Source organism: Dermacentor albipictus, chromosome 10 (genome assembly GCF_038994185.2).
Source record: "Dermacentor albipictus isolate Rhodes 1998 colony chromosome 10, USDA_Dalb.pri_finalv2, whole genome shotgun sequence".
Classification (NCBI taxonomy): domain Eukaryota; kingdom Metazoa; phylum Arthropoda; class Arachnida; order Ixodida; family Ixodidae; genus Dermacentor; species Dermacentor albipictus.
In genome coordinates this window covers 43,432,957-43,577,135 of record NC_091830.1, presented here as the reverse complement: position 1 = coordinate 43,577,135, position 144,179 = coordinate 43,432,957, and the positions used below count along the sequence as shown (strand labels likewise).

At 44.4% G+C, this 144,179-nt stretch overlaps 3 protein-coding genes and 2 long non-coding RNA genes across 8 annotated transcripts; 2 read left to right on the top strand and 3 right to left on the bottom strand.

Annotated features, from left to right (window-relative positions):
- The first annotated feature begins 9,669 nt into the window (after nucleotides 1–9,669).
- On the top strand, nucleotides 9,670–10,362 carry LOC139050304 (uncharacterized). Its single transcript, XM_070526536.1, has one exon. It carries the CDS (start codon nucleotides 9,670–9,672, stop codon nucleotides 10,360–10,362), a length of 693 nt encoding a protein of 230 aa, XP_070382637.1.
- A 15,317-nt stretch (nucleotides 10,363–25,679) lies between these two features.
- On the bottom strand, nucleotides 25,680–41,024 carry LOC135914845 (uncharacterized). Of its 4 annotated transcripts, none has more exons than XR_011509055.1 (5): nucleotides 40,900–41,024; nucleotides 38,915–39,093; nucleotides 34,298–34,380; nucleotides 33,770–33,850; nucleotides 25,680–26,165 (listed from the first exon to the last, which is right to left on the bottom strand). It is a non-coding gene; the product is annotated as an uncharacterized lncRNA (long non-coding RNA). The 4 variants fall into 4 exon arrangements; XR_011509054.1 differs by lacking the exon at nucleotides 25,680–26,165 and adding an exon at nucleotides 32,006–32,125; XR_011509053.1 differs by lacking the exon at nucleotides 25,680–26,165 and adding an exon at nucleotides 32,217–32,466.
- A 4,317-nt stretch (nucleotides 41,025–45,341) lies between these two features.
- Nucleotides 45,342–46,548, top strand: LOC139050303 (putative nuclease HARBI1). The gene is made up of 3 exons (XM_070526535.1): nucleotides 45,342–45,347; nucleotides 45,836–45,977; nucleotides 46,046–46,548. The coding sequence occupies exons 1-3, from the start codon at nucleotides 45,342–45,344 to the stop codon at nucleotides 46,546–46,548; spliced, it is 651 nt and encodes a 216-aa protein (XP_070382636.1).
- Nucleotides 46,549–68,251: 21,703 nt separating this feature from the next.
- LOC135914846 (uncharacterized) lies at nucleotides 68,252–102,187 on the bottom strand. The gene is made up of 9 exons (XM_070527336.1): nucleotides 101,910–102,187; nucleotides 101,301–101,327; nucleotides 91,518–91,544; nucleotides 88,848–88,874; nucleotides 75,422–75,448; nucleotides 73,314–73,340; nucleotides 70,750–70,776; nucleotides 69,621–69,647; nucleotides 68,252–68,365 (listed from the first exon to the last, which is right to left on the bottom strand). Exons 1-9 carry the CDS (start codon nucleotides 102,019–102,021, stop codon nucleotides 68,358–68,360), a joined length of 309 nt encoding a protein of 102 aa, XP_070383437.1. The 5' UTR covers nucleotides 102,022–102,187; the 3' UTR covers nucleotides 68,252–68,357.
- Nucleotides 102,188–116,673: 14,486 nt separating this feature from the next.
- On the bottom strand, nucleotides 116,674–132,352 carry LOC139050914 (uncharacterized). The gene is made up of 6 exons (XR_011509125.1): nucleotides 132,240–132,352; nucleotides 130,583–130,609; nucleotides 128,495–128,518; nucleotides 120,294–120,320; nucleotides 118,234–118,260; nucleotides 116,674–116,805 (listed from the first exon to the last, which is right to left on the bottom strand). It is a non-coding gene; the product is annotated as an uncharacterized lncRNA (long non-coding RNA).
- Between the last annotated feature and the right edge of the window lie 11,827 nt (nucleotides 132,353–144,179).

The following is a 144,179-nucleotide window of genomic DNA, read 5'->3' as shown; positions in this document are numbered from 1 at the left end:
AGGTCCCGCGACCTCGTGCTCGGCAGCCCAACACCATAGCTACCTAAGGTTACTCATAGCGACATTTTTGGATCCGTACTGTTAAGAAAAGTGTCTCGTCTGCACTTGTCTCGTCTGCACTTTGCAGAGTGCGCGTAGTGCCGGTAGCTTCCTATGGGCTGTGCTTTTGACATTTCGCTCGCCTTTGAGCAAGAGATGGATGAACGCGATTCGCTCGCTGCTGCTGTTACCGTGATTCCCCACTTCAGCGTTTTGACAGCGAGTTTCCGCTGTGTTCGAGCAACATGTGTTCATGCTTACGTGTGTGCGCGTGACACCATTCTTGGTAGTTTAGTTAGTAAGCGAATGTCCACAATTTTGCACTGCTGATAAAACTACTATCCTTACTTCGCATAACTATCTACTTATTTTCTATTGCAATCAATGGTTCTCTTTCGTGCGAAACTGCGACATTAAGTTTCGTTCTATGGTTTACTAGCAAAGCACTGGGCCGGAATTGACGGCTATAGTTACGTCGTTCTATGTGGCTGTGCCCTTGCTACACGGCTTCGTTTAACCCATTAAAGACCAGCGTGACCATATGGTCACAGTAGTCTGCACAGTGAGTTTCAATTAATTACGATTAACAAAACGGCACCAAAATCGCCCTTGACGAGCCGTTTGACAGATTAGAGTTCCCTTTATGGATATCAAGTGGCAGCAGCTCTCAGTCATTTAGTGGGAGCCCATTGCAAAGGCGGGAATAAGTGTTACTCTGGGAGTAGCGTTGCCATGCATGCTCCAAGGGGTAAGCGTGTTTTTTTTCCACTACTTTAAGCAATAGTCAGATATCCTTACCTCCGTATTGTTCTTTGAACATGTGACCTTCGATGAGCATTTGTGAAAGATTAATGTTTGATTTATCCATGAACGAGCGTGTTATCTTGCGCGTTGCCATATGGTCACGCTGGGCCTTTAGGCTACCTAACTTTTTATTCTTTTTTAAACTGCATTCTCATCTCTTGCACGGATACTGGCGCGTTCTCGCAGTGGTTATTTCGTATTTTATTGTCTGAATAGGTTGATGGTGGAAGAAATAGCGAAGATAGTCGTAGAGGAAGATGTCAACGTGTCATTGATTTATATCGAGCCGCCACAGGCTAGCACCTATTCGGATGAAGACTCGGCCGATGAAGACTCAGGTGGGCTCATTGACAATCTAAGCAGGTGGCAGCTATGAGCCGGCGCTGAAACTGTTTTCTCTAACGGACGCCGCGGTGGTGGATGCGACTCGGACGGTGATGACCCCGGCGAGGTAGGCGACGGTACATCAGAGGTTTCTTCTGTAGTTGATGCAGCCATTCCTGCAAAATTATCCGCTGTTTCTAAGTGGACGAAGGGTGATCTCCAGATAAGCCTTGGCATATTTCCCGACCCAAACTTTGCTGCTTACAAGGACTTTTCACCTGTTTAGTTGTTCGAACTTTTAGACAAAGCCGTCGTGGAGCTGCAAGTCGAACAAACAAGAACGTATGTGTTATTTTTGAATATGCCCGATCCGGAGGTTACCAAAGAAGAATTAAGTTTTCTTGGAGTGCTCGTTTTGTCCGGCTATAACCGCTTGCCAGGGAAAAAGTGCTATTGGGATAGCGGCTCGGATATGCAAAACACGATGGCCAACAGCGCTGTGCGAAGAAATCGCTTCGTTCAAAGAATGCGATTCCTGCACTGTGCCAAATGCAAGCCTAGCAGTTAGTGACAAGTTGGCAAAGTTGCGTCCATTGATGGCACTATTGAATGCAAGGTTTCTGGAGCATTTTCAACCTGTGCGTCACCTGAGCTATGACGAAAGTATGATCGAGTATTATGGTCGTGATGGCTGTAAACAGTTTATGCGCGGAAAGCCTATCTGCTTCAGGTATAAAGTATGGTGCCTAAATGCCAAGAACAGATACCTTGTAAACTTCAAAGTGTATCAAGGCAAGCAGGGGATCCCGGAACATCTGAAAAAATATGAATAGGACTTCGGAAAAGCAGCGGCGCCACTTCTTCAAATGGTGGAAGAACTCGCAGCAGAGACGCACGACTTTCCTTTCTTTTTGTATTTTGATAATTTATTCACAAGCATGCAGCTACTCAGGCATCTCAAGGCAAAGGGCTACGAAGGCACGGGCACAGTGAAGAAGAACCGTGTTCCCAAAGAGTGCCCTATCGCTTGACCAGAATTCATCAAGCAACAACCTCGCCGGCACGAAGATCCCGTGCTGAGCGACAATGGGATGATTGTTGTCCGCTGGATGGACAGTTCTGTAGTACCGATCGTAAGCACCATTCACGGCGTAGAGCCAATGTCATCTGCAGACAGGTACTCTTGTGTTGAGAAGAAGCGAATCAAGGTGTCCCATCCAAACACTGTTGCTCAGCACAAGTTTTATAGGAGGTACAGACCACATGGATGCAAATGTAGGCGCCTATTGGATTGCAATCCGTGGCAAATAGTGACGGTGGCCGATTTTCACTTGACTTTGTTATGTATCTATCAGCAACGCTTTGGCGCTAATTCGGAGCACAGGGTTCAACGCCACACAGGTGGAATTCCGTAGGCAAATTGCACAAAGCTATACCTGATGCCATAGGACAATAAGCCTAGAGGACCTGGTCAACGCAGAATCCCAAAGGCTGGTGATGTCCTGAATGGTACACGGTACGACCAAGTGGCCCACTTTGTTGCACCAATACCTAATGGGAAGAGGTGGAGGTGTGCATGAGACAATTGCAACAGCGTGGTGCACACACAATGCCCAAAGTATGACGTCGGCATGTGTATTCCACGATTCAAGCCATATCACACTAAATAAGTGCTCGACTATTCACCATGTATGTTTTTGTGATGTTTCATGTCTTGAAATAAATGTTTATAACTTCGCGTATTTTGCTGTAGCGTAAGGGCCCAGTGTGACCATATGGTCACGGGCTATATTTCGAAAACTAATTAGGCAAGAGTAATAATTTCTTGCATGTGAATTATTAGTATAAAGATAAGTTAATATATTAGATTTATTTGAACATAGAAAGAAAAAAAAAAAGAAACCGGTCTCTAATGGGTTAATGAAGTGAACATAAATATCAATAATCCTACAGGCTATTAACACATAAACAAAATTAGTGAACCACACAGTCACAGAAAGTAAATGCGCAATGTTGACAACTTGAACTTATGTCTTGAATTTACAGCAATTTCACATTATTCAACAAAATTTTGAACAATGCGGAGAAGACGGGACATGAATAGAAGCACGGACGCACAAGCAACATGCCTTACTTTATAATATTACTATGTTCATCTGGCACGTTTAGGCTACAACGCATCACAGGGCAGCCTTTTCTTCTCGATATATCAGTGACCATAGTGACGATGTGCTTTTAAAAAAAGATAATCATTCAGTTGTTTCTTTTCAGTGCCAAAGGCAGTAAGGAGCAAATTGGGTATGCTTTAAAGATTATTCAGTATATTTACAAAGGAAACATACATTTTATCTTCTTAACATACCCACATACCCACTGTAATGGGTTAGTGATCTAGCTAACCAATCATTATAGAAACTTCCCCTGCTGTCTTACAATAATGAAGAACAAATTTATGCGCGTGGTTGATTATGCCCAACTCAGATCACGTGCGAGCTTGCTGAAATGTTCTAAGCTCTGTACATCACACTCAACGAGCTGATGCAAGAAAAGCACGAATGAAACTGCCAATGCTGGGGATATCATTATTGCCCTAGTTCTTGGAACCAATTGTCATTATTTTCCAGACAAAAATACTTTGCGAAAATATTTGAAGAAAAAAGGATCATATCTGCTTTAAATACAAGCATACCCTTCTAGCAGACCACATAGGCCCAGCTGGGGCCTATGTGGTCTGCTAGAAGTACAACTGGGCCCATTATTATGTGACCCTATATATATATGAATTGTAATTGCAGTGAAATTCAGGCATAAACTACGGCAACTGTTTATGAAAAAAAAACTTACTAATTAGCTTCGCGAAGCAAGTACTAAACACGACGGAAAAAACTAGGCGGCTCACACAGCAATCCCTGCTACGTACCGCACTTTTTCGAATTTGACGATGAATAGATCACTGGCATCATGCAGCCGTCACAAAAGCTATAGCGCTGCTGTTTTGAGAAACTCTTCTTAGCAAATTGGCATACTGAGAAAAAGAACTTGTTTCTTTTTATTTCTTTAAAAAATGGTGCTGTGCTTGAATGGAATGGTTGGCTTAGCAGTCGAATTTGCGCTCCATTTAGGCTAGGATACCTATAAAATTGCGAAATAGAAACAAACCATCTAATTCGGCATACCTTTCGTAACACGAAATCAATCTTAGAATTCCAAACTTATGTCATGAGCTGTCTCGAAATGTCATCACTGGTGTAGTGTTTTTCGGCACCAAGATAACCAAAGCTTGGTAGGCGAGCGTTTACTTCTGAAACATAACAGGTCACAACCACATGACATAAAATGACATGAACTAGGAAGCTACCAATGACACAGCTAAAAGTGAATATTTTCGCTGTTTCTAGGCGAGATGCTGCGTGGTGGAGTTCAAGGTATGTATTCAGAAAAGCTGAAGTGAGCTCTAGCAGTAGAATATGATTTGCAATATCCGTCGTGCTCTTTCGAAGCGTAAATCTTAAATGTTTGTGCGTGAGAGATTTTAGGTTGATGGAGAAGTCGTTGCTCGTTTCAGTCACGAAGATGCTTTACATGGTAAATAGTTTAAACATATTGAAGCTGAGGGTCAATCTCACAACAATATCCCCAACTGAAAAATCCTAAATCTTCTTTTGCGTCCTATAGATTAGTAAAAATGGGCAATGCATGGTTATGCGTCCTCTTTTATAACAGATATTTTAAAATATTTCGTCGACGTTTGTTGTCGAGAAAATTATATGTAACCTTTGCAGTGTTTTTTCATCGCGCAAGATATTATTTTACCAGTCCTCTATGAAAACACCCAGTTTCCAAAAACTACATGTGTGCCTCATTGCTCTAAAGCTGCAGTGCTTGGTCTTTTAAAGCGATAGTTTAGCTCTTACGCTATGCTGACATATGCAAGGTGTCCCAGCTAACTTTAGCAAAAGTTTAAACATATGCGAATGCCACGTAGCTGGACAGAACCAAGTGAATGCAATTTGCTGTAGCTTATAGATACTAAAATTGGATTTTTTCGTTCCGCCAGGTTAGAAAATTTGTCCGAAATATTTATTACTTCTCCGATACTATATAAAGGAAAAGTGTAAATCAGGAAACTGTAGAGCGACATGAAAAACTGCCGTTACAGCTTTATGCTACTGAGCAGTTGCTACACAAAAATGTTTTTTTTTTCCGAGCGTGAAAGACGTCCGTAAACGCACGAAAATTTACCGTGCGACTGGCGGCTCAAGGCACTTGGCGTGTATTCGCGGGTCTCATTCTCGCTAGGGAAAATACTTTTATATTGCACGTATTGAGCAACGGAAAGCTCTGTCGGGAGTTTTTCATGTCGCGCTACAAGTTCTTCATTGACACTTTTCATCAAATTATGTTATTGAAGAAGTTAATTAGATAATTAGGAATAATTATCTAATTAGTCGGAATGAAAAACAAGTTTGAGTATCTCCAAGCGCCGGCAGACAACGTTACAAATGTTCTGTCGAGATACGTTGCATTCGCATATCTTTAAACTCTGGCTAAAGTTAGCTGGGACACGCTGTAGATTCATATTTTGACTTGAAAGGTCTTCACATTTCAACTTGAATTTTTTTTTATTCTGCAGAAGGCTAGACTTCAAGAAAACGAACATCCCAGAGGCAGCAGCACCATGTGAAATGCAATACTTGGAATATATTGTGCCACAGTTTGCCACGAACGTGCAACAATAAAGTTGTCGCTGAATTTACTGCGAACGCTACTGAGAATATCCTAAATGCTTGTGTTATCTCGATGCATTTGACAGTGTTCTTTGAAAATTTGACTGATGTTTTTGTTCTTCATTTGGATACAGTTAAGGTCAACGCGCAACAACACGGCTGATTGTTTGGGGCCGGCCGGGGTGGTTTCACGCAGCATCGGAGGAGCATATGAGGTGGGCGTTCCAGCTGCGAGTGGCCCCTCCTTACCCGCACATTATCTAGACCAGCAGTCCGCGATGGCGACGCCATGCGCTAGCAAATAAGCAGGTGATGGGGGCGTGCGACATGTGCGAACGCCCCACCCGCCGAAGAAATCTGGGCACAGCTGCAGCGAACGCATGTGACGTTAGCCAATAAAGGCGAAGGAAGCGAATGGTCTGTGTCATGAAGATTGATATTTCTGCGGTCCTAAACAAGCTATTTTGCTAAGTACATAACGCCTGCCTTTTAGGCTCGATCAGCTCAATTGATCTGCTGTTCCCATTGCGAGGACTGGTGGCGCCAATGACTGCACATTTTCAAGGTATCCAGCCTTTCTGGACACCAGGGTTTAGTTCGCGGGAGTGCCACCGCGTGGCGTAGTGACGTTAAACTTTTCAAACTTCCCCCGGTGACGTACGGTGACGTCAACGAAAGAAAAATAGAAGAAATAAAGTTATCCCTACCCATTCAACTTCACAACAAAGCGTGCCCCAACGGGGGTTATCAGTGTTTTTGATAAAGAGGGGCCACTCGGGGGGTATTCTGTAAGAGTCCACCTAATGGACTGTACATTTCGGCCGCTGCTGATTGGATGGAACTGTACGAGAGAGGAGGAGACGAGCAGTCGTAGCCAATCAGTACCGGCCGAAATGGACAGTCCACAAGGTGGACTCTTACAGGATACCCCCTGGTCGTCTGGAAATTATTGTCATCCTATGAACGGTCTGACGCGATGAGGCAAACGCAGTGGTGATTGATTCCGGGCTGTTCAGAGGCTTCCCGAAAAGCTGTCACGGTACTTTTTTGCTTTGTCTTCATCATTTTTTAATGCTGCGAAGTCAACGGGCTAGGATGATCGTCGGAAGCACTACGTGGCAGCTTTAGCTTGGGCCTAACTCCGATGTCGCCTATTCAAATACATGTGAAACGCAGAAACACTTTCCTGAGATAACCACTGGGCCGTTCTTAGTGAAATTTGGTGCAATTGAAAGAGGCTGTTAGTTTAAAGGGAATGTCAGAACCAGAAATTCGAATAAGCTTTGATGTTTGAAAAGAAATTTTCAAATATTGGTAAGCTTGATAAAAGTAAACGCACGAAGCTTACGAATTCGCAGCTCTGCACCTAGTATAGATATTGCAGTTCCGTAAACTGTACCCATCGGAGCATCTGGCGCGGACAAATTGGATACATCGAGTTATATTTTAAGTGAATGTGTTACATTGTTTACAAGGGTCTCGCAAAAGTTCTATCCACAAATTAGTGGTATTTGTGAGAGTCGTGTATAACATTTCAATTCTTCATAACAAACGATGTTTCCAAAAATGATCCTCATGTAATTGTTGCTGCATTCAACTCGTATTTTCAGTCAGTCTTATTTGCAGACGACTTAGAAATCCCTCTTTCCTGTTCGCAATCGCGGCTTCCTGTCAATAACCTAGTGTATCTACGTCAGGTGTCTTAAACTTAGTTTTAAACTTAAATTCTAAAAAGAGTTGCGGTTCTTATGACATTCACAATTCTTTTTTCATATGGTGTACCAGGTTTCCTACCGTGATATTTATTAAATTGGTGCAAACTAGCACCGTTCCATCAGCATGGAAAGTTCCGAAAGTTATTCTCTTGCACTAGTCTGGGAGTAAACAAGACCTAACTACAGACCAATTTCCTTAGCCTCTAGTTGCAGTAAACTTTCAGAACATGTCGTCTACAAACATATTATTCAGCTTCTTAAGGCCAACGATATTTCAACAGTCCTCCAGCATGGATTTCGCGGTGGCCTCAGCACCATTACTCAAACATCTAAATTTGCTCATGACATCTGCCACGTACTTGACCTAGGCCTTCGAATTGATGCCATATTCATAGACTTTTTTCCGAGGCTTTGATACAGCTGTATATTCCAAGCGTCTGAATAAACTAAATAGCATTTTAAATAACCCTAGCCTAGTTATCTGAATCTGTAGCTTTGTCTCAGATAGGTCTCGAAACTTATGTTTCGATTCTGGAAAATCACCTAAGGTAGTTGTTACCTCTGGTGTTGCGCAGGGTTATGCATTACGCCCGCTTCACTTCCTCCTGTAATAAATGGCCTGCCTAGGAACGTGCTGCAAAACTCAAATCCCTCTTTACGCCGATGACTGCGTTATCTATCACACAATTACCAGTCATGAAAATCACGCCATTCGGAAGAGAGCATTTTTCAACATTTCTACTTCGTGTAACATGTGCCAGATCAGCATCAATTTTCGCAAAACTGTATCAATGATCTTCTCGACACGTACTACACAACTGCGTCTTCCTTACTGTTTCGATGGCATTCCTCTAGAAAATATTTCCGAATATAAGTATCTTGGCATTATATTCACACATAATTTATCCTGGTACAAATATATTGAAGCAACCTCTTCTAAAGCTCTAGCACGTCTAGGCTACTGAAAGCCCCCAAAGAAACAAAATTTCTCACTTAAAAAGCACTAGTGTGGCCCATCCAGGATTTGGGATGTGCAATTTAAACTGCATACCCGAAATCCGACATAAAAAAACTGGAATCCGCCCCCAAAAAAGCTACACGATTTATATACCGGCGTTACAACGACTTCTCCTCCACTTCTAACCTTCCCTGATTGAACATCTCTTCGCTAATAGAGCGGTGTAATGTAGGAAGTCTTAAACTGTTTTACACCACCGTTAACTCTGAACGTTGCTACAGCCTTGGAATACATTAAGCTTCTGAAACCTTCTAACGCATGGAATGTTCACTCACTAAATATAACACTCCTGTATGCCCGCACTGACAATTCTAAAATAGATTTTTCCCCGATCCATTCAATTGTGGAACCAGCTTCTTCCTAACAAATGAAAACTGACACCGCATAATTTTGTTAAAGTAATCACGGGTTCATGCCCATGATTCCTAGGACCATGTATGGCATGTATGGCAGCAGCAGCGGCGGCGTACAGACGCGTCATAACCAACTTGATCTACCTTTCGCAGGAGCAGGACAAGCTCGCTGCCAGCATATTGTAAGGGCTCCGGAACATATCTGCCTTCGTGCATTACCAATCCTGAAGAAAGGCCAGTACTTCAGGTGCAGCGGGACTCACGCCTGCTGCCATCTGTTTTCGCTGACCGGAGACTACTCCTGGCATTATCGGCTTCATCGAGGGGGCGGCATTCCTGTGTGCCGCATTCACTTTGGCAGCAGCAGCGGCGGCGTACAGACGCGTCATAACCAACTTGATCTACCTTTCGCAGGTTGGTGGTAATTCTGTTCCTATTTGTGGAAATATTACGCCGCGCCGTCGCTGTTGCTGCAACGAGTGTATTGCTTATTGCCTGCTTGTCGCCAAATTTGTGTTTGCCGGGACACTCGCGTTTCCCTGGTGCTCTCTGTTCTGTGAATTATGGCTAACACGGGTACTCTCGGGAACGTTCTCACGGCTTTTGGTGAAAAGCAACCGAATAGCTTAAAAGAGGTTGTGAAAGTGTTAGGCGAGGTACTAGGGAAGCTTGACAAGTTCGCAACTGACATGACGAATGAAATTGCAGCCGTGCGAACATCAAACACTGATATCCATTCTGAACTAGAGGGAATACGAGGGGCCATGGGTTTCATGAATGAGAATTTTGAGCAGTTCAAGAAGGATGTCGCGGGGCTCCGCCGCGAGGTGACCGAAGTCAAAACACAGAATTCTCAATGCCAGTATGAAATTAAGCAGATGCAGAAGGCACTATTGGAAGCTAAGAAAGAAATTATCGAGCTCAAGCAATACAGCAGGAGCCAGAACGTAGAAATAAAAGGCATACCAGTGGTGCCTGATGAGAATCTGCGCAAGTCAGTGGAAAAGATGGCAGCATCCGTGGGTGTCGATGTTTCCGAAGACGACATTGACGTTGTGCACCGCGTCCGTTCAAAGGACAAGGATAGACCTAATGTTGTGTTGCGCTTTTCCACTCGTGCTGTGCGGGATAAGTTCTTCTCTGCAGCTAGAAAGGCAAGGCTTACCACAAGAATTCTTGGCTTCGAAGAATGCAATCCGGTTTATGTTAATGAGCATCTCTGTATTGAGAACAAAGTACTATTGAGCAAAGCACGTCAACTGCGCCTAGAAAAAAAATGGAAGTTTGCCTGGGTTTCGCAAGGAAAGATCTTCATGAGGAAGACAGAAACCTCAACTGTTTTGAGAATTGAAAGTGATAGCGACCTGGCTCAAATTGTATAGTTTCTTTTTTCCTTGTGCATATCTTCTCGTTGTCTTTCTGTTTTATAATGACATTTAGTTGGGATCAAGTAGATCAATTAATAAAACACCAAGATGTGTTCTCAGTTTTTCATTGCAATGTGCGCAGTATCCAAAAAAATCTGAATTTACTGAGTGCCTACCTATCAAAGCACACATTTCTTTTTGACTTGATCGCTATTACGGAAACCTGGCTCAAAGATAATGAATCACCATTTATACCAGGCTACAAACTTTCCTCTCTGCCAAGAGTTTCAAGGGCACGAGGAGGTGGTGTTGCCTTCTTTATAAAAGAAAGTATTGATTTTGAAGTCCTTTCTACCCTTACTATCAGTGACCCTACCATTGAGGCACTTTTTATCAAAATTGAGCGTGGTATAACGGTCGGTGTGGTGTACCGGCCTCCCAGTTCTGCTGTTTCAGTTTTTATTGAGAAACTTGAATCAATTATAGAAATCTTAACCTCTAAAAAAAGTAACCGTGTTGTAATTGTAGGAGACTTTAATATAGATGTGTCTGGAGAAACTAACAATTACACCTTACTTCTACAGTCATATAACATATGCAATCTTATAACAGAGCCAACGCGTATCACAGGCAGTTCAAGCACTTTAATAGATCATGCCCTTACGAACATCCCATGTAACAGATGGGGTGGAACTTACCGAGATCCAATAGCCGATCACATGCCCATATTTTTAGCTGTCAAAATCGAAGGAAAGATATCTGCGAACATATCTGTTCATGAACGGCAGAAAAAGATTGACTATCAATTAGTTCGCGAGAACCTGCGGCAAGTAAACTTCTTGGACACCTATGATACAGACATAAACCAAGAATATACAAACTTCTTTACAGTTGTCCAGATTGCCGTCTTGCAGAGCACCACACACAAGTTCTCTGGTCGATATGTTGCACCTATATGCCCATGGATGACTCGCGACATCCTACGCATACTAAAAGAGAAAGAAAAATGGCATGAAAAGTGGAAACGTACTAAAACCAACAATTATTATCTAAGCCAGTTTAAGCGTTTCAGGAACCTGTCGGTGTCTCTAATGCGTAAAAGAAAACAAGAATACCACTCTTCTCTCATCATTAATGCGCAGGGCAACTCGGGTAAAATTTGGAATATTGTAACAGGTGCAGTAGGGCTTCGTTCAGAGCAGCGTATATTGCCTGATGTACTTAACCAGGAAACAGTTGATGAATTTAACGAGTATTTCGTAAATATTGGACAGCAACTAGCAAGCCAGCTTCCTCAAGTCACCGAATGTACGCGGCCTATAGAATCAGTGGTGAACACTATGGTAATTGAAGATATCACTGTGGATGAAATAATAACAGTTGTTAATGGGCTAAGAACTAAGGCTGCTGGGCTTGACCAAATACCTGTTAAGCTAATTAAGGACAACATTGACATATTAGCGGGTCCCCTCCTTCACCTATTTAATCATTCCCTTGATTCCGAAACATATCCCTCAGAATTAAAAATCGCAAAAGTAATTCCGATTTATAAGGACGGAGATCGCTCTAGTCCATCAAGTTATCGGCCGATTTCTATTACTAGCGTGGTCAACACAGTGTTTGAAAAGATACTCGCTGTGCACATAAACAAATTCATATCGAAATACAATATACTGAGCCCACACCAACACGGTTTCAGACCTCAGAAATCAACTTCCTCCGCTGTTTTCACCCTGACGCACCTACTTAATACGGCTCTGCAGCAGAATAAAATTGCGGTCGTTGTCTATCTCGACATAAAAAAGGCCTTCGATACAGTTGACCATCAGATACTACTGAACAAGATTAACAATCTAGGGTTTAGGGGCAAAATCCTGAACCTGCTTCGAAGCTACCTTAGTAACCGCAAACAGCAAGTAATACTTATAAACTATACGTCTACATTACAAACTGTACTAACTGGTGTGCCACAGGGTTCCGTTCTCGGGCCCATGCTTTTCTCACTTTACATAAATGATTTCCCTGCAACGCTTAGGCATTCACAGGCTTTGATGTATGCTGACGACACCGCTCTTCTATTTACTGGAGACAGTCTGTCCGATATACAGGATAAAATAAATGCAGAATTAGATAATGTTTTTAAGTGGTTCACGTCCAATGAACTGACCCTTAATCTTACTAAGACTAAGTATACAGTTTTTCATTCCAGGAAGAAAAAGCTCAATACTGAAATACTGGACATATCATTACGTGGCATTAAACTACAACAAGTTGTCTCCTACAAATATTTAGGCATTTTCTTTGATACAGACATGCACTGGAAAACTCACATTAAACACCTTTGTTCTAAGCTAGCTTACGGATGTTACATTCTTCTTAAGGCTCGTGAATGTTTCGGATATCCTGTCCTACGCATTCTGTACTTCTCCTTCATTCAGAGCCACATATCGTATTGTATTGACTCATGGGGAAACACCTTTCAAACTTACCTTGAGCCGGTATTCAATCTGCAAAAACGCGCATTAAGAATTATTACCTCATCTAAGTGTACACAATCCAGTATGTACTTGTACAGCTCATTGCATGTGTTGCCAGTGCAGGCATTGTATGAATTGAAAATTGCTGAGGTAATTCATAGTATTATCGAAAACAATAATCCACTTCCAATTACCTTGTTTAAAATCCCTTTACGAAATACAAGAGCTGCAAGTAATCAGTGTTTTAATTTGCCCCCATGTCAAAATCAGTACGGGAAAAGGCTCGTGGAATTTAACGGCGTACTTATTTGGAATTCTTTGCCAATACATATAAAAGAAGCCCGTAACTTTAGGTCTGCTGTGAGAAAATACTTTTTTGAAAATTACTGTCGATAAAAGGAACCTACTTTAAATTTAGATTCCTGTCTAAGTTGTACATATCAATTGCTCGAGTTGTGAATGTCATTGTCATTTTTAAGTATTATGTCTGTTTTGTTGCTCGCGCGCGTTGAGGATAAAAGAACGCTGAGTTATATTTACATTCGTGTCTGAGTTATCTATGTTCATATTACTATTATGTAATATGTCTGCTGCTTTTGTGTGCTCGCGTGTTGCGTTTTATAGCCTAAGTTCACTATGGACCCGAGACTAGCCAATGGCTATGGGTCCAGTAAGGCTTTCGTATTTTGTAAGATATGATGTAAATAAAGAATGAATGAATGAATGAATGAATTACATACCATGTTTACACGCATGTACGTATGTATTGAGACAATTTTTTTCTTTTTTCTTCTTTTTTATTTTTTGCGCACTAGTAGTTTGCTGCGTGGCACCCTAAATTTTGTACCCCACTCCTGCGATAACCTCTTAGGCTTGCAGTATGTACAAATAAATAAAGAATATATAGATTTTGTCCGCTTTAGATGTACTCTTAGTTGCAATTGACAAAATCGTGATATCCTCTTTGATTGCCGAGTTACAAATAGCTTCATTTTCTGAAAATATGTGATTTGTACTATCCTTTATAAGAAAGTTGACGACATCAATAAAAAATTCGTGACCAACAATACTATATTCTAAAGTTTTCTTTTAAAGGCAACAAAACTAATCAAATTTCGGGGTGTGATTGCCAAGAAAAACATTTCCTCATTGTTATTGTATATAAATATTAGGTTTGAGCTAAAGCTAAAGCCTGAGCTTGCCTGTACTGAAAAAGTGTAAATGTCCGGTGCATTTCAAATAGACTTCCAGTTGGCAGTCAGCGCTTGTCTGTGGTATTTGTTTCCTTGTGTGCTCCTCTTTCTCGTGCTGTTTAGCCTCAGTTCTACTAGCTACAGCGCACAGATTGAAATAAAAATTTTACAAAAAGACAATTAGTTTACCTATGGTAAATATTCAATTGAACATATTCTCTTTCGCTAGAAGTTGTGGCTACTTCACTGAGTAATCTTACTCAGAAGCAATACGTAAAATTTGGTGTAGCTAAAAGAAAAGCAGACTCTACATATCATCAAAGTAATGACCATCATAATCAGCCTGCATGTTTTTGTACCCTGACAGGGCTAAGCACTCTCCCAGCGAGCTCTTCTTACCCTTATCTTAGCCTAGCTGGTCCCAACTTGTGCCGGCGTGTTTTATATTTTATTCACCAACCTAATTTTCTGCTCTCCTATTCTGCGCTTCCTTTGCCCTGGTATCAACAGCGTATTTCTAATTGACCAACGAATAAATTCCCTACGCATGACTTGGCGACACCAGCTCCATCCCCCCCCTAATGTTATCTGGATATAGGTTATCCCCGTTTGCGCTTCCTCTCTCGTATACGTTACGGAAAACATCTTCATTTATATCTTTCTTTGCGTGCTTCTTGTTCTCGAGCTTCTCTGTTAAGTTAGTATTTTATAGTAGTTAATAGTAACTATGGTATAGTTAGTAGTTCCCGCGGCTTAGCATTTGTAGAATGAAATGAATGAACTCTTTCTTTCAACTACAGTGGAAAACTCTCATTCTGCATTCGGTGACACCTACTCTGTGCATTCGATCTCTTTTATATTCTTCTGTATAGTTCGTTCTCATGAGCTTGATCTCCTTCAATTGAGCTAGACAACCACACTCTTGCACTGACTCGTGAGACCTATTGGCGATCAGGGATCCTTGTTCGTTACTTAACAGTTGAATGAAGAAAATGAGGTAAAATAGATGTTCTCATCGCACTAGGAATTACCTTGCTTTCAGTCTTCTGACTGCGCCTGTCAAATTGAAGCCGGAATGTTTCCCATAAAGATTAACTTTGACATGGAAGGTGCACAATTTGGCAAGTACGAAGAGCGCTTGACTGGTGCACAGCTCGTGAACGTTAACCGTACGTTAACCGAACGATTTTGGGCCCTGCCAAGGCACAAAAAATGTAGGCTGGTTATGATGATCATTACTTTGATGATGACATAGAGGTTGCTTTTCTTTTAGCTTCACCAAATTTTTACCTATTGCCTCCGAGTAAGTTTACTCAGTGAAGAAGCCACAAGCTCTAGCGAAAGAAAATATGTTCAATTCAATACTTAGAATAGGTACACTAATTGCTTTTTTGTAGAATTAGTTGACGGCACATATATCAATCTGCGAGCTGTAGCTAGTAATTCGGCAATGCACATTCACTTGGAACAAATTTCGAGGATGGAAACCATTTGCGGATATTCACCGTGAAGCCTGCGGTAAAAATTCACTCTTCTTCCGCTTACTTCTTATAAAGAAAGGCGTTGACTTATGCACTGAAGCACAAAAGTAACTGGAACGCCAGTACATTTCATTGGACATGTTTCATTGTCCCTAAAATTGTACAATTAGGAGAATCGGTTCTTAGTGGATACGCCTTGCAAACTCACCAGCTTCAAATCAGAAAATCCAGTATGTGCTGTCAAGTACATATTAAAGAGCGTAATTAGTGTAAATATGTTCTTATTCAAATAATAATATGGTTTCTCATAAAAATAATAGCCATCCGATCGAGGTATTTATCCCAACAGTTAGAATTTTATTTCCCGCCACATGCAATCCATATAAATTTTTGGAGCTAATAGGATACATGCTATACAATCGATTGTGTTGATAGCAATAAGTTGATATCTCATACTGCACTCGAAAGCAGTCACTAAGGCAACATCGGGCATGTTAGAGCAAAATTTATAAATACCGGAATGCTCATTTGTAGCTCGTCCGAAAATTGCGAAGATATCCCAATACAAATGAGAAGTGATCAATAGAGAACGCGCTCGAGTTCGCGTGCTGTTTTTTAGCACAAAGCTGTCAAGGGCTCCATTCTGTGGTTCTCGGTTTGCTGATTGTGCCGTACATTGCGCTATACGCAACTTGATATTTTTTTGCTTTCTGGGATAGTTAGTGGTTCCTTAAGCCACATAATTTATATTACTTACTTCGAATTGTCTTTCTACTCTTAGATACCAGAATGCAGCGGTATTCCTGCTTCTGATGGCGTTGCGTGAAATTTGTTTGTACAGAAATGTACTTTTTTGGTTCATCAAACGTGTTTCGTGTTTACTATGAATGGCCATAGGTGACTAGGGTCACGGCTGTGTGCTCAAAGCTTCGAAAGGTGCTTTCTTTCAGGTTGCCTAAAAGTGAGGGTACAGGCGTTATGTCCCGCGACTACCACTCAAAGTACGTTAGCAACGAAACAGTGAATATTCATTATTCTACATACCAGTGCACATACTTTATTGGAGTTAGGATAGAAGGAATTAAACAAACGGCTGCTTGGCGGCTCCTAAATAGCATAAAATAATACCACGCAGTAAAAAAAAAGTAACGAAAATTTATTCACATGCACCAGCTGCGAAAGTCTGTGGGCTCGGTATCGTCAAAGGCGATCGCAAAAGAAAAGGAAAATTCACTATATTCTGGAGAAAACTTGAGCAAAGATTATGTACGGAAAATATTTCAACCACACCGAATACGTCTGCAAAAATTCAGGTGCTCTTGAGGTTAAGGTGATGTGGGCACACGCAAGTTTATCGCTCGAACATGTAAATGTAACGCAGAGCAGGGAAATTATCTTCTTTGGGGTGGAAGTTTTGTTCATCAAATGTGTTCAACAAGCTGGAAAGGGTGTGACGTATCCTTTGGTAATCATCATTTGTATGTCAAAGGGGTACATGCCACTGCTGTAGGTTACGGATGTTATAAGCTTTAGAGTGTCTGTTAAGGTTTGCAAAAGCAGATAGAGACGTTTGGTAATACTTTAATCCGACTTATGGGTGAGACCAGCTAAATAATGAAAAGAAGTCTGAATTGCATTTTTGAAGAGAAATGAAGGCGTATTTTCCAAATAAGTCACAAAGTCTTCTTCTGTAAAAAAATGACACCATTTTTTTGGGAACGAGGAGGTGGCCCTCCACAAGACAGCGACAATTGCGGAGAGTGACAAACATGGCTTAGAAACAGATATAGGCCCAGAACAAGGCACAGTCTAAGAATAGTCACACACAGGCGTACACTCGCAAATTATTTATGTCTCGACATTCCAGTACGTATGACCCCAGGTATGCTCGCAACACTACAGTGGATGACATAACAGGATATCAACGAAGTTTGCGTACCGTAACCATACTTGTAATCACTTTTGAGGGCAGCCTGTCCGCTTGTATCCTTCATCTCTGCCCTATTTTGCACCTAAAATCGTTTCTAGAAAATGCGTCAATTAGGACAACGCTAGGGTTGACGATTTAGGACATCACACGTTACTATGACAAACACGGTGTTTTATGCGCATCGTGGTGTTCCAAAAAACTTATTAGAGGATACACCACCGTGGTCAATATCCTGTGAAAGCGGGACCGCAATGAAATTGATACACATATGCCAGGACATATTGTAATCCAAAAATGCCCCTAACCTTGTAGAAACAGTGAAACACTAATGGTAATTGAGCGTAACAATATATCACTAGGCAAGGACGTTTTATTTTATTTTTTCGAAAGAAACAACAGAGCTGTAGTCCTCGATAGTTTCATTGCATAGATGCATTATGTTGAGCACTAGACACCAACACTGACAGCAATATTTATTCGGTAAGAGTAAAATTCACGTGAAAATTACACGTTAGGAGAAGGCACCATGAGTAGCATTCCTGCCTACTTTGTGGGCTCTGAATATGTACGTATATGAAGCTGTAGTTCCAGCCCGCCACTTTTCAAGCCAATTTAAACATTACCGCACTCAAAGTCATGGTCTCACTAAGAATCAGTTTCTCTACAGTTCCGTAATCTTTCAGGGAATTTTTCGTTTCGCTTACCCACGTTTGCTTGCTGCAGCTCATGTCTGGTTTCTTTATTGCGCCTCAGAGTGTAAGTAGTTCAGTGAGAACAATATCCCAAGGCAGTGCTGTATCTGCATACACCTAGCCAGTGTGCATGTGCTAACGTCAGATACACTTAAAACACCAAGAACGGAAATTCTGCTGCGGGAAATGCGGTTGCGGAACTTGCTCAGCTTGAATGATTCTTATATTTGTCTTTGTCATGTCCCAGTTATCATGGTCACAGTTGAATAAACTCTAAAAAGTTCTACTATCGTCTGCCAACTTCTTTCATCAGGATGGTGTCTCGTCAAAGTACGGGTTGTGTGCTTATACAAGATGTATTTCAATGTACGAAACAAGACCGAAGCTTCTCCATCATGATAATTCTGTCTGTTTCTGTAAGTTTTTATTTTCCTCCTGCAGGCATCGGTTCCTTACCTTTTGAATTTGTCAACACGCTCGGTGTGGAAAAATGGGTTTAAAAGTACCTGCACATGCTAAAAAAGTCATTTTTGAATCATGCATTGAGCAATATGATGCGATTAAACAAGAAATGTGCACCCCACATCCCTTTAGGTCTACATTTCTTTCACTCTGTGGCATATATTACAAATAACTGGGCAAGGATCCAAATCCTCTGTATTCTTATAAAGGAGGATCGAAAGCAAGCATGCAAAAATGGAACTCTGACCCGCTTGGGAGCCATTTGCTTACTGGAGCTCGCTTTCGGGAATCTTGAAGAGCCCACTGCATGAACGCATCGAAGCGCCTATGTATATATATATATATATATATATATATATATATATATATATATATATATATATATATATATATATATATATATGTATATGGTTCATCGACCCTGGAAATGTAGTTTCTGAAGATACCCTGAGGGTACAGTTTTCATGCCTGGTTTCTAGGCCACACAGAGACAACATGGTTCAGCAGTGTTCTCCGAGAAGTTGTTACCTGTGTTTCTGTAGAAAAATTCTGCATCAGGAGCAAATTGGTACAGTCACCGAGCTTGGCAGCACAGCCAAACTTTAAAGTAGTGGTGTCCTGGAAACAGCATCACTGCGTAAAGTAACATAGGGTAGCGGTAGCGACTACACCACCACCTTCTTGCATAACTTCATGCGTACGTAACTTCATTCATAACGTATCTAGTTAGCCTAACCTAAACCAACGTAACCCAACCAAACCTAACATATCACAACCTATCCTAACCGGTGTTGGATTGTTGCAGTTGTAGTTATAGGTAGTACCTTAGAAATTAGCATATAATGCTATCACTGCATTAGTTGCGAGGTTGGCACCGTCACCAAGTAGGCGATAGTGGCACACTTTGCTTCGATTGCTTTCAATGTTACACTAGCGCTAACCAGGCTCAAGTAAGTGGGACACCCGTTTTCTCTCATTTTTGTTGTATTAGGAAAACAAATATTTCGAAATATTTTACACATTTTGATGCCAAACTTCCATTACGACCTTCCGTGACTCTAGGGACGACGACGGTTAAATAAGATGAAAAGCAGCCTATATGGTTAACTGCGAATTGTACGTTGTATTTGTCGTGAACAGTTGCATATATAAATGGACAAAATAATCATAGTTGACACCGCCTGAAATGCATTGATTTCATGTTCGTGAACAATGACGTTTTTATTATAGTGGAGGTAATAAAAAGTACTCTGTGTGTTTTGAATTTTGTGTCAAATTACTGGCAATTTGAGTCAGATGGCTTTCTTGAGTGCATAATTGCACCAATAATAGTACAGTTCAATATTCTTGATTATAACACTCGAAAATATGCCTGTCATTGAAACCTAGAAAATGTGCAAAACATTTAGATATATTTAAGATATTGTGTCAAATTTCTGGGGGGTATTGTCAAAAAGGTATCTGTAATGAGCCGACATTATGGACTGATTCGGATGTGCCAAGCAACTGGTCCAGCCGACAAAGCCATATTTTTCTAACTGCTACTTCGTAGCAATGTCCACGATGCTCTCTTCGTCCTACATTATAATACCTTATGTGCCGTCCGGAAGATATCCGGTGATGTCACGGCGTTCAGTGTCGGTGATGCACACAATGCTGAAAGATATGAAATGGGATAGGATATCGATATGATTTAATATATTAAATAATAATAATATAAATATTGTTACGCATGAAGAAAACGAAGACTAGTGAACGTGCTGGCGGTCCCGAGTGGAGGAAGGAAGAGGAAGACGACGCTCAGTTGATAAACCAGCTGACCGCTCTTGCGCTCACCTTCGCGACTTAACGTAAACGGTCCCCTTCATCCGTAAGGGTTACAAACGGTCTCCTTCGCGCGCAACAAAGTGGTGGAGGTGCGGGGTAACGCTCACAACAACGGAACCATCACTGCCGCAGCTTCGTCGAAGCCGTCGACTTGCCGGCCTCCCGCCATCAGCCGTGACCATCTTCGACATGCGGGAAGAAGGAGCCACTCCGAGGGCAGCGCCTAGCAGTCCACTGCCATACTACCGAGTTCCACCCACCTTCGGAGGCAAAGCGGGGGAAGATGCCGACGAGTGGCTCGTCCACTACAAACGAGTGAGCAAATCCAACGGATGGGATGCAACCGCTCAGCTCACCAATGTGGTGTTCTCCCTGACCGATACCGCCCTCGTGTGGTATGAGAACCACGAGGACGCGCTTACGACGTGGGAACATTTTGTTGACGAGCTAAAGGCGTGTTTTGGGGACTCAGTCGCCAAAAAGAAGCGTGCGGAGCAGACACTGTCTCAACGGGCGCAGCTACCAGGTGAGACATGCACAACATACATCGAAGAAGTGTTAAAGCTGTGCAAGGTGGTCAATGCTCACATGTCGGAAGAAGATAAAGTTGGACATTTGCTGAAAGGAGTGGCTGAGGATGTCTACAATTTTCTAATTGGAAAGGAGAGCCTCAGTTCTGTGTCCGACGTCATTCGGCACTGCAGAACTTTTGAAACGCTCAAGATGCGTCGGATTGCGCCAAAGTTTGGTCGGTTGGCAAACGTTACGACGGTTGCCAGTGTGGACACGAGTCCTTGCCTCGACCTTCCTTCGACCATCCGACAGATTGTCCGCGAGGAATTTTCCCGCCGCGAAGGGTTGTTGCATTCAACTGTTGACCACCATGGCGTGTACACGTCGCGAGAGGCCATGACGGCGCCACATTCGGCCCCTTGGCAACCGATGGTTACCGCAGCGGCCGTTGAGTACAGCGCAGCCCCACAGTCGAGGATGACAACACGCCCGCCGACTCCGCGCTATGACGAACGCACTCAGCGCACGCCTTCTCGACGCCCGATGTATCCTCGTGACACACGCCACGAACCAACCCACTACACGCGGGAAAATGATGATATCCGCTTCATCGACGAACGACCAAGGTTTCGACCTCTCCCGGTGTGTTATTCCTGTGGCGTCCCGGGTCATATATCGCGGTTTTGCAACCAGCGTATGACCACGTGGTATGGCCAGCCGTCAGAGTTTTCTCGGCCCTCCGAACGGCCACACGGTGCCCCTAGGCCAGCACACTTATCATCTGGCGACGAGCATTGGCCGAGCAGCTCCCGGAATCGCTCCCCAGCATCTGACAGAAGTTTGACACCCCCACCGCAACGTCGTGCTCCCCGTTCTCCATTCCTCCCGTCATCTTTGGCCGCACCTTCAGCGAACACAACTCGCGTTTAGATATTGTCCTTAGCTGCATCAGAAACGCTGGTCTAGTTTTAAACTCTAAGAAATGCCACTTCGGAGACCGCCAAACCCTTGTGCTTGGGCACCTCGTCGACAAGGATGGCATCCGCCCTGATCCCCAGAAAACAGCAGCCGTTGAAGCGTTCAGTGCACCGCGCTGTGTCAAGGAGCTCCGTAGTTTTCTGGGGCTTTGTTCCTATTTCCGCCGATTTATTCCTAAATTCGCCGACGTTGCGTATCCGCTGACATGCCTGCTACGGAAGGACACCCCCTTTGAGTGGACTCCGGAGTGCGACTCTTCTTTTCGTCAGTTGAAGTTCCTGCTGACGTCACGACCGGTTCTTCAACACTTCAGTCCTTCAGCTCCGACAGAACTCCATACGGATGCCAGTGGCATAGGTATTGGTGCCGTCCTAGTTCAACGCTACGGTGACCGCGAACACGTGATAGCATATGCAAGCCGCTCATTAAGTAGGCCCGAGCAGAATTACACTGTGACGGAACAAGAATGCCTCGCGGTAATATTTGCGGTTCAGCGGTTTCGTTCTTACCTGTATGGACGCCCCTTTACAGTGGTCACCGACCACCACTCATTGTGTTGGCTTGTGAATCTTCGTGACCCTTGTGGCCGCCTTGCGCGCTGGGCGCTCCGACTGCAAGAATACAGCTTCACCGTCTCTTATAAGAGTGGTCGACGACACGCTGATGCGGACTGTCTCTCGCGTATGCCACTTAGCACTACGGACTGTGACGCCGACGACTTCGATCACCTCGTGGCTTCTGTGTCGCCGCGTTTTCCAGACGTCGACTGCTTCAAAACCGAACAGCGAAAAGACGATAAATTAACACCGCTCTTCACCGCTACGACCGCCTCGACGACAGCAAACCATTTCTGTGTACGTGATGGACTCCTCTATAAGAAGAACTTTTCCAGCACTGGCGCACGTTTTCTCCTAGTGGTGCCGGAGAGCCTTCGCACAGCGATTCTGAGTGCTATGCACGACGACCCTACTTCTGGCCATCTAGGTTCGGCGAGGACGCTCTACCGGATTCAGGAACGCTTTTATTGGCCTGGAATGCGACAATCTGTTGAGACGTATGTGGCCAGCTGCATGCAGTGTCAGCGCCACAAACGGCCATCTACTGCTCCAGCAGGTCTTCTGCAGCCGATCCCGCCTCCAAGCACGCCTTTCCAACAAGTGGGCATTGACTTCGTAGGCCCATTTCCAAAATCAGCCAAGGGAAACCGTTGGATAGTTGTTTGCGTCGACTACCTCACACGCTACTGCGAGACGGCGGCCGTGCCCTCCGCAACTGCCACTGACGTTTCAACATTCCTGCTGCAATATGTGATCCTGCGACATGGTCCGCCTCGCGTGATCATCAGCGACCGTGGACGACAATTCACAGCAGACGTCGTAGAGGAGCTGCTTCGTTTGTGTGATTCCCACTTGCGTCACTCGACACCATACCATCCACAAACGAATGGGCTTACGGAGCGCACCAACCGAACAATTGTAAACATGCTATCTATGTACGTTTCATCCGACCACAAGAACTGGGATGACGTACTGCCTTTTATCACGTACGCGTTCAACACCGCCAAGCACGAGACCACCGGCTATAGCCCTTTCTTCCTGCTGTACGCACGGCCACCCCGGTACACAATCGACACTGTTTTCCCCTTCTGCAGCCACGAAAATCCCACTGTCGCCGAGACTCTCTGCCTCGCCGAAGAAGCTCGTCGTATTGCTCGTTTGCGCACTTTGGCATCGCAGGACAGATCAAAAGCACGCTATGACATTCGCCACCGCCCGGTAACCTATTGCCCTGGTGATTTAGTCTGGCTGTGGACTCCAGTACGGAAACGCGGGTTATGCCAAAAGCTTTTGGCCACCTACGATGGACCGTTTGTGATTATTAACAGACTCACGGAAGTCACGTATAGCATAGCTCGCCTCACAGCGAGTGGTAGAAGAGCTGCCAAGACACAAGTGGTCCATGTCGCCCGCTTGAAATTGTTCACGTCAAGACACATGGATTGACTCGCCCGGCGGGCTTCGTCTGCGACGGGAGGAATGTTACGCATGAAGAAAACGAAGACTAGTGAACGTGCTGGCGGTCCCGAGTGGAGGAAGGAAGAGGAGGACGACGCTCAGTTGATAAACCAGCTGACCGCTCTTGCGCTCACCTTCGCGACTTAAAGTAAACGGTCCCCTTCATCCGTAAGGGTTACAAACGGTCTCCTTCGCGCGCAACAATATAATATGATACAGATATGATATAATATAGAATTCTATGTAAACTGAAGCTCGGCTGCTGGCGATCGTAAAGTTCAATGACAGCCACTCGCATCTAGCTGCTTGTAACTGGCTTCATTGAATCTTCCAGGTGGTGCTTCCAGGTGGTGTCCTCGGGTGCGAAAATAAATAAAACATAGAACATACACCTTTGAACAAGCCGACAAACTAAAACGACAGCGGCTATACCGAAAAAACGACGATATTTAAAATAATGTTATACGCTATATAAAAATCACGTTCCATGCTAATTAATTGTCATAATTTAGGCGCATCTTTGCTTGCCAAGAGAAACTTCACAAGAAAATTACGCCGCAAGAGCAACGCATCGAGGCTTTCCGAAAGCTCTAAACGAAAAGTGTCAACAGATGTTAGAATCATGCGAGCACACAAGAAAACAAAACCTAATAAAATAAAGGGTTGTTCGAGAAGTTCGGCAGAGTCTCTTTCCGTCACTACTGCTCTAGAGTTCCCTGACGTGTGAACGATTGCTTGGAAAGGACAACATGGCAAACGTGAAGAACTGTGCGGCGTTCTTAGAATATTGTTACTGCGCCGACAACGGCTATGCAGTAGGAATTATCAGATTCGTCAGAAGAAGTTCTATGGCACAAAATAGCAGCGTATAAGCCTCGCCTTCATTCCATGTCCAAGCTGGTGTGTTCAGAATCATGTATGGTTTGTGGGCGCTTGCGCAATTATATGACTTCTAACTTCGGGCGTTTGTGATTTGTGTTTAAGCGAAGCTTGTAACGCCTTACAAGTCGCGTTGCAGTGGTCACACAAAAAACTGAGTTGCTCCCCGAGTAGAGCAGCTGCGAAAAAGCTTGCTTTGATGAGATGACCGCTGCGCCGGAGCTTGAGTCCTTAGCAAGGATTTCACAATCAATCAATCAGAGCTGCTGTTTCGCTTCCATCGTGAAGGGAAAGCGCAGTAAAGGCTATCTCACGCGATGTGCCGGATTAGTTTGCGCTCAAACCATCCTCTGAAAACAGATAGAACCTCGACGTGTTTTGCGTTCTCCCAAGGAATTGGCAGCGTTCGACGAGCGGCTGTGAGAACTCGCTCGTCATGGGGCTCACCATCGGCGCGCTCATCCAGCCATTGAGGCCTAAATACACACCGACGTACCATGAACGCGCGCACACATCACGTCACGTTGGCGAGAACAGCCTATAGTTTTACCGATGGTTCGGCACACTGGTGCCGCCAACGTAAACGGACGCGTCCAACGCGCTCCGACGCGCCCAGCATCTAACGACGCTCGCCCGCTCGCTGAGCACGTCGGACTACAAACCCGTTTTTAGAGCTGGCCGAGCCCAGGCAACCCAACCGGAACGAGAAGATCCCAAGCTGAGGGAGCGATAGGCCGAAGTAGTCCGGTACCGTTACCTGTGGGTTACTTACCCATGACGAAGGTCAGGTACAGCAGGTATAAGCTTCGTTTAACCCTAATTTTCTGGTAGGTCAAGGGTTCGTAATTATTTGCTGATGACCAATCAGTATATCTCACGAGCCTTCCTGACGACCACAAGATAACCAACCGAAAGTTGTTCTTCCGCATACTCGAAGTGCTTTTCAATGAGCAGTGCATATCCGCAGAATTGTGCAGCGCGAAATTACAAGTCGCAAAGGAGGTCTCCCTAATAGTCCGCCTGATCGCTAACAGTTGAATGGCGGTAAAAAAAGGTGAATGTAAGATTTCGTGCGTACTTTAGCAGAATCTTGCACCGTTATGGCGTCCTTTCCCACCGGCGTTTTTCAACAGAAGTATACACCTACCTCGAAGATACTCAGAAATGAGACGAGCGAAATAAAAATGCTCGGAAAGTTCATGCCAGCCACATATATGCGTATTAATGTATATATGTATGCTATATGCTTTTATGAGTGTGTTTACGACTGCCCTGTAACGATAAAGACATAAGTGGCCGTCTCAAGGAAGGCCTTGTTTCACTCCTTTTTTCTTCTTATTCTTCATTTCTCTTTCTCCGTCCTCGCTGCACCTAATAATAGAAGTGAAAATGCATTCAATATATGGTCACACTATTCTGCATTTTTTGCTTCTTCGGTCATACTAGCTCGTACAAAAGCAACTGAATTCATATTAACTCCGCTCGATGACGCCGTGAATGATGAAGTTAGAACATGTCTGTGAGCGAGCGTACAATGACACCGGAGCTGTGACAAAGTTCTCTCGCCCTATTGGGACAGGCCATCATGTCAGATGCATACCTCTCACTCTTGATGTTCTCCATGATTCTGCTTACACGTGGCAGCGCCATGGGTCTCGCGTGCTTGCTATCGCTGTGACTGCATGACCCTTCGAGGGAAACTGTACATTGTAATAGGCGGCTCATACATGAACTATTAATTGTGAATGTCCAACAAAGCTGCAGCTGGTTCTAGTAATACTCGTTGCACTTTCTTGTTAGGACCGATTTCTTCGAAAGAATGAATAAACAAGGGTTTTTGAAATTATTTCATTCTGCGCTGTAATAGACAATTTCTGAAAAAGGACACGGTTCAAAAATAGCGTACAGTTATGCTATGTGACACCAAACGATACCTGGACTCAAAATAAACTGATAATTTCACTGTCGTGTGCTTAATATGGCGCGTGCCCGGTATATTAGCATATGAGCGCGTAGTTAACCCGAGGAAGGACATTCACTCACTGGAAAGGATACAAAATTATGTTTGTAAGAGTAATGAATCTAAATATTAGGCAGGGTGCATATATGACTGGAAAATTTTTAAAAAATGTAGGAAAAGTTGCGCTGTGTCAGTGCAAATGCGGTATATTCCTTGTAGTGCTGCTGCTTGTGGTAGTGCTGTGGTAGAAACAGCTTAGGGGAATATTCCATGTGTTTGCTGCATGAATTAGGGTTAACATGCCGATATTGGCATCCACAGGCAAAACTTGGCTCATATTTTCTTTTCGCTATCTGACCAGGCACCAGGCACATTGTGTACTACAGAACCACAGAAAATATATAATGTATAAATTAGGTAGCCTGATTATTGTTGTTTCATATGTTTTGTTGTTACTATCCCTTCGTGGGCATTGTAATCGTGCTGCCAGTTCCAGTCCGCGTTTTTAGCATAGGTCATTTATGTATATTGACACGTGTTCTTGCTAATCGTTCACCCGTGACTGATTTTCACCAAGTAGCAAATGGCAAATGGCCATTTGTTAGCAAGTGGCTTGTGTCTTAAGCTGAGTATAATTAGTGTTAAAGATGCCACTAGACTATGTACTTTCCTTGAAGAACGTGAGCTAGTGTGATAATACGCGCAGAGCCCTACAAAGCAGCGCACTGCTCACTTGTCACCGGGAGCCACATCGTGGCTACGGCAGTCGTCTTGTCAGGTTGCGACCGAACACCCTCGTCGCTCACGACATGGTCAGGAAACTTCTGTTCTTTGTAATTAAAGTGGCACTTTTCGAGCCGTAGCGGCAAGATAGCTGAGCGAAGTGCTTCCAGCAGTCTGCAGTGGAATCAAATGTACTTCAAAGGTGGTGCAAATTACAACGACGTGATCCAGATAAACGAGAAAACTGTGCCCATTCAGAGCGAGAAGAACGGTGCCTTTCATTCTCTGGATGCGAGCTGGTGCAGAAAATAGGGGAAAACACGTATTTATTAGATTACTGGGTTTTACGTGTCCAAATCACGGACTGATTAGAAGGCATGCAGTAGCGGGGAACTCCGCAATTCTTTTGACAACGTGGTTTTCTTTAACGTACACTAACACCTAAGCACACGGCTGCTTTCTTAGCCGCCATTGAAATGTGGCGGCCGAGGCAATCGCAGCACTTTGAGTTCACACATGCTGTAAGGGGTGCGAACCAGTTTTCTCGCAATCCGTTTCATTATATTAAAGTTACGAATTCCCACTTTTCAAATATACAGACGGAAAATGCTTGGCGCTGTAGAATCTGTCAAGCGGATCATCGATGCGTAGCAGGGGATAAATGGCTCGTGAGGCTGCTGTTAGCGCAGAAGCCCAGCGTTACGGCGGGCGACGACCATCGACTTTCGGTAGGTTTGAATACAGCATCATTAAACAATTCTTCGGTTTGCACATGCATCGCGCGGTTACTTAGATTAGGGGATACATTTCTAAACAATCTTTTTGATAGCATCTTGCATAAAAATTTTCAAATAATTGCTGAACGTCTCCAAACCCCTCCGGGAATAACCTCTCCGAAGGCGATTGAGACAGCATTAAATAGAGAATCGAAAAAATGGTGGTGTGATCTAAAATTAAAATACACCAACAAGGACCTCCTGGCACACCAAGACCAGGTCGTGGCTAACACTTCGTTGAATGACGATTCCAAGTTGTTGAAGAAAGGGGATCGTCTTAAGGCTTTGCGCCTTAGGACTAATCTGTATCCAACCAGGTCTCTCACTAACAAACAAAGCAGCGATCCGACGTCACGGCTATGCGGTCATTGTCATGAAAAGCCGGAAACTGCATTCCACATTTTGCAGGAGTGTGACTGTGCACTTTGCGCGTACTGACCGACACAGCTTCGTGGCTAAACAGGTTGCCCGTCTAGTGCAATAAAAGAGCCCGAGCGTTACAGTTCAAGAAGAACCTCGTTTAACGACTCGGGAGGGCACAAGGCTGAAGCCTGACATAGTAATCGAGACTGTGGACGAAGTGTTGGTGGTCGACTTTGCTGTCGTATGGGACGTCAATGTAGGCATGCTCATAGACAAGGCACGTGAGAAGGCAGCAAAGTATGCTCCTTTACGGAACTGCTTCGATCCACGGAAGAAATTCTCCTCTCATTGTTTGGTTTTCGGAGCTAGAAGCATGACCTGTCGGGAAACATTGGAGTTAGGGACGACCTTGGGTCTGTCTCGTTCGGATCTGGATTGGTTGAGTGCCTGTGTCCTTCGCGCTAGCCTAGTTTGTCTCAATAGGTTCAGAAAAAGAGTGTGGGTGTTCCTTAGAGATTTGTTCCGCGTTCGTTAACATTTCTTGTTGTCCTTTGTGGTTTATTAATTTTTTTTATTTTTATTCCCGCACTATTTTTGACTATCATTGTGTTGCTCCTTATGATGTAGATAGTTGAGGTAGGCTACAGCTATAAAAGATAAGTATTACAAAGACACAATAGCTTTCTCCAATGTAGTTCACCTACAAATAACGTCTTGGGGACACCAGGGCTGGACAGCAAGGGCCGACACGAGGTGGGGTTTCCCCTCCCGTGCTGGTCCTTGCCAAACGTCCGCCACATTAAATTTAGCTCTGGCCACTGGCACCACAAATTTGTGGTAATGAATTTTAATACCGTTCGTTAGCCTCAGCTTGTTCAGGCTGTATAGGCGGGGCGTCGTAAGACGTGATCACGCGCTATTTGAGAATGGGCGTTTGGGCAACTTTCCATGAGGACACGAAGCACTCCTAGAATCGTAGCAGTTCATGCAGCGCCATCCGTTGTTGCTTCGAGAGGATGAAATTAATGTATACGTTGCTGAGGGATGAAGCTGCATCGAAACCCATCACGTGGTGTTCATTGTTTATTGCTAAAGATGCGAAGCATTCAGCAACATCTTCTGCGGTGTCAGGGAACGCAATGATAGAGTGTTAAAAAAGCTGTTTGTATTCGTCAGAACGAGTGTAGAGCATCCCTCGCGAAGGGGGGCATTATGTGGAAGGCAGAATCATGACGCGCGCTACGCTGGCATTTCTTCAAGGTGTCTGCAGGTCTCTATTACGATAAGGTGGCGATGTGCTATTGGAGGCCTTTAATTGTAGCGTAATTCTAGGAGGAAGTCTCGGGAACATTCCCAAAGCAAAAGGCAGCTAGTGAGAAATATACATTCAGGAATGTACGCCTGACCCATCGCCTCGCCCGTGAAGGTCGCAGTTTTTAGTTTTCCTGGCAACGGATTTGCGAGTGGCGATGTGCTGCCGCTGGAAAGCTTCAAGGAGTTGCGGAAAATCACTATGACTACTGTCACAGGGACAGAGACATGGCGTGCGCCGATATGTATTATTGTATCACGTTTTGTCTTTCGCCAGGCCTAGGTGTTGGTAACTCAATGACCAAACCATGCAGTCCGAAATGGCGGTATTAACGTTCACACTATAGATGTGTGACTTAAGGGCAGTGATGGCAGAGGGGCCACCTGTCACGTGCACGCCAGACGCCTACCAGCCGTCATTGCTTAGTGGTTCCGACATTGCGTTGCGAAGCACGCAGAAGTGGGATGAATTCCCAGCGGCAGTGGCCCTATTTCAACGTGGTCAAAATGCAAAAAACGTGCAAAAAGCAAGAAGCATCGTGTACCGTGCATTGGATGCATGACAAAGAATCCTGGGGTTAGAACTCTTACCCTTTGTTCACTCACTATGGCGTGTCTAATAACCAATATGTCGGATTTGACATGTAATACCCGAAAATTTAATTTTACTGCTCGAGGTCCAATTTCTTCTACAGCGGGCGCTAAACCTCTTTGTGCTTGATTGGCTGCGGTCATAACAGCATGGCGCGACCCGTAGTGAGAGCTGAGCGTGCTGTAGTTGAAACAGAATGCGGTACAGGTTCCATGCATGATACCGGCTCGAGCTCTGGTGGCCGGGTAGGGTTCGTGTCACTAGAAAGCTGGACTTGCAGAGCTTGCTGTATTTCGTTCCAGGTGAGGCTCAAGATTTCCGTGGAGCCCTTACAGCTCTTCGCGAACCACTGAGCGGATGTGGTCCCTAAGGGAGTCGATGTTGCATCCTGCCAGCTCCATTGGGGTCCATCATTGCAGCGATACCGAATCTTACATAACCGACCGCTCCTGCAGTGCTTATTCACATCAAGTCAAGCCATACTAGGCCACCTTCTCTGGGGGGCTTCAGACGAGACATGAAAATTTATGTTCCTTAACTCCTCGCATTAGGTGGTGGTGCTTCTCATCCTTTTCTATGCTGTGGTGAGTTCGAAGAAATAGGTGCGCCATGCTCTCAAGGTACGCTGTAACCCATTATTTCGCCATTCGGATCCGCGAATGACTGGTCCATTCGTCTCATTCGTGGCCATCAGCGTGGGGTAGCTTTCGCTCAGGTGACGACAGAACTCGCTCAACAATACAAGCAGCTCTTCCCAGTTCTTGTACCAGGTACATGCACCATCCTTTAGGGTGAACTACACAATAATTAGGTTGGTTGCGTGATTCCATTTATCGAGCGTGGCAACGCGTTCCATCAGAGCCACCCAGTTGTTTAATTGCTAGAAAGTGGAAGAATGGAACACATTCAAAATTCGTGGATTCTGCAGTGTGTAATCTGTTGATGCTGCACCATCCATATCACTTTGTGTAGATGCCGACGCAACCTCGGAAGTTCTAAGCTAGGAGAGCAAATATCGGCCATTTCTACTAGCCCGGTGAAGAGTTGTCATTGGTATTGGGCTTCTGTTTCTGCTACCAAGAGGTGTTTGGAACGTCAGGTAGAACCAGCCAACACCTCAACCGCTTTAATACATACTACAAAAGTTCTCAAAAAATGCGCTCCACCGACGACAAGCGATTGCTGGATTTAGGTGGTCGAAAACCACCGCACGATATCGAACACTGACTTAAAAATTATGTTAAAAATTTGTGGCATGCATTCCTTTATTAGTGATACCATCATCCTATTATTTCGAGAAGTCTTCAAGACTCCCTTCAGGTTATTCCTTTAGCATAGAGCACCGGCTTGCTTCCCCTTTGCTAAATAATGCAATGTGTATGCAACTGCAATTTAATGCTCTTTTATTGTATCTAAGTTCAATGAATATGCTACAAGTGATATTTTTTAAGTATTGGTCAGAGGAGTCACGAGCTCCCACTGTCTTTGCATTCTTCAGGGTATTTATCGTAAACTGTTTTTCCGTTCGCACAGAATACATTGAACACAAACATGCAGCAATTCGAGATATTGTGTGCGTAACTTTCTTCGACCCAGAGCTCGCATCCTGAAAAAAATACAGGAGTTCAGTTCAGTTCAGTTCAGTTTATTGTCCTTAAAGACCCCCGGAGGGGGTATTACATAAGGGGTGGGTTTAACATAAGTTCCACATTCGGTACACTTCATAAATTATATTCAAAGTGATCAATCACACGCTGTAGGAATGAAGACAGGCAAGTGATGCTAACAATGTCAGCAGGAAGGCCGTTCCAGTCTTTAGCTGCTCGAGGAATGAACGAGGCGGAAAAATGAGTGGTTCGGGCACGTGGCCGTGCGACTTGCTGCGGATGACTGGTGCGGTGAGAGATGCGTGCTGCAGGAACGATGTATGGCGCATGATGAAGGGTACTGAAAAAGAACTTGTGATAGAGCTCAAGACTAGCAATGCGTCGGCGATTAGATAGTAATGTTAGTCCGGATTGTGTTTTAAGTGCGGAAATACTGACATCATATGAATATTGTGAGTGAATGAACCTAGTAGCGCGGTTCTGAACAGATTCAAGTGAGGTGATAAGATATGTTTGGTGCGGGCTCCAGATGGCAGATGCATATTCAAGTTTTGCCCGAACAAGGGACTTGTAGGCAAGCAGTTTTACGTTTTGAGGTGCCTGGCGGAGATTACGTTTTAAAAAACCTAGTGTTTTATTAGCAGATGATATGATATTAGAAATATGTTTATGCCAGGATAGATCATTGCATACAGTGACACCTAGATATTTATAGGACTCTGCTAGTTCGAGAGGCATGCTTCTAATTTGGTAGGGAAATACCAGGGGATTACTGCTACGAGTGAAAGACATAACTTTACATTTTTGTACATTTAGTTTCATTAACCAATCGTCACACCATGTTAGTATGTTGGTGAGGTCTTTCTGCAGGGCTGTTTGATTGCTGGTGTTACGTACAGCTCGATAAATTACACAATCATCGGCGAACATTCGGATATTACAGGACACATGTGAAGGTAAGTCATTAATAGTCATAAGTCCACAAATGATGGTCATTATTAGCCACGAATTTTAACTCTAATAAATGTTTTCCCGAATTTTGTACAACTGAGCCTCTACGTTATCTACGCAACAAATATGGCTATTCATCTATTTATGTTACTATATATGTATCAAGAGGGAAATAACGTAATTTGTCCTTTTTTTTCTTATCTTTTTTTCGCTACCCGTTGTGGTTGCTCAATGTGTACAGTGTTGGGCTGCTGAGCACGAGATGACGGGATCAAATCCCCGCCACGGCGACCCTATCTCGATGGGGGCGCGAATACTCATGTACACAGACTTAGGTACACGTTAAAGAACCCCAGGTGATCGAAATTATCGGATTCCTCCACTATGTCGTGCCTCATAATCAGAAGCTCGTATAACCCGGTAATTTATATTTTTCTTTATTTTTTGTTCATTTCTTTTTCGAGTCCTTTTTCTCAATTTTCGTCTCTAACCTTCCTCCTTTACTCAGCTTTTTCATGCTCAGAGAACGGTATTTCATAAGCAGGAGCATTAAACTAACATATAAAAAATGACCACTGCTTATCTTAGCGCGTGTGCTTTGAAAATCTGCGGCCAAACACGAATTTAAGGAGGGATTACGTAAAATATATTGGCGCGTTTTTAGAAAAAGTAAACGTCTTATAGCTGCATACCATTGTCTTGATTAGGCACGTGGAACACATCGCACGTTTTTCCATCAGAAAAGATGAGTGTGTCTGTTACGTTTTCTGGGCCTGAAAAAATATGAAAGCACAATATAATTGTAAGCAATATGATGCACGATTCAAAAGCATGCCAAATAACAAGAAAATCTTTTCACTTGATTCATTCTGATAGGGACAAAACTAGTTGATGTTTCTATGAATGAAAACGTTGAAAGCACATAGAGTGCTAAGTAGGAGTAATTTTCTGTTCTTTCTTGTTAAAGTCTCATTTCCCCTCCTAAAGAAATCCTATACGGATGGTGTCACAAAATAGGAAGAACATCTAGTCCTGGCCATATCAATTTTGACACGTTTTGAGAAACAAGCCATGTTCTCCTTGTGCCAATTATACATATACAATGTGTTGCGAATTAGTCCATTAAAACAGACTCAAAAGCTAGCTCCGAATTCATTCTTTATGGGTGATAGGTCAGAGGTAGTTCCGGTGCTGTCCTTGGAAAAGTTGCGTATACTTACCTCCAACTATGTAACGAATTGCGTTTCTTGTCAGGTTGTAGCCGTAGGTGTACGTGGCCTCCACAGTTTCTGCGACAGTGCAACTGCGAATAGCAAATATAATGCAGATGCTTGTATGACGGTAGAAGAGCGGCTAAGTAGGGCATGGCTCAAAAACACTACATAGGTACATACATTGTAATAGCAAGTGTATTGACAGCGTAAGCCTAATTTTTTTGCCTCATCGTCAGCGTCCGCGTGAGGTTCCGCATATATCTAGATATATGTATGCGATATGCCCCTCCCTGTTATTTTAGAAGCAGTGTATGTAGGTTATATAGCCACGATATTCTATCCCAGAAGATGCTCGTACGAGGTATTGCATTTCAGTCGACACTATTCCTCAGTATTTTCAGAATGGCAGCCCATACACAAATGATTTCGAATAAAATTATGACAGCGCATGCCGATGATTGAAAATCTTATCAGAGTGTGCAATAAAACTCCAGTGAAAGAATCAAATTAGGTAGATTTGAATGCGCAGTTGTTTGCTACCTCCGGGATCTGCCAACGACTGAGGTTTGAAACATACTCCATGGAGAATAGTGATGGTACATTCACTAAGAAAGCTGTAGGCTGTTATTAATAGACGTAAATGCATTTGTGCGATGGCATGATTCAAACAGTGGACCCCTAGCACAACAGCACGCTCTTACTTTGCTCACGTTTCATTCCTACTGCCTATACAGTTACGAGTTTTAGACTTGTTTTCTAACAGGTTGCTATCGCAATCATTGCTCCGCCATTATGGAGAAATGGTCATATTTCATGAAAGCAGCTGCGAACTCGCATGAAATTGCACTGTATAAAAGAAGGTGAAACCTTGTATGTTAACTGTAGGCATGTTGACAGGTTCACAGATTTTGAAATTTACAAGATTTCATTTCTAGTACTGGGGTGCTCGGCAAATAATTGGCGCACTCCTTATGTAAGGGTGGAAAAGAAGTAACGCAATCAAAGAGGAGAAACTTACTCAGTGCAGATTCCTATTCCGTTTCATATGCACCACGCGTCAAATCAAAATTTTTATCACACGAGCGCCATTTCCTAGGTCTCCCGCTAAAATCGGTTCCACGAAGTTTACTTCTAGGCCAGGTTTGGCTCCACGCCTCCAAGTACACAGAATCTATCGGTGTGTATGTATTCTCATATGTATTCCAACCAATCCTGCATTTGTGAAGATCGCTGGCTCTGTTTCCCAAGGAAATCCTCAACGTCACAAGAAACGCCGACTCGACGGCTGAACTGTGAGAAATATACGCATTTCATTGCAATAGTTTATAGATAGGCAAGATATAACGTTTGGGACTTTCGGACAGTAAAATCATATGCCTAACTTTTCAGTTCGTTGTAACTTTTCTTAGGTAAAGTGGCGCGTTTCATCACAGCGCTCCCATTAAACCCCTGAGTTGCACGCGCTCTCACATGAGAGCTTTGCCTTGCGCGCAGGTCTACTTGCTTAATTCGGTGGAGTGGCTGTGTGGCATGTCTCCCACAAAAAAATAATTTATTACCCTATGAACAAAACTCTCTATTCCTACTCTGCTTCCAAGGGCTCATGTCTACTGCATGTTGCGTTTTTATAATTTATTTGTCGGTCCCAGATCTTCGATAATCAAGCCTGCTTCATAAATGAAATAGTTCAAATAGTTTGTCACAAAGTATATTCTCATCCTTTTTTTCTTTATAGCTATCTTTATGTTTACGTTTAGAACAAGTACAAGGTAACGTGTAAGAAATCGGCCAATCGTTTCCTTACAACAGTGCTAGGCTTACGTGAGTAGCATCGTTAGGGATAAACTAATCCCGCAAGCGAAAACCCAACAGTATTTCCTAGTTGAAATTGAACTTTTGTTGAAAAATGGTGAAACTGAGGACCAAAATCAAGAAGGAGGCTGACAGATGGAATAGCACACTGGGGTATAAAGTTTGCAAACAGAAATAAGGTGCCTCAGAAAGGCTGGCCAGCCTTTCTGAGGTACCTTATCCCTATTTACAAACTGTATTCAGCAGTGAAACTGAGGGTGGAATTCCGCATTGAATGTAATCCCTATGTATGGCTCAGCACGCGCACTATATGACAAAGCTCTGCTTTTTTGACGAAGCAAAACAAAGGGATTTCATCTTTTTTTCTCCATGTTCCCGAACCCCGTAGCTTCTGCGGGAAACTGGCAGAGATTAGAATGGCAGTAATTAGGGCCTCCTGCTGCAGACTATGCCCACCATAGGGTGTTTCGCATGTATTATTTCCAAGAGGGGTCTCTGCGGACAACCGTCGATTTAGGAATCACTGGCGTCTTTGAAGCTCCTGGTTTCAGGTAGAGCAGGGGGAAAGTAAAATTGCCCGCAATAGAGACTAGTAAGAGGTGATTGGAAGATTGATGGAAGAAAAGTACGGAAACGACAAAAAATAGAGCCGTAGATCAACAAAGTTTGCAATAGGGGTTCATAAACTTTGGTTCTGGGAATTCCTTATCGGTTTTTTCTTCCTTTTATTTTTTTAACATAACTAGGACATTAGGCAATAAAATAGAAATAGCTTGGTGGCGCAACCTACCACCCCGTTCCAAAGGGGATGCTCATAAGATCCATTCATCTATCTAGCCGACAGACCATAAGCCGCGTTCTTTAGATGTGGGAGGAACACTTCGGGATATAGTTTACTTAACTCTGCCAAACTACTTCAAGTTGCACAATAAATAGGGGGGGGGGGGTGAGTGCGGAATTTATATTACCATGTATAATATTGCGTGCTCTTATGGGTTGCTTGAGGTGTTTGCAGCGAGGGGGTGCTCATTACTGCTGTTTACAGCAAATGAGTGAGACAAATGAAAAATTTATTAGGCTTCGTGCTTGATATTTAATACGTCCAGCCTTATCAAGCGCTGGCTTTTGAGAACATGTTACTTCAGAGTTCATACGAGATGCAAAAAAAACATATGGTTTCGCTCATTCAAGGCTTGTGCTGAATATTTTGCTCATATAATATTTTTTTAGCTTTAGCAGCCCCTTTTTTGTGTGTTTACTTCTTACTGTTTACTGTAGGCGCTTCGTATACTTCACAATGATTCAATTGCGTGTCCCTGTTCGATCTTATAGCCCTTTTTCACGCATCAAACATTACAAAATGTGTCTCTTTCCGTTTCAAAAGCCACATTATAGCTGAGGTCGCCCCAAGACGTACGCAATAACGCCTTACAAAGTGTAGAGGAAGTAGGTAACATGTTTTAAAATGCAAAATAATAATTGTAAAGGGAAATTATTGTGGAGAAGTTGCTGCCAGGTTGATGCAGAATCTACTTTCTCAGCAGGACAAATGCGGTACTTCACCATTGAAGCTACTGTGGCGTCATCCTACTGTGGACTTTCCCATGTATTGCTATGGGCAGAAAATCATCTCTGACATTTGAAACAGCGCCACTCACGGAGAAGGCGTAGGATGAGAAACAACACTTCAGCGGCAGTTATGACGCTGTGCGATAGCTTTGGAGCAGGCAATCTTTTATGCACCTTTAGGGTTTAAAGACTATATTCGATGCCCCTAATATAATTTGCGTTAGAATATCAAGAGGATCTGAGGTGCTAAACTTTTGAGGTAGTCAAAACTGTTCGCGCATTTATAATGCGAGAATATTTAACATATTGGAGAGAATCATGGCGCCGTGGTTGCCTAAATGGTTAATGGTTTCTTTTAGTTTTAGCTGATTCCTCCATCTTTGATATATAAGCATAAAAAACATGTAGTGTTTTTATTCTCATTGCCGCTTTTGTTGCGTAACTGTTACTATCCGGAACACAAGCACCTCAATTCCGCAAAGAACGCAGCTCATAATTTGGAGCTGTAAGAGTATTTCGGTGAGAATGCAATAAAACTCGCTCTCTTGAAAGGGAGAAAGCTTATCTGTCATAAGGGCACTGCTCTGATACAATACCGTCTATATATGAATTACTAGAATATTCGTTTCACTTTTAAGACATAAGGTATACAGGGCCTAAGGTGTGCCAAAGTTTCCCAGAGCATTTCTCGTCTTCCATCATCATAAAAAGTCGCACCTGTTAAGAGCCTTTGTTATCTGCGGAGCTTCACAACAACTGTCAAATTTTCGCTACGTTACAACATAGCCGTCGCAGCAATGCGGAAAGTCCAGTGATCTTTGAACGACATTGAGTGGTATCTATATTTGACAGACAGCAATGGAACCTTGTTTTTCTATCTTAAAATCTATTAGCGTCGTATTAGTAAAAGAAAAATGAATCATTGGGATAAGCTTTCATTGCTGCATTGCCAGATAAGTAACATGCTCAACATTCCCAAAAGAAGTCTACAAAAAGGGAACATATCTGCTGCTTTGATAACTTCTTTAGGAAATTTACTCCCCACAGAACAAATTGTGCCCAAGCACCTTGCTAAGTGACCTTGAGCAATGAGCATTGGGGAGAAAATATAATTGTAAACATCTTTATCCAGGTATTTAGATAGGATGGAAGATCACGGCAAACACTGTTTTAATTAGACCGAAACTAAAAAGTTAATCTTCAGGGATTTAGGCTATTCGAGTGAAACGATTAGATACTCACTATTGATCCCCACTAAACGCATTTTTGAATGTGAAAACAGATGTAACTGTGTGAGCTGTCTCATTTATGTTTGTTTCATTCACTTTCAGGCACTTGAATTGTGGACCCCAGGATTCTGTGTCATTTTCGTACGTTGTCTTGGCGAGTACATATGTCACGTTGCCTGCTTGTGAAATGCTCTGAAAAGCGTAGTAACAACACAAAAGGGCCGTTGAAACAATAAGCTTCTATCTTGTTTAAGATTTCTCAAAAAAATTTACTGCCGACTACTGAATCATCTTGCATTACACAGAAATTAATTCATGCTCGAATATCTCTCCGCATATCCATAATTCCTTCAGGGAGATTTTGACTAATTATCAGGCACCTATACTTTATTGCTGGTCTACCACATTTATTTCACTTTCTGCATTTTATGTACCGATTACTGAGTGGAAATAGACACTTCATAAAAAAATGAGCACTTCTCGGCCTTCTCGCATAGAGAGCTGAAACATGGCCAATTTCAAGATTTAACTCATTTTCCTTGATACTCAAGTTCCTATTATGGTAAATGCCTTGGTAAATAGGTATTGATAACATTTCACTAATCAGTAGGCTCTAGCTAAGCTAAAAATTTCAGCGTTAAAACGTGTTGAACGACTTTCAATTAATACGCACGTACTTTTTGCTGAGTAGTGTTAGCAATAGAGTTGCAACATCAGGGGCGCTATAACGTAAACCTATTTCGAACTTTTCAGTTCCAATTCTGCGTTAAGCCTTGCGCGATTGGCTAAAACGCTTTTGCGCCACCCCCACATAGCCTGTCTCTCACACGACGTCACGAAAACAACTATAGCTCGCATGTGATATGACGTGTACACACTTATTAGGCATGAGTGGACATAACAAAAGAAAAATAGTTATTCTTGATTTGACGCCATTCTCCCATTATTCAAGGACTGTTGGTGAAATGTTCTCGGGCTGCACCCAATTCACCTGCCTGTCACGCGACGTTACAAAACCGCAAAAAATCACCGCATCAACGTGACGTGTACGCGTTAAAGGGGCATTACTATGCCGAAAAAAATTGAATAATCTCCCGAGTACCCGCAGGGGAACCGGTTCCAAAAGAAAAACCACATGTCTGCCACCCATCGCTGAAGCACTTGCTACTCGCATCTGCAGGAGATATTGAGTTTATTTAAGTAAAATAAACCTTTTTTTTGCGAGGCCGTGCAACGTTTTCTAGAACTTTCGACCCGTTGACGACCTCGCTTTGCCAACTCTTCATTGCTAAGGATCCTTTTTAGCGGCATTCTTAACCTTCCGTTGCATGCCGCCGCTATTTTTGACCAGCGACCTCAAGCTAAGTAAGCGAAAGTGGACCAATAGCAGACTCCAGCACCACCCTCTTTATCCAATTGTGAATTTTCAGTACATTGGCTCGGCCCCATCGAATCTCCCTCAACTTCAGCGTGCTCCTCGCCACCTTTCAGCCAATTAGTTAAGACAGTCCGCTCAGTGTAGACAATGCAATTCGTTTTAAAGCAAGCAAAAGTGGCCGCCTATAAACGAGAAGAGCGTTTGATTGGTCTGTCAGACAACCTTGCGGGTGACCGCAAGATGCTTGCGTCGGCGGTTACCCAAATTCGACGTCAGGATGTTGGAAGAAAAACATATTGGAATAGTTTTATGTTACAAGGCCCCAATATTTAAACTGATAGCACTGTGACAGCGTTTACGTACCGTTTTCAACAAACACTTTGAAAGCATCATTTATCAATTTGCTAGTGACATAACAAATGTGCACTGACAACCCAGAAGGACGCCGAAAAAAGGTACTCAAATATTGCAATGGGAAGAACTAGGGTATTTTATCTGGAACGCATTTTTCATATTCGCATGCTGATACCAAGAAATGTAATCGCCTTTAGCATAACAAATACACCATTAGACACTAATTTGTTTATATTTTGGCGAATAAAGTGAAACCGCTCACTTACCAGGCATCTTGATAGCTTCCAAGCAATGCTTCACTCACCCAAAGAGGCGTGTCATTCTTCGCTGAGGCGTCACGCTCATTTGCAGCGACGGCTGCGCAAACGACAGAAAGAAAGATTGCTACCTGCATCATAAAGTCTCTGCGGAGGCAGACCTAGCGAACCAGGCAATCCTGCCTCCAATTTATATATGAAGTGCTTAAGTGACAAAGCTTAAGCAGCCATGGAAGGCGTCACTGCATGCGTCAACGAACATCTGATGATTCATGCCAGCTTTAACCTTAGAATAAATGTTCAGTGATCTAGGGAGGTTCAAGCGTAGAAGTTGATATTTAGAAATCATTCTCAATCACGCACCTGCAGCTCGCATTTCTTTCGGCGCACATTACTGGGAAAACAAGTGACGCAGGGCGCAGTGCATTAGTCGGTGCATTTTTAGCTTGACACATTCCATCACTTTTGCAGAAAAAGCTATCTTAGTTTTTATACCTTACCACGTTTTCCAACGTGCAAGCTTTCTGCCAAACCGAGTGGCTCACTGGCTGTGGCGCCTACATGTTGAGAACGAAATCCTGGTGCCAGCTCCCAGCGCAGAGAGCGCATTACAGTGCTGCCAAAAGAGAAAGACACACACGCGAGAGTAATCATACATGTCGGTCGAGATGCAGGGTCACAAATTGAAGTGGCCGAAAATACCTGAGGGCCTACGCCGCAACCGCCGCAACCATACGGCGTGTGTGGCATTATAACTAGAATCCGAGAAACATGATTTGGTCAGACTTGCCAAAGAACTAAAGATATTAATCTTTTTCGGAAATGTGGAGGATATGCCTTGGCTATATCGTGCCATGAATAAATTATCGGTGAGTATTTTGAGTTCATAGTCATTTGCCTTTCTTATATAAAACAGAAGATATATTTGTTGTTTGTCCGAGCCATCTAAATAAACGCATGGTTCACTTATATAAATCGTTTGTGGCTAACGCGGGTCAAGCTGCTTAAAAAAGGGCTACGAGCAACAACGATTAAACCAACGGTGTTTTGACAATGCTCACTCAAACTAGCAGACCCGACACCGATTTCGGCTTGCCGACTGTCAATGACACCGTTATCTTTTCCTTCCCGTAGACGCCTCTGTCACTATGCTAACGCCAACATTCTACCGATGGTCGGTGGAGAGCTCAGTTTCGGTGCAGTGTCACAGAGGCGCCGACACAAAGGTAAAAAAACGCTCTCGCCGATAGTAGGTAGACCGAAATTGGTGTCAGGCCGGCCTAGTGTCAGTGAGCCTTTAGGGGGCGCCTTGTGCTTACTGGTCAATTTTTCTTTCAATAGTGATCGGTTAGCTAGCTGTTCAGAACTAATTTATACTATTTATAATTAGGTGTATAAATTTTAACGCGATAGCGTTAAGGAGCTCGTGTCGCAGAAAAGCCGGTGTCGTCGGCGTCGGGTGTCGGCGTCCGTGGCGTTGACCGTGAGCGATAAATCACGGCAGGCACTTCATAAATAAAAAGCAACTTCCAAGATGGGCTGGGTGGGAATCGAACCAGGGTCTCCGGAGTGTGAGACGGAGACGCTACCACTCAGCCACGAGTTTGCTGCTTCCAAGCGGTACAAACGCGCCTCTAGTGAATGCGGTGTTGCCTTCGAAACGAGCCGTGGAAAGTTATACTGCAGTGTATATCGGTAATTATGAACATGTAACTTACAGAAGTCGCAATTACACGAGTAGCGAAGTGCGTTTCCGCTGCATTTCTTCTGCGCTTTCCGCACACGCAGAGCCATCTTGCGGCAAACACAGAAGACCCCCTCCTCTCCATGTAGGGCGCCGCCTCGACAGATGGCGCGCCACGCGCGCATTGGAGCTGTGGAAGGACCGGTGCGAGGGGGGTCGTTGCCCGGACTCTCTCTCTCCTGACAACGCTTCGCCTTGCTCCCTCCGCAGAATCAAGCGTCCTTCCTTTCTTTAGATCACTATCTGTCTATCTCTCTGCCCGTGCCGATCACGACGTTTGGCTGGCGTGCATCATTTCCCCCTCCGAGATACCGAGTTCTTCGGTTCGCTCCGCTTGCTCAGGCGCACGTTTCGTTGCTGCGCCGAACGCCGCGTTGCTCGACCATATGGCTCGACGCTCACCGCGTCCGATGCGGGGCGCCTCGTAAGTGATGACTGCCCTGTAGCCCATTGTCTTACACCCCTTGGCGGGTCGACGGGAACGCTATCGCGTTCCACTCTTGAAGGCGAAGCTTAAGCGTCCTCCAATTTTATGCGAAGCATATTACGAGGGCTCAACCCAGCTCCTCAGGCGCGGCGGTGACCATGAAATCACGTGACACCGTGATGTCACGACAGAGGAGAAGTGGCTTTGGCTCAACTCTTGCAAGACAGGCTGGGTGGGAATCGAACCAGGGTCTCCGGAGTGTGGGACGGAGACGCTACCACTGAGCCACGAGTACAACGCTTCAAAGCGGTACAAAAGCGCCTCTAGTGAATGCGGTGTTGCCTTAGAAACGCGCTGTTTCTAAGGCGTGCGTCTCTTGCTCAGGCGCACATTTCGTTGCCGCGCCGAACGCTGCTTTGCTCGACGCTCACCGCGTCCAATGCGGGGCGCGTAGTCGCTGCCCTGTAGCCCATTGTCTTACACCCCTTGGCGGGTCGACGGGAACGCTGTCGCGTTCCACTCTTGAAGGCGAAGAAGTAATGCATGAGTTGTTTCTTCGTCTAGCCGAACCAAATATAGCCAAGCAACAGCAGTTCACCAGGCTAAACAGTGGTTCAACAACTAAAATAAAGGCTAGTATGCTTCGCATCCTGGGCTTAACCTTACCTAAGCCACAGCCATTTTTTTTTCAGCTTCACTGTAAACGTTTTCATCGCATTTCAAAACAATATACTTAACAATTTCCAGCTCACTACATTTCCCTCACTTATTTGTTCAGCGTGTGAACGCTATTGGGCAAATGTCTAAAGCATAAAGGCCAACTGAACACGTAACCACAAGTTCCGAGGACGCGAGTGTAGAGCTCAAACGTGTTTTAAAAGGTCTTATTTTTGCCCGAAAGGTGAAGCACCGGTTGGGATAGCAAAAAACCAGATAGCTATGCGAAGGAAGGGTAGTAATTTTAATAGCCGTATGTACTTGTAAACATTCGCCTACTAACTAAATTACCAAACACACTGTCACGCACGCACAAGTGAGCATAAGCACATCTCACTAGATGACCACGGAAACTAGATGTCAAAACTCTGAGTGAGGAACCGTGGCAGCTGCAGCCAGTGAACTCAAGCTCGTACATTTCTGCCTTCGATGCGAACATAACATCTAAAACGCAGTGCATGCCAAAGTGCCGTCGCTATGTGCACTCTCCAAACGTCGCAGATCGCTTTGAAGATAAGGCCCTCGCGGGCGGGCACTTTGGCCACGTCGCAGATCAGTTTCAAGATACAGTGCTTTCACGGCATCGCTGTAACCAGTAGCCGCCAGAAAAGAACGCCCCCCGCCCCCTATTACCTAATGTCACCCCGTATATTGTTCACGAAAGTGGGTGCCTTCCTCCCTGCCTTTCCTGCTTGCACACGCAAGATTGAGCTACGTTAGCCACCTCACCCAAGCACACTTTCCCTCACACATACAGCATAGGGCGCGCGGTGACGATTTTATCGACCCTGGGGCCAGATCCCACTGCGGTTCCGTTCGAGAACCAGTTCCTTTCGCCTCCTCTCATTGGCCGACCGTCGTCACGTCCGGCGTGACGAAAAACTTCCGGAGGCGGCTCCGCAGTTTTCGCCTACGTCACGGGGCGTGGCCACGGCGCCGAAAGGAACCGTTTCGCCGGCCGGCACAAGAACCGCGCCGAGTAGGTCCACTTCGCGGGAACCGCTGTAAACAAACATGGCGGCGCCCATGACTCCGTATCTTTTCGCGGCTCTTTGCGGCCGCACTGGGCAGAGACGACCGAGAAACAGGGAAGACGCCTTCGATCTGCCGGAGGAGGATTTCCGCCGCCATTTCAGGATGAGCAAAGCGCTGGTGCGTAGGCTGTGTGGTGTTCTTGAGGGCGAAATCGGGACGAAGGGGCCGACCGGACTACCAACAGAAGCGAAAGTTCTCTGTGCGCTTCGGTTTTTTGCGACCGGGAGCTTTCAGACTTCTGTCGGCAGTGAGGTGACCATCCAACTCTCGCAATCCTCAATGAGCCGCTGCATCAGCGCAGTAGCACTAGCTATAACTCGCGTAGGCAAGCAAAGAGGGTGGGTAACCTTTCCGTCCACGCCAGCGGAAAAGCAGCAGGCAGTGGCAGAATTTTTGCACCGCGGCCGAATTCCTGGTGTTGTTGGCTGCATCGATGGAACCCTCATTGCCATCAGTCAGCCCAAAGGCCTCAGCCCCGGTGAAACGCAGGCATTCATGACCAGAAAGGGCTACTACGCCCTTAACACGATGTTGGTAAGTACAAGTCTGTCCACTCGTTAAGAGCAAATCATAAATCGCGTATTTCAGCTGCCTATACGTGGATTGCGTGCATTTGTGTGCTTAAATTTGAATGCACTCAAAATTGGAGTGAGGAGACGTCATTGACATTGTCGGGTAACATGTTAACGATACTTATGAGAAACAAATTCTGCCGAGGTTTCCGCATTACCTTAATATATTGCATTCTGCGTCGCAATGCGGTTATTGTGGCCCTGCAAGAAAGACGTTAAAATTAATGTATATAACAGGGATACTCGGAAAGGCAACATATAGAATGTCACCTTCACTATCTTTGCAAAAACTTAACATCAATAGTTACTAAAATTATGCTCATATCATGTTCCAACAGTGTGCTGCTTTTATGGAAATTTAAGAGTGCATCACAGCCATGGCTTTTTTTTCTACCCATTAGTTTGTCTCCAGCATATGTCAATGTTTACACTACCTTTGTATATTTGCAGGTCTCAGATTCAAAACTGAGAATCCTCGCTATTGATCCGAGGCGACCAGGATGCACTCACGACGCCTTTTGCTGGAAACACTCATTCCTGCGGAGGAGAATTGCCGAACAAGGGCTACTTCGTCCTGGGGAGTTTCTGCTTGGTGAGCCGTCTTATCCTAAGTAGGCAAATGCAGAGACTGAGCATGGTTTTATTTTTATTTTTGCACAGGCGACAGTGGCTACCCACTTGAGCCCTGGCTGATGACCCCTGTGCCTGGCCATCCAAGCCTCCAGACACCAGAGGGGGCTTACAATCATGCACACTCTTCAATGAGGACAGCTGTGGAGCGCTGCATTGGGGTGCTGAAAAGCAGATTTCGGTGCCTTCAAAGGTATCGAACTCTGCATTACAGCCCCAAGCGTTCAGCTACCATTATTGCAGCATGTGCAGCGCTCCACAACCTGTGCCTTGAAGAAGGTGAGCCTTTTGACGGCTCGTGTAGCAGTGACGACAACAGCGACAGCGAAGATAGTGAGGAGGAGGATGACACTGCTGCACAAAACACACCGCCATCTTCCACTCGCTCCACACTAACGAAAGCTAAGGCAGTGCGGTGCCGCATTGTACATTTCTTCTCCCTACCACGCCTTCAGCACACTGCTTATTTGAGGAGAGTGCGTCAGCGTGTGATAAGGCAGCTCGCCAGGCAGAGACAACACACCTCACCGTGATGCATGCACTACAGATCTGCACTCACACGCAAAAGTAGTGATTTTTGGAAGGCTTATGCAATGTGTTTGCAGCTGGTAAGGAAATAGTAAAGAAGGGAGGCCGTTCAATTTAGATATCCTGTGATAAGTCATGATAAACAATATCAGGTGGCTTCCCACTACACTATAGCATATATGGTTTGGCTCAGATTGGTGGGTTGAACTTCCCCAAACAATTCAGTCTTTGAGAGATGCCATACTGAAGGGCTCCACTAAATGTTTTTTAACGTGCACTGACATCTCGTGCAGTGCATGAACCTGAAATATTCCGCTTCCATCGAAATGCGATCTTTGTGGGCACGTTCAAACCCACGCCTTCCACATTAGCTGCCGAGCACCGTAACCACTGAGCCTCCGCAGCGGTGATAATTTATATGGAATGCATATAATTGAGTACCATATTTGTAAGGTGCTTGTGATGTTATTGGGCCGGATCACTCCAGAAAAAGGGAGAAGCAGCACGCCAAAGCAAAAACACACATCAGACATGTATTTACATACATAACACGGATAATGGCACACACGCGTCACAATGTCCCAAAATGCCTCATAGGCGACATGCACTATATGTATCGGTGGATTACGATCGGCCTACAGTTCCGGCGGCAGCTTGTGTCGCCGTGTCTTAGACCTCGTTGAACCGATGCCGGCCAGCGGGGTCGGACAACAGTGTAGGACGGCCGGGTCGGACAGCTGGGTCGGACGGCCGGGACGGTCGGCTGGGTCGGACAGCCGGGTTGGACGGCCGGGTCGGACAGCTGGGTCGGACGGCCGGGACGGTCGGCCGGGTCGGATGGCCGGGTTGGACGGCCGGGTCGGACCGCCTCGCGGCGCTCAGGTAGCCGGCCGCAGTCACCGGGTCGCGTCCACAGCTGGCGGGGTAGCCCTGTGGCCGCTCACCCGAACGCTCGAGTGCCCTGGTTCCGGACCGCCAGCCCTCCTGGACCAGTGCCCAGCGGAAGAGCGGGGCGAGGTAGCCTCCCAGCGGGCGACAGTGTTGCTTCAGGTGTGGCGTATTGGCGTGGTCGGCGATAGCTCCTATGGGCCAGACGCCCAGCGAGGAAGCTGCTTTTCGGCGACCGCCGAATCTCGCGCACTGCTCACGCCACGAGCCACGGGCCACACTCTCGCGCCACGCTTTTTGAGGCGCCGCTGCCGGCGCTGCCAAATTGGTGTCGATGATGATGATGGTCCTCTTCGCCACCGCACGGCGCACTGTCTTCATATGTTTAGGCTTCGCACTCCCGCGTACCATATATCATGACAATACCCCCCTTTTCGAGAAAGTTGTTTACAACTATTCTAACACATGGACGCGGGATGAAAAAAGAAAGAAAAAGGAAAATTGTCATGCACTTTTGTCCGATTGCTCATATGAGCTCACAACACACTGTTCACAGGGCGTTGCGCCCAGTTAAAGTACTAACACACAAGTCTGTACTAAACACTAAGCACTTGAGTGGTCGCATTGTCTAATCACATTTTGATATACGAACAGGTGACCACGTGTGACTCTACTCAAGTAGTCAGCTCCGGCATTGTCACAATCTTTTATATAGTCAATAGTAAAAGAAGACTCCTGCAAAAGGAGACTCCAACGCAACACTCTGTTGCTGACGTTCTTGGCGTGCTCCTCTGTGGGCTTGGTTTCGCTGGCCTGGTCTCCGGTGCTTTTTCAACTTCGGCGGCCTTTGTGTCGGCGTTTTTAAAACTTCAGGACCGAACGAACTTGTCGCATTCTTGCACGCACACACAAGCACACATTGACGAGGAAGTGGAGCGGCCTGTACTTTCCCTTTAGCTGTTGTCCTTTGGCACTTGTCGCACGACTTCACAAAGCGTTTTACGTCTCTGTGTACATCTGGCCAATAATATTCTTGTAGGATACGATTGGTTGTTCTCCTGATACCGTTATGCCCTTCTATGATGCTTTCATGTGCCCCTTCTAATATACCAGATCTAAATGCTTTTGGTACGACCACCTGCTTAAAGGTTCTGCCAGTGGCCCGGTGGTAAAGGCGATACAACAATCCTTTTTCTTCCACGAACTCGTAGCTGTGGCCCTTTCCCGAGTTAAACGACTTGCTTACTTTCGCAAAAATATGTTTCAGCGTCGGGTCTTTCCGCTGTTCTTCCATGAGTTGTCCTTTTGTTACGTCACGTAAGACGATTGTCGGAACGCACAAGGGACGAATCTTGCCTTGTTCTTCAGTTCTGGCTTCAGCCACGCTCGATACATGCTGATGCTTCCTAGGCGCCTTATTCAGCTTCATTTCTATCGGCGACGACTCAGCGTAGGGAGCAGCGGGGTGCTTCCAGTCAGAGTCCGGATCGTATGGTCCTCTGACACCTGGAAGATTTCCCAGAACAAGGTCGTAGAGCGGCTCGTCCATACATGCCACTGTTAACTTGCCTGTAAAATACGGCGTGTTCACTGGCATGACAGCTTCAGGCAGGTAGCTTGTTGAGCCATCCAGAAGAACAACGTTCCTCTTTCTTCCCGTCATATATATCTCTGGAACGAGTTCCCGTCTCACAATTGCGGTATTACAACCGGTGTCTCGTAATACACGAATACTTCTTCCCAGCAGCCGGCCTTCAACCACTGGCATCCCGTCGATGGGGAAAGTTACAGCAGTCCCAGGGTTCTTGTCATCGCTGTCGCTTGATCGGCGAGTCTTCTTTCCTGGACGCTTTGATTCATTCACTTGACGAGTTCGGACTGGTTGAGATTTGGCGAGTGCACACGCTGAACTTGGTTTGTTGTCCCCGTACCCAGTTCGGCAATTTTCAGCTGTGTGTCCCGTTCTGTCGCACAACTCACACTTCAGCATACGCTTAGGTGGGGCACGGCAGTCAGGAGCCAAATGTCCAAACCGATGACAAAGGGTGCACATAAGTTGCGGTTTCCTGGGAGCTTCAATGTTTTTTCCATCAAAATCCTTTGCGTTATCGGGACCCTTTCCTAGGTTTGTCCAGTTCTGCGCTTCAAGAAAGCGATCCGTCAAGCTAGCAAATTCGTCAAGGGATTTGCACTCTCGCTCCTTCAAGAAAATGACTAGCTTTGGCTCACAACAACGCAGAAACTGTTCAGAGATCATGTGATCTCGTAGACCTTCATATGTTTTAGGCACATTAGCCATCTCAATCCAATGGTCAAAATAGGCTGAAATTCTTGCTGCTAACTGTCTTCCAGTTTCGCCCTCTACTGCTCGTGCTTTACGAAACTTCTCTTGGTAGCCTTGAGCCGTGAATTGAAACCTTTGTAGCAAAACTTTCTTTACCTTTGGGTAATCTAATGAATCGGTGGCAGTCATCCGACCGATCACAGTTAACGCTTCCCCAGACAGACACATGCTCAAAGCAAGAGCCCATTTTTCTTGTGGCCAGTCCTGCCCTGTCGCTACGCGCTCAAATCGCTGTATATACGCGTGTAAGTCATCGCGTTTCTCGTCGAACAAAGGAAGTAACTTCTGTGGATTGAGGGATGACGAGGAGGTGCTGGGCGCAGTCAAAATTTCAGAAGCAGCTGCCGGCACATTGCGAGCTCCTTCCTGAAGCTGCAGCTTTAGCTGGAGGATCTCACGCTGCCTCTCGTCAGCTAAGCGCGCTAATTCAGCAGCTTCTTTCGCTGCCTCTCGCTCCGCAGCTCTCTCGTCCCTTTGTTTTGCCTGTTCGGCCTCAATCCATCTGCGAAGTTCTGCGCCTGACAATCCTATTTGGAGTCCTATAGCCGTGATTTTCTCTAAGTACATGGTGCCGTCTACTAATGTGTGTCTGCGCTCAAGCGAAACTGCCCCCTTTCACTGTATTTACGAGTGGATCCTGGCAGGCTCGCCAGTTTGTGATGTTATTGGGCCGGATCACTCCAGAAAAAGGGAGAAGCAGCACGCCAAAGCAAAAACACACATCAGACATGTATTTACATACATAACACGGATAATGGCACACACGCGTCACAATGTCCCAAAATGCCTCATAGGCGACATGCACTATATGTATCGGTGGATTACGATCGGCCTACAGTTCCGGCGGCAGCTTGTGTCGCCGTGTCTTAGACCTCGTTGAACCGATGCCGGCCAGCGGGGTCGGACAACAGTGTAGGACGGCCGGGTCGGACAGCTGGGTCGGACGGCCGGGACGGTCGGCTGGGTCGGACAGCCGGGTTGGACGGCCGGGTCGGACAGCTGGGTCGGACGGCCGGGACGGTCGGCCGGGTCGGATGGCCGGGTTGGACGGCCGGGTCGGACCGCCTCGCGGCGCTCAGGTAGCCGGCCGCAGTCACCGGGTCGCGTCCACAGCTGGCGGGGTAGCCCTGTGGCCGCTCACCCGAACGCTCGAGTGCCCTGGTTCCGGACCGCCAGCCCTCCTGGACCAGTGCCCAGCGGAAGAGCGGGGCGAGGTAGCCTCCCAGCGGGCGACAGTGTTGCTTCAGGTGTGGCGTATTGGCGTGGTCGGCGATAGCTCCTATGGGCCAGACGCCCAGCGAGGAAGCTGCTTTTCGGCGACCGCCGAATCTCGCGCACTGCTCACGCCACGAGCCACGGGCCACACTCTCGCGCCACGCTTTTTGAGGCGCCGCTGCCGGCGCTGCCAAATTGGTGTCGATGATGATGATGGTCCTCTTCGCCACCGCACGGCGCACTGTCTTCATATGTTTAGGCTTCGCACTCCCGCGTACCATATATCATGACAGTGCTGTTGTCTTGCTGTTAGCTCTTTTATTTATTTTCTTTCCCTCATTTTCTTTACGAAGCAGTCAAGGTGACATCAGCTTTTCCCAGGAATGTCCGGTTTATGCATATGTTGTCGTGTGATAGTATCGGCAATGTTCTGTTCAGTAACAATTTATACTGCACTTATGTTGCAATTCGTATTGGTGTCTTTTTTATTTGTTTATATCTTTGAGTGCTAAGTACTGTTGTATTTATCCATTTTTTATTTGTATCCTGAAGTGTAGAACACAGTTTCATCTGTATCGTGCTGTTGCCCCTGTGCACATGTTGTATGGGGCCCTGAACTTAGTCAGGTGCAAGGCTGCACCTTTTGTTTGGGGTCCTTTAGTTTCTATATAAGGAAACATAATAAACTTCAACAACTTCAACCTCAACTTTCAGCACTATGACTGCTGTTTCTGGTCCTGTTTTCCTTTTGCATATGAGTTATACCATTGTAGTAATAGCTGCTGTTAGAAGACCTAACACAACTGCCTAGTTTGGTATGAATAATTGACACTGAAAATAAAATCTTGCTTGCGGCTATTTATGACGCACTGAGCCTCTTCATCAGTGGTCATCCTCGGCACAGGATTGGTAGAAATGAATAACATTGCTACAAAATGTGCTCGACTGAATTTATTAAGACAAGAGAGCATTCTTTGTAGCCAAATTATATGATATCACATGCTACTTCTTGATGACTTTGCTACTTATACAAAAAATCACAGCGGAACTTGTCTCTACGCAATGCCTACAGCAAGAAGCTGTGGCCAAATGTATACACTACTGCCATAACATCACAGAGTATTTGTCTGAGATAGGATAACACTGCAAAAGAGAATGGTATAGTGAGCTAAAATTACACATTGCAGTTATTACTGGTTGTACACTGCCCAGAGACTATCACAGCTGAAAGGATGAACTGTGCCATAACATCACAGAGTATTTGTCTGAGATAGGATAACACTGCGAAAGAAAATGATATAGTGAGTTAAAATAACAAATTGCAGTTATTATTGGTTGCACACTGCCCAGAGTCTATCACAGCTGACAGGATTAATAATGTAAAATAAGGGTAGTAACAAGAAATGTACACAAAGTAATCTAGGCTAATTTGTGTAATATGACATAACAAAGTGATGCAAACAGAAATGAATGAAAGGCAAATATTCTTGCCTACACATAAAATTAAACGATTGTCTGGAGTAGGTGGTTTGGATAATATAGGAAAATAAAAAGATGTAAACCAAAATGAATAAAATTGAAAGAACTTTGTCTACACACAAAACCTCAGTTGTCGGGAATAGCATAATAAAGTAGGATGGCAATAGTAACATTTAAAAAGAACCTTTAGAACTCGTAATGATAGAAGTGGAATAAAATAAAATATCCATGACGCTATTTCGCTGGAGGTTCAGCACTGACAGGGGCGACGGTGGACAGCCACTGCACTTGCTGCAGTATCAATTGCCCTGTAATTGCTAGCCGCTCCGCTGCAACAACAGTACGAGCCTGGTACGCAGATTCGTTGGCCAGTGTGTTCTCTTGAACAGCTGCCATCCGCTCCAGTGCAGTGGCCTGGCGTGCTTGCGAGTCAGCCAGTGCCTCTGTAGCAGCAGCCAGGCGATGCAGGGCAGCTGATTGGCCCAGCATCGTCTCTGCCTGTCGCTGAAACGTTGTCGCAATGGCACCCACCACGTCTTTTAGCTGCTGCACTTCCTGTTTGTAGAATAGCACTGACTGTTATATTACTCTTTCTTGCTAACAACCATGCAGCAAATGGAATATGTACATACAGATTTGATTGCAGCTGCGAAATCTAAAGACTGTTTATAGCCAGCAGCAATTTCTGGCAGGAAGTCTTCAGCAGCTGGCCTGCGCGATGGTGTGCACCGCTCCTGTTGCTGGCTTGTCCCTGAGAATACCCATAGAAAAGGCATTGTTGCAGCGCTTCACCTATGCAGTCTAGATCTGATCATCAGATAGCAGTTTATAGAATGGCATGCGATAGGGAAGCTTGATATCACTGGTGGCGAATCGTGTGCATTGCTGAACTCACGTGACAAGCCACTCGTACCGGGTCGATCTCCAACAGAAACACGTGATGTATATCGTCGCCCTCGTGGAGTGGCTTGGTCAGCAGGAACTGTGACGGGCTGCACAGCAGTTGTTGGAGTGAGCTGGGGGCTTGGAGCACGCCCATCCAGGGATTGTTCAGATGACGGCAGGGTGCTATCCTGAGCACACAAGGCCGCCACAATGAGCAGCGGTACTTTGACTCCATGGTCTGCTTGAATAACCTCAATAATTAATATATAGTTGTAGCAAAGTATAAAATGAATGAAAACCAAATAGGCTACGTTTAAGTATATTTTCTACCTCTTCCTACTCTCGTCGCACAGAGTGCTCCAAGCTGGTGTAACCAGCTTACTTGATAAAGAAACTTTTCTTCAGCTGTCGTTTCTCCTCTTCCATCAGGGATGGGACGCCGTAGACGTTTGCATTTAGAGAAAAGACTTTATGTACACAATATTTACATCGACAGCTATTTACAGTGGGTCTGACGTATCAACTCAACATAGCCTATAGTGCAAAACACCGTTCATACGTCATGACCCTTCGGTTACACTGGGACTGGCGCCTTAACTCAGCAGAGCCGAAAGTGCAGAGCACCTTTCCTGCGCGCACAACCCTCGTGAGAGGTCGGGAGCCAGGTTTTAACCCTTCAGTTGCGCCTCCCAAATCCCCTCACGGCAAATCATGACACCCCAGTGACCTGATTGGGTCAACTGGGCTTTCACTAATTGGACTCTCTCTCTCTCACTCCCTCCCTGCGTTCCTTGGAAGGTTCAGAGAGATAGAGAGAAAGGAACCACCAAATGACAAATGAACAAATAACATCCCAAACATCCTGCTCTGCGACATGTATGGGAAAGTCTCCCGACACTTTGAAGAACACTTACAGGGAACGAACATCTGCGTCGCCCCGTCCTAGCACCTTAATTAAAACCATCGCGCACTGCGTGCCGCAAAGGGAACCCCTGCCGAAGCGCACCCACCGATTTGCCATGCCGTCTCGTGCATGGTTCGTCTCCACCGGCGGGCCCATAAAGCTAAGTGCAGAGATGGATTGTGTCTCCGGTGCCAGCCTGCATTTCAAGAGCCGCGCATCGGGTCACCGATCCCTCTAGGCTTTAAGTTGCCCCTTTGACCCCAGGCATGCCCATTGACGCCCTAATGACGCTCTCTCTGCCCGTGGTCCGCCCCAGGCAGGGCGCCTCCATCCGCGCTTCCGGGCCAAAGGGCCCCCAACTCGCACCCTTTCCTACGTTTCAAGACCGCACGTGCGACAGGTTAAGATGTGCCGAGGTGGCGGCGCGGGCCATCTGCCGCCAAAGAGCGCCTCCCGATTCATTACCGAAGCGCCCAGCTGGTTTTACTCTCGGCGAAGCTCGAAAATGGCGATCTCCCACAATTCTGGGGCGAAATTACCTCTCAGCGTCCATGCCGTTTGTCAACATCCTTTACAGTTTAGAACAAAATATATTTTCTTAACATGGGCACTCGACACAACATGTTGAAAACGCTTGCAGTTGCATTTTAGCAAAACTCAAACTGGATCAATTAGACTCTGCATAATTACCCTGCAACGTTGGTCTGCATAAGTATTCTCCCAAAAATGCATGTGCGCTGTTGTATATATACAGTGTTCAACTATAATGCATTGGGAACTTTGCACCTATGTTTTTACCACTCCAAACAAAGGTGCGTTCACAGTAAACAGAAAATTGCTACTAACTAACGGATGTTTTTTTTTTCAAATGTCGTAAAATGGACCGAGAAAAGTAACGCTGAAACCATACCATCAGTTCACCAAATAGTTAAAACGTAGTCACTGGTCTAAGGATCGCGATTATTTGCAACCACCTCCATTTACTTTTGAAATTACGTCTGTTAGGAAATATGCAGTTCATGTCGAACATACCTCTTCGAAAAATCCGTCACACACGCCTACTGCACTTGAGTGGCCGACAAGATCGAGGATGCGGCCCCGCAGCCCGCACAGACGGCCGCCGCCGGTACCCCTAAGGAGTAAACGAGCCGCTTGTTACGCAAAAGAAAACGTGCACTCTGGATCATTGCACTCACCTGTGTTCAGCGGCCACGACGGCTGCGTCGTGGCGGGAGTTATACACTCTAAAAACTAGGAAGGGTATCGCAGGAGTGAAGCGGCCGGTTCACTCTTCAAAGCGTCGTTTTACTCTCGCAAAATGTCGAGGAGAGTGAAATGCATTGTTCACTCTCTCACCAAGGAGAGAGTGAAATGTGCTTTTCACTCTCCCCCTTCAGAGAGAGAGAGTAGTTCTACTCTTGCGGCAATAGAGAACAAAACGTAGCGTGATCTTCTGCTTCAACTGTAGGTGGCTGGCCCCGAACATGGCAATGTATCATTCATGCACGCTGAACAAAGAACACATCGTTTTGCTTCTAAGAGAACAGGCCGCCGCAGTTCAAAGGAACGCGTAGCGAGCGCTCTACTTTTTCACTCGGAGTTCTCCACCGCGCGCGCGCGCGCTCAAGATCGCGGAACAACACAGCACCGGAGAAAGGTGATCTTTTATAGTGTCTGTAGCTCTCAATTTACTCATCACGGCTTTTCTTTGAATGCCTCAACCGTTGAGCTTCCTGCTTCTGCTCCTCCAAGTACATTTGTCGCCGGTTCCATGTGCCTAAAACTGGTATCTGCAGCTCCTTTGTAATTTGAACTTTAAGGATGTCGCTTTCCTTCTATTACCTCCACAGACAATTCTCTGTGACATGCGAAGAATGTCACAGAAGGGAAAAAAAAAACACTTGGCAATGTCTGCTATGTCTAGCCAAGTGTACAAATTTAAGGACTTTCCAGTACTTCTAAAAATTCCAGGCTTTTCAATGCCTTGAAGATGGCATTTTAGAAATAAAGGGTGTTCAAGGATCGCTACAAACCCTGGTTTCTAGCACCTAAATAATTTTACAAGCTTATTTTGGCATGGAGTTCGGAAATTCATGCTTTTTAGCTAACGCTGCATCATCTCTGTACATTGAAACCACGAGAGCGCAACCATTTTGGAGTAAAGAAAAATACTGAAAGCTTTTAATACCACTCTTTTTCTATGGAGTTTCGTATTGCCTAGTTAGGTTTACGAATGTGCCTGGTTTTGGTGGGCGTTTCTTCGACATTTTCTGTGAGAAGTAGATGACTAACCCCCGTATTCAGAAATGTATATTAATACAAAGCCCGTGCTTGACTTTATATAAACGACGCCTGGTGCGAACGTCCCCCAGACGCTCACTGCCTTTCTTTTGGTGCGTTCACGACTTGCGTCATTTAGATGAAGTCAAGCATGGGCTTCAAGTTATGATGCATTTCTGAATATGGGGGTAAGCGTGCGCTATTTCGGGCAACGCATTGTGCCATTGACACTGAGAGGAAACGGGGAAAACAAAGTTAACGCCCTATACTCCTAAACTTTCGCGTACCTGTGGTGTGCGTGTATCGTGGAAGAAGAAACAGCGCTAACACCAGGACGAAAAAAAGCATCGACCACACCAGCGCTTCGTGGTGTTGTCCATGTTTTTGCGTCGTCCTTGTGTTGCGCTGTTTCTTCTAAAATGCTCAACCAACTAGCCGGCAAGTCTATCCTGTGCATATATATTGAACACACGTATGAATGTAGGTGGTCTTCGAAGATTTTAGAACGAGCACTGCCACAGGATACGAGCAGTGCACGCGTAACAAGTGGACACATTACTCATTTAAACATGCGTGCCAATGCATGTGACGCGGCTATCGGCATAAGCAGTCTCCAAATGCTGGAATGCGTGCTCTTCAAAACGCTAACGATCCGCTGCTAATGCAGGACAACAGCTCACAGCGGACTGAACCAAACTCTAAACTAATGCACTTGAAAAGAACGCCTACACGGCAGCGTGAGGCACATCGAAATGCCTGGTACTGGCATCGCAGTTGACCACATACGAATGGAACTGGCGGAAAAAATAAACAGAAATGCTCACCAGTATACGCGCGACTTAAATTCACATACGTGGATGGTTGGCACGATACTTTGTATCCGCGTATTTTCGGAGAACATATAATGCATGGACTGGAAAAGCACTCGATCGTGAGCTGAACGGCACATTTGTTATTTTGCTGGGGTGACGACAAGCCGTGAATAGTTCTCACGTCGTCGTCTACATTGTATTCCTCCGTTAGTCGTAGCAAGGAATGGAAATGATGCAAACGCAAACGTATTCCAGTACGCAACAGCACAGCACAGCACACTGCAGAGAAACTCGAACCACCGCAGCCGATTCCTCAAATACATTTGTTATGTATATAAGCTCTAAAACAGCACGTCTGAGCGTGGTGGCTTTGTGGTGTAATGGTTAGGATGTGTGCTTTGAATTGTATAGATGCGAGTGTACGCGGGTTCGAATCCACGTGATGTATAGAGCAATGTGGTTCTCCATAAGTGTGTGATTCCCTCGACTATTGTATTCTAATTAGATTGTGTGTCTCCTGATTGTGAAATATGCGAAAATATTTGCGGATTAAATGTGAATTAGCTTTTTTTTCTCCGCAGTCGCGTTCGGGACACATACGCATAGGCCGATTACGAGCCGTCACGACTCATGGTAGGCAGCAAATAGCCAGGAAAAATGACTTTAAAATCCTGCATAACATTGCTCACGCCTATTCTGAAGGCCGCTTGGAATCGGGCCACTGAGTCTGAGGAGCCGCCTAGGGAACGGTGTATCAGCGACCCTAATTTGATCTGATTTCCTGCCTGCATGCGTGGCCAGGACTTCGCTAAGAGGGTATTGGGAAGAGTAGTTGCACTCTGTTTGGGGGAGTAGAAGTACTCGGTCTGGTGGAGTGCCATTACCCCTACGGTGAGAGTATTACCACTCTGCGGAAGAGTACTAGCACTCCCTGTGGGAAGAGTATTATCACTCTGCAGAAGAGTACTAGCAATCCCTTGCGGCGGAGTAACAAAACTCTGTCAACAGGAGTTGACCTACTCTCTCTCAAAGAGGGTCGATCTACTCTCGAAAAGAGAGTGAAATATGGGACAAGCCGCTACTCCCTCAAAGGGAGTGCCCGGCACTCTCTTAGTTTTTAGAGTGTAGACTTCTTTCTTCCAGAACTGCCGCCACTGGTCCGCTGTTTTCGTTGCTGGCCCCTCTGCATTTAAAATCTCTGCGAGCTCACGCCACAACCGCGCTTTGCTTGCCTTCCTAACTTCTGGCGTCAAAACAGATGACCCTTTCACGAGCCACGGGTGTTGCTCCATGTACTCTACAAGCAAAGTACGCTGTCGCGGCGAAACATGGGGGCCTAGAGGCCGGCGAGTCGCTGCTTGTGCCATTGCGAATCTTCGTGTCAGAAACGGAACCAAAGAGCAGACGAAACTTCAAAGCGCGCGCCAAAGAGCCCACAATTTCCCAGATGGCACCGCGCGCGCGCGTATGCGACGCCTTCTACCGACAGAAAAGATAAACATGTATCAAAAGAAACGTCAAAATGGTTATTTACTGCACTCTCTTGCACGTACTGTGACTTCTTATTAAATAGTATGTATTACCATTTATTTGTGATATTTGATTTCTTTTTAAAACAACCTATCTTTTAGTGTACGGCCCCCGAAAAAGCCAGGCAGTCGTGGGCCGGGCTCCCTCGAGGTCGGGCGCTCGCCGATTGGCCGTTCGCTTCCCCTTCTTTCTCCTCGCGTTCTTCGCTGTCGTCATTTTGACGTCACTCCGGAAAGGAACGGTTCGGAGACGGAACCGAAGTGGAATCTGGCCCGGACTTTATACGGACCTTTGCGGTAAGGTCGACGGCTACGGCAGGAATGCGCCTGGAGTGTCCATGTAATTTCTTGCACAATAAAAATGAAGATACTCAATGGCTTACGTGGTCACCATCAAAGAGTACCTACCTTTTTGCTACTCCTACAGGGAAACAGCTGCGTCACTGCGGTTACTTGTTTCTTTTTTTTGCGATAGCATTTGTCTGGATACTTCACGCGCATTTCTGCAGTCGCGTTGACAGCACATCGAGGTTTAGTATTAATTCCAACGGCGATAAAATTGTCACCACGCGGCGTATGCTGTATGTTCGAGTGGAAGCGTGCGAGAATGAGCCGGCGATGACGGCTCAATCTCGCTTACGCAAAAGAGCGAAGTGGTAAGGAAGCTTGCCGCCTTCCACTGCGCACCCTTTCTACGGCATAGTTTGCGTTGATGCGAGACGCAGCGCCCAGGTCAATTCGCTCGCTGCTGCTGCCGCATTTCCTCACTCCAACATATTTACAGCGAAGTTCCGCGGTCACACAGTGAGATACGTTCATATTTGCTTCTGGGCGCCTGGCACCATACTTGCTAATTTAGCAAACATGCGTATGTTCACAATAAATCTAGTACACTTCGTTTGCTCGCTGTCCACGAATTTGCTACGGGTGAATCTGCGATTTTCTTTTTTTGGTTAACTTCAGTCCTATTCATCGTCTCATCCAAAGCCTTTGGGATATGTTCTAGCAAGCAGCATGACGTGGCTGCTTGTTCAGCGAACGGCAGCCAACAGCTGCCCCATGGCCTTTCAGGAAGTTCCGCGCTCGTCATGCCGGGCATTGGTGATAACCTTTTGAGACCTTTCGGTGACCACCGCAACGGAATGTGTGAGACGTGCTGGCTTGTATTCCCCTCACATTTATTTTTGCGTTTTGCACCGCAATACTAAGACGCGGAAAAAATAACTGAAAAAATAAGTTGCGACCAGGAAGCAGCTGAATATTATGTTTCAAATGTGTCACACCATTCGACATTCTAGCTTCCACAATAATGAAATCATTTATTGTTTCGGCAAATATTTATGACTCATTACTTGATCACTGATAACACACAAATTCACCAGTGTGCGCAAGGTGGCTGATAATAAAACCCGCTTAGTCTCAACGTCGTATTTGGTAGTTGGGACACACACGACTGGTGGAATACACGCTATTTGTTCACAGTCAAAGGCGATATCGACGGAGCTACCAAGGTGGGTAAGAATATATTAATTTGCTGTTAAGTTCCCCCTTGCACACAGCAATTACGTATATGAGCTTACCTTTGCTAATATTTTGTTATATAAAAATGATACAGTATTATTCATTAAAGGCATGACACTTGATCAATTTGTTCAATAGTAAACCTAAATATTCCGACAAAGAAGTTTCTCACCCTGAATATTATCCTGCGACCCCAAGGTTACCGAACCATAATTAGAAACGGAAAACAAATAACAAGATTTTAAAGAGAATGTGAGTAGAATATCTTCAAATAGGGAATTGGAACTATGTCTAATAAAAGCAGAAGATAGGTCATTCTCTCGACCAAATTTCTGGGAATACATGGCCACATAAAGATATACATTTGCTTTCAATAATTCTAACCTACTCAGACGTTAGAAGTGAGCGTGGTAAATTTGGTCCGCTTCCTTATTATTCAGTAAAATGAATTCGTGTGTCTTATAGGAGCCAGTGGAAATAATAAAGGAAATAAAGCCAGGACCTAATTATCTGAACCACTGTTTGACTATTTTACACAAATATAAAATATTTTAATGCCTTAGCAGGTATCTTGTTATCTTGCAAATTCTTACCTAAATGGTTTATTTTCTCCCCCGCATCATTTCTTCAGATCAATTAAGAGCTCTCCACGCATATTGTGTTTCACATAGACAACATCTACGCATTTAGAGAAAAAGAGTATTCGAACAAACAAGGGTAGACGAGATAATGCATTTTTCCGTTGCCACGTAGACTGCTGCTAATAGCATTGCGTTCGGTACCTTTCGGAGTAAATCGCCTCGGTTCGGGGACTACAAGCCACAACAAGGCTACGTAATTTCATCAAAAATAGCCACGTGAAATATCTAGCCATTCCTCACTGGCACGTTTAAAATGTCCGCCAACGCGGCGCGATGACCTTATTTATCATCGTTCGTAGTGTCACATTACCCTGATATAAGCCAAGTCAAGAAATCACGCCATTTAAGTTATTTCAAGTGTTTATTGACCAAGGAGATGTCAACGCGCTTGTCGCGTTCAAGGTAAACGTCGCATACTAATCTGTTCACCAGGAAAAAAAAATGTTAGTTTTCAGCTTCGGGCTGCGTTGGTAAGTCATTTTTATAGTTGTACTGTTTAAGGTCTTCAAAGCGTCTTCGCTTCCCGTGAAGCCAAAGCCCTCATCCTACTGTTCAGACAGCGACCTTATACTCAGCATTGACGTCACTATATACTGAGAGCACACAACCTGCTACAGTTCATACGGGTGTTAGAAACGCTTGGAAATTGCGTTGGCGTCACTGAAGAATATTTCAACAGTTCATAGATGATTCCTTGCTGCGGGAAAATCCGAAAGAGTATTGCTGAAGCAAATAACATGTACAAATGTATATTGCTTATTGAACAAGTAAGACTACGTGAATAGGTTCTAGGACCCTCCATATATGGTAAATGTGTAGTTGTCTAATGCGGAAGAGTAACGGTGAAGTCCATTCCATACTATGCTGGTGCAGTTGCCTGGCAGTTAAAATATTTAGTGTCAGAACTCGTTTGTTTCTGCCTCAGGTTGTGTTCGTTGTAAATAATTGACTTACACTTTAAAACCTCGATGATCGCACCTTTTATATCAGTAGTGTTGTTTTCGTTTTAAATACGTAAGCATTCATATGCCTACCTAACAGGGAAAACCGTGCGTCCGTCACGTAAGACGTTTTAAGATACAGATTCTAGGAGGGAGTGAATTGACCTTCGTGCAGCATATCTCTTCAACGCGCAGTAAGCGGTGAGAAATCAGCGCATATTACTCTGTATGCTCTGTCCCCGTCGATGATTGTGATTGTGACCACGGCGCCACCTTCGAAATGCGGCCGCCGAGGCCGGGTCTTTATTTATTTATTTATTTTATTTTATTTATTCATATACCCAAAGGTCCATTCGGACACTTTGGCACAATTGTAACTGGCTTCCTCCGCATAATTGGGGGGGGGGGGGGCAGTTACAATTGTGCCAAAGTGAGGCAATTGTGAGGCAATTGTGAGGCAATACTTGTGAGGCACTTGTGAGGCAATCGTGAGGCAATCGTGAGGCACTTGTCACGCCACTAGTGAGGCAATACAAGCTTCGCTTGAAAAGGAATCCCAAACGCCCGAAGTCAGAAATCATGTAATTACGTAAAGCACCCGCAAATTATCCCCCCATCCCACTCCTATGTGTAGGGTAGAAAACCGGTTAAGCATAACTGGTTATGAATCGAATGTTTGATGTTTGGCGCCGCAAGGACTAAGTATGACCAAAGAGCACCACGCTAGTGTTAATGAGTTCGCAGTGGCCTGATGGTTTCTGTGAAGGTAATGTGACGTGGCTGCGAAGGAGCCTAAAAGAGTTCACGTAAAAAATATGAAATCTACGTGTAATAATATTATGGGAAACACTATTGACGTGTACAATGAACATCAAAATGCATTGAGAAAGAATGATGCAATATGTAAAATATGCGATCGTCGAGAGATATAAAATTATCTAGAGCACTACTGCCTGACCGGGGCCCTTGATACCTAAGGACCTAGAGGGATGCGCTATATAAGAAAACCACCGTTGCGGCATCCTCTGAAATGAGGACGCGCTACGAAATGAATGGGCTTGTAACATTTAGCACAACATCTTTCAAGAAAGCGACGACTGCTTTGGTCTTAAAAAGGGGTTGTTTACCAAGAAACATAACCGGGTGCTGAGAGACGCAATGGCGGTATGCAAAAGGAAAATGTTTTCTCCTGTCTCTTTCGGCTTCCCGGCACTCCATGAAGAGGTGGAGGACGGTCAGCCGGTCGCCACATCTACCACTGGTTGGAGGCTCATTACCAGCCAAGAGAAATTTATGAGTGCCAAATGTGTGTCCTATTCATAGCTAGTAAATAGGACATGTGTTCTTCGTGCTTTCGTAGTTGGGTGCCAGAAACCTAACTCCGGCCTAATTAAGTGAAGCTTATTATTCGTTTCAGCGTCCCACAATCATTGCCAGTGGCTTCGCAGTTTGGTTCTTAGGCTAGACTGGTTAACCTCCCTGCCTTTCCCTCTTCATTTTTCCTTGTTTCCTTCCCAAATCATGCATGATTTGTAGAGCAGAGCAGTGGTGATGGAAAGGGACTCTGATGAACTTCTCGAAACATGCTTTCATTTCACTAGGCTTTGTTTTCTTGTGTGCTCCCATCAATTGTGTGCTCGCATGATTCCAGTACTCGTTTTACACTTTTGGTTTACAACTTGCGGAAAGCCTCGAGGCTTTGCTCTGGCTGCGTGACGTTCTTATGACATTTCTGCTGGCATGTAAGGTTGGGCTTACGGTATAGCGGTGCACACGTTGTAAAGGTCATCGTTTTTTCTGCATAGTCGGGGCCGTCTTAGTTTGTAGGTGCGCTCACAGATGTCTGTGCTATGTTTGGTAATTTTCGCACCCCAAGTCCACCTGGTAGTAAATTGCTTGAAAACACGCATATTTATTCGAGTTTACCATTCGATTTCTTAACTAATATGCTTAAAAAGGGTATTTCATCTCCATTCCTCTGTACTAGAATTCTGTAGAGTTTCTACAAAAATATGCTCTATGTGGGGCCGTCGAAATTCCTTACCTAAAGTGATAAAATATTAAAAAATCTTAAGTTATGAAACAGCGTGCTGCTTTCAGCACAGTGACGTGTGGAAGAAGCGCTTGGCAAAGTCGTTCAAATTCACTGACATACAGAGCGTGTTAATCCTCGGAACTAAGACAAAAACTGTCGCGGGCACCAAGGACCGATATTTAGCCAGAAAGGCTAGCAATGGTTTCTTTGTTTTACTGATGCCGTCGTGTATATTGTGTGAATGTAGAGAGTTTACCTCTCATTTTCAGGTATGAACTGCGTCACCAGCTTTTCCTGTATTTCCACGTACATACGTCAGCCTCATTCTTGCCCTTTAGTGATGGCATTTGATAGTGCAAGTGTCGCGGCAGCTCGGCGCGTGGTAAGGCTTTGTTTGCGGAGCTCATCGTAGCTCTGGCACAGTGTAATGACCTCGTCGATCGTTTGAGGATTTTTCGCCAAGAGCATTTGAAAGGCGTCATCCTCTATGCCCTTCATGACATCCTTGATCTTTTCGGAGTCGGGCATGGCGGGATTAATGCGCCGGCAAAAGTCAACTACGTCTTCAGTGTAGCTGGTGAAGTTTTCACCCTTTTGCTGAGCGCGGCCACGCAAGCGTTGTTCTGCGCGAAGCTTGCGTACAGCAGGGCGACCGAAGACTTCTTTGAAAGAATGGGTAAATGCTGTCCAGGTGGAAAGGTTGGATTCATGATTCCGGAACCAGAGATTCGCGACTCCAGAAACATAGAAGATGACGTTAGTCAGTTTAGCTTTGTCATCCCACTTGTTATGCGCACTCACGCGATCGTATGACGAGAGCCATTCCTCCACGTCATGGTCGTCGTTGGCGCTGAAGGCTGGAGGATCTCGTTGGCGTAGAGCACCGGAGCAGACGACAGGCGATGCCATGGGAGGATCGGGCTGCGCAGCGTCCTGAGGCATAGCAGAAACGGTAGGGAGCGTCCGGCTGCGGAGTTCCAGGTTCGGGAAGGGCCCAGCACCTCCACCAAATGTTAAGATGCGTTATAGTTCGATTGATTGGACGCTCAGATAGCAGAGCATGTAGCGAGAGGTAACACAGACACAAGGCTTCCAACCACACGTTGTCGTAATTTTTCTCGAAGCAATGCCTGCTGCGCGTTCTTCTGCAGTACATAGGAAATTTTTTCTAGATGTGACGAAAAACCCACCTTCTTTGTCAGCTGCTGCAAGACAAAGCCCATTGTTGGTGAGGAAGGAAAAAACCATTTCAACAGGAATAGCGTTTTCACGAGGAGAGTACGACCGGAGCCCATCCAATGTCTTAGACACGCAACGGTCACCCTTACATTACGGTGAATGCTTCGACACATCTCGCACCATAGTAAGAAGTTCCGCTGTAGTGTTCCTTCCCAGTGTGGCGAGGAGGAGGAGGAAGAGCGAGAGTCTGTGCGACGAAGTCGGGCAGCGACACACCTACGTCTGTGTGAACTTGCCTTGCTGTCTTAGGGGTAGAGGCCACACGCTAGTTGCGAAGATGAAACAATTCCTGTTGCCACCTCGTTTTAAGGGTGCTATCAATAAGTACGTTCAGCTCTCGTCGATTCTGGGCCTTAACTTGACGGCTCCCAGGTCCTCGATCCACTTGAATACTTAATGATTGACGATAAATCCTTTCCTGCCTCATCCATTTGGAACACAGGATTTTACACACTATTTTCCCATGCCCTGCAGACAGAAGAAATCCACCGAAGGCCGCAAGAACAACAGAAGGTAGCTGTGCGGTCCAGCTACAAATGTAGTAAGTCAAGATGCGTGCCTAACAGAGGGCGAAAGTTGTCATGGTGACAAGGATAGACGGGTGAAGGCAAACAGTTAGCGATGCCCGACAAACTAGAAATATACTGAAGCAAGGTTTGGGTATGGCCTAGCTGGTATTCCATTGTTTCAAACATCTTTTACAGTGCCTACAGGGACAAGGGACCAAAAGAACGACGAAAACAAGCGCTGACTACCAAGTGATTGTTATTTTGAGTGCCACACACGTATACTGAGATACCAAGATAAATGCGCCTCCATCAATGCATTAAACCGACATGATAATGCATTCAAAGGAACCATTACCGCCGCCTAAGATGAACGAGAGCGCATGTGCTGCCTCAGTAAAAGGAGTTCTTTATCTGTTAATGCAATTGATGGCTTACTAACTGAGTCACCTACAACAATCGCTGCTGCTTCGATGATAAGTCTGGTGCATTCATTAGAATGCCTGGCTAAGATAATGGTTTCATCAAAAAGCGGGACACAGCCGCATTGTCCGCAATGAACACCTAGAAACCATTCCCGCCCTTTGCGTCCTTTGTGCAACTGCAATTACATTAAACAAAAAATTTTCTCGAACGGAATTGGCGGCCTACACATCCAAGTACTACTGCTGGATAAAATGTTCGAATGCGGGAAGCAATTAAACAAACAGTGAAAGGGCTTTGCTGAACTATAATGTAGGTACAAGACTTCACTCCCACAATAATTCCACAATATCTGGCCTTTGTCAATAACGGTCAATGTATTGATAAGCAAAGATCACGCACAATCTTCACTCTTCTTGTGCAGTCACTTTTTGCGGTAACATGTAATCGAAACCTTTGCGCTTTCTCTTGAAACAAGACTGGTGAGCGCGCACGTTCTTGTACGGCAGAATAACGACTGCGGAAGTGCATCGACATGCGTTCAAACTAGGGGAAGGTGATTGAAGATAAGGGACCTGGTACCATTCTAGTACAGTGTCTACTGTCAAAAAGAAAAAAAAAGAGAAAGGAAACCCCCAGTATCGAGTTTGCGTTATGATTCGAGCTTTATTTCATTTGGACCCAGCATGATGCACCATTAGTTTCATGTGCTTTATCCTTGGGTAAATTTCATGACACAACTCCTTATTTGCCCGTTAACTATATGCACAAACCAGCCCAAATTATACCACAATAGAGGTTATTGACGCATCGCAGTGCACTGCTTTGCACAGCATTGCAACACTGTGGTTTTCTATCCCCAGTAGCAAACCATCTGATTGACCTCCCTGCCTTTCTTCTCCTTGCATTCTTTATCTCTTTGCATAAGATGCACTACCTTGGGGGAGACAAAGCGCGCTCCTCTTTTAAAATTCTATTATTTTTCAAGCAATTATTTTGCTGTTCCAGCAACTCGCGCACAAATGCGAAAATCAAACCGATTCTGTTTTGTTTTTGTGTGCTAAGACTTCGGAGGAGCGTGTTTTGTGTGCTAAGACTGCTAAGGAGCGGTAGACAAAGATGCCCATGTGTAGTCAGCCGGGTTTTATTGCTGCGTGTTGCAAAAAAAAATGTTACTTTACCGTAACTATGTCTTGATTTGTACTCAAGAGTGGAGGAAGGCCTCAAGGAAGAGAGATTGGTGCATCGGGAGCAAATGACAGAAGCGATGGATGGTTACGCTGCTTGAGTCTCGCCATGTTCGAATTGGCAAAGTTCCGCATTTGTCGCTGTGTGGTTCGCGCTTGTGTGCTCGTCATGTGTCGTCATAGTGCGGGGACACTTGCGCTCAATGTGTTTCACGCCATGTAGAAAACTTCACCCATGAAAGAAGCTGTCTTGGGTTCGGGTCTTTCAGAGCCTCCGGAAGTGTACATGCGGCCCACGTGACGTGGGTGCACAAGCTACCACTTCCGTCGCGTACGCTCGAAATTACGCCCAAGATCAAGACCTCCTTGACGCGTGCGATTCCTGCGCGTCTCCCCTCTCTAGACGCGTAGTACAGGCGCGCACGGCATCGCAGACGCGTGACGCGTAGCCAGGCGCGCACGATCAACCGCGTGTGGTTTGGCCTTAAGACCGTAGAAGTAACAATCTTGAAAAGACCGGCCATTCGCTTCCTCCACCTTTCTTGGCTGATGTCCCATGCGTTTGCTGCTGCTGTGCACAGATCTCTGCTGCGAATGGGGTGCTCTCATATGTCGCACGGCTCCATCACCTGCTAATTTGTTAGTGCATGACGTCGCCAACGCACACTGCTGATCTCGATAATGCTCTGGCGAGGAGGGGCATCTCGCAGCAGGAACACCCACCTCATACACTCCTCGGATAGTGCGTGTGTTGTTGCGCATACACCTTAACTGTAGCCAAATGAAGAATAAAAACATTAGCCAAGTTTTCAAAGTGTCGAATGCATCGAGATAACACATGCATGTAAAGTGTTTTCAGCAGCGCTTGCAGTAAATGCAGCGACACCTTTATTGTTGCACGTTCGTTGCAAACTGCGGCACAAATCTTCAAAATATTGTGTGTCACATGGTGCTGCTGTCTCTGGGCTGTTCGTTTTCTTGAAGTCTAGCCTGCTGCAGAAATAAAAAAAAAGACAGTACGTTTCAACTCAAAATATTATCAATCTACAGGGTGTCCCAGCTATATTTAGCCAGAGATAAAAGATATGCGAAATCCAATTATCAATCTACCGGGTGTCCCAGCTATATTTAGCCAGAGATAAGAGATATGCGAATTCCAAGTAGCCGGATAGGAGAAAAGTGATGCTATTTGCCTTTTCTTGGAGATACTCAAACCATCTTTTCATTCCGTTTCATTCGATAATTATTGCTAATTATATAATAAACTCAAATAATGTAAGTAGATGAAAAGTGTCAATGAAAAAACTGCAGCGCGACATGAAAAATGCCGCAGAGAGTTTTGTGTTGCTCAACATGTGCTACATAAGTGTGTTTTTCCGAGCGTGAAAGAAGCTCGCGAAAACATGCAATCTGCCTCGAGCGGCCAGTCACACGGTAATTTCTCATGTATTTGTGGGCTACTTTCACGCTCGAAAAAATCAGTTTTATGTAGCCCGTAATGGGCAACAGAAAGCGGTAACGGAAGTTTTTCATGTCACTCTGCAATTTTTTCAAGTGCACTGTTCATCTAATTATAATATTTTAGAAGTTCATGAATTATTTGAGAGTGCATTTCTAATCAGATGGAATTAAACAGTGATTAGCTTTGAGACTTGGCGTCTCAAAGCGACGGCAAGCAACTTACTTCGCTTCTATCCAGATACGTTGCATTCACATATTTTTAAACTGTGGCTAAAGCTAACTGGGAACCCTTGCAGATGTCTATATAGCGTTAGAGCAAAACGATCGCTTTAAAAGTGCGAACACTGCGGCTATAGAACAATGAGGCACACGCATTGTTTTTTAACGGTGTTTTAAAACGAACAGGTAAAGAATATCTTTATCGATGAAGAAATACTTGAAAGGCTAGATCTAATTTTGTCGCCAACAAATGTCGACAAAATAATTGAAAATATCTGTTATAAACAAGGACTCATCGCTACACCTTGCCAGTTTTTGTTAATCGTATAGGATGCAAAAACAGATTTGAATTTTCCAATACGGGATAATCTTGCAATGGACTGTCAGCGTGAATACGTTTAAACATTATTGCCATGTAATACGTGTTCGGAAATGAAACGAATAACTTCTCCACCAAAAGAAAACATCTCGCGCACAAGTAATTAAGATTTACGCTTTTAAAGAGTCTGATGCAAATTGGAAATCACATTATACGGCTTGAGCACATGCCGCTTTTTTAAATACGTACCTTGAACTCGACGGCGCAGCAACGAGCCTAGAAGTAGCGAACATATCACCCATTTTAGGCTATGGCAATAGTGGCTTGCTTGTTTCTTGTATTTTATGTAATATGGTTGTAACATGCTATGTTTCGGAAGTAAATTCTCGCCTGCCAAACTTAGTTTTGGCCATCTTCGCGCCTGAAAAGACTACGCCAGTATGACATTTTGAGGCAGCTCATGGCGCAAGTATCGAATTCCGAAATGGCTTTCGTTTTAAAAAGGTACACCAAAATAGATGGTCATTTTCTGCTTCGCAATTTTTTAACTAGCCTAGCCTAATTATAGCGCAATTTCGACTGCCACACCAACCATACGTCAGTTAACCGGTCAGCTGCCAGTGTAAAAAAGCAGAGCACAATTTTTTAATATAAATAAAAACAAACAGTTTCTTTTTCTTAGTATTCCATTTTGCTCAGAAAGGTCTGCCAAAGCAACAGCGCTGTAGCCATATTTTTCAAAGGCTTCGTGATGCCACTGGTCTATACATTGTCAAAATCGGAAAAGTACTGGACATAGCATGCGCAACAGTGTGCGCCACCTAATTTCTTCTATCATGCTTGCTTCGCGAAGCTAATTTTTAAGTTTAATTTTCATAAGACAATGTCGTAGTATGTGCATAAAATACATAGCATATGTAAATAATTTATATAGGGTTACATCAAAAATGAACCCAAGTGTACTTCATATAGTACGCTGAGTCTATGCGGTTCGCTAGAAGGGTATGCTTGTGTTTAAAGCTGATATGATCCTTTCGGTTCAGATATTTTGGAAAAGTATATTTGTCTGGAAAAATTGACAGTTGGTTCTAAAAACAGGGCCATTAGAAAAGTTTCACCAACATTGGCATTTTCTTTCCGCATTTCTTACATGAGTTCGTTTAGTGTGAAATAGAAGGCTTAGGAAATTTCAGCAAGCTTGTGCCCGATCTGAGTTTGGTATAATGAACCACGCGCATAAGCTTGGTGCTTCATTAAGGTAAGACACCAGGTGAAGTTTCTGTAATAGCGGGTCAGTGATTTAAAACTCGGCGTATGTTACAGAGGTAAAATGTATGCTTTCTTTGTAAATTTCGCCGAATAATATGTAAATGCATACCTGATGTCACCGGTATTACCCGTGGCACTGTAAAAAAAAACAACTGAATGATTCTCTCGTTTTAAAGTAACTTCGTCAATATGTTCACTGATAAGTCCAGAAGCGAAAGTTTCTCTGTGAAGTGTGTCAACCTAAACGTGCAATATGAGCATAGTGGAATATGGAATAATTCTAAGTTGATGAAATAGATTGAAGGAAGTCCATGTGCAGAGAAATGTAAATAAATTCATTTTCAGTGCGCTATACAATAGCGTCTGGCATTCTCCGTTTTTGTTTCTAAACGTCTGGCACAATTTCTCAGTTGTCATTTATGTTTGGGTATAATCCGTTACCATATGATATCAAGTGAAATTTTACTGTGTTTTTTAAAGTGTACAATTTTGCGTGTCAACATTGCTCAATTACTTTCTGTGGCAGTGTGGTTCCACTAATTTTGTTTATGTGGTAATACTCTGTATGATTATTGATATTTCTGCTCAATAATTTAAAAGAAGCGGTGCAGCAAGGGTACAGCCGCATTGAACGACGTAACCATAGGCGTCGATTCCGGCTGAGTGCTTTGATAATTAACCTTAGAACGAAACTCAAAGTAGCAGTTTCGCCCCAAAGAGAAGCATCGATTACGACCGCAAATAAGCGGATAAATTATAGGAAGTAATAATAGTAGTTTCATCGGCAGTGCAAACTTGTAAACATTCGCATACTAACTAAACTACCAATCACGGTGTCACCCACGCACACGTAAACGTGAACACATCTTGCTCGATCAGTGCGACAACTCGCTGTGAAAAGGTTGAAGTGAGAAATCGTGGCCACTGCAGCAGTGAGCGAATTGACCTCAGTGCTTTCTCTCGTTTATACGTGAGAGAAACGTCGAAAGTAGAGCCCATAGGAAGCTACTGGAACTACGTGCACTCCGGAAACGTTGCCGATCGCTTTGGAGACCCACTCCGGCGCGTACTTTGGCCGTGTCCCAGATCGCGCTCAACATGTGGTGCCCACACGGCCGTGCCCTAACTAGCAGCCAACGGAGAAGAATGCAACCGATCCCTCACTATTCAAAAGACTAGCGCAAAATAGCAGGGACAAAGACAGAGCCGACGACAGGATGAGCGCTAAACATAAACTGTCGTCTTCTGTGTCTTTGTCCCTGCCATTTTGCGCTAGTCTTTTGAATAATGATGACACACCAACTAGCCCAGCTTTCTGCCTTAACCGATCCCTCGCCACACACCCTTGCCCTACGAGCTATAGAAGAGGGTGCGCTTCCGCCTCGCCTCCCTAGCTCGCACCCGCGAGATTGCGCCGCGTTTGCGCAATGAGCCATGCACGCTTTCACTCCCACGTACACAGCATACGGCACGAGGCGACAATTTTATCAGCGTTGAACTTTATACAAAACCTCACGGCGACGGCAACGGCAGAAATGCGCCTAGAGTGTCTATATAACTGATACTGCAACAGATACTTTATTTGCCCTAATATGCACGTAGACGAATCGAGCGAATAGTACACAAGAACAATGAGTATGCACATCCAACCGCACCATCCAGTGGCACTATATAACATTGAATCTGTTCAGTTCATACATTACTGTATCCGCACCGCGAAGAATAAAGTGACCTATGTGAGACCACCAAGGCGCCCTCTGCTTGCTCCAGCTACACATTCCGCTTCGTCTTCTCGGCGCTGACGAAGAGCAAAATACACACGCGTCTAAGTAAAGCAAACCCTGATTTCGTAAGATGCTTAAATATTATCTCGACGTTGCTAACTTTATTGCATCTGGGGCGAATTGTGTCCCAGATGCAAGCTGAACGCTGCCTTCGCCCTCTACTCATAAGCTTTCATTTCGGCTATGTGGTTCAAACCGAGTTCTGAAAGAACAAAAATAGGCGCCCGATTTTTGTTCTTGCCTTTTTTTATGATGCCGAAATGTTGTACCCGTTTTTGAAATAGTGATATTGAAAATAATTACGCCAATTGTAGAGGTGTCTATACGCCTACTTTCTGTTGGAAATCAGATGAGCTAGGATTCACCTGTATAATTAAATAGTACATCTTAACGTTGTCTATGTCACTTACACACAGAGCAACAATTGAGGGTGACTCAAGCTTAATAAATTCGAGCATGAAGTGACTGCGCTGTCCAAAGAGTCTTGAACTCGACCGACAAGCGTATACTGATTGCACGCAAGAAGAGTTGCAAGTGCAGACGACGCACTTTTTGTAGCAGTATGGATCCAAAAAATGGCGATATTAGTAAAGTTAAGTAGATATGGTGTTGTGCTGCTGAGCACGAAGTCACGGGATGGAATTCCAGCCAGGGCGTCCGCATTTCGATGGGGGCGAAATGCGAAAACACCCGTGTACACCCATGTTAAAGGTCCCCAGGTGGTCGAAATTTCCAGAATCCTCCACTACGGCGTGCTTCATAATCAGAAAGTGTTTTTGGTACGCAAAACGCCATATTTTAAAGAAAATGTTAGGTAGTTCGAGAGTACACTGCTATTTAGAAAGCGAAAAAAATACGTATCGAAGATAATGGAAATTTTCAAACTTACGTTTCACTACAGCAGGCCGTCTGTATACTGCAAATGTCAGACAAGACAATCTGATCATTTTCCTCGGCAAAATATGTCACTCATGTTATCTTTCGTCTATTCTTAAGGAAAGTCTGTATTGCCAAACCACAAGAATGAGGTTTTAGAGGGCAATATAATAAACAAACAGGTATAGAATTCAAAAAGACGGCAGCTCACAGAAACACAGAGGCTTCCAGTACAAACTGTAGTCATAAAAAAAAGTGTCGATGGAGCGAACATCCTACAATGAGGACTGCTTCTTCTCAGTACCCAGTAACTCCTACATGGCAGCGTATGTACGTACAACTCGATCTTCCTAGCTTTAATAAGGAAAACAATGTAACATAAGCTGGCGTACCGGTAACTCTTTAGTTGCCCATTTGCTCTCTAATAGGGTGTTCGTGTGCGAAGATTTGCGACTTCCCGAAAGTACTTATTGTCCAATGCACATAGCCGAGTAAATATTTTGTTATGTTTACCCAGTGTAACTAATGTCCTAATTACTTCTCAAAGCCAAAACAACTAGAAAGTCTCTATTTTTGTTAGGCGATCATACGGCCACGCTGAAAGACTTGATATTGCAGCGCAAGAAAGCTCCAAAAGATGGACTGACGGCTACAAACAGAGGTGAAAGAAAAACGGCGCTACCCTCACAACTGTCTTTTTTTTTTTGTAGGCGCAATGCTCGCTACATGTCTAGCCCGCACACACACTCGACACTAGGGCGCAGCAAAGAGCAAATGACATACCTTCTTCTTAGAGACATACGCATCAATTTAATTTGCGTATCATAAAACGAAACAGACGTTTGACTAGCACAAGCTTGACCACTGATATGAACATGATAAAGCAGTTGCCACGCGATGTGATCTCTACTGCTACTCGGGCAGTCTCAGAAAAATGTGGATCACAGCAATGCGCAGAAGGATGTCCGCTCTCACCTTTTTTTCATTGTTCACATGATCTTCCATTCAATAGGTCACACTACTGCCGGACTGTCCGGCGCATTATTAAACTCAATTAGCGTTACCTGGTAGAACACTGCGCCGGAAGAGTGCACGCAGCGTTTAGCGTACTTACAGTTACATGTTTGCGCAGCACATCCATTTATTCGAGGGCATAGACAAGATAGCTTCTTCGTAGCGAAAAACGCAACAGGTAACCCCTAGCTTTTCGCCGCCTTCCAATGGTTGTGGTTCATCTTGGTGTAACACAGCACCGCCTGCGGCTTTTTTGGCAACCCTGCTTGTATCTCAAGCCCACCTTGACATTATGCCTCATAGGGAAGGTTTCTGCAACATGGGCGATAGCCGAACGAGGTGTGACTCTTTGTTTTTGACGTTTTCGCGCTACAATGTCGTGCGTCCTTCAGCAAGTACCGACTTGCCCAAGAAAAACGTTATTGAGTAGTCTATTGACACAAGTACCTGTTTTATGTTACGCCGGTGACCGCTATCCACCGGCTAACGAATTTTAAACGTTATCGCTCAGTGCAAGACGCGCCTGCATGATTTGGAACCTACTCCAGTGTTATCGATGATTCTGTCAGTTGTCTACGCTCTCGATGAACAATAAATCATCTGATTCCATGTGCGACATGGATTGCGCAGTAGGATCTGGAAAGCACTCGAGTGCCAGTGATTATCCTATAACTTTCGAAGAGTAATACATAAAAGCTCATGCGCTTAACCCAGAGATCACATTTTCAGGATCGTTGACACTGCTTGCCGCTATCGAAGTGCTCGTGGACTACGTGTCTTCATGTGCACAAGTTCGCCCAACAATGAGTCAAACTTGTAACACAGCATTGACACTGCGTCATGCATCACCGCCACTAGAGCGTGAATACTACACCACAAAAAGCTCAACCGCACTCACATATCTGTTTGACTACTACGCAGCTTTTGGGGCAAATATTGCTAGAATAAATTTTCAAACTACCATCCTAGCTACGTAAATCTTTCCCATTATACAACACGTAGAAATGAATCTCCACGTTTAGAAAGTGCGGGTTTTGAAAAGTTGGTTATGCCGTAGAAATTTAATATATCTTTCTTTTGTGTAAATTATATTCCTAAAACACTTACGTATAGTACGAATGCCACCTGGTGGTACTGAAAATGAAAGGCAAAAAATACCCTTATTCAATCATGAATGAGAAGAAAATAGGTTAATCGGGCAGCTCGATTTTTTTCATAATTTCATAAGAAGCCAACAAACAAAGACACCAAGGAAAATACAGCGAAAAATAATTGTGCTTAGTAATTGAATTAAAGAAATAATAAATAGTGGAAATGAAAGTGGATGAAACAAGTTGCCGAGGCGGGGAACAATCCCATGTCTACATATTACACGTTCGATGCTCTATCAATTGAGGTACCGGGGCCCCGTCTTACCATCCACTTTCTTGAATATCTATGTTTTGCATAAGAACCTTGGGAGTGTTAGCCAGCGCCACCACTCACCAACCTTGGCAGCGGATGTGGAACATCCTCTCTGCCGAAGGCATCACGAGTACGTGATCTTAATGGCTGAAGACAACTAGTCAATAAACCCGCCTTGTGCTACCTGAAGGCATTAATCTTGCCGTGTTCAGGACCTTCGTTATGCAATGAAAAAGATGAAAGGGGGTTATCCGAGGGGCCCCATTTTTCGAGCCCCTCGGATAACACAACACAAATAGTAGCGTATTGAAATTCTACATACGTTCAGTTGCATTGCTTCCCGGGCTGCAGGACACCGAGAGCAGCAACCAACAAAGCAATGATATTGGAACCATAATCGCCATGGCTGCTGGGACATTCAGTCGTTGCTGCGTCTTTATATACGCTGTGCTATTTCTCCATGTATTTACAGGCTGTCCGATCCGACGGCGGACTACAGGTATGTTGGAAGCTTAAAATGCTCCTTAAATTATAGAGAAATGAGTCGCTATAGGTTTCACCACGAAATTGGCGACAATAGTGGAATGCCTGTATATTTTCGTCCCGTACCATACACCTGCCACAATAAAAAAATCTCATTGTTCTCTACAGAGCAAATAAAGAAAACGCGAAAATGTAAGTCAGGTGATGGAGCCGGTGTTGACATCAGCGAGCTATTATTAAATGTACGTTCAGATGAGTGCTGTAAAGAACACCATTGTGCTCCTTCTGGCTCTAAAAAAAGGAAATGGAAACGCAAGTACTGTGCGTGTGTGTTAATAGCAGAACATCTGATCCTTCCAGCATGACTTTTTGTTTAAAGGGACGATTTTGTTATTTCATTTCCTTTGCAATCCTTCGGGAGTTGTTTGAGCTAGCTTTGTGTGAAAAATCATATGCGAATTTCTGTACAAGTGCTTCGCTGAGCTTAACAGAAACTATTTTTTTTTGTTCGCAGCTCTGCAGTGCAATGAAGTATTCTACTGAATTTACTATTTCACTAAAAGAAGTACAAGTACTTTAGGGAAGAATCCGCATAGACCAATGGGCCTGTATCTTTTGTTGCTTTCGGTTAATTTCGACACAAGCACTTCCTTTTATTTTGTCGGTATTAGGACCCGTACTGCAGAACATCAGTAACGTTCCAGCATAGTTATGCTAATTATGCACACGAGCCTTTTACGCAACTATAGCACTTGCCGCTTAAGAGGTGAATTGGTACACGTAGTGGTGTAAGGCGTTATGAATCGCCTGAAAATGAGCAATCAAGAAAATGGGCAAGTGCCACACGGTTGATGTTTCGTTACACACTCCTCTATCATGAATAGCTATGCAGATGCAGTGTTGTACGACATGCCGTACACAAAGATGTGCTATTACAACTCACTGGAGCTAACAGCAGCATCAAATTTGCAGGCAATATTCTAAAATTTGGTCAGCAGACGGATCACCGTAGGTGTCTTTGAGCGACCTCGAAATTCATTGTTATATTTCGTAAACGAAACGGACGATGAGGATCACTTTCTTGAATTACGGTACAGTTTTTTGGCTGAGTATTTTCTTGGAGACTTTATTTACGTGGTGTTACATGGGGTAAAGAGCCGTCTTTTATTATCTATGCGACCCGACTTGCTTCATATTTCGTGGTTGCGTGCGCTGTTTTTTTAAGCTGACTCCGCTCGTTGGAGAAGGTGATAATTATACGCACAATGTTTTCAACGCCACTGATAACGTGTTTACAGCGCACGCCGAGCTTTTTCATGCGAGAATATTACTTGGCTCATTGTGCGACCCCGCCGTCATCACAACGCCGTTGCAGAAAGTCGTGAGAGAAAGAACTCCCCACATATGAAGTCACTTCATACAACTTTAAAAAATAAACGTAGTGGCGGCTGTGAGTACTGCATCCTCTGCCCCACCAACAGTGATACTTCTCCGTAGCTCCACACACTAACCAGTGCACAACCGCTCCAATGAGCCGCTGTTTGCAACAGGTGACAGTGGCCAATATACTTGAGGCTCTTCATGTAGCTGTGTTCTGCTGGGCGGGTGATTCACAAGATGGCAGAGCGAGAGAACTAAGAATCACTAGAGATGTGTGGCACGACCAATTGAAGATCTTCTCCGGCCATCAAGAAGGAAACAAACCAATTGCTATCAAGGAAAAAAATGAAACATAGCTCCTAGGAAAGCGCGTAATTGCATTTGCGCAGAGCCCATCTCTCGCTGAAACGATATCATTTGTGTGGGCAAGATGGGGGTGGGAGATGATGAGGGGGGGGGGGCAGCTCCACAATAGCTCTTTGCTGTCGTCTAGGCCAGGCTCAGCGAGATTCCTGGACCACCAACCACCCACATGGTGTGAGTCGCCAAGGCTGCATAACTATTCGAGAACTCGACTACATCAGATGCATCTGCTAGCGCTCGCAGCAGTATGCGCAGCTTAGAGGCCAAACAGGACCCGTCGACGTCAGTACCGGTTGCTTTCAAGGCTTCATGTTTGAAGGGGAGGCGTTAACAGAGGACAGATCGCCCAGAAAAATGCTTGTTCGGCGTCCCGTAAGAGAAAATTGATGTGAACGACTTTCAGTCACATTGCAATGTCGGCGCAGAAAAAAAAACCAGCGTGAGTCTTGGGAAAATGCTATTCAAGAAAACTGGTACCTCACGGGATAGGATAAGATACTCTGTTAGTTAAGCTACCTACCCTGCTTGTGTTTTACACTTCCCAAAAGAATTCCTGAATATGCATAGACCAATATTGCAGTAGAGCCTCAGGGGACTTCTCTGCAACCTCGAGCATGTCAAATATCTTGGTATGCCACACGTAGCATACCAGGCGAGAGAGGCATTCTTAGATGATATGCACGGTTTCGCAATGACTTAGCTATGTGTTATCATTGTTGCGTATTTGTGTATTTATCATATCCATTATTGCATAGTATTAAATTACGAACGGCCTTGTACGCGTTATCTCAATATAGCTACATTCACGAAACACCTGAAAGATACCATAATACAAAGTTACAAATCTCCGAACCAATTTCTTTCGCATTGCTTGGAAACAATACATTTCACAATTCATCATCAAGCAGCGCTACAGGGAGTAATGCAAACGATTCGTCGATCAAAAAACTCCAATTCTACTAGCTGTATTTCTTGCATAAAGTGTCGACCAGCGTGAGACTATAAAAATGCATATGCCCCTTTTGTGTGATTCCTTGCAGTCTCGCGTCCATTGCACCAAATCACGCTGTTGACTCAGGATGCTGAGTTAAATTTGATCCATAGAGCTAAGTTGGTCGCTATAGATCACATGTTGATCTTGAGCGTCGAAAACCCGATTCAACGGCTCGGATTTTCCATTCTGAATCCACATAAGGAAAACAAACATTCGGCACAGGTGATCATACTGGTTGTTGTAGCGCACACGTGACACAGGCTGGTTACTGAAGCCATGGTCAACTTTCTGTACCTTTCTGTGACAAACGATGTCACCGTCCTGTGGTGGCCACTCATTTACACAGTAATTTTAGAGAAAAAGAAAATTAGCTGGTGTTTTGCTACTATTGCTACTAATTTGTGCCTGAATCTGCACCTCGGTTGCGGAGAAAGGCAGAGCGATCTGCCACCGATGCGCAGATTCAATCCGCGCCTCGATGATGATTTGTATGGGTCGATCCAACCCGATCACTCCAGATGAACCGATTAAATCCGCATTCAGCACCACAGGGCTAAAATGAAATTCCACTTTGACCAGTGAAAACTCATCGAATAGGCATTCACACACAAACTAAATTTTGAAAACCACTCCTTTATTTCGTGGAAGAAAGCTTTGCACGAAGACATATGTGTGGTGAAGCACACTGCAGTTTCCAAGGCTGCTCTACAAGCGCTGTTTTACCACGAGCAGGCCCGTCATCAAATAGTTACACCGCTTCCGTTTTTGGCTCCTCACGTCTTACACGAGCTAAACCATTAGAAACAAGCTAGATAAACTCAAGCGTCGGTAAAAAGAAGCCAGTGAAGTCATTTCACTACATTGCAGCGAATAATGTCATTCTCGGACATACATGTGACTATTCTCAAGTTCACTACTTTGTTCGGCCGGGTTGGATCCACAGCGGATAGTGCTTTATTTACCCTGAAAATCACATCGCCACCGCAGCTTCCGAAAGAAATATTTTAGTTGATTTCGTCCGTGTAAAAACGGCACACACGTGGTCATTTCTACTGCAGCCACACAGTGTATGGCTTGCGGCACCTTTTGCCGTCATCCCCGTTGTGGCCAGCAGACGTCTGCGTTGACATTTTTGCAGTTTAGCTTTGGGCGTCCAAATGCGATCCCCAATGCTTTTCGGTATGTAATTTTGGTAGTTTGGCCTCCACCGCTTCGCCTTTTTGCGCTATTGTATATGTAGCCTCGTCACTAACAATACGTGTTAAGCTACCCACGGAACTATACCAATGGTTCCGTGTACCAGCCTCTCCTTTTCACGCCTCGACACCGGAAATAATTGCCCAGACAAGAATCAACAGTTAGTGAAATGCCTCAGTGCTGATATTAGGGGTTTATGGAATGATGCGAAAATTATCCTATTAGGTTACATGAATGCCCGCGTACAGGATTTAGTTGGTTATACCGACAACAACGGGAACTCAATGCTCGATCTTTGTAACATAACCTCGTTATTGTGAATACAGGACCTGAGTGAGATGGGTGGACCATGTGGGAAGTGGGAGACCGGCCGTCGAACTTTGAACACTTTGTAATGGCAGAAGGAATTCATGATAAGTTGAGAGGAAACTTCATCGACGATGAAGGGTATAGCAGCATAGGGAGGGAGCACGAACGCTTTATTTCGAATATGGGATATATAATGGGCTAAGTCAATAAGGAGTCAAGAGCAGGCAGTCCAAATTCGAACGCTGAACAAATAACAAATATACTCACAATAGGTGAGAACGGAGTAGGCGAATGGCCAACGAGAGTGAGAATATATTGAGTTACTAAGTGCAGTACGGCAAAAATACCGAAATAAAAGCAGCATGCTCGTTGGAAAAGAAAAAAGTCCGCAGAGGAGCTATTCTGTAAGAGTTCACCTAATTGACATGCCCATTTCGTCTGCTGCTGAAGTCCTGATTGGCTGTGGTGCCTCGGTGCTGTGGATACGCAGTTCAGCCCAGCCAATCAGAACTTACACAGAAGACAAGATGGACATGTCCACTAGGTGGACTCTCACATAAAACATCCCCAGATACCACGCCCGGTGGGAACCGATGGTACACAAAATAGTGAGCTTGTAGCCTACTAAGTAAACGAACCGACCATGAGGGCACCAAGACATAGGCGGCTGTTTCATGGACTACATGACACACAATTCGTAATATTCATGTCATCACCGATGATTAAGTTTGTCATATATTCTTGTCATACTATACCACTTTTCGTACATACCTAGTCAAGTAAACGACCACGAGAGCACCAAGACGTAGCCGGCTGGATAGATACAAAGATATTGCCAATGTTGCCAATGTTCGCCAAAACATATTTCGCATTTAAATGAAACCAAAAAGCTGATGGAACAGGGTGATACCAGAAGCCATTGCCACAGGACTGAAGGCTTCATAAGAGCACAGAAGTCAATAAAAAGCGCAGTTGCTGCCTGAAGAAGTAGCCAAAAAATTGGATATATACCAGGAGAAAAAAATGTATGGCTGAAAGACAGGTTAAAGTAAAGATAAAAGGTAAAAGTGAAGGTTCCTTGTCAGAAATACGTGAGAAAAAGAAGGCCTCGCCTAGTATATTTTGGAAGCGTATAAAGTCATTAGGCAGGAACTCTCCCAAAATACATCCTTTACTTGACCATGGTAGAAACAAGCTAGAAAGGGACGAGGCATTAATTTACATCCAAAAATTAACAGCCCTACATTTCCGAGGCAATAACATGGTGGCATATAAGGAAAAAAGTGCATGAAGGGAACTACATTCAAAATGAGCTGGCGCCGACAAATTTAAACCGGAAGCAAGCCATAGAGAAAATTTCTAAACGCACATGCACAGGGCTATACGAGGTTTCCGTTAGGCTGATTAATGAACTATTGCGGAAAGGTAAGGAAGCTCTACTGAAGGCAGTATAAAAAAAAAACCTTAGAGTGTAGATGAAAGCCAGCCAGTTGGTGACAAGGTATAAATAATTAAATTTATCAAAATCAGGTGCAAAAGGTAGAATTCACTCATATAGACCACTGACCATTACATCAGTACCACAGAGGTAAGCAATGCAGGTGAATAAATTAAAGCTGCAAGGGTGGGCAGAGAATTAGGGCATATTGCGGAAACCTCAGAATGTCTTCAGTATAGATAGGCGCCTACAGGATAACTTGTTTGTGCTTACTCTGTGTACTGAAAAATTCAGAGTAGAAAACATGCTAAATGTGGCTTTCTTGGATATTACCGGAGCTCATGGCAGTGTAAACAGCAACATGTTACGCAATACTCAGAAAGGGGAACATACAGGGAAAGACCATATAGAGCTTTCGAGGCAGACTTTTTAACAAATGCTGATTACGTTGGATGAGAAAGGTTGAGAAGCGAGGACAATGTTTATATCATCAAGGAACTGAGAGAGGGGTGCCCTCAATCCGCGCTTCTGTCTATGATGTACATGGTAGGAATAAAACGGGCGCTACAAGGAAGGATTATCGGTTTTAATCTGTCATACAAACAGGTAGGTACAATAGCGGAGCAGTAGGTTCCAGGTTTGCTTTATGCGGACGAGATTGTGTTGATGGCTAACAAGCAAAATTATATGCAATATCTGGCTCATATCTGTAGATAGGAAGGCGGAAATTTAGGTCTAAAATTTAGCGCTAAACAGACAGCTGGTGTGGAATCTAATGAAAACAGTGAACAGACAGTACCAATCAGGGGCCAGAGAATACCTCGGCTAAATGAATAGAAATTGCTTGGCATATGGATAAACGAAGGTCATTGATATGCGAAAGCACAGAAAAAAGCAATAACACCAAGGGGAAGAGAAGCACGGCAATAATGAAGAACAGAGGGCTGTGAGGGAAAAATAGCTACGGGGTGCTTCGGGGTATGTGGAAAGGTGTACTGGTTCCAGGATTTATATATAAAAATGCGGTTTCTTGATTGAAGTCGGAGGCTCAATCAGGACTCGATGTCAGCCAAAGTTCAGTGTGATGCCTCGCATTGGGTGCTGAAGGGAAAAGTACAAACAAAGCTGCTCAGGGTGCAGAAGAGTACGCATTGGGCCGGTTCGTTGATGATTACGAGCAGTAAAGAGCGCTAAACAGCAGGACAAGGAGAGGGACACCGACAACATAGAGCAACAACACAGGCAGTGTTGTCTGTGTCCCTCTCCTTGTCCTGTTGTTTAGCACTGTTTGTTTCTCGTGCTCAGGGTGATATGGGCTGGACAAGAATTAACGTGAGGGAAACTCAGAGTATATCCTGAGTGGCTAGATGTGATGGAAAATGTACTGGGCATGATGGAGAACATGTTGGGTATGATGGAATTTATCGTGCATATACAGGGTGGATGGTGGGTACAATGGTAGATGGTGGGATACATATTGGGTGGCTTCCCTCAACGATGGGTATGCTGACTGCATGGTGGGTACAAGGTTTATCCAAACAGGTCGCGAAGCTTCGGGCGAAAAGCGGTTCAGTACAAGTTGTCACCGACATCAGCAAGCCGGGTTACGGGAGCAGCGATTGAAGCGCGACTATGTTTGGAGGGAACAAACATTGGGTAAGGAAAAAGCCATTTTTTTAATTCAAGCGAGACACAGTTAGATTCATTCAACGAAAATGAAATTCCTGGTCAATCTTATATATTCGTAACGAGCTAAGTAAATACGAGTTACAAGTTGCAGGTTACAAGTAAATACAATAACATTATTGTTAATAAATACATTTCTTTTCAGAGCCCATCGTTACACGGGGCGTTGACACCACTATCACTCGCCTTGCAATGCACGTCTTGAAATGTGCAGAAAGGCGCGCTCGTAAAGTTCACCTGTTTAAATACGCCCCCCTCACACACCCGCCGCGGTTGTTCTGCGGCTATGGTGTTAGGCGGCTGAGCACGAGGTCGCGGGATCGAATCCCGGCCACGGCGGCCGCATTTCGATGGGGGCGCAATGCTAAAACACCCGTGTACTTAGATTTAGGTGCACGTTAAAGAACCCCAGGTGGTCGAAATTTCCGGAGTCCTCCACTACGGCGTGCCTCATAATGAGGAAGTGGTTTTGGCACGTAAAACCCCATAATTTAAATTTTTTCTAACGCCCCCCTCACACGTTGTGCTTATTTGCTTGTTGATGTTTGTGACGCGGGTAGCTTCATGGCTTCTTGACCTGTTAAGTCGAAAGTAGTGAGGTACGAACGCCAGATAATTGTGTAGTTCTTTTTGTGTGACTACACTGGCCAACGGACTTGACAACCGACGATAGGATCAGCACTCTACACCTAAACTATTCGTCGGCCTCCAAGGAAAGTATGCTCTGTGCAGAGGTGCGATTTCAACAACCGTACGGTTGGTCTTTTGCTGCATCGATTTCCACGCTGAAAGCTTGAAACGCCCATGAAGTCGAATGGTGGCGCATTTGAATAAATAGCTTCAAAGCAGGCCAACAAAACAAATTTCCCGCCTTCGAAAAAGGAAATGACGTCACTTCTGCTTTTAACGGATATGGCGCCACATTATTTTTGCTTCCGCCGGAAGCGTTCCCTCCACATGCAGATGAAGCTAAGCCCCATGAACCGCCTATGAACCGCCATGTATTTAACCTATGGTGTTTTTATGGAAGCTTCGCTACCAGCTATATTTAACTTGGTGGGTATGCTCAGTGGATGGTGGGATACAAACTGGATGACCTGCTAAATGATGGATGAATGATAAATTTGCTGGTTGGACGATGAGTGCGCTGGTGGATGGCGGCACACCTACTGGTTATTGTGTAAATGATCCTTGAATAAGGATAATTTACTCAGGTCTCAATGATGGGTATGCCGACTGAATGGTGGGTCTCCTGGGTGGATGGTGGGGTACAAACTGGGTGATCCGTGTAAATGGTTTGTGAATGATGAATATAATGGTTGAACGACGGTAGGATAATCTCAGAGGACGGTGGGAGAGACAGTGTGTTATTGTGTAAATGATCCTTGAATAATGTCCATGCTGGGTGAATGGTGGGCGTACTAGTTGGATGGTGGGATGCACAGTGGGAGGACAATTGGTGGACGTATGCGACAGTGAGAACATATTTGGTGGCTTATGAAATAGCAGTCACCGTAATGATAACTCTCCAAAATGACACTAATTGTTGAGTACAACTTTTGGGAGACGCTTGTAAACAATGTAAGAAATTCACGGAAAATATAAATCGAGGTATCAAATTTATACGCTTTCGATGCTCAGATGGGGACAGTTTACAAAGCTGCAATATCTATACTAGGTGCAGAGCTGCGAATTTCTAAGCTTCGTGCTTCTGTTTATTTCAAGCTTACCAATTATTTAAAATTCTTTGAGGACGTCAAAAGCTAATTCAAAGTTCTACTTCTGACATTCACTTTAAACTAACATCATCTTTAATATGCACTATATTCCAACAAAAACGGCCCAGTGGTTATCTCCGGAAAGCGTTTCTACGTTTTACATATATTTGAATAGGCGACATCGGACTTAGGCCCGAGCTAAAGCTCCCGCGAAGTGATTCCGACAATTATCCTAGCCCTTTGACTCAGCAGCGTTAAGAATATCCAGGAAAAGACAAAAATACAGTGCCAGCTTTTCGGAATGCCTCTGAAAAATCTGGAATCAATTAGCGCGGCGTTTGCCTCACCGCGTCCTACGGTTCCTTGTATGACAAGTAATTTTCAGCCGACCAGCGGCCAGTCTTTATGAAAAATACTGATAACCCCTGGTAGGACATGTATTGTTGTGAAGTTGAATGCGCAAGGATAGCTGCTATTCTTCCGCTTTTCTTTCGCTGACGCCATCAAACCTCACCGCGGGAAGTTAGAAATGTTTAACGTCACTAAGCCACGTCGTGGCACTCCCGCAAACTAAACCTTCGTGTCCAAAAAACTGGATACGTTGAAATAGTGCGGTCGTTGGAACCATCAGTTCTCGGAATGGGAAAAGCAGATCAACTCACTTGATATAGCCAAAAACAGGCATTATCTTAGCAAAGTGCTGGTTTAGGACCGTATAAGTAGCCATGTTCAAGACACCGACCATGTGCTTGCTCCACCTCTCTTAGCTAACCTCACATGCGTTCCCTACAGCTGTGCACAGATCTCTGCTGCGACTGGGGCGTTCCCATATGTGGCGCGCCCCCATCTCACCTGCTCATTTGCTAGTGGATGACGTCACCAACACGCACTGCTGATCTCGATAATGCTCTGGCGAGAAGGGGCATCTCGCAGCTGGAACACCTACCTCATAGGCTCCTCGGACAGTGCCTGAAACCACCCGTACGCGCACTAACCAATCAGGTGTGTTGTTGCGCGTTCACCTTAACTTTAGCCAAATGAAGAATAAGAACTTGATCCAAATTTTCTAAGTGTCAAGTGCATCAAGAACCCATGCATATAGAATATTCTCAGTAGCGTTGGCAGTAATGGCAGCGACACCTTTATTGTTGAACGTTCGTTGCAAACTGCGGCACAACCTCTTCCAAATATTGCATTTCACACGGTGATGCTGCCTCTAGGCTGTTCATTTTCTTGAAGCCTAGCTTGCTGCAGAATTTAAAAAGAAGACAGTACATTTCAACTCAAATAATGTCAATCTTCCGGGCGTCGCACTAACGTTAGCTAAAGTTAAAACATATGCGAATTCCAAGTAGTTGGAAAGAACAAAAGTAATGCTATTTGCCGTCACTTGGAGTTACTCAAACTGCCTTTTCATTCCGCAGAATGAGAAAATCAGTCCTAATTTTTATTCAGCTCAAATAACATAAGTAGATGAAAAGTGTGATTGAAGAAACTGCAGCGCGACATGAAAAATTGCCCATAGAGCTTTCTGTTGCTCAATACGTGCTACATAAGTGTGTTTTTCAGAGCGTGAAATAAGCCCACGAACACTTGCAAAGTGTTAGTGGGTGAGTAGCCGGTCGCACTGTAATTTTTCTTGCACTTCGGGCTTCTTTGACGCTTGGAAAAATCTGTTTTATTTAGCAAGTACTGGGCAAACAGAAAGCTGTTTCGGAAGTTTTTCATGTCTCTCTGCAATTTTCTCAGTTACACTTTTCATCTAATAATTATATTTGAGAAGTTCACTAATTATTAAAGACTAAATTTGTAATCACATGGACTTAAAATAATAATTTGAGTATCTCAAAGCGATGACAAGCAATATTACTTTGGTTCTAACCAGATACGGGGCATTCACATATGTTTAAACTCCGGCTAAAGTCAGCTGGGACACCTTGCACATGTCTGTATAGCGTAAGAGCAAAAGGATCGCTTTAGAAAGCAAGCACGGCGGCTATAGAACAATGAGGCACATATATTGCTTTTTTTTTAAACGGTGCTCTAAATAAGCACTGGTAAAAATTTCTTTATCGATGAAAAAATACTTGAAAGGCCACATCAAATTTTGTCGCAACAAATGTCTATGAAATCATTGAAAATCCCTGTTATAAACCTGGACGTACGGGTATACCTTCAAAGTAATTATTTGTATAGGATGGACAAACGGATTTGGATTTTCCAATACGGGATAATCATGCAAGATGGACTGTCATCGTGAATGTGTTTAAACGTTGTTACCATGTAATACATGTTCGGAACAGAAACGAGCAACTTCTCCAGCAAAAGAAAACCTCTCACGCGCGAAAACCTAAGATTTTCGGTTCTAAAAAGCATGATGCAAAATGGAAATCACATTAGATGGCTTGAGCTCACTGCCGCTTTTCTAAATACGTACCTTAAAGTGGAATGATCCGAATCGGGCCTAGAAGGAGCGAACATATCATACATTTTAGGCTATGACAATATTGACTTGCTTGTTTCTGACATTTTATGTAATACGGTTGTAACCAGTTATGTTTCGAAAGTAAGTTCTCGCCTACGAAGCTTAGCTTTGGCCATCTTGGTGCCTAAATACACTACACCAGTGATGACATTTCGAGGCAGCTCATGGCACAAGTTTAGAATTCTGAAGTGAATTTCAAGTTACGAAAGCATACCAGAATAGCTGGTTTGTTTCTGTTTGGCAACATTATAAGTATCTGATGTTAAATGGAGCGCAATTCATCAACCATTCATCAGTTAACCGGTTAGCGGCCAGTCTATAAAAGCAGAGTACCATGTTTTTTTTTTAAATAAAAGACAGAAGTTGTTTTTTTTGGCATGCCATTTTGCTAAGAAGTGTTTGTCAAAACAACAGCGCTGTAGCTTTTTTCACGCCTGCATGGTGCCATTGATCTATTCATCGTCAAAACTGGAAAAGTGCGGTACATAGCAAGTATTGCTGTGTGAGCCGCCTAATTTTTTTCTATAATGCTTAGTACTTGCTTAGCGAAGCTAATTCTTAAGTTTATATTCATGAACAATTGGCGTAGTTTATGCGTGAATTTCATTGCATATACCATTCATATATATGGGGTCACATAAAAATGGACCCAGGTGTACATTACATATTACGAAGGGCCTATCTGGTTTGCTAGAAAGCTATGCTTGTATTTAAAGCAGATATGATCCTTTTTTCTTCAAATATTTTGAAAAAAGTATTTTTGTCTGAAGAAAAATGACAGTTCGTTCCAAGAAACTGGGGAATAGAACAACTTAGCCAACATTGGTACTTTCAATTCCGCTTTTCTTGCATAAGTTCGTTCACTGTGACGTAGAGGGTTTACAACATTTTAGCAAGCTCTTACGTGATCTGAGTTCGGTATCACCAACCACGCGTATAAGTTTTACACTTCATTAGGTTGAACCATCATGTGAGCTTTCTATAAAAAGCGGTTAGATATATAATACACTGGTGTGCTTTAGAGACAAAATTTTTTCTATCTTCGTAAATATCCGTGAATGATCTGTAAAGCATACCTGGTTTGTTCGTTGTTACCGGCTTCCCTGAAAAAGAACAACTGAAAGTTATAGCTTTTTATAATCACATCGTCAATATGTTCACTGATGCGTCTGGAAGAGTAGGTTTCTCTTTGATTCGTTGTATCTTACATGTGCAAGATGCGCATTGTAATATTTTAAAGGAAGAGATGTTGTGTGTGCGTCTGTGTTTCTGTTCAATTTAGCTCAATAATATGGAATGAGTGTAAATTAACGTCTAACATTCTCTCTTTTTGTTTTCAAACGGTTGGCACGCTTGTTTAGTTGTCATAAATTTGGTTATAATCCGTTATCATAAGATACGAAATAAAATTTCACTGTGTTGTTAGGGCGTACAATCTTGGGTGTCCGCATTGCGCATGTACTTTCTGTGACTGTGTGGTTCACTTATTTTGTTCTTGTGGTAATACTCTGTATGAATATTGATATTTCTGTTCATTACTTTAAAAGAAGCGGTATAGCAAGGAGACAGCCCCTTATAACCATGTAACTATAAGCGTCAATTCCGGCTGGACGCTTTACATATGAACCATAGAACGAAACTAAATGTCGCGGTTTCGGCCGAAAGGAGAAGCTTCGACTGTGATAGCAAATTGGTAGATAGTTATACAAAGTAAGGATAGTAGTTTTGTGGGCCGTGTAAACTGGTAAAAATTCGCATACTAACTAATCTACCAATCGTGGTGTCTCCCGCGCACACGTAAACGTGAACACATCTTGCTCGGTCAGCGCTACAAGAAGCTGTCAAAATGCTGAAGTGAGGAATCGGGGCCGCTGCAGCAGTGAGCGAATCGACCTTCATGCATCTCTTACTTAGAGGCGAGAGAAACGTCAAAAGCACAGCCCATACGAAGGTACTGGCACTACGCGCACTCTCCAAACATCGGCGATCGCTTTGAAGATGAGGCCCGCTCTGACGCGCACTTTGGCCATGGGGCAGAGGGCTTTCAAGATGCGGTGCTCACACGGCCGTGCCATAAGCAGCTGCCGCCGTAGACAAACGCAATCCCTCCCTCGCCGCACCACCAAGTATCATGAGTTACAGAATAGTAATAATAAAATTTGGGGTGTTACGTGCCAAAACCACTTTCTGATTATGAGGCACGCCGTAGTGGAGGACTCCGGAAATTTTGACTACCTGGGGTTCTTTAACTTGCACGTAAATCTAAGCACACGGGTGTTTTCGCATTTCGCCCCCATCGAAATGCGGCCGCCGTGGCCGGGATTCGATCCCGCGACCTCGTGCTCAGCAGCCCAACACCATAGCCACTGAGCAACCACGGCGGGTATCATGAGTTACAGAAGAGGGCACGCTTCCGCCTCGCGTTCCTAGCTCGCACCCGCAAGATTCAGCCGCGTTTGCGACATCACCATAGGATGCTTTCAATCCGAGATCCAGCATACAGCACGCAGCGACAAAATTATCGGCCTTGGATTTTATACAGAACCTCAAGGCGACAGCGCCGACGATGGCACAAATGCGCTTAGAGTGTCTATATAACTGCTACCACAACAAATACTTTTTCTATAATATGCACGTAGAGCACTCGAGCGAATAGCACAGAAGAAGAATGAGTATCTACATCCAACCGCACCATACAGTGGTACGACGTAACATTTGATCTGTTCAGTCCATACAGTACTGCATCCGCACCACGAAGAATAAGACGACCTATGTGAGACCACGACGGTGGCCTCTGCTTGCTCCAGCTGCACATTCCGCTTCGTCTTTTCGGCGCTGACGAAGCGCAAAATAGAGACGCATCTGAGTAGAGCAAACCCCGATTTGGTAAGATGCTTAAATATTATCTCGACGTCGTTATCTTTTTTGCATCTCGGCGAAAGATGTCTTGCAGCTTCACGCCGAACCTTTCCTTCGCCTTCTACTCATAAGCTTTCAGTGAGGCTATGTGGCTGAAACATAGTTCTGGGGAAAAAAAAATTGGCGCGCTATGTTCGTACTTTCCTTTTTTTTTCTGGTTGATGACGAAATCGTCGTACTCGTGTTTAACAAAAACTTTCGAAATAGTGATATTGAGGATAATTCGCCCAATTGTAGAGGCGTCTATACGCCTCCTTTCTGTTGGACATCAGAGAAGCCAGAATATACCTGTATGAATAAATCATTCATTTCTAACGCGGTCTATGTCGCTTATACGCAGAGCAACAATTGAGGGCGACGCAAGCTTAATAAATTCGAGCATGAGGTGACCGCTCCGTCCAAACAGTGTTGAGCTGGGCTGACAAGCCTATACTGATCGCACGCAAGAAGAGTTGTAAGTGCAGACGAGACGCTTTTTTTTAACAGTAAGGATCCAGAAATGTCGCTATGAGGTAAAGTTAGGTAGCTATGGTGTTAGGCTGCCGAGCACGAGGTCGCGGGACTGAACCTAGGCCGGGGCGGCCGAATTTCCATGAGGGCGAAATGCGAAAACACCCGCGCACCTAGATTTAAGTGCACGTTGAAGAACCCAAGCTGGTCGAGATTTCCGGAGCCCTCCACTACGGCGTGCCTCATAATCAGAAAGTGGTATCGGCACGTAAAAGCCCATTTTTTTAAAAACGAACATTAGGTAGTACGAGAGTTAACTGCTTTTTAGAAAGCGAAAAGAATTACGTATGGAAGAAAATGGAAATTGTCGAACTTACGTGGCACACGAAGAGGTCCGGTGCTTACTGCAAATATCAAACAAAAATATGTGCAAATTTTCGTCGGCAAAATATGTCGCTCATATTATTTCGCGTTTTTTGATAAGGGAACGTTGTACTACGAAACTAGATGAACTAGGTTTTAGAGGCCATTATAATCAGCAAACAGATATAAAATTCAAAAAGACGGAGCTCACGGAAACACAGAGGCTTCCAGTACAAACTGTGGTAATAGAAAAAGGTGTCGATGGAGCGAACATGCTACAATGAGGCCTGCTTCCTCTGAGTAGCCAGTAACGTCAACATGGCAGCGTATGTACGCACAGCTCGATCTTCCCAGCTTTAATAAGGAAAACAATGTAAAATAAACTGGTGTGCCGGTAACTCTTTAGGTGCTGGTTAGCTCGCTAACAGGATTTTCATGTGCACAGATTTGAGACTTCCGCAAATAATTTATAGTCCAATGCACATAGCCGAGTAAAAATTTTGTTATTGTTTACCAAGTTTACCTAATGTCCTAATGACTTCTCAAAGCCAATAGAACTAAACAGTGTATATTTTTGCTAGGTGATCATAAGGCCACGCTGAAAGACTTGGTACTGCAGCTCAAGAGAGATCGAAAAGATGGATACACGGCTACAAACAGAGGTGAAAGAAAGACGGCGCTACCCTCACAACTGTCTTCCTTTGTAGGCGCAATGCTCGTTACATATGTAGCCCGCACACACTCTAGACACCAGGGTGCAGCAAAGAGCAAATGACAAGCCATCTTCTTTGAGGCATACGCGGCAATTTAATTTGCGTTTCATATAACGAAACAAATGCTTGACTCTCACAACCTGGACCACTGGTATGAACATGATAAAGCAGTTGCCGCGCGATTTAACTCTACTGCTACTCAGGATCGTCTCTTCTGAAGAATGCAGATCACGGCATTGTGCTCTCACCCTTTTTAGGGTGAGAGCACAATGCCGGGTGAGAAGGGTGAAAAGAGTGAGAGCACAATCACACCCTCAGTGTGCTCTCACCCTTTTTTTTAATTATTGACGTGATCTATCATCCTATAGGTACGGCTGGTCTGTCCGGTGCAATATTAACCTCAATTAACGACACCTGGTAGAAGACTGCAGCGGCAAAGTGCACGCAGCGTTATGCGTACTTACAGTCACACGTTCGCGCAGCACATCCCATGATTCGAGGGCGTAGGCTAGACCACGGTGGAAGAATAAACTAGGTGTCTGAACGGCGCCGCCTCTCCAGCGGGCGAAGTTGACGACCGCCGGTTCGTGTTTTCAAGGAGTGCCGTGAGATGGCGCTAGCGGTTTAGAGGGTCACCAGGCAGCGCGTAGGAGTGCGGGTGGCACGGGCGACCGCAGTTGGCCATTGCTCTTGTAGTACGCCACGTGTGTTTTCTTTTGCCGATTGCATTTTTTTGTCGTACACTCGTATTAACTGTAGTGATGGGCAAAAGCTGTTTTGTTCCCCGCTGCTTTATGCGATACAAGTCCTGCCGTGAGAAGTTCTCACTCTTCTCAGCACCAAAGGATGAAGAGCGACTAAACGTGTGGCGACGCGCATCCCAAGAAAGGACCGTCTTCTCCAGGCTACGGACTTCGTGTGTGAGCGGCATTTCGAGCCTCATCTGATTTCGAAGACTTGGACAGCAGAGCATAATGGACACGTCCTGGTAAGCACGCCTCGTCGCGCGTTATTGGCAAAAGACGCTGTGCCCACGAGGTTCCCTGATTGTCCTGCTTATTTATCTAAAACGATGAAAACTAGGAAGCGGCCAGCCGAGAGACAGCTTCTCGCCCCATTGAAAAAGAACAGCTCATCGTGTGTCAGCTCCAGTTGCGACAGTTTCGATGAGATCGAGGACTCTTGCATGCCGTCAGCACCAGTGCGTGGGGATGAATGCGCGGACGGAAGTGAAGTGCAAGAGGAAGCCGGGTCTTCAACTTTTGATATGCTATTCCACGACCCGTCGCTCGTATGCCTGCCCTCCAAATCGTGGGGATATCATCGCATTGAAATGGGTGACACAAAGAGCATCGTTTTCCTAGAGCTGACGCGAACTAGAATCCCTGAGAACCACTCTTCCAAGTCAGCCCTTGCGGTTGCAGCGTCAAGCACAGCGAAAACGTGTCCTCCCGGGAATATTGGTGCCGGCGGTTTCTTCGCCGCTCCGCGGCTTGTTGAGATCGACGAGAGAATGGAGGCCCGCACAGTGTTGATGTGCAAGTGTGTTCCTAAAGAAAAGCTGCAACATTCAAGCAGGTTGGTAACAGTCGAGGACGTGAATTCTTTTCTACAGCACGTGCACAATATGAAATTTTGCGCTGGTGGACCAAGCACTGCTGAATACCCTCAAGCAGAAATAAAGAGTGCCTTCATCGACATTAGCAGCAAGTGGCGCCACAAGAAATGTGAATTCTTCCTGAGTGCGGATGTGTCAGTTTGCCAAAAATGCATCGCGTTGTCGGACACTCTGCGAATCCACCAAACACGAGCACTGAAGAAGAAGAGCACCTTAAGGACAGCTAGCGTTCATGTTTCGCGTTCCCAACAAAGCAGTGAAAGACTTGCTGCTCTGCGACGTGCAAATTATGCCTTGAAGAGATCAAAAAATCGCCTCCTTAATCGTTTTAAGCATCTTTCTTCGGAGCTAACGGAGGCCCGTGAATGCTTGCAAAAAGTTTCTGAGGGAGAGCTCGAGACCAAACTTTGCAAGCTTCAACTTCCGAATGTACAGCTAACTGCTATCAAGGAATGCTTAGCGGCAGCAAGGCTCGCCAACAAGAAAAATCGTCGCTACACTGAAGAATGGCTGCTATTGTGCCTCTTGTTGCATATAAGGAGCCCATCAGCGTACGCATTCTTACGAGAGAACAATGTGCTCCCTCTTCCATGTGTGACGACAGTGCGGAAATATCTAAGCATGATCAGGGTGAAATGTGGATTTGACAGCAGGTTTTTTGCTGCATTTAAAAGGAAGATGACGACCAAAGACGAGTATCAGCGCCACGGTATCTTGTTTTTCGAGGAAATGCGTGTCAGAAAGGAAATGCGTGTGCATTCGAAATCAGTGACTTATGTTGGGTTCAGCGACTTTGGTGACGGTGCAGGACCAGTGATGACCTTGCTTACCACGGGGACTCGTGTTTGCCTTCCGCGCATTCGGAGACCAGTATTCTCAGCCCATTGCAGTGTTCGCAAGCAAAGGGCCAACAAAAGGAACAGTGCTTGCACAGCTTGTTTTGAAAGATGTCTTTATGCTGGAGGAGGCTGGGGCTTTAGTTGATGCAGTGGTGTGTGATGGAGCAGCCACAAACCGCTATATGTGGAAGGAGTTCGGTGTAAGTGGTAGTCTAAACTGCACCAAAAGCTCCTTCACGCACCCTGCTGATGAGAAGCGCAGCATTTTTGTTTTTTCAGATGCTCCGCATCTTATGAAGTGCGTTCGGAACCGTGTGCATGCCCAGAAAGTTTTGAACTTCCATGGTGGTCGAGTCCAGAGGGCACACTATGATAAGCTGTTTGTTGAGGACAAGAAGCAGCCTGGACATTTGCGTGTTTGCCACAAGCTCACGTATGCTCATCTGAATCCTACGAATACTGAGAAAATGCGAGTAAAGCTCGTTACCCAGCTCTTCAGTCGAAGTGTTGCCAATGGGTTGGAGTTTTACTCACAGAGAAAAGCAACTGGACTGGAGAATGTTAAAGGGACAGTGGAATTTGCATTGAAATTTAACGATTTGTTAGATGCACTGAATCGCAGCCATCCTAAAGAAGGCATCACAGCGGGAAGCAAGGACTTGAGGGTTCTTGCCTCTTTCTTGCACTGGTTAAACAAGTGGGAAGGAGAAGTGGTGGCCGGAAGGATATCCCGCGCACATTTTCTCACAGAGCAGACTGCAGCAGGTCTATGAGTCACAGTTTTGTCGGCTTTGTAGCTGACGAGATATTTGCTCAAAGACTGTGGCTTTAAGTATGTCTTGAGTGGAAAATTTAACCAAGATGTACTGGAGCGTTTTTTTGGGACAATCCGCCAAGCAGGAGCTCAGAATGACCATCCCTCCTTGCCGACTTTTCTTCAGCTGCACAATATGCTGTCAGTGTACAGTTTAATTAAGCCACCAAAGTTTGGAAATTGCGAGGTAGAGCGAGCTCGAGAAGCACATGTGCTCACTTTGGCCGATTTGAAGCTTGCCTTTCAGGCAGGTGAAAAACAAGAGACTCGTCTTCAGGAGTTGAAAGCCAAAATGGATGGTCTGGTTGCCGCTGAAATTGAGTGTGATGAGGCGTTTGTTGAGATCTACACAGTGCCAGAAGCAGTTGATTGCATTGGGTATTATCTTGCTGGGTTTATGTGCAGGAAGTTGCTCAAGTACTCAACATGCTCAGTGTGCCGGCAGAGCCTGGTAGAAGAGACTGAGGTTCAAGCTCAGGCTGTGAGCGCACTTGTGGATTGTAAAACGAGAGGTGGGCTCCTCCACCCAAAGATAAGCATTTTTTCTTTGCTGCAGATGGCTGAAAAAGAGTTTCAGCAATATGCCACGCGCAGGAATGCTTATGAGCTGACGGTAGATGCTATGCTAGAAAAGCATACCTTCTCCTTCCCATGCAAGGACCACAAAGATGACATCATGGCGAATCTGTTGCACTATTATATAGCCATGAGGATGACGCAGGTTTGTAAACAAACAACGATAGACCACAAAACAAACATGCAACATCTTAGGAAGCTTTCAAAGCTTCCTAAGATGTCTAAGTCTAAGCTAGGAAACAACCTTCAGGGTTTGTAGAGCTACTTGCACGTTTGTTGCTGTGTAAATGAGGCGTGCACTGGTGTGAAGTAATAAATGTCCCTTTTGTGTGTCCCCGGCTGTCTTGCGTGAAAATTCAAAAGCACTGCCCGCAGAGTTTACCTGGCGTGCGTGTGCGCTTGCAGTAAACACGCAGAATCTGCAACGCAGAGCATTTTGGAAAGATGCGGCTACCAGGAGTTCATCAGGGGCCATAATTTTCGCTTATATACGAAGTTGCAAAGCAAGATATCTACTTCTGACGAATAATGCAGAAGAAAAAACTTGTACCAAGAAAAATCACCTTCAGTGAGCGGGATCTCGTTTATATGACATGCATGGCCAGAGACAGTCTAGACATCCAAATCTCTCAGTTAGGCACGGATTTGTAAGCGCTTTGCATCCGTCAATAGCCATAATGTTTTACATTTGCACCGAAGTTGAGCACTAGTAAGCGCGCTGTCTCTATCACGGTGTATTCTTCAACCGTGGTCTCTATACTTGACTCTTATGAGCTCGAATCAAATTTAGGCCTGGATAGCGCTACTAAACTCAGATATTTAAGAGGATATACCAATGGTTGCAGCGTGGCGTAGAGGTAGAACACCCGCCTCGCGTGCAAGAGGTCCGTGGTTCGAATCCCGGTGCCGGCAATTTTCCACCGGATTATTAAAAAAAAATCCGCGTGTTGATAAAATTGCATAAAACAGGCCTGGAGTGTGGCCTGATCCCGGTGACCAGAACCGGTAACGCACTCCCTCACCAGAGCAGGATTGGCCACCCTGGTGCAGTACTTGGCCACAATCTCCTATATGAACAACACAATCAAACCCCGGCCCTCAGTCCCCAGCAGCTGCGAAGCAACTGACCACGGCGGCGGTCACACCTGTGACGCTGCAGAGGGTGCTAAGAATCACTGGCTCCGGACAGGCCGCCATTGGAATATGAACCTGGCAACGTTTAACGCTAGAACGTTATCTAGTGAGGCGAGTCTAGCAGTGCTATTTGAGGAATTAGAAGGCAGTAAATGGGATATAATAGGGCTCAGCGAAGTTAGGAGGCCAAAAGAAGCATATACAGTGCTAAAAAGTGGGCACGTCCTGTGCTACCGGGGCTTAGCAGAGAGAAGGGAACTAGGCGTCGGATTCCTGATTAATAAGAATATAGTTGGTAACATACAGGAATTCTATAGCATTAACGAGAGGGTGGCAGGTCTTGTTGTGAAACTTAACAAGAGGTACAAAATGAAGATTGTACAGGTCTACGCCCCTACATCCAGTCATGATGACCAGGAAGTCGAAAGCTTCTATGAAGACGTGGAATCTGCGATGGGTAGAGTGAAAACCAAATACACCATACTAATGGGCGACTTTAATGCCAAGGTAGGCAAAAAGCAGGCTGGAGACAAGGCAGTGGGGGAATATGGCATAGGCACTAGGAATATCAGGGGAGAGTTGTTAGTAGAGTTTGCGGAACAGAATAATATGAGGATAATGAATACCTTCTTCCGCAAGCGGGATAGCCGAAAGTGGACGTGGAGGGGCCCGAACGGCGAGACTAGAAATGAAATAGACTTCATACTCTGTGCTAACCCTGGCATCATAAAAGATGTGGACGTGCTCGGCAAGGTGCGCTGCAGTGACCACAGGATGGTAAGAACTCGAATTAGCCTAGATCTCAGAAGGGAACGGAAGAAACTGGTACATAAGAAGCCGATCAATGAGTTAGCGGTAAGAGGGAAAATAGAGCAATTCCAGATCAAGCTACAAAACAGGTATTCGGCTTTAACTCAGGAAGAGGACCTTAGTGTTGAAGCAATGAACGTCAATCTTGTGGACATCGTTAAGGGGTGTGCAATGGAAGTCGGTGGTAACTCCGTTAGGCAGGATACCAGTAAACTATCGCAGGAGACGAAAGATCTGATCAAGAAATGCCAATGTATGAAAGCCTCTAACCCTACAGCAAGAATAGAACTGGCAGAGCTTTCGAAGTTAATCAACAAGCGTAAGACAGCTGACATAAGGAAGTATAATATGGATAGAATTGAACATGCTCTCAGGAACGGAGGAAGCCTAAAAACAGTGAAGAAGAAACTAGGAATTGGCAAGAATCAGATGTGTGCGTTGAGAGACAAAGCCGGCAATATCATTACTAATATGGATGAGATAGTACAAGTGGCTGAGGAGTTCTATAGAGATTTATACAGTACTAGTGCCACCCACGACGATAATGGAAGAGAAAATAGTCTAGAGGAATTCGAAATCCCACAGGTAACGCCGGAAGAAGTAAAGAAAGCCTTGGGAGATATGCAAAGGGGGAAGGCAGCTGGGGAGGATCACGTAACAGCAGATTTGTTGGAGGATGGTGGGCAGATTGTTCTAGAGAAACTGGCCACCCTGTATACGCAATGCCTCATAACTTCCAGCGTACCGGAATCTTGGAAAAACGCTAACATAATCCTAATCCATAAGAAAGGGGACGCGAAAGACTTGAAAAATTATAGACCAATCAGCTTACTGTCCGTTGCCTACAAACTATTTACTAAGGTAATCGCAAATAGAATCAGGAACACCTTAGACTTCTGTCAAGCAAAGGACCAGGCAGGATTCCGTAAAAGCTACTCAACAATAGATCATATTCACACTATCAATCAGGTGATAGAGAAATCTGCGGAATATAACCAACCCTTATATATAGCTTTCATTGATAACGAGAAAGCATTTGATTCTGTCGAAACCTCAGCAGTCATGGAGGCTTTGCGGAATCAGGGTGTAGACGAGCCATATGTAAAAATACTGAAAAATATCTATAGCGGCTCCACAGCCACCATAGTCCTCCATAAAGAAAGCAACAAAATCCCAATAAAGAAAGGCGTCAGGCAGGGAGATACGATCTCTCCAATGCTATTCACAGCGTGTTTACAGGAGGTATTCAGAGACCTGGATTGGGAAGAAATGGGGATAAAAGTTAATGGAGAATACCGTAGTAACTTGCGATTCGCTGATGATATTGCCTTGCTTAGTAACTCAGGGGACCAACTGCAATGCATGCTCACTGGCCTGGAGAGGCAAAGCAGAAGAGTGGGTCTAAAAATTAATCTGCAGAAAACTAAAGTAATGTTTAACAGTCTCGCAAGAGAACAGCAGTTTACAATAGGCAGCGAGGCACTGGAAGTCGTAAGGGAATACATCTACTTAGGGCAGGTAGTGACAGCGGATCCGGATCATGAGACAGAAATAATCAGAAGAATAAGAATGGGCTGGGGTGCGTTTGGCAGGCATTCTCAGATCATGAACAGCAGGTTGCCATTATCCCTCAAGAGAAAAGTGTATAATAGCTGTGTCTTACCAGTACTCACCTACGGGGCAGAAACCTGGAGGCTTACGAAAAGGGTTCTACTCAAATTGAGGACGACGCAACGAGCTATGGAGAGAAGAATGATAGGTGTAACGTTAAGGGATAAGAAAAGAGCAGATTGGGTGAGGGAACAAACGCGAGTTAATGACATCTTAGTTGAAATCAAGAAAAAGAAATGGGCATGGGCAGGACATGTAATGAGGAGGGAAGATAACCGATGGTCATTAAGGGTTACGGACTGGATTCCAAGGGAAGGGAAGCGTAGCAGGGGGCGGCAGAAAGTTAGGTGGGCGGATGAGATTAAGAAGTTTGCAGGGACCACATGGCCACAATTTGTACATGACCGGGGTTGTTGGAGAAATATGGGAGAGGCCTTTGCCCTGCAGTGGGCGTAACCAGGCTGATGATGATGATGATGATGATGATGACCAATGGTTGCTTCCCAAAGGCTCGACAGACACTTAAATTGGTACACAGGCATTTACGGGGCAATTTACTAGTGTTTCTTCTACGCGCGCGCATGTTTCAGGAGCGCCGCCGCCTTGCCAGCTGCTGCGGTTGACCCCCCAATGATCCGCGCCATCTGCCGAGAGATACGTAAACCACGAGCGAAAAAGTCGTTGGCGCGGCAGCCTCGTTCAGACACCTAGTTTTTTCTTCCACCGTGGGCTAGACAGTTTGTTCATGGCGGAAAACACAACGTGTAACCCGTAGCTTTTCGCCGCTTTCCTGCTGTTGTGGCTCATCTTGTGGTGACATAGCACTACCTACGATTTTTTTCAACAATCCTGCTTGTATTTCTCGCACGCCTCGACATTATGCTTCTGAAGGAACGTTTCCACCACAGGGGTAATAGCCGAACCTGTGGTGAATGTTTCTTTTGGGGATTTTTGCACTACACTGTCGAGTCGTTCAGCAAGTACCGACTTGCCCAAGAAAACTTTATCTAGCAGTATATTGACACACGTACCTGTTTTATGTTTCGCCGTTGTCCGCTTTCTACCGGCTAACCAATGTTAAACGTTATCGCTCAGCACAAGACACGCGTGCATGGTTTGGATCCTACTCGAGTGTTACCGTTGATTGTGTCTGTTGTCTACGCTCTTGTCGAACACTTAATTATCAGATTCCATGTGCGGCATGAATTGCAGAGTAGTATCTGGAATTGACTCGGGTACCAGCGAATATCCTGCAACATTCGAAGAGTCATGCATAAAAGCTTATGCTTGAAACACAGACCAAATTTTCCACGATCGTCGACTTTGCTCGCCGCTATCGAAGGGGTCGAGGGTTAATTGTCTTGTAACCCATTTGAACTTGTAAAACAGTTTTGACACTCTGTCGTGCTTCACCATCACTACAGCGTGAGTACTTCACCTAAGAAACCTCAACAATGCTCACTTATCTGCTTGGCTACCACGCCGACTTTGGGAAAATTATTGCTAGAAAAAAAATTTTCAAAGTAGCAGCCTAGCTACGTAAATCTTTCGCGGTACACAACATGTAGAAATGAATCTGTACGTTTAGAATGTGCAGTGCAGAAAAGTTGGTTATGCAGTGGAAATGTAATATACTCTTATATGCTTATATATTCTTAAATATATATTCTTAAAACACTTACCTTCAATAGGAGAGCCGATTGGAGGTACTGAAAAAGAAAGGCAAAAAATACTCTTATTCGGTCATAAACGAGGAGAAACGGGGTTAACCGAGGGGCCCCATTTTTTAATAATATCATAAGAAGCCAACAAAGACCCCAAGGAGAACACATGGGAATACAATTGGGCTTAATAAATGAATTAAAGAAATAATAACTAATGCAAATGAAAGTGGATGAAAAAACAACTTGCCGCAGGTGGGGAATGATCGCGCTACTACACATTATGCGTTCGATGCTCTACCGATTGAGCCACCGGCGCGCCGTTTTACCGTCCACTTTATTGGGTATCTATGTTTCGCACTAGAACTCTGGGAATGTTAGCCAGCTCACAAACCTTGGTAGCGGATGTGGAACATCCTTTCTGCCGCAGGCGTCATGAGTACGTGATATTTTAGGGTGAAGGCAACTGGTCGATAAACCCCACAGTGCAACCTGACAGCTTGAATGTTGGCGGGTTCGGGACCCTCGTTATGAAATGAACGAGATGAAAGGGTGGTATAGGAGCGTCCCGATTTTTCGGGCCCCTCGGGTAACACAATACAAATGATAGCGTACTGAAGTTCTACTTACGTGCAGCCGCATCGCTTCCCGGGATGCAGGACACCGACAGCAGCAACCAACAAAGCATTGACATTTGAACGATGATCGCCATGGCTGCAGTGAGATTCACTCGTTGCTGCATCTTTATATACGCTGTGCTATTTCTCCGCGTATTTACACTTTCTCAGATCAGATGACGGAGGAGAAGTTTGTTTGCGGGTCAAAATTCTCCTTAAATTCTAGTTAAATGAGTGGCTATGACTTCATCTCGAAATTCGCGACAATAGTGGGATGCCTGTATATTTTCGTGCCAAGCCATACACCTGCAACAATAAAAATTCTCACTGCTCTACAAAGCAAAAAAAAAAAAACAAGGAAATGTCTGGTAGGTGATGGAGCCGGTGCTGACATCAGCGACCTATTATTAAATGTACATTCAGAGAAGTGCTGTAAAGAAAACCATTGTGCTCCTTCTGGCTCTAAAAAAAGCAAAATAAAGCGGAAGTCTTTGTGTGTGTGTTGATAGCAGAACATCTCATCCTTCCACTGTGACGGCTTGTTTAGAGGGCCGATTCTGTTATTTCCTTTTCTTTACAATCCTTCGGGAGTGGTGTGAGCTAGCGTTTTGTGGAAAATCATATGCGAGGTTCTGTACAAGAGCTTCACTAAGCGCAATAGGAATTTGTTTTTTGTTCACAGCTCTGCAGTGCAAAGAAATATTCTACTGAATTTACTATTTCACTAAAATAGGCGCAAGTACTAGTAGAGAACGTCTTCTTTATTTGACGCTTGCAAAAACAACTCAAAGAAATGCAGGCGCGCGCTCGGCTCCACCTCGTTTCTCACTTCATCGTCTTCTTTTCGTTTCCGGAGCATAATATTCAACAGCGAACAATCCACGTAGACCAACGGGCCTGTATTTTATGTTGCTTCCCCTAAATTTCGACACAAGCATTTCGTTTATCTTCTCCGTATTAGAACCCGTACTGCAGAACATAAGTAACGTTCCGCCATAGGTATGCTAATTATTCATAAGACGTTTTTACACAATTATAGCACTTGCCACTTTAGAGGTGCATATGTACACGTAGCGGTATGAGGGACAAGCAATCGCTTGAAAATGAGCAATCAAGAAAATTAGCAGGTGCCGCATGATTCGTGTTTCGTTACACACTCCTCTATCGGGAATAGCAATGCAGAGGCAGTGTTGTGCTACAGGCCGCACACGAAGATTTGCAATTGCAACTCACTGATACTAACAGCAGCATCAAATTTGCGGGCAAGATTGTCCAAATTGTTCAGGAGACAGATTACCGTAGTTGCTCTTGAACGTCCTCGAAATTCGTCGTTATATTTTGTAAAGGATGCGTACGATGAGCATCAAGTTCTTGAATTGCGGTTCAGTTTTTTAGCTGAGTTTTTCCTTGCAGACTTTCATTTTCCAGGTGTCACATGGAGTAAAGAACCATCTATCTTTAACTCTGCATCTCCACTTGCTTCCCGTTTCACGGTTTCGTGCGCTCTTTTTTTTTACGCTGATGCAGCTTGTTGGAGATGGCGATAAATATACGCAGTATTTTTTCAACTACGCTGTGACGTATTCACAGGGCATGCAGACTTTGTTTGATGCGAGAGTATCACTTGGATGATTGTGCGACCACGCAGTATCACAACGACGTGGAAGAAAGTCGAGAGAGAGAAACGGCACAAAGCTAACGACACTTCATCCAACTTAAAAAAAAGCGGAATGACATCCGTGAGTACTCGATCATCTGCCCGAACAATAGTGATACTTCTCCGTAGCTCAAGGCAATAAAAATTATATTATCGGGTTTTACGTGCCGAAACCACTTTCTGATAATGGGGCACGCCGCAGTTGAGGACTCCGGAAATTTCGACGACTTGGCGTGCTTTTACGTGCACCTATATCTACGCACAAGTGTGTATTCGCATTTCGCCCCCATCGAAATGCGGCCGCAGTGGCCGGGATTCGATCCCGCGACCTCGTGCACAGCAGCCCAACACCGTAGCCACTGAGCAACCACGGCGGGTGGCTCAACGCACTAACCACTGCACAACCGCTGCAATGCGCCGCTGTTTGCAACAGGTGACATTGTGCAATATCCTTAAGCCGGTGCATGTTGCCGAGTTCTGCCTTGCGGGCGATTCACTAGGTGGCAGAGCGAGAGAAGTAAGAATGACTAGAGATGTGTGGCACGACCAATTGAAGATCTTCTGTGGTCGTCAAGAAGGAAATGAAACAATCGCTACCAAGGAAAAATGAAACATAGCTCCAAGGAAAGCGCGTAATTGCATTTGCGCAGAGCCCATCTATCGCTGAAGCGATATCATATGGGTGGGGAAGATGGGGGTGGGAGATGATGGGTGGCAGCTCCACAACAGCTCCTCACAAAGCAGTTTGTGATAGGTAACGAGGCACTGGAAGTGGTAAGGGAATACATCTGCTGAATACATACAAGCAGATGTATTCCCTTACCACTTCTAGTGCCTCGTTACCTATCACAAACTGCTTTCCTCTTCGGAGACTGTTAAACATTACTTTACTTTTCTGAAGAGTAATTTTTAGGCCCACCCTTCTGCTTTGCCTCTCCAGGTCAGTGAGCATGCGTTGCAATTGATCCCGTGAGGTACTAAGCAAGGCAATATGATCCGCGAATCGCAATGTACTAAGGTATTCTCCATAACCTTTTATCCCCAATTCTTTCCAATGCAAGTCTCTGAATACCTCCTGTAAACATGCTGTGAATAGCATTGGAGAGATCGTATCTCCCTGCCTGGCGCCTTTCTTTATTGGGATTTTGTTGCTTTCTTTATGGAGGACTATGGCGGCTGTGGAGGCGCTATAGATATCTTTCAGTATTTTTACATACGGCTCGTCTACACACTGATTTCGTAATGCCTCCATGACTGCTGAGGTTGCTACTGAATCAAACTCTTTCTCGTAATCAATGAAAGCTACATATATATGTAGGTTATATTCCACTTATTTCTCTATCACCCGATTGTTAGCGTGAATATGGCCTATTGTTGAGTAACCTTTACGGAATCCTGCCTGGTCCTTTGCTTGACAGAAGTCTAAGGTGTTCCTGATTCTATTTGCGATTACCTCAGTAAATACTTTGTAGGCAACGGAGAGGAAGCTGATCGGTCTATATTTTTCACGTCTTTGGCGTCCGCTTTCTTGTGGATTAGGATTATGTTAGCGTTCGACCAAGATTCTGGTAGGCTCGAGGTCTTGAAGCGTTGCGTATACAGGACGGCCAGTTTTTCTAGAACAATCTGTCCACTATCCTTCAACAAATCTGCTGTTATCTGATCGTCGCCAGCTGCCTTCCCCCTTTGCATAGCTCCCAAGGCTTTGTTTACTTCTTCTGACGTTATTTGTGGGATTTCAAATTCCTCTAGACCATTCTCACTTTCAATATCGTCGTGCGTACCACTGGTACAGTGTAAATCTCTATAGAACTCCTCAGCCACTTGAACTATCTCATCCATATCAGTAATCATATTGCCGGCTTTTGCATTTTTAAGCATACATCTGATTTTTGCCTATTCCTAGTTTCTTCTTCACTGCTTTCAGGCTTGCTCTGTTGTGAGAGCATGTTCAATTCTATCCATATTACACTTACTTATGTCAGCTGTCTTACGCTTGTTGAATAACTTGGAGAGTTCTGCCAGTTCTATTCTAGTTGTAGGGTTACAAGATTTCATACACTGGTATTTCTTGATCAGATCTTTCGTCTCCTGCGAGAACTTACTGGCATCTTGTCTAACGGAGTTACCGCCGACGTCTATTGCACACTCCTTAATTATTCCCATAAGATTGTGGTTCATTGCTTCCGCACTAAGGTCCTCGTTCTGAGTGAAAGCCGAGTACCTGTTCTGTCGCTTGACCCGGAATTCCTCTATTTTTCCTCTTACCGCTAACTCATTGAACGGCTTCTTATGTACCAATTTCTTCCGTTCCCTCCTCAAGTCTATGTTAATTTGAGTTCTTACCATCGTATGGTCTCTACTGCGCACCTTGCCGATCACGTCCACATCTTGTACGATGCCAGGGTTAGCGCAGAGTATTGGCCTCGAGCTCCACCAGTGGAAAAGCTGGCGCCACCGTCGGCGTGACGTGCTAGGAGGGACCACGTGGACACAGCGGCCGCGTCGGCTGCTTCGGGCGCGCCGAAGGGAGCTGAAAACGAGTTTAAATTCCCTCGAACGCTGCGGTCCTCATTTAGTGGCGAAATTTTCCCGCTTCGAGTGTCTCCTTTACAACGCTTGAAAGCACTACAATAGGTAGTGGCTGCCTTCGAAGGCGCGACACATGGTAGGCTACTGCTAGGTGCCGCAGGGCCGGACGCACGTAACGGAGGCCGGTGTCAGCCTTATTCACACGTAGCCGCACGATATGAAGCTGCGTGAAGCTTGGCTCGCGAAACATAAAACCGGCAAACAGTCATCGGCTGCAACTCGGGTATACAGCAAGCACAGACGCGAGGAAGATTTCTGCTACGGCGCCCGTTCTGCGATGTTCTGAAAACGCGCACTGAGACGCTCGCCCGAGTCCACTGCCCGACTAATGTGATGACGGTTTGGTGTATGAACTTGTTGATGTTATAGATACTGGCAAGTTCAGTGGAGTGGAAAGGCAGCGGTAAGAAGCACATTTAAAAAAAGCATGGCATATGGTCGTGTTTGTGTTATGAATTAATGCACTGAATTACAAAAAAGGAGCAGCGGGAAATTGCATGCTGAGAACACCGATAAAGTTACATTGTGTCGCAACTCGAGAAATAATATTGAAACGTCCAGGAATTTAGAAAAAAAAGAGATTGAATTGTCGCGACGGCACATCACAGTCCCCGTAGGCGTCGAAATCTCTACAATGAAATTATTTTTGAACAGCTCTGATAGCGTCCACGCAACAATGGTTGCTTGTATACTGTCAAATGCTCATATTCTGCGGCCTAAAGCTCATGGCACGGTGCGAAAACGCGCGCGCGGGGAAAGCGGCACAGTGCGCGGACAAACATGCAGACGCGCACTCGGTCGCTGCTAATCTGCGCAATCGCTGCATTTCGGCTTCGTACTATTACACTCCATTTAGTCATACAAACACTATAAGAACATATTTCACATAGTTTGCTCTCAGCGTTTACCTACCTTTCACGCAAGAAGCCGGTTCGGGAGACTCCATCGCGGCGACCGCGCGCAGTGGCGTTCACTGTACGTTATTCGGTAAAGAGATGGCGTCTGTAAACGACTGTGTGCTTTCAGTGTGCCCAAGATTATTATTTAGACAGTAAGAAACTTCTCTCGCTTCGAAATTACTAACAGGAATGTCCGGGAGAGCTCGCGCGTGGTGTTTTGAGTGAGCGCTGACAGCAAAACCTATGATGAGCGCACCACGTGATCCCTCATACTACGCCAGCGAGGCGCTTCCGATAGATGGCGACTCCGTAACTCCTCGCCGCCAATAAGGCATATTTCATATTTACACTCGCCATTCGGGCATCTCCAAGTCCACTTTTGGCTATCCCGCTTGCGGAATAAGGTATTCATTATCCGCATAATATTATGTTCTGCAAACTCTACTAATAACTCTCCCCTGCTATTCCTAGAACCTATGCCATATTCCTCCACTGACTTGTCTCCAACCTGCTTCTTGCCTACCTTTGCATTGAAGTCGCCCATCAGTATAGTGTATTTTGTTTTGACTTTACCCATTACTGATTCCACTTCTTCACAGAAGCTTTCGACTTCCTGGTCATCTTGACTGGATGAAGGGGCGTAGACGTGCACGACATTCATTGTGTACCGCTTATTAGGCTTCACAACAAGGCCTGCCACCATGTCGTTAATGCTTTAGAATTCCTCTATGTTATTACCTATATCCTTATTAACTCGTAGTTCTCGTCTCTTCGCTAAGTCCCGGTAGCACAGGACGTTCCCGCTTTTTAGCAGTGTATATGATTCTTTTGTTCTGCAAATTTACTGAGCCCTATTATATCCCATTTACTGCCCTATAATCCCTCCAACAGCACTGCTAGGCTCGCCTCACTAAATAATGTTCTAACGTTAAACGTTGCCAGGCTGATATTCCGATGGCGGCCTGTTCAGACCCAGGTATCCTCAGCTCCCGCTGCTGCGTCACAGCACTGACCGCCGCCGTGGTCCGTTGCTTCGCAGCGGCTGCGGACTAACGGCCGAGGTTTGATTGTTGTACTCATTTAAGAGGTTGTGGCCAAATGCTGCCGCAGGGTGGCCAATCCTGCTCTGGTGAGGGTGTGCGTCACCAGATCTGGTCACCGGGATCAGGCCACACTCCAGTACTATTTATGCAGTTTTATCAATACGCGGATTTTTTTTTATCCGGGGGAAAACTGCGCCGCCCTGGGATTCGAACCACCATCCTCTTGCATGCGAGGCGGATACTCTACCTCTACGGCACTGCTGCACCGCTTACTTATGCATACATTATACCACACATTATGTGGGAACAAGATAAGAATGGCACAGAGTGAAGGGAAGAAAATGTATTTAGTAAACACTAGCACTGTGGTTAGCAATGGCTTGGCCCTCCTGTAACTCAGAGAACTACACACGTGTTCGCTCAGTAAATCTGTTATTTTAGCAGTAGTGTGACATAAGAGCTTAACCTTCAGTGAGCAGATTGTTGATGACATCATTTTCTCTGCCACTGTCCTGTCGAGTGCACATAAACATCATACTTACTGAGTAGCTAGGTGGCAAAGCCAATTGTCCGACTCACAAGATAATGTGAAATCATATAGTTTCAGCACCTGCGGAAATTATGTTTTGCTTCATGACACAAACTACCGTCTATGGAGGAATAAGAGTTTGTGTACTGATATAAATACTCGAACCGAATAACTAGGCATCACATGACCTTTATTACTCCAAAATTCATGTCTAAACAATGCATTGCGTGCTGTTGAATAATCTCTCCAAATATCTTCTTATCTCGAAAAGACAACAGTGCATGGATGAAAAATTTTTACTTGGAACAAATGAAATGAAGAAACCATATACACTACCTCCAATGAGCAGACAATCATATTTTGCTTTAATATGGTTGATGGTCCTCAGCACTCAGATCATGCTAAGATATTGACACATTATCGTGAGAGTCACCTACTGTACTAAATTTACATAATTTTGTTTCATATCTCGATGTCTATAGCTGTATTGCTATGATCTTGTAAAATTACCACTGAAGTCAATTTTCAAAGGATAAAAAGCTCGATTTTTTCCCAACACACTTCAGACATTTCACAATTAAGCAAGAACATCATTAAATGTTTTCTTATTTATTAGGGCGAGCAAGACTCGAAATGACATTGTAACGCTATGTAAGCGCATTGTGGATTCTCCTGCAGATGCCGTTAAATCACAAAGGAACAAACATTAAAGAAAACTGCGCACAAGCAACCGCGTCTATCGCTGAAATTCACGGTGATACTAGACGCTAGCACATTGTAAACGGCCGCACATTTCTGGCACACAATTAAGCATTTAAGCAAGAATATCATTAAATGGTTTCTCATTTATTAAGGCGAACAACACTCAAAATAACAGAATGTAACGTTATGTAAGCGCATTGTGGATTCTTTTGATGATGCAGTTAAATGACAATGATAGGGAAGAAACATAAGAGAAAAATGCGCGTGAGTAGCCGCGGCTATTTGCTGGAATGCACGGCAATACTTCGCGCAAGCTCATTCTACACCGCCGTACATTTCTGGCGCACACCACATAGGACACATTCACGCTGCAGAGACATGTTTTCTTTAGGAATGTACGCTTGTCGCACTATAAACACAGAAGACATGGACGACAGAGGGTAACCCGCGCACATTCAACACGCCAACACGAAAGCAATGCAGCTGATACGGTTGTAACCGGTGCCACACGAGCGGTGAATCCTCTTAGATTTGATGCTTTCCGACGGAAATAGTTACCACGCACACGGAAACATCGCACAAGGCACATGCGTACCTCCTAGATCATGTCAAAAATTTCTAATGCTACAGGAAAGGTTGACGACCGCAGCAAGTTAATTAAAACGAAGTGATGGCGGAAGTAGCGTGGGCGGAAGTGGAAGGCGTCGAGGATGGACTTCTGAAAAGCTGAGCGAATTCCCAGTTGCCAAAATCAAATCCCAGCGACGGCCTCCTAATAATTGCATAACGGGATCCCGAAGGTCATGCTTTTGCTGCCTGCAAGCGGTGGAAGCTACTGAAAATTGAAAATACGTCATTAAATTTCTTTATGCACTGAAGTATAGCGGATAATCAGGAGTGCAACGGTCGTTTTTGAATAGAAACATGCATATATTGTTGGGCACAACAATGCACAAAACGAGAGTGTATTATTTACTATTTTAAGCATTACGGATGCCACAACAGCACCACAAGTCAACAGAGGGTGCCGCCCACTCTCCCGTTTCAAAGGGGTCGCTCATAGCATCCGTCCATCAATCCTGTTCCTCCGTTTATGACGCGTCTGTCGGTTGTGCGAGATGGCTGCTCCTACGATGCTTGTCTGATCCTGTATTTGGGTTTGCTGTGAGGAAATTTGAGTTCGCCTGGACGAAAGTGACAGAAGATAGCTTGTGTCTTGCTGAAAACTCACCGTGTGGTCAGCGCACCAGGGAAATGTGGAGCAATGATTTTCATGTCGTGGGGTTCGTTACCTTTGTCGCGGGTTGTTGTGGAAAGTTCAGTGGACGTCGTGAAGAAATAATGGGTGTTATGAGTATGCCTCAGCTCATCAATTACGCAACGACATTTATGCTGGGAGTAACTGTGCAGCAACGGCCACTTCGAGGGCGCTTTTCGACCACGTCATACCATTAAATTTAAGTTATCGTGATTGCTAAGTACACGCGTAATGGGCGGACTTCTCGTATGTGTATATAACGCCTTGCGAACGTAGGAAATACAACTCGCAAGACATCAGTGAAACCTGCGCTGATGCGTTCTGAGCGCTGGTTGAAAGAATTTGGTTGTGAAAATTTATTTCCTCAATGGGAACTTGAAAATCTTGACGAGCGCTTCCTTTCGATGAGAGAGGTTAGGTTCCGAAACATCGTATTCATCATCTGAGCGAGCTCCCTCATTTCTGCTGAACCTGTATAATCACAATTTATCTGCCTCTTCACCAATTCTTACGGAAGTGACGTTTCCTTGATTATAATTATAATTCTGGGGTGTCACAGCTAACTTGAGCTAGAGTTTATATATGTGCAAATGTCACCAAGAAAATGCATGTTCCTTTCCGCCGCTAGGAAATACTGAAACAATTTTTTTCATTCCGCCTAATTAGATAACTAGTCGTAATTCATTATTCAACTTCTCATTAAATTTAGACGAGAAGTGCCAGCGAGAATATTGTAGAGTGACAAGAAAACCTCCCGAGAAAGATATCTGTTGCTCCTTATGTGCTACATAAGTGTTTTCCGCGCTTGAAAGAAGCGCGAAAATTCACGCGAAATTGCCGCACGACTGGCCGCTTAAAACACTTTGCGTGCATTCGCAGGATTAATCACCGCTCGAAAGAAGACTTTTATGTAGCATGTATTGAGGAACAGAAAGGTGCGTCGGAAGTTTTTTTGTTGCTCTACAAAATTCTGATTGACCCTTTTCATCTAATTATAATATTCGTGAAGATGAATAATTAGGACTAAGTATAAAATTACGCGGTATGAATAAATGGCTTCATTATCTCAAAGCGATGGAAAAGAACATTGCCTTCGTTCTGTTCAGCTACCTGGCATGTGCATACTTTTAAATTCTGTCTAAAATTAGCTGTGACCCCCGGTATATGCTTCGAGGTTGTCAATAATCTATGCTTACGCAGTTTTCGGTTTGCGAGCAATTATAGGGGAAAATGCAAGCACTCACAGTCAGCCACAACTACAGCTTACTTTTCGAGAAAAAGTGTGTTCACATAAATGTCAACACACCGGCGCCCTGTGGCTGTTCCAAACGAACACTAGGTCTCTCACCACCTAAAGAAAAGTGGCGAACAAGTGAGGTTTAGATGTTTTTCGTAGCCACTAAAGCTTGCATAATGTGCAGGTTGGTAAAGGACATCAGGAGTCAAGGCGCAAGCGCAAAGGAGCATGTTACCGGCTGTGTTAACTGCAATGTTGCGCTGGCATACCAAATTTTCCTTCCCTGTGCAAAGTGTTATATTGGACGACCAGGCTGGTGCCTGAATAGCTGACTCTGGATGCACGGGAACAGTGTAAGTGTTCTAGCAGGTACTGGCCTCTTGGCTGACCAATGGCGAATATGTATTCCTAAATCTCCCAGTGTTTTCACAACATGCAAGTGCTTAGACATTTCTCCATGCAGTTGGACAGGGAAATATTCTAGGCGTTCTGCCCTTCAAAGCCTGCTTATGGAAGCGTAAGCGCACCGTCACTTGCACTCACTGATAAAGAAGTGTTGTATTTTGAGAATAACCTGGCGAATGCTTTGGAATGGCTTGTTGTGTGTGCTTATCGGCTTCGTTGCGTATTTGTTTGTCTCATACATGCCAGATTCGTTTATGTTTCTCTCTGCACACTTTTTTAGTACGGTGTCATTTTAGATGCTTTTCTCAATAAAGCTTATCATTTGAAGCCTCCAGCTGTCGCTTCTCCCGTGGTTTGTTGTTAGTCTCATTCGCGCTAGTAACTATGTCACAGCAGCCTAATCACCACCAACTAGCCCAATATTCTGCATTGGTTTGACCATTCTTCAGCCATGTTCCCCGAATAACCATCTCTGCAGAACCTTTGAAACATTTGATCAGCTTGAAGTTCTTGTAGTAGGACATGGACGCCAGTATTCATTGTGTTAAAGTTAAGGCAGTAGGGAGCATGATTCTGTAGCTTGTTTGTTCTCTCTTTACTTTTTTTATATTTTTCTTAAGCAATCCCCATTCAAGCAGGTAGGCAGTGTAGCAGTTGGGAGTCAGTCTCCAAATGCATTATTTTTATCTTTATTTCTATATAGCATAAACCACAAAGGAAGCTGGTAGGTAATTATGGCTAGTGATGCTGTATCATTAATAGTGCACGCAATTTCAGACATCGTGCAAAATTGTCTGCTTGCTCTTGCTATAGGGTTTGGTTATTACTGTGATGTTGCTCATCAAATAAAATTGATTTCAACAGCCCTACTGAGCACCTGCTTGGTACTGGTGTAACTTTAATAGTGATTATCAACCAACAAGCCGTTATTCTACAGCATTAAAGAAATATTTCTGTTACTTTGAGTCCTTTCTATGTATTTGGTCAGCACAGTACGCAGTCTTCAACTTCTGCTTGGTGTGTTCAGGTAAGAAGGTTTGCCAGGTGGTTGGTTAGTTTGGCATTCTGCATTTGAAAAGCAGCTGATGATTTGTAAGGCTGCTGATGAATGTGTAACACTGCATCTGTGCGTATATTTTCCACAAGTTCTTTCCACAAGTTCTTCCACAATACAAGGGCATAAAATCAAGATGATCATAGTTGTGTCAATAAAGTAAGCAGGTACAGACGAATTTCTGTACCTTGTCATCTACGAAAGACACCAGTTTTTAGGCATTGACAATAGCCAACGGCTCAAGAATGTCTTATATGTGTGGCATGCATCACTGATTTCTGTTGTCAATTAATGACCGTGGGCGAAAATAGATTAAGGATTTCATCCCACCTAATCCCTCATCGCGTCAATGCATGGCCAAGTCGGATGAGCATACTGTTAAGGAATAGAATACAGAATACTGCTTCTGACACACAATTGGCGAATTCGATGGTATATTTAAACAAGTAAACCTCGCTTGCGTGCTAGCTTTTCTCAATTCACTTTGGATTGTCGTGCGTATGCTGCCAACTTTATTTTTTCGCTGGAAATATATGTGCATAGCAGTCCACAGGTGAATCGATTAAGGCTTCCAGGTCCAGGAGATATGGTTGAATGTAGCACCTAATTTGTTTCATCTTCGTCATTGGCAGTGCAGTCTAATCTTTGCTCATGTGTATGTTTCGCCAAATGCACATGAGGCTGACGGCACTGTTCATCTGCATAGGGATCTGCACCAGGAGTGTACTGTAAGTCACACAACGGACAAGTATCCGTTCCATTTGACGATGCACTGACAGGAGTGGTGACGCGCGTCAGATTTAGATTGCTCCTGTGTTTTGTTCCCCTGCGGTGATCGATTGTTAAACGAAATAGCGCAGGCATATCACTTTAAAAAGTTTGACATGTCTCTGGCAGCGCTCGTTATGATTGCATCACAAAGAGGAATACTTTCTGAAGGACATGGAATAGCAATCACTCCCTGCTTATTTATTCAATTCTTAAACAAGTGCTGTTCATCATGTCTTTGTACATTTGCTTTGCAACTGGTGCCCTTGTAAAAGAACGCTTGTGCAGTACAGGCGCACACGCAGCGTAAATATCATTTTCAATGGTTGCAACAATAGAAATGTTCAATTGATAGCTTTTGTGTCCGTAGGTCTTCCCCTCTGTCCTTTGTCTCACATGCAAAAGTTAAACATGAAGGTGCACCAACTTTCTCAATTAGTTGTCCGTCAATACTTATAAATTCGATATGTTGTTTTGAGCCAGAACGTTCTTGCCAATTATGTCACTTCCAGTCAGTGTGGTACTTCTTCCCTAGATTTTTATAAAGCTTGCTAATATGTACTTTTGCTCAAAGCAGAAGGTATCGCCAGGTGTCGATAACTGAACTTCGACATCATGACCATAACAAAGGCACATGAGCACAAGGATACACAGGATATATGGGTGCTAGACATCAGGAGAAGTGCTTATTGACAAAAAAATAACAGCAACCGGCATGGCGCAGAAACCTACAAAAAGAAGCAGAAGGCGCATTCGTCACTCAAAACAATTCCAGTGCCACTGGAGATATGATTTTTCCTTGTCATGCAAGACCAGCGAAGGAGCTCTGCACATTTGCCAGTTTCTTTTCTAATACAAGGGGCCGCGAAGATTCTTTTAGCTTGCTTCGGAAACTTGCATAGGACGTGAGTGCAATGAAAGTCAGGCTTGCAAGAGAACCACCTCCAGTGATCTGTCAAATGTCTGCGCCCTGCAAATGATTTACCGGCGGAGTGGTGGTCTCACATTCTTTCAGTAACGCATCGGCCCGTTTGGCTGACATATTTCCCGCATGCAAGTGGGATTCTGTACAGCGCAAATAGGCTGCACTCCTCGAGACTTGTACTGTGCTTTCTTCCTTGCCAAGTTTAAACTAAGACACTAAAATGCACTTAGGTTAGTGATAGGAAGCCGCGATACTGAAGCGAGGGTAGGAATTTTCAAGTTGTCTGCGGATCAGACTGACTGAAAATACGAGTTGAAAGCAGCAGAAATAACATGAGGAACATTAGTGGAAACGATCTTTATTATTATGTAGGATTGAGATGTTATTCATGACTATCAAAACTAACACTAATTGGTGAGTAGACCTTTTGGGAGAACCATGTAAACTATATAGGAAATTAACGCAAAATATAAATCGACGTATGAAATTTGTGCCCTCTCGATGCTCTGCTGGGGACCAGATTACAGGACTGCAATATCCATATTAGGTGCAGAGCTGCGAATTTGTAAGCTTCAAGCTGCTGTTTATTTCAAGCTTACCAATTATTTTAAATTTCTTTTAGGACGTCAAAAGCTAATTCAAAGTACTACTTCTGACATTCACTTTACACTAACATCATCTTTCAAATGCACTATATTCCACAAAAAACGGCCCAGTGGTTATCTCCGGAAACCGTTTCTGCGTTTTACATGTATTTGAATAGACAGGCGACATCGGAGTTAGGCCCGAGCTAAAGGTGCCGCGAAGTGATTCCGACGATTATCCCAGCCCTTTGACTTCGCAGCATTAAAAATGTGAAGGAAAAGAAAAAAAAATACCGCGGAAGCTTTTTGGGGTGTCTCTGAAAAACCTGGAATCAATTACCGCTGCGTTTGCCTCGTCGCGTCTAACGGTTCTCCGAATGACAATTTCCAGCCGACCAGCGGCCACTCTTTATCGAAAATACTGATAACCCTTGGTGGGATACGTTCTGTGGCGAAGCTGAATGCGCAGGAATAGCTTTTATTCTTCCATTTTTCTTTAGCTGACGTCATCAAACGTCACCGCGGGAAGTTTGAAATGTTTAACGTCGCTACGCCACGTAGTGGCACTCCCACAAACTAAAGCTTGGTGTACAAATAGTTGGATAAGTTGAAAAAGTGTGGTCATTGGTACAACTGGTCCTCGCAATGGGAACTGCAGACCAGCTGACTTGATCTAGCCCAAAAGGAGGTGTTATCTTAGCAAACCGCTGGTTTAAGACCGTATATATATCAATGTTCAAGACACCAACCTTTCGCTTCCTCCACATTTCTTAGCTGACCTCACATGTGTTCGCTGCAACTGTGCACAGGTCTCTCCAGCGTATGGGCCGCTCGCATATATCGCAGGCCCCCAATTACTTTCTCATTTTCTTGTGCATGACGTCACCAACGCGCACTGCTGATCTAGATAATGCTCTTGTGAGGAGGGGACACTCGCTGCAGGAACGCCCAGCTCAAACACTCCTATCATATTGCGTTCAGCCACCCACGTCCGGACCAACCAATCAGGTGTGTTGTTGCGCATTGACCTTAACTGTAGCCAATTGAAGAATAAAAACTTTAGCCGAATTTTCAAAGTGTCAAATGCATCGAGATAACACATGCACATAGAATATTATCAGTAGCGCTCGCCGTAAATGCAGCGACACCTTTATTGTTGCACGTTTGTTGCAGACTGCGGCACCAAGTCTTCAAAAAATTGTGCGTCACATGGGGCTGCTGCTTCTAGGCTGTTCATTATCTTGATGTCTAGCCTGCTGCAGAATTAAAAAAGAAGACAGTACATTTGAACTCAAATATTATCAATCTTCAGGGTATCCCAGCTAACTTTCGCCAAAGTTAAAACATATGCCAATTCCAAGTAGCCCCATAAAACAAAAGTGATGCTATTTGCCTTCACTTGGAGGTACTTAAACTATCCTTTAATTCTGTAGAATGACATGCTTAGTCCTAATTTTGTATTCCACTCAAATAATATTAGTAGATGAAAAGTGTCAATGGAAAAACTGTAGCGCGACATGAATAACTCCCCATAGAGCTTTATGTTGGTCAATACGTGCTGCATAAATGTGTTTTTGCGAGCATGAAACAAGCCCGAAAACACACGCAATGTGGCTCGAGCATCCCGTCGCACGGTAATTTTTCGTGCATTTTCGGGCTTCTTTCACGCTCGGAAAAATCACTTTTATGCAGCAAGTACTGGGCAAACCGAAAGATGTTTCGGAAGTATTTCATGTCTCTCTGCAATTCTCTCATTTACACTTTTAATCCAATTATAATATTTGAGAAGGTCAATAACTATTAATGATTAAATTTCTGATCAGATGGAGTAAAAAAAAATAATTTGAGTATCTCAAAGCCACAGCAAACAACATTACTTTGGTTCTAACCAGATACGTGTCATTCCCATATTTTTAAACTTTGGCTAAAATAAGCTGGGACACCTTGCATATGTCTATATCGCGTAAGTGCAAAATGATCGCTTTAAAAGAGGAAACACTGCGGCTATACAAAAATGAAGCACAGATTTCGAATTTCTTTTTTTGAAACCGCGTTTCAAATAAGGAGTGGTAGAAGAATATCTTTATCGATGCAAAAATACTTGAAAGGCTACATCTAATTTTGTCGCCAACAAATGTCTACGAAATAACTGAAAATATATTTTATAAACAAGGGCGTATGGGTATACCTTGTGAGTTTTTATTATTCGTATGCACTCTAAGAACAGTTTACACCCTTTGGCTTGCCCCTTCTGCCACACAAAAATAATCGTCATCTGCATTGATGCGTTTCCTTTCTTTATCGCTGCAAGCCCGGAACTTTCCAGTGACGAACGGCACGCGCGTTATCAGAAGGGGCACTCCAAAGGGTGTAAACTGTTCCGGGCTCGCAGCGATAAAGAAAGGAAACGCATCAAGGCAGATGACGATTATTTTTGTGTGGCAGAAGGGGCAAGCCAAAGGGTGTAAACTGTTCTTAGAGTGTAGGATGAAAAAACTAATTTGGATTTTACAATACGGGATAATCTTGCCAGACGGACTGCCAGCGTGAATACGAGCAACTTCTCCACCAAAGGAAAGCATCTCGCGCACAAGTAATTAAGATTGATGCTTCTGAAGTGCATGATGCAAATTGCTAATCCCATTATGCGGTTTGAGCTCACTGCCAGTTTTCTAAATACGTACCTTAACGTGGAATGAGCCGTCGTGTTCCTAGAAGTAGCGAACATATCATACATTTTAGGCTACGATAATATTGGCTTGCTTGCTTCTGACATTTTATGTAATATGGTTGTAACCTGTTATGTTTCATAAGTAAATTCTCACCTACCAAGCTTAGCTTTGGCCATCTTGGGGCCCTATAACGTAAAACTATTCCATTATGTTTCTATTCTAATCTCTTGACATCAAATTTGCGTAACCACTGACGCAAGCACTGGGCAGTTACCCGCAGAGTTGTCGGAACAAACCAATCAAACGCTCTCCTCGTTCATAGGTCACTTTTGTTTGCTTGAAAAACGAATAATGTTGCCTGAACTGAGCGGCTTGTCGTATCTAATTGGCTGACAAGAGGCGACGAGAACGCTCAAGTGGAGAGGGACTCACTGGGGCAGAGCCAGTGCACTTAAAATCGATAACCGGATGAAGAGGGTGGTGCCGGCGCGTGCGATTGGCCGGCTTTCCCTTACTTAGCTCGTGGTGGCTGGTTGAAAATCACGGCGGCATGCAACGGAAGCTTAAGAATGAGGTTAAAACTGACCCTCAGCAAAAGAGTTGGCAGAATGAGGTGGTAAATGTGCCAAAAGTGCTCGAAAACGTTACACGGCCACGCAAAAAGTTTTATTACACGCATATAAACCCATGCTCTCCGGCAGGTGCGAGTAGCCAGGGTCTGCGTGATCGGCGGCAGCCATCTTTTATTCCTTTCGGAACGGGGCAGCCTGCGGCTATTCCGAAGAGAATTCAGTTTTGTTCGGCATTATATTGCATCTTTATCGCGTACACGTCACTTTCACGCGGTGAGTTGTTGCGGTTTTGTGACGTCGCGTGACAGGCAGGTGAAGTGAGTGCAGCCCGAAAACTTTTTACCAATAGCCGAGGGCTAATGGCGGAAAGGCGTCGAATCAGAAATAACTGTTTTTCCTTTTTCTGTCAAATCATCCATAAACAGTGGAAACACATCGTATCAGATGAGGAGGTATCGCCGTTTTCGCGACGTCGCGTGACAGACAGGCGAAGTGGGCGTGGTCGAAAAAAGTTTTTGACCAGTCATGGAGGGCTGATAACAGAATTGGAATAGAAAAGTTTGGAATAGTTTTACGTTATAGCGCCCTTGGTGCCTAAATACACTACACCAGTGATGACATTTTCAGGCAGCTCATGGCGCAAGTTAGGAATTCCGAAGCGGCTTTCGTGTTAGAAAGGTACTACAAAATAGATGGTTTGTTTTTGTTTCGCAATGTCTTAAGTAGCCTAGCCTAATTAGAGCGCGATTTAGACTGCCAAGGCAACCATTCATCAGTTAACTGGTCAGCGGCCTGTATATAAAAGCACAGCACTATTTTTAAAGAAATAAAAACAAACATTTTCTTTTTTTTAGTATTCCATTTTGCTCTGAAAGGTCTGCCAAAGCAACAGCTGTGTAGCTATATTTTTCAAGGCAGCATGAGGCAACTGATCTATTCATCGTCAAAATCGGAAAAGTACGGGACATAGGAAGTGCAACAGTGCACGTCGCCTTTTTTCTATCAAGCTCAGTACTTGCTTCGCAAAGCTAATTTTTAAGATTATTTTCATAATATAATGCCGTAGTATAAGCAAATATTGATATATAAATAAATAAAGTGGACCCATGTGTACCTAATATAGTACGCTGGGTCTATGTTCTTTTGCTAGAAGGGTATGCTTCTCCTTAAAGCTGGTATGATCCTTTCTCTTCAAATATTTCGGAATAGCCATTAGAAAAGTTTCACCAACATTGGCATTTTCTTTACCCATTTCTTACATCAGTTCCTTTAGTGGGACGTAGAGGGCTTAGATCATTTTACGGAGCTTGTGCGCGATTTGAATTCGGTATAATCAACCACGCCCACAAGCTTGGTACTTCATTAATCTAAGACATCAAGTGAAGTTTCTATAATAACGGGTTAGTGATTTAAAGCAGTGGGTATGTTATAGACGCAAAATGTTTTTGCGTCTATAATGTGTTTTTTGTAGATATAAGTGAACAATCTTAAAATTGATACCTCTTCTTCCCAGCATTTCCGGTGGCACTGAAAAAAAAAAACAACAAGTGAATGATTCCCTCGTTTTGAAATAACTTTGTCAATATGTTCACTGATGGGTCTAGAATCAAAGGCTTCGCTGTGATGTGTGTCAGCCTAAACGTGCAAAATTAGCATAGTAGTCATATGAAATAGTTCTAAGTTGACGAAATAAGTTGATGGAAGCCCATGTGCAGAGAAATGTAAATAAATACATGTCCAATGCGCCATACATTAGCGGCTTGCATTCTCCGTTTCTTTCTAAACGTTTGGCAGATTTGTTTAAATATCCTTTACATTTGGTTATAATCCGTTACCATAAGATACCAAATGAAATTTCACTGTATTTTGAGGTGTACAATCTCGCGTGTCGACAATGCGCTTGTACTTTCTGTGATTGTGTGGTTAATTAATTTTGTTTTTGTGGTAATACCTTCATGACTACTGATATTTCTGTTTACTACGTTAAAACAAATGGATAAAGAAGTTAAAAAATCTGTTCAGTCCATACACTACTGTATTCCGCATCATGAAGTATAAAATGTGAGACCAGCACGGTGGCCTCTGCTTGCTGTAGCTACGTATTCCGCTTCCGCTTATCCACGCCGATGAAGAGAAAAATAGACACGCATCTGAGTTAAGCAAACCCTGATTTGGTAAGATTTTAAATAACATCTCGACGTAGCTATCTTCATGGCGTCTGGGCGAAAATTGCCTTGCAGCTTCACGCAAAACGTTTCCTTCGCCTTCTACTCATCAGCTTTCCGTTAGGCTATTTGGTTCAAACCGAGTTCTGGAAAAAAACTAAATCGGCGCGCGATGTTCGTTCTCTACTTTTTTATTGGTTATGCCGAAAACTTTGTACCCGTTTATGACGGAAAACATTCGAAGAACTGTTGGAAGTGCAGACGAGGCACTCTTTTGTTGCAGTACGGATCCAAAAATGTCGATATGGGTAACGTTAGGTAGCTATGGTGTTGGGCTGCTGAGCTAGAGGTCGCAGGATTGAATCCCTGCTAGGGCGGCCGCATTCCGATGGGGGTGAAATGAGGATACGCTAAAGGACTTAGATTTACGTGCACGTTAAAGAACCACCCCATGCGAAAATGACTGTTGATTAACCACTGATATATTGTTGGGGTATTCTTGAAACAACATACTTCTGCAAATGTTCAAAAGCAATTGAGTTCGCTCAACACTTGCACAATATTACCGTTGAGTGTTCTCAATAAACAATTTATTCGGTAATTTGTATTGATTTTAGTAGTTTTTTTGTTGTGTAGCAGTTCTGTCTAGTATTCAATAATTAGGACTCGCATCTGAAGACATTCCAAAAATTTATAGCGAAGCGTTCCAACCTCTTTCCTGTCACTTTGCGGCAGGTAGGTTCTTCTTTCGCCTCGTTTTCATAAAACCAAAATAATGCGCGACCGATGGAGTGGCACTGAACGTCAGCCGTCGAGCCCGTTGCTCTAACCATTAGCCCACGAACGCGCGCATCCTCCTATCGTTCGAAAGCCAGTAAGTTCCGAAATGCTTGGCGCGTGCGTAGCATGCCACTTTCTCGTGCTGTCGCTACAACTGGCGCTTTCAAGCGCCTATCTCCGGGACCGCCCCACTTTCGTAGCCGTTTTCGCTCTGTAAAAACTACAGCGTTAGACTAGCTTCATGACCGCCCAAGTTCATAACGATTTAGTTCTTCGCCGGTGTACAAATGCCATCGTCGTTTTAACATAAAATAAATGACATATAAATTGGTACGATCCAAAGTGAGCACATTTCGCGGAGCAGAAGAATGCGAAGTTCACTCGTAAACACGGTGACTACGCGCATGTGGAGTTCCCCAAATGTTGACACGGCGGCAGCGCGGCTGGCGATAAGACAGGCGCCGACACGCGACGACGCCACCTTGGAGCATCCGACGCGCTGTGGGAACCGTAGGATGCAAGCGCGCACACGCTGCAAACATACACGTGAGAGATCTTCGAATTTCCTGCGACGCACCCCCTGTCCGGAAAGTACATATAGCTTTTTTTTATCCAATGGCCGTGGTACTAGATCAAACAATGAACACGATTTGAAATCGCAGCGCGCAGCCGCTGAAACCATTGACTTTAAAGAGCTTCTGATTCAGAAACAGCCGCAACAGCATCGCAGCTAATTGGTGTATCTGTGGCTGCTCCCGACTCTCGCCTTGCAAGAAGCATGCGATATATATAAGCCTCGCCGAACTGTCGTCCTCTAGTCTCTCAAGCCTGCAGGACAGGTCCCGTATGTTCAGTTAAATAGAAGAACACCTAAGGGAAATGAAATATACGTAATGAACTCTTATCATAACTTACTTGTCACCTCTTCATCTGCAAAGGTGCTATAAACTATTCTAGTAGCTTTACTTTTGTAAAAATAAAAAAAATAGCAGTAATATATATTTCTAGGTGGCGCTACGAATGTCAAGGTAGCGTTCGGGTGTATGTTTGTGTGCGCGCACGCGGTTGCAACCGTTGTAGCTTCATATTGAGCGCACTTTTGCAACAGTGCACATCGTTACCGCTAGTTTCGCAGTCGCATATTTTGGTCGTAGCATTTATTGTTTACGCTACAAATTAGGTCGTTCTTAAACTTTATGAAGCTTAGTGGATGAAAAATGATTACTAATTAATTAGTGGTTTTTCCGTGCGGGTATTTTGTGTTTAGAAGGTTTTTATATCTCCATGCGACAGTGAAGCTGTGAACGGCTTTCGGACTATGTTAGTTCGTTGCCGTTCTGTGGTGGGTCACGCCTCGTGCATTTTGATGAAAGCATTTTTTCGTTTCGGACATCATGAAGCACATTTTAGTGAAATGCTTTAACGACGATAAGTGGGACGTTTATCCGTTGAAGTAGTTGGCTGACCCAGCTACTAGTCTTCGACTGATGTTTTGAAGAGCTACGCAGCCGAGGTCATGATGCCTGTTGGAGAGAAGGCACCCCGAAACAGTCGCAGCCGAACTTCTGCAGATGGGTAAGTAATCTCGTTTGCTTGGGCACGTAGCCTCTTTTATATTTTCACATTGACAAGCGTGAGGTGTTAAGCACTCCGTTCACTTTCTTCAAGCAAACCGTATGCCCCGTAGCGAAAGCGCGCGATACTAACGCTCGCTGCCGCCGTCACTTTGATTGAAACAACACTAGGCGAAGAGGCAGCGGCGCCCCACATGCGTGAAATTCCATTGCTTCATTTGTTCCTGTCTAATGACATTTCCCTAATTTGTATGAGAGAACACAGTTGGAACATAAGGATCAGCTTCGCTGAGCAGTGATAATTTTGTACAGGGGTCACGCCACCTTTCATAGGGGCTCACGTGGGAGTTCTAAGCGCTTGTTATCGCGTTTCGATGCGTGAGAGGCGCGCTGCCTTTCAAGGTATTTAGGCAGACTCAACGAGCTTAGGAGAACCGCGACAAATAATAGTGCAGCAGGTGTGCAGCTGCTGCTTTTGTACCACACTCGTACCAGAAGGCGGTGTTGCATGCCACGCTTACGCATTTCGTAACTATGGTGGCCGCCATGGCAATTTGGGGATCGAGGTCATGGATATGAGGCCTGCAGCAGCTGCATTCCAAAGGAGCTGAATGCAAAAACGCTCGTGCATTGTGCATTGTATGCACGTCAAAATTTCCAGGAAGTCAAAATTAATACGGAGTTTCTACAATTACCTGCCTCATAATCAGAGTGTTGGTTTTGCACGTAGGACATCGTAAATATATTTTTTTAATCGGTAGTGGCTCATCGTATACGATACCATTAGTGTGATCACCTTTTGTGCCGTAGCAGTTAAGCACAACTCGATTTAGGTTGCGCCTAATGATGCGGCGCACGGCCAAATATATTTCGCCTCTTTGGTATCTGCGGAGAACGGCCAACCGTTTAGTCGCAGCTTCCACGCGGTGACTGTACACGGATACACCGCCCAAATGAACAGAGGTGTGGTGACGACGTCGCCAAAGAACACAGACGCCGACGGGCTCGCCTTATCGCCTATCACCACCAAAACTACCGCAGTAAGCATCTTTATCTAGCGTGGCACGTTTCCGTTGAAGGCGTACTGTACAATTTTAATTGGGGATAACGGAAACATGCCACCGTTCTCTGCTGCCTCTTTGAGCTGGACCTATACGAATGTGCGTTGCTTGCAGAAGCGAAAAGGGGCGCCACTAAGCGCGTTGTCACCTCGAGCACTGTTCGCGCAGTGAAGAATGACGCGTGTATGAAGCCAGCTCATTGCACAGACGCTACCGCGCAAAACGCGCAAGGGCGTGTACGCGACTTTCAGCACACAAATCGCGTGGGATGATCGGAGACACGCCGGAGCGGCTAGCTTCAAAGAAGCGGTGCATCTTCTCACTCGTATAGGCACGGTCACGCTCGCATCGCTCTGGGCATATCTTTAGGTCATTCCTGCTGCTGGACTTCTACCCAAAGATTCGATATCTGCTTGGTATCGGCTATTCACTGTCGCGTGGTCTTTGGTTCTTCGAGAGAGCCGGGAATATTTCTCCCCGCTGTGAAACATCGCTGTGCGTGTCTTAGCTAACATTTACCGTAGCAACCCATTCCTTCCTTTTCTAGACAGCACTCGTAAAGAGTCGCACATTTTTACTTCCCAGTATAGTGCGTACTTCTATTTTGTGCGTAGTTATGTGCAGTGTGTGGTGGCAGATTCTGAATCCGCGCAATCTCATTTTCTGTCCGCATTCCTTTCTCGCAGGTTACGCATGCAGCGAATGCCCAGATTCTAAAGCGTTCTACGTCAAGAGCAGCTTGGCGTCCTTCAAGAGACACCCGTTGATATGTGGCTGATTCACTAGCAAGCTCGCATCTCGGTTGTCACTCTCCATCAAGTGGCATTTTTAACTATTTTTTGTGCGGCTCTGTGGTGTAGTAGCTGCCACATGGTCGTTGTGAAGGCTAACTTTCGATTTGCTCTGGCTTTTAATAGTGAAGGACGGGCTACCTTCTGAGGGAGGTATTTCGTTTTGCTTGCGAAAATGTTTACCAGCCTAACCTAGTGATAAGTGCGTACTGGAAACAGCAACGCGAACTGAGGCGGACGACAAAATAGGTAGGAGCACACACGAGCGCAAGTTCGCCTAAGTTTATTTTTGAAGACCGGGGTGTCAAAGACGCTGGTCAACTTGACAAAGGTAAAGAGCCATGCATGCGTGGCCGAAACAGCCACGAGCGACAAGAAAAAATATGAAAAATTCAGGTCATGTAGAATAAACGTGCGTGAAAAACGAGAACTATCAGATAAATCTTTCGAAAAAGCGAAATATTTGTCCAATGAGTGATACTACCCAACGAGAAATACTCAGAACTGCAAGTCTTTCCCACTAAGGGCAACAGATAACTTGGTTATGCATTTGTTTTGTTTGTGATCAATAAATATTGCTTCTTGAACTCCTCTGGTGTTGAGGTATAGAGCAGAAAGAACGGTTGTTTCATCATAAAGACCAGAACGCAAGAGGACTTATGGAAGAATTATTTATTAATCACGAAGGAAAATTCATAAGCAAGGTTTCTGTGACCCTTAGTGGGAAAGAGCTGCTGCAGTATTTCACTCTAATATCACTTACAGGACAAACCTTTCAGTTGTAATGTGTTTTTTTTTTCTTACGCACAGGTTTGTTCGACAGGACATGTCTTTCGGTCCTTTTATGTTCTGTCGGGCTGTTTCTACAGCACATACATAGCTTTTTCTTTGTGAAGTTGGCCATAGTGTTTCAAATCTTTGTCTTCATCAATAAATTTCTTGTTGAGACAGCGTTCATGTGGGTTCCTACCTTAATTCATCCTTGTCGTCTCTGTTTGGGTGGTTGTCAAATATAAATGTACACCGAATGGGCGAAGGGTCCATAGAACTGATACATGAAATATTTGCGCTGTTTATTTCTGGAAGAACGCTATAGGGTCTTGTCTTCTCTGTTTTTAACACTGATGCACATTTTTCTAGTTCAACTTCAAGGAGTCCCCTAAGGAAGCCAATAAGAGTGATGGTAACTTCGTTTGTGTGAGATTTATGAATTTCATGCATTCAAGGCATGACAAGTCACAAACCTGTAGGTATGCGAGTATTCGTACATTTTGAACATACTAAGCTCTAGATTTCGGTTCTCATGACGCTGCTTTGTACTGTCCCGCCTTCTCCAGGCGCAGGAACCTTCTTTTATGCCGTCAGTGCATGGCCTCTTTTTGTATATATTGGAGAAAAAATTGTCTTGAGCTCAAATATGCATGTAGATAACTTGTAATTTCTTTTCAACACGAGTGCTGTATCTCCCTCCATCTTTGTTACTGCTTTGTCCCATTTTTTTTGCAACTTTTATGTGTATTGCGCAATAAAATTCTGGTAGCATTTAAATAACATTTTACCTGCGCAATTGAGGTTATTGGTGTTTCGTATACGCATTTTTTTGCGTTTTTTCCTGTCTCACCAACCTGGCTGTCCAGTCATTGAAACATTTTCTCATCCTTTACGACTACTTCTGGGGTACTTGATACTGCAAGTGCAGGTGACCATCTATTAGGCTCTTTAGAATGGTGTTAGCCGTATGTTACTACCATTTTCTGTGCTAAATATTTATTTTCTCTCTTATCGTTCAAGGTTTTAGCTTTGCCTTATTTCTTTATTGACTGAGGTACCACTTAGTTGCTGGGTTTAGTGAAAAAGGCCCCAAAAAGTGCTCTAATTAACATTGTGCAAGTCCAGAAAATGTAACTGAAGTTGAGCTCACTAAATTGAGGAAATACCACCAACAAACTCTTTTGTGCCTTACTTTAACATATACAAATGGCGTACTGTTCTTGCAAACCTGGCTCCTCAGAAACATGATTAAGGTGTTTACCATGCCCGACGACTTTCTAAATGATGTCTCATCAATTAACAGCTAAGTTGAGTTATGGTATTTTATAGAATAATTGGGCAACCTGAAAATACATACATCTCGAAGACAAAAAGCTCAGAAAAGTCTACATTGGTACTTCATTATATTTTAATCGCGATGAAAGACGTGTGCTAAAGCTTGTATATATTTACGTGAAGTAATTTGTTTCAAGTTTGGTATTTTGCCTTCACACAGTCAGCCGTAACTGTTCCTGTGATGGATTATTGTGCGAAACATTTTAATGTAACGAATTCAGATGTCTTGTGTGTATTCACACGGAAGCAGCTTCAAGTGTTCATGTGTTCAAAGTTGGTTGTTTAAAGTGTATGCTTAAGCCCTGCCTTTTGAGCCGCTTTGCCTTCTAGTCATGAACTTAAGTCGCAAGTGAAGACCACAATGATCGTTTTCATTGAATTCATCTGTATATGTTTTATCAGATGTACTTACACTGTTAAGGGTGCTGTGGGTACTAGCCTATGTCTAAAGGTTCAATGTAGTGGTGCCTTATGTACTGCAATATTGTTTCATGGGCACGCATCTTTAGTGTAAATAAAGGTACTTCAAATTTATCGGTATCTCCTTTGCTTTTGTTTGTGTTTGTGAAAGTCTCGAGCAGGCACCGGGGCATGCAAGTGTAAATGGCAAAGTAATTTTAATATATGAAAAAAACATCATCTAGCCCAACGAAATGTCAGTCATACTTCAATGGCAACTTCTGAAATCTCAATGCCATCTCAACTGGGCCACAAAGTACTTTTCAGTGCTGTGACAACAATAACTCAAAAACAGGTCAACAGAACTACAAAACGTCAGTTAAATGAAGCATCAATGGTAACGCAACAACCATTTAATAAATGAACACAACGAGCCGCCTAAGTGCAAAGGAATTTCAATCGTAACTTAACAATTATTCAACATTGAGACATTCAATGGTGTTTCAATTAAATTTCCGTAGCCAATATTCAAGGTCACTCAACAGTCAGCCCAACAATTCTCCAACAAAATTTTCACAATTCGTCAATGAAAAACTAAACATTGACCAATGATATATCAATGCCTTCTCAATTATTTTTTGTACGGGAAAGGTGGTCGAAATTTCCGGAGTCCTCCACGACAGTGTGCCTCGTAATCAGGAAGTAGTTTTGGCACGTTAAACCGCATATTCTAAAGCGAAATGTTAAGTTTTTCGAGAGTACACTGCTATTCAGAAAGCGAAAAAAAAATTACTTATGGAAGATAATGGGACTTTTCAAACTTACGTCTTACACCAGGCTTCATGATTGCTGCAAATATAAGACAAGACAATAAAGTAATTTCCCTCTGCAAAATATGTCGCTCATCCTATCTTTCGTATTTTCTTAAGGTAACGCTGTACTTCCCAACTAGATGAATTATGTTTTACAGGCCATTATAATCAATAAACAGACATAGGATCCATAAAGACGGGAGCTCACAAAAACTCAGAGGCTCCCAGTACATACTGCGGTCAAAGAAAAAAAGTGTCGCTGGAGGGAGCATGCGACAATGAGGCCTGCTTCTTCTCAGTAGACGGTCACTTGCCTCATAATCAGAAAGTGGTTTTGGCACGTAAAACCCCATATATTAGACGGTCACTTCTACATAGCAGTGTATGTACGCATAGCCAACTCTCCACAGTCTTAGTAGGAAAAACAGTGCAAAATTAACTAGTATTTCGGTAACTCTTAAGGTGCCGCTTATCTCGCTAATGGAGTGCTCGTGTACACATAGGCAAGATTTCTGCAATAATGTATTGTGCAATTCACATAGCCGAATAAATATTTTGTTTTTGTTTATCCAGTTTAGTCTCCTAATGATCTATCAAACCAAAGCAACTAACTACTGTATATGGTTGTTAGGTGATGATAATGGCATGCTGAAATATAATTTATTGCAGTGCAAAACAGCTCGAAAAGAAAGGTGACAGAAAGAAGGCACTACCCTCACAACTATCTTTCTCTTTAGGCACAATGCTCGATACATACCTAACCCGCACACACTGTGGACACCAGGGCGCGACAAAGAGCAAATGACAAGCCATCTTTTTTAGACAAACCCTGTATTTTAATTTGTGCAGTCCCACAAGCTTGACCACTGATATGAATATGATCAAGCACTTGCCGTGCGGTTTGATCTCTACTGCTACTCAGCATCGTCACCTTAGAAAAATGTGCATGACATCAGCAAAACCTGCAAAATGACCGCACAAGGATGCGCGGTCACACCTTTTTTTACTATTCGCGTGATCTGTAATTTTACAGGTCACACTACGGCTGGTCTGTCCGGCGAATTATTAACCTCAATTAGCGTTACCTGGTAGAACACTGTCACGGAAGATTGCACGCAGCATTTAGCGTATTTACAATTAAACCTTTGCGCAGCACGTCTAGGGATTCGAGGGCATAGGCAAGACAGCTTCTTCGGAGCGAAAAACGTAACAGGTAACCCGTAGCTTTTCACAGCCTTCTTCTGGTTGTGGTTCATCGTGTCGTAACATAGCACCGCTTGCAGCATTTTTCGGCGACACTGCTTGTACCTCTAGCTCACCTTGACATTATGCCTCATAAGGAAGGTTTCCACAACAGGGGTGATAGCCAAACGAGATGTGAATCTGTTTTGGCCGTTTTCGTGCTACAATTTCGTGTCATTCCTCAAGTACTGACTTGCCAAGGAAAAGTAATTGAGCAGTACAGTGACACACGTACCTACTTTATGTTACGCCCGTGACATCTTTCCACCGGCTAACGAATGTTAAACGTCATCGCTCAGCGCGAGATGCGCCTTCATGATTTCAATCTGCTCGAGTGTTATCGTTGATTCTGTCTGTTGTCTAAGCTTTCGCCAAACACTAAATAATCTGATTTCATGCGTGACATGGATTGCGCAGTACCTTCTGGAAGGCACTCGAGTACCAGCAATTATCCTACAAATTTCGAAGAGAAATGCGTTAAAGCTTACGCACTTGACCCACAGTAAAGATTTTCCGCGATCGTAGACTTTGCTCGCCGCTACGTTCGCCTAACAAAGAGTGCAACTTGTAACACGGTTTCGGCACTGCGTCATGCATCACCGTCACTAGAGCGTGAGTACTACACCAGGCAAACCTCAACCAAGCTCACACATCTGTTTGGCTACTACGCAGATATTGGGGAAATCATTGCTAGAAAAAATGTTCAAACTACCATCCTAGCTACGTAAATCTTTCCCATTACACAAAACGTAGAAATGAATCTCCACGTTTAGAAAGTGCCGGTTCAGAAAAGTTGGTTGTGCCAGAAGAAATTGAATATACCTCGACATTGTGTAAATGAGATTCCTAAAACACTTACGCTTGTATATAATGGCCCCTGGAGGTACTGAAAATGAAAAGCAAAAAATACTCTCATTTGGTCATGAAGGAGAAGAAAAGAGATTAGCCGTGCGGCCCAACATTTTTATAATTTCATAAAAAGCCAACAACCAATGACACCTACGTAAACACCGGGGAAGATACTTGTGCTTAGTATTTGAAATAATGAAATAATAAGTAATGGAAATGAAAGTGGATGAAAAAACTTTCTGCAGGTGGGGAACGATCTTACGTCTACAAATTATGCGTTCGATGCTTTACCAATGGAGCTACCGGGGCGGCGTCTTACCGTCCACATTCTTGGGTATCTATGTTTTGTACTTGAACCTTGGGAGTGTTAGCCAGCGCCACCACTCACAAACTCTGGCGGCGGATCTGGAACATCCTTTCTGTCGCAGGCGTCATGGGTACGTGATTTTTTTGGGTGAAGGCAACTGGTAAATAAACCCACAGTGTTACCTGAAGGCATCAACGTTGACGGGTTCAGGACCCCGTCATGCAATGAATGAGATGAAAGGGGGTTAACTGACGGGCCTGCTACAGGAAGCAAACAGGCCGGTTACAGGCCTGTGACAGGAATGTTACAGGAAACAAACAAAGACACTAAGAACGACACACGGGAAATTAATTGTGCTTAGTAACTGATATAAGAAACGACCAATTGACGGAAATGGAAGTGGATGAAAAAACAATTTGCCGCTGGTGGCGAACGACCCCACGTTTTTCGCATTACGCGTGCGGTGCCCTACCGATTGAGGTACCGGCGGCACCGTTTTCCGATTAACTTTCCGGGTAATTTATGTGTCACTACGAGAACTAACCATGGGAGTTTTAGGCATCGCCACGACTCACAAACCTTGGCGGTGGATACAGAACATTCGCTCTGGCGCAAGCGTCCTGAGCACGTGATCGTTTTGGGTGAAGGCAACTCGCCAATAAACCTGCGTGTCCTACCTGAAGGCGTTAATGTTGCCGGGTTCGGGACATTCACCACATTGCGGTGGTGGGCTGGTTGGTGCGAATACATGAATACTTTGTATAGCGCAAAGCAAAAGGACAGAAGAAAGACGGCAGGACAAGGCGCTACTCTCAATGGACGTCATTTTATATCATCACTCCTTGATGGACAGCTGTAACTAGTGCAACATACGCAGTGAGCACCATGTGGTGGAACCACCACACCCATGTTCCATAATATTACGATTTTAAAAAAGAGCCATGGCACCGCCACCCGAGAGTTATCGCAAGCATTCTTCCTTCAGTCATTGGGGTCACAGTGCATTAGTGTGCCTTCCTTCACCTCGTACAGAGCCGAATATGATTTTTTCTATTCTGTCGCATGAGTGCGCTCTTGTGATCGGATGCTGGCGTTTCCACCACATGGTGGTCACTGCCCATGTTCCCCTAGTTTCGGCTATTAAGAAGTGACGCAATAAAATAATGTCCGTTGAGAGTAGCGCCTTGTCCTGTCGTATTTTTTGTGTCTGTTGTCTTGCGCTAAACAAAGTATTCGGAAACCTCGTTAGGAAATCAACGAGATGAAAAGGAGTTATCCGGGGGGCCCGATTTTCCGGGCCCCTTGGCTAACCCTTTTTTTTTGCACAACACACATGATAGCGTAGGGAAGTTCTACATACGTTCAGCAGCATCACTCCCCGGGATGCAGGACACCGAGAGCAGCAACAAACAAAGCATTGACATTTGAACGATGATCGCCATGGCTGCAGTGACATTCACTTGTTGCCACATCTTTATATATGCTGTGCTCTATCTCCGTATACATAGACGTTGTCATATCAGATGACTGACGATATGTTTGTTTGAGGCTTGAAATACTCCTTAAATTCTAGTTAAATGAGTGGCTATGGCTTCCCCACGAAATTCGCGACAATGGTGGGATTCCTGTATGTACTCGTCCCAAGCTCTGCACCTGCAACAATAAAAAATTCATTGTTCTCTAAACAGCCAAAAAAAGGTGAAAATGTAGGTCAGGTGATGGAGCCGTATTGACATCAGCGTCCTATTATTAAATGTACATTAAGATGAATGCTGTAAAGAACACCATTGTGCTCCTTCTGGCTCTAAAAAAAGCGAAATAAAAGGAAAGTACTGTGTGTGTGTTAATAGCAGAACATCTCATCCTTCCAGCATGTTGGTGTCTTGAGAGCGACAATTTTGTTATTTCATTTCCTTTGAAATCCTTTGCAAGTGTTTTGTGGAAAATCATACGCCAGGTTCTGTACAAGTGCTTCACTAAGCGTAACAGCAACTTGTTTTTTTTTGTTGTTCACAGCTCTTCAATGCACAGAAATATTCTACTGAAATTGCTGTATCACTAGACGAAGAGCAATACTTCAGCGAAGATTGCACGCAGACAAACGAGCCTCTATCTTTTGTCGCTTGCGGTCAATTTCCACACAAACACTTCTTATTATTTTCTTCATATTAGAACCCGTACTGCAGGACCTCAGTAACGTTCCACACTGGTAGGCTAATTACTCATACGACCTTTTTACGCATTTATAACTCTTGCCGCTTAAGAGGTGCATTGGTACACATAGTGGTTTAAGGAGTTAGCAATCGTCTGAAAATGAGCAATCAAGAAAATCTGCAGGTTACACGCGGTTGGTGTTGCGTCACACATCCCTCTATCGGGAATTGCAATGCAGAAGCAGTGTTGTACTACATGCCGTACTCAAAGTTGTGCAACAGCAACTCACTGATACTAACAGCAGGATCGAATTTGTTGCCATTATTCTCTTGGTTAGGGTAAAGATAACCCTAGGCGCTTTTATGCCTCCTCGAAATTCATTGTTACATTTCGTAAATGACATGTACGATGAGCATGACGTTCTTGAATCACGGTGCAGTTCTTTAGCCGAGTTCTTTTGGGGGGACATTTATTTACCTGGTGGCACGTTGAGTAAAGCGCCATGTATTTAATCTATGCATTCCCACTTGCTTCCCCATTCTAGGTTGCGTGCGGGCTTTTTTTACGCTGACGCAGCTTGTTGGAGAAGGCCATAAATATACGAACTGTTTTCTCAACACCACTGATAACGTGCATGCAGGGCATGCCACCTTTTTCTATGCGAGAGTATTACTTGGCTCAATGCGCGACCCCGCCGTCATCGCAACACAGTGTCAAAAGTCGCGCGAGAAAAAAGTGGCACACATATAGCGTCACTTCATCCAACCTCAAAAATACGTAGTGGGCACCGTGAGTACTCCATGCTCAGCCCCACCAGCCGTGATACTACTCCCTAGCTCAACGCACTAACCACTGCACAACCGCTGCAATGCACCGCTCTTTGCAGCAGGCCATCGTCATCATCAGCTTGGTTAGGCCCACTGCAGGGGAAAGGCCTCTCCCATATTTCTCCAACAACCTCGGTCATTTACTAATTGTGGCCATGGCGTCCCTGCAAATTTCTTAATCACAACCACCCCCCTAACTTTCTGCCGCCCCCTGCTACGCTTCACTTCCCTCGGAATCCAGTCCGTAACCCTAAAGACCATCGGTTATCCTGCCTCCTCATTACATGTCCTCCCCATGCCCATTTCCTTATCTTGATTTCAACTAAGATGTCATTACCTCGCGTTTGTTCCCTCACCCAATCTGCTCTTTTCTTATCCCTTAATGTTACACCAATATTTCTAATTTCCTAGCTCATTGCGTCGTCTTCAATTTAAGAAGAACCCTTTTCGTGAGCCTCCAGGTTTCTGCCCCGTAGGTGAGTACTGGTGAGACACAGCTATATTACACCCTTCTCTTGAGGGATAATGGCAACCTGCTGTTCATGATCTGAGAATGCCTGCCAAACGCACCCGAGCCCATTCTTATTCTTCTGATTATTTCAGTCTCATGATCTCGATCCGCGGTCACTACCTGCTCTTAGTAGATGTATTCCCTTAACACTTCCAGTGCCTCGCTTCCTATCGTAAACTGCTGTTCTCTTCCGAGGCTGGTAAACATTACTTTAGTTTTCTGCAGATTAATGTTTAGACCCATCCTTCTGCTTTGCCTCTCCAGGTCAGTGAGCATGCATTGCAATTAGTCCCTTGAGGTACTAAGCGAGGTAATATCATCAGCGAATTGCATGTTACTAAGGTATTCTCCATTAACTCTTAGTCCCAATTTTTCCCAATCAAGGTCTCAGCATACTTCCTGTAAACACGATGTGAATAGCATATGAGAGATCGTATCTCCCTGCCTGGCGCCTTTCTAATTGGGATTTTGTTGCTTTTTTTATGAAGGGCTATAATGGCTGTGTATGGGCTATCGATATCGTTCTGTATTTTTACATACGGCTCGTCTTCACCGTGATTGCGTAATGCCTCCATTACTGCTGAGGTTTCAACTGAATCAAACGCTTTCTCGTAATCAATGAAAGCTACGTATGAATGTAGGTTATATTCCGCTGAGTTCTCTATCACCTGATTGTCAGTGTGAATATGGTCTATTGTTGAGTAACCTTTATGGATTCCGGCCTGGTCGTTTGGTTGACAGATGTCTAAGGTGTTCCGAATTCTATTTGCGATTACCTCAGTAAATACTTTGTAGGCAACGGAGAGGAATCTGATCGTTCCATATTTTTCATGTCTTTGGCATCCGCTTTTTTCTGGATTAGGATTATATTAGCGTTCGTCCAAGATTCTGGTAGGCTCGAGGTCTTGAGGCATTGCGTACACAGGGCGGGCAGTTTTTCTAGAACACTCTGTCCACCATCCCTCAACAAATCTGCTGTTACCTGACCGTCCCCAGCTGCCTTCCCCCTTTGCATAGCCCCCAACGCTTTCTTTACTTCTGGCATTACTTGTGACATTTCAAATTCCTCTAGACCATTCTCACTTTCATTATCGTCGTGCCTGCCACTGGTGCTGTATAAATCTCTATAGAACTCCACAGCCAATTCAACTATCTCATCCGTATCAGTAATCATATTGCCGGCTTTGCCTATTTAAGCATACATCTGATTTGTACCTATTCCTAGTTTCTTCTTCACTGTTTTTAGGCTTGCTCCGGTCCTGAGAGCATGTTCAATTCTGTCGATATTATACATACCTATGTCAGCTGTCTTACGCTTGTTGAATAACTTGGAGAGTTCTGCCAGTTCTAGCTTTACGGTTACAGCCTTTCATACATTGGCATTTCTTGATCAGATCTTTCGTCCCCTGCGACAGCGCTTACTGGCATCCTAGCTAACGGAGTTACCACCGACTTCTATTGCACACTACTTAATGATCCCCTTAAGATTGTTGTTCATTGCTTCCACACTCTGGTCCTCTTCCTGAGTGAAAGCCGAATACCTTTTCTGTAGCTAGATCCGGAATTCCTCTATTTTTCCTCTCACCGCTAACTAATTGATCGGCTTCTTATGTGCCAGTTTCTTCCGTTCCCTCCTCAAGTCTAGGTTTATTCGATTTCTTACCATCCTATGGTCTCTACAGCACACCTTGCCGAGCACGTACACATCTTGTATGATGGCAGCGTTAGCGCAGATTATAAGGGATATTTCATTTCTAGTCTCACCATTCGGGCTTCTCCGCGTCCACTTCTGGCTATCCCGCTTGTGGAAGAAGGTAGTCATTATCTCCATATTATTATGTTCTGCAAACTCTACTAATAACTCTCCCCTGCTATTCCTAGAGCCTATGCCATATTCGCCCACTTACTTGTTTCCATCCCGCTTCTTGCCTACCCTTGCATTGAAGTCCCCTATCAGTATGGTGTATTCTGTTTTGACTTCACCCATCGCCGATTCCACGTCTTCATAGAAGCTTTCGGTTTCCTGGTCATCATGAATGGTTGAAGGTGCGTAGACCTGTACGACTTTCAATGTGTACCGCTGATTAAGCTTCCCAGCAAGACCTGCCACCTCTCGGTAATGCTTGAAAATATTATGTCACCACCTGTATCCTTATTAACTCGTAGTTCTCGTCTCTTCGCTAAGCTCCGGTAGCACACAATGTTCCCGCATTTTAGCACTGTATATGATTCTTTTGTACTCCTAACTTTACTGAGCCCTATGATATCCCTATTACTGCCCTATAATGCCCCCAACAGCACGGCTAGGCTCGCGTCACTAGATAATGTTCTAGCGTTACACGTTGCCAGGTTGAGATTTCGATGGCGGCCTGTTCACACCTAGGTATCCATAGCACCCGCTGCTGCGTCACAAGACTGACCACCACCGTGGTCCGTTGCTTCGCAGCCGCTGGGGACTGAGGACCGAGGTTTGATTGTTGTATTCATATAGGAGGTTGTGGCCAAATACTGCAACATGATGGCCAGTCCTGCTCTGGTGAGGCAGTGCGTCACCCGGGATCTGGCCGCACTCCAGTCCTGTTTATGCAGTTTTATCAATACGCGGATTTTAATTTAATGCGGTGGGAAATGGCGCGGTACCGGAATTCGAACCACGATCCTCTTGCATGTGAGGCGGATACACTATCTCTACGGCAGCGCTGCATCGCTTACTTATGCATACCTTATACTAAACATTATGTGGGAACGAGATAAGAATGACACATAGTGAAGGGAAGAAAAGGTATTTAGTAAACACAAGCACTGTACTTAGTAATGGCTTGGCACTTCTGTAACTCAGGAAACTATACACGCCTTCGCTCAGTAAATCTGTTTTTTAGCAGTAGTGTGACATAGGAGCTTAAGTTTTAGTGAGCAGATTGCGGATCACATCATTTTCTCTGCCACTGTCCTGCCAAATGCACATAAACATCCCACTTACAGGGTAACTAGGTGGCAAAGCCAATTACCCAACTCACATGATAATTATCACAACTCACATGATCTAAATTATCTAAATATGGTACAGTAGGTGACTCCCGCCATGATGTGCCAAAATCTTAGCATGTTCGGAGTGCTGAGGACCTACCATTTTAAATCAAAATATGATTGTCTGCTCATTTGAGGTAATTTTGCTTCTTATTTCGATGTCTATAGCTGTATTGCTATGATCTTGTAAAATCACCCCTGAAGTCAATTTTCAAAGAATAAAATGCCCGATGTTTTCCAAACAAATTCAGACATTTCACTATTAAGCAAGAGCATCTTTAAACGGTTTCTCATTTATTAAGGTGAACAACACTCAAAATAACAGAATGTAACGTTATGTAAGCGCATTGTGGATTCCTTTGCAGATGCAGCTAAATGACAAAGTTAGGGAAGAAACACAAAAGTAAAATGCGCTAAGCAACCACGTGTATTCGCTGGAATGCACGGCAATATTTCGCGCAAGGTCATTCTACACCGCCGCACATTTCTAGCGCACACCACATCGGACACATTCATACTGCAGAGATATGCTTATTATTCAGGAATCCTTCCTGTCGCACCATAAACACAGAAGACATGGACGGCAGGAGGGCAACCCGTGCACATTCAGCATACCAACACGAAAGCAATGCGGATGACACGATTGTAACCGGTGCCACACGAGCGGTGAATCCTCTTAGATTTGACGCTTTTTGACGGAAATAGTTACAACGCATACGGAAACATCTCACACTGCGCATGTGTACCTCCGAGATCGTGTCAAAAATTTCTGATGCTACAGCAAAGGTTGACGACAGCAGGAAGGTAATTAAAATGAAGTGATGGCGGAAGCAGCGTGGGCGGAAGTGGAAGGCGTCGAGGATGGGCTTCTAAAAAGCTGAGCGAATTCCAAGTTGCCGAAATCAAATCCCAGCGACAGCCTCCTAATAATAGCATAACGGGATCTCGAAGGTCATGCTTTTGCTGCCTGCAAGCAGTGGAAGCTACTGGAAATTGAAAATACGTCATGGAATTCCTTTATCCATTGAAATATAGCGGATAATCAGGAGTGCAACGGTTGTTTTTGAATAGAAACATCTATATATTGTTGGGCGCAACAATGCACAACACGAGAGTGTATTATTTATTATTTTAGGCATTACGGATGCCACAACAGCACCTCAAGTCAACAGAGGGTGTCACCCACTCTCCCGTTTGAAGGGGTCGCTCATAGCATCCGTCCATCAATCTCGTTCCTGCGTTTATGACGCCTCTGTCGGTTGCGCGAGATTGCTGCTGCTACGATGCTTGTCTGATCCTGTATTTAAGTTTGCTGTGAGGAAATGTGATTTCGCCTGGACAAAAGTGGCAGAAGATCACTTGTGTCTCGCTGAAAACTCACCGTGTGGTCAGCGTACCAGGCAAATGTGGAGCAATGATTTTCATGTCGTGGGGTTCATTACCTTTGTCCCGGGGTTTTGTGGAAAGTTTAGTGGACGTCGAGAAGAAATAACGGCTATTATGAGCATGCCTGGGCTCATCTACTACTCAACGGCATTTACGCTGGGAGTAACAGTGCAGCAACGGCCCCTTCGAGGGCGCTTTTCGACCGCGTCATGCCATTAAAAGTTAAGTTATCGTGATTGCTAAATACACGCGTAATGGGAGGGCTTTTCATTTGTGTATATAACGCCTTGCGAACGTAAGAATACAAAACGCAAGACAACAGTGAAACCTGCGCTGATGGTTTCTGAGCGCTGGTTGAAAGAATTTGGTTGTGCAAATTTATTTCCTCAATGGGAACTTGAAAATCTTGACGAGCGTTTCCTTTCGATGAGAGAAGTTAGGTTTGGCATCATGTTCATCATTTGAGTGAGCTCCCTCAATTCTGCTGAAGTTGTATAATCACGATTTATTTGCCTCTTCGCCAATTCTTACTGAAGTGACGTTTCGTTGATTATAATTGTAATTCTGGGGTGTCCCAGCTAACTTGGGCTAGAGTTTAAATATGTGCAAATGGCACGTAGCTGAGCAGATGCAAGGAAATGCATGTTCCTTTCCGTCGCTAGGAAATACTGAAACAATTTTTTTTTCATTCCGCCTAATTAGATAGCTAGTCGTAATTCATTATTCAACTTCTCATTTAATTTAGATGAGAAGTGCCAGGGTGAAATTTGTAGAGTGACAAGAAAACCACCCTATAAATATTTCTGTTGCTCCTTATGTGCTACATAAGTGTTTTCCGCGCGTGAAAGAAGCGCGAAAATTCACGCGAAATTGCCGCACGACTGGCCGCTCAAAACAATTTGCGTGCATTCGCAGGATTAATCACCGCTCGAAAAAAGACTTTTATGTAGCATGTATTGAGGAACAGAGAGGTGCGTCGGAAGTTTTTTATGTTGCTCTACAAAATTCTCGTTGACCCTTTTCATCTGATTATAATATTCGTGAAGATGAATAATTAGGACTAATTATAAAATTACGTGGTATGAATAAATGGCTTCATTTATTAAAGTATTTCCAATCCAATCCAATAAATGGCTTCATTATCTCAAAGCGATGGCAAAGAACATTGCCTTCGTTCTGTCTAACTATTTGGCATGTGCATACTTTCAAAGTCCGGCTAAAATTAGCTGCGACACACAGTATATGCTTCGAGGTTGTCAATAATCTATGCTTACGCAGTTTTCGGTTTGCGAACAATTATAGGGGAAAATGTAAGCACTCACAGTCAGCCACAACTACAGCTTACTTTTCTAGACAAAGTATGTTCACATAAACGTCAACACACCGGCGCCCTGTGGCTGTTCCAAACGAACACTAGGTCTCTCACCACCTAAAGAAAAGTGGCGAACAAGTGAGGTTTAGGTGTTTTTCGTAGCCACTAAAGCTTACATAATATGCAGGTTGGTAAAGGACATCAGGCGTCAAGGCGCAAGCGCAAAGGAGCATGTTACCGCCTGTGTTAACTGCAATGTTGCGCTGGCATACCAAATTTTTCTTCCCTGTGCAAAGTGTTATATTGGACAAACAGGCTGGTGCCTGAATAGCTGACTGTGGATGCACGGGAACAGTGTAAGTGTTCCAGCAGGTACTGGCCTCTTGGCTGACCAATGGCGAATATGTATTCCTAAATCTCCCAGTGTTTTCACAACATGCAAGTGCTTAGACATTTCTCCATGCAGTTGGACAGGGAAATATTCTAGGCGTTCTGCCCTTCAAGGCCTGCTTATGGAAGCGTAAGCGCACCATTACTTGCACTCACTGATAAAGAAGTGTTGTATCTTGAGAATAACCTGGTGAATGCTTTGGAATGCTTGTTGTGTGTGCTTATCGGCTTCGTTGCGTATTTGTTTTTCTCATACATGTCAGATTCGTTTATGTTTCTGTCTGCACACTCTTTAGTACGGTGTCATTTTAGATGCTTTTCTCAATAAAGCTTATCATTTCAAGCCTACAGCTGTCGCTTCTCCCGTGGTTTGTTGTTAGTCTCATTCACGCTAGTAACTATGTCACAGCAGCCTAATCACCACCAACTAGCCCAATATTCTGCATTGGCTTCACAATTTTTCAGCCATGTTCCCCGAATAACCATCTCTGCAGAACCTTTGAAACATTTGATTAGCTTGAAGTTCTTGTAGTTGTACATGGACGCCAGTATTCATTGTGTTGAAGTTAAGACAGTAGGGAGCATGATTCTGTAAGCTTGTTTGTTCTCTCTTCACTTTTTTTATATTTTTCTTAAGCAATCCCCATTCAAGCAAGTGGGCAGTGTAGCAGTAGGGAGTCAGTCTCCAAATGCATTATTTTTCTCTTTATTTCTATGTAGCATAAACCACAAAGGATGCTGGTAGGTAATTCAGGCAAGTCATGCTGTATCATTAATAGTGCACGCAATTTCACACATCGTGCAAAATTGTCTGCTTGCTCTTGCTATAGGGTTTGGTGATTACTGTGATGTTGCTCATCAAATAAAATTGATTTCAAGAGCCCTACTGAGCACCTGCTTGGTACTGGAGTAACTTTAATAGTGATTATCAACCAACAAGCCGTTATTCTACAGCAATAAAGAAATATTTCTGTTACTTTGGGTCCTTTCTATGTATTTGGTCAGCACAGTACGCAGTCTTCAACTTATTCTGCTTGGTGTGGTTCGGGTAAGAAGGTTCGCCAGGTGGTTGGTTAGTTTGGCGTTCTGCATTTGAAAAGCACCTGATAATTTGTAAGGCTGCTGATGAATGTGCAACACTGCATGTGTGCGTATTTTCCCCACAAGTTCATTCACGAGGAAAATGGGAGCCGTAATACAAGGGCATAAAATCAAGATGAACTTATTTGTGTCAATAAAGTAAATAGGCACAGACGACTTTCTATACCTTGTAATCTACGAAGGACACCGTATTTTAGGCATTGAAAATAGCCAACGGCTCAAGAATGTCTTATTTGTGTGGTATGCATCACTGATTTATGTTGTCAATTTATGACCGTGGGCGAAAATAGATTAAGGATTTAATCACACCTAATGCCTCATCACGTCAATGCATGGCCAAGTCGGATGAGCATACTGGTGTTGTAAGCGAAGTATGGAGATTTTTTATCACACATTTATGCACTGACCAGTGTGCTATGTTTACATTTAACTACACATGGTAGGAATACAGAATACTGCCTCTGACACACAACTGGCAAATTCGATGGCACATTTAAACAAGTGAACCTCGCTTGCGTGCTAGCTTTTCTCAGTTCACTTTGGATTGTCGTGCGTATGCTGCCCACTTTATTTTTTCGCTGAAAATATATGTGATGGCAGTCCACAGGTGAATCGAGCAAGGCTTCCAGGTCCGGGAGATATGGTTGAAGGTACCACCTAATTTGTTTCATCTTCGTCATTGGCAGTGCAGTCTAATCCTTTGCTCATGTGTATATTTCGCCAAATGCACATGAGGCTGACGGCACTGTGCATCTGCATAGGGATCTGCACCAGGAGTGCACTGTAATTCACGCAACGGACAAGTATCCGTTCTATTTCGCGATGCAGTAACACGACTGGTGATGCGCGTCAGATTTAGATTGCTCTTCTGTTTTGTTCCCCTGCGGCGAGCGATTGATCAACAAAATAGCTGAGGCATACCACCTAAAAAAGTGTGACATGTCTGCGCCGGCGCTTGTTATGATTGCATCACAACGAGGAATACTCTCTGAAGGACATGGAATAGCTATCACTCCCTGCTCATTCACTCTATTTTTTATGCAAGTGCTGTTCATCATGTTTTTGCATATTTGCATTGTAACTTGTGCCCTTCTTCTAAAAGAACGCTCGTGCAGTACAGGTGCACATGCAGTGTAAATATTATTTTCAATGGTTGCATCAAAAGAAATGTCGAATTGATAGCTTTTGTGTCCGGTGGTCTTCACCTCTGTTCCTTGTCTCACATGCAAAAGTTGAGCATGAAGGTGCGCTAACTTTCTCAATTAGTTGTCCGTCAATATTTATAAATTCGAAATATTGTTTTGAGCCAAAACATTCTTGCCATTTATGTGACTTCCAATCTGTATGGTACTAGTTCCGTGGGTTTTTATAAAGCATGCCAATATGTACTTTTACTCAATGCAGAAGTTACCGCCAGGTGTCGATAACTGAACTTCGACGTCATGACCATAACAAAGGTACATGAACATTAGGATACACAGGATATATGGGTGCTAGACATCATCAGTAGTGTTTAATGAAAAAAAAAACAGCAAAACAAATCGCGCAGGAACCTACAAAAAAAAGAACAAGGCGCGTTTCTTACTCAAAAGATTCGAGTGCCATGCGAGATATGATATTTCCTTGTCATGCAAGGCCAGGGAAGAACGCTCGCGCATTTGTCAGTTTTGTTTCTAATACAAACGGTTGCGAAAATTTCTAACTTGCTCCGGAAATTTGTACAGGACGTGCGTGGCGTGAAAGTCAGGCTTGCATAAGCACCACGTAAAGTGATCTGTCATATGTCCGCTTCCTGCTGATGACTTAAAAGCGGCGCTGTGGTCTCACAAAATTTCAATGACGCATCGGCCGGTCTGGCTGAACTATTTTCCGTATAAAAGTGGGATCCTGTACATCACAAATACGCTGCGCTCCTCGAAACTTCTACTGTGCTGTCTTTCTTGTTAAGTTTAAACTAAGTTTAAGACATCAAAATAGATGCACTTAGGTTATTGATAGGAAGCCTGCAGTTGTCTGCAGATTGGACTGACTGAAAATACGACTTGAAAGCAACAGCAATACCATGAGCATCATTAGTGCAAACGTCGTTTATTATGAATGATTGACATGTTATATATGACCATCAAAAATAACCCTAATTTGTCAGTAGAACATTTGAAAGACCATCGTAAACAATTTAAGAAATTCACGTAAAATATAAATGGACGTATCAAATTTGTCCGCTTTGGATTCTCTGATGGGTACAGTTTACAGGACTACAATATCTGTACTATGTGCAGAGCTGCAAATTTGTAAGCTTCGTGCTTCTATATTTTCCAAAACTTACCTATATCTAAAAATTTATATTAAAACAACAAATGCTAATTGCAAATACTGGTTCTGATATTCACTTTAAGCTAACACCGCCTTTCGAATGCATGATATTCCATAAAAACGGCCCAATTGTTATCTCCGGAAAGCACTTCTGCATTTTACATGTATTTGAATAGGCGGCATCGGAGTTAGGCCCGACCTAAAGATGCCACGAAGTACTTCCGACGATTATCCTAGACCGTTGACTTCGCATTATTAAAACATATGAAGGAAAAGAAA

Coding starts and splice junctions, on each gene's coding strand:
- LOC139050304 (XM_070526536.1), top strand. CDS start 9,670: ATGACGAATGAAATTGCAGCCGTGCGAACATCAAACACTGATATCCAT.
- LOC139050303 (XM_070526535.1), top strand. Junction 45,978..46,045: donor TCCTGGGGAGTTTCTGCTTG/GTGAGCCGTCTT, acceptor ATTTTTGCACAG/GCGACAGTGGCTACCCACTT.
- LOC135914846 (XM_070527336.1), bottom strand. CDS start 102,021: ATGCAGCAACGAGTGAATCTCACTGCAGCCATGGCGATCATCGTTCAA. Junction 88,875..91,517: donor CGGACCTCTTCGTGTGCCAC/GTAAGTTCGACA, acceptor GTTCTTTTTCAG/GGAAGCCGGTAACAACGAAC. Junction 70,777..73,313: donor ACGGCCTGCTGTAGTGAAAC/GTAAGTTTGAAA, acceptor TTTTTTTTACAG/TGCCACGGGTAATACCGGTG.